The sequence below is a fragment of the Notothenia rossii genome (assembly GCF_949606895.1).
Source record: "Notothenia rossii genome assembly, chromosome: 4".
Taxonomy (NCBI): domain Eukaryota; kingdom Metazoa; phylum Chordata; class Actinopteri; order Perciformes; family Nototheniidae; genus Notothenia; species Notothenia rossii.
Genome location: NC_136902.1, coordinates 27,668,952 through 27,790,847, shown reverse-complemented (window position 1 = coordinate 27,790,847; position 121,896 = coordinate 27,668,952). Strand labels below are relative to the sequence as shown.

General features: G+C 41.1%; 7 protein-coding genes and 2 long non-coding RNA genes across 24 annotated transcripts in view; 7 read left to right on the top strand and 2 right to left on the bottom strand.

Moving 5' to 3' along the window:
- Nucleotides 1-608: 608 nt before the first annotated feature.
- casp9 (caspase 9, apoptosis-related cysteine peptidase) lies at nucleotides 609-7,272 on the bottom strand. Its single transcript, XM_079675391.1, has 10 exons — nucleotides 6,954-7,272; nucleotides 4,625-4,835; nucleotides 3,712-3,795; nucleotides 3,567-3,628; nucleotides 3,283-3,459; nucleotides 3,108-3,197; nucleotides 2,849-2,996; nucleotides 1,899-2,087; nucleotides 1,487-1,596; nucleotides 609-1,410 (listed from the first exon to the last, which is right to left on the bottom strand). Exons 1-10 carry the CDS (start codon nucleotides 7,083-7,085, stop codon nucleotides 1,306-1,308), a joined length of 1,308 nt encoding a protein of 435 aa, XP_079531517.1. The 5' UTR covers nucleotides 7,086-7,272; the 3' UTR covers nucleotides 609-1,305.
- A 191-nt stretch (nucleotides 7,273-7,463) lies between these two features.
- LOC307035732 (dnaJ homolog subfamily C member 16-like) lies at nucleotides 7,464-17,132 on the top strand. 2 transcript variants are annotated; one of them, XM_079675389.1, is made up of 15 exons: nucleotides 7,464-7,675; nucleotides 8,073-8,260; nucleotides 8,351-8,417; nucleotides 8,828-9,155; nucleotides 9,272-9,456; nucleotides 9,607-9,711; nucleotides 10,324-10,482; nucleotides 10,595-10,725; nucleotides 10,881-11,064; nucleotides 11,612-11,791; nucleotides 11,892-11,968; nucleotides 12,340-12,420; nucleotides 12,608-12,697; nucleotides 12,785-12,955; nucleotides 13,042-17,132. In XM_079675389.1, exons 2-15 carry the CDS (start codon nucleotides 8,082-8,084, stop codon nucleotides 13,481-13,483), a joined length of 2,379 nt encoding a protein of 792 aa, XP_079531515.1. In that variant the 5' UTR covers nucleotides 7,464-7,675; nucleotides 8,073-8,081; the 3' UTR covers nucleotides 13,484-17,132. The 2 variants fall into 2 exon arrangements, with proteins under 2 accessions (XP_079531515.1, XP_079531516.1); XM_079675390.1 differs by lacking the exon at nucleotides 7,464-7,675 and adding an exon at nucleotides 7,682-7,839.
- A 903-nt stretch (nucleotides 17,133-18,035) lies between these two features.
- On the bottom strand, nucleotides 18,036-75,113 carry LOC307036703 (uncharacterized protein). Of its 6 annotated transcripts, none has more exons than XM_079677240.1 (8): nucleotides 74,823-75,113; nucleotides 41,861-42,885; nucleotides 41,256-41,411; nucleotides 40,942-41,034; nucleotides 40,108-40,236; nucleotides 27,477-27,626; nucleotides 27,270-27,362; nucleotides 18,036-20,352 (listed from the first exon to the last, which is right to left on the bottom strand). In XM_079677240.1, exons 3-8 carry the CDS (start codon nucleotides 41,385-41,387, stop codon nucleotides 20,155-20,157), a joined length of 795 nt encoding a protein of 264 aa, XP_079533366.1. In that variant the 5' UTR covers nucleotides 41,388-41,411; nucleotides 41,861-42,885; nucleotides 74,823-75,113; the 3' UTR covers nucleotides 18,036-20,154. The 6 variants fall into 6 exon arrangements, with proteins under 6 accessions (XP_079533366.1, XP_079533365.1, XP_079533369.1 ...); XM_079677239.1 differs by lacking the exon at nucleotides 74,823-75,113 and adding an exon at nucleotides 48,357-48,425; XM_079677243.1 differs by lacking the exon at nucleotides 74,823-75,113 and adding an exon at nucleotides 48,357-48,425 and having other exon boundaries at nucleotides 18,036-18,845.
- On the top strand, nucleotides 24,211-25,946 carry LOC307036704. The gene is made up of 2 exons (XR_013807422.1): nucleotides 24,211-24,342; nucleotides 24,537-25,946. It is a non-coding gene; the product is annotated as an uncharacterized lncRNA (long non-coding RNA).
- Nucleotides 72,335-77,089, top strand: LOC307034760 (uncharacterized protein; the record flags this gene model as incomplete). Its single annotated transcript, XM_079673642.1, has 5 exons — nucleotides 72,335-72,602; nucleotides 75,251-75,384; nucleotides 75,832-76,151; nucleotides 76,239-76,312; nucleotides 76,451-77,089. 5 exons carry the CDS (start codon nucleotides 72,335-72,337, stop codon nucleotides 76,558-76,560), a joined length of 906 nt encoding a protein of 301 aa, XP_079529768.1. The 3' UTR covers nucleotides 76,561-77,089.
- A 15,595-nt stretch (nucleotides 77,090-92,684) lies between these two features.
- Nucleotides 92,685-94,142, top strand: LOC307034759 (galactose-specific lectin nattectin-like; the record flags this gene model as incomplete). Its single annotated transcript, XM_079673641.1, has 6 exons — nucleotides 92,685-92,696; nucleotides 93,094-93,115; nucleotides 93,352-93,431; nucleotides 93,557-93,691; nucleotides 93,849-93,957; nucleotides 94,063-94,142. 6 exons carry the CDS (start codon nucleotides 92,685-92,687, stop codon nucleotides 94,140-94,142), a joined length of 438 nt encoding a protein of 145 aa, XP_079529767.1.
- Nucleotides 94,143-108,213: 14,071 nt separating this feature from the next.
- LOC307037142 (piggyBac transposable element-derived protein 3-like) lies at nucleotides 108,214-110,445 on the top strand. The gene is made up of 2 exons (XM_079677922.1): nucleotides 108,214-109,431; nucleotides 109,605-110,445. The coding sequence occupies exons 1-2, from the start codon at nucleotides 108,378-108,380 to the stop codon at nucleotides 109,922-109,924; spliced, it is 1,374 nt and encodes a 457-aa protein (XP_079534048.1). The 5' UTR covers nucleotides 108,214-108,377; the 3' UTR covers nucleotides 109,925-110,445.
- A 3,864-nt stretch (nucleotides 110,446-114,309) lies between these two features.
- LOC307038118 lies at nucleotides 114,310-115,212 on the top strand. The gene is made up of 2 exons (XR_013807898.1): nucleotides 114,310-114,643; nucleotides 115,081-115,212. It is a non-coding gene; the product is annotated as an uncharacterized lncRNA (long non-coding RNA).
- Nucleotides 115,213-120,930: 5,718 nt separating this feature from the next.
- The window catches only part of LOC307037709 (uncharacterized protein), a 4,361-nt gene continuing 3,395 nt past the window's right edge, over nucleotides 120,931-121,896 (top strand). For 9 of the 10 annotated variants that reach the window (XR_013807761.1, XR_013807762.1, XR_013807763.1 and 6 more), the window contains exons 1-2: nucleotides 120,931-121,049; nucleotides 121,413-121,473. The gene's annotated coding sequence lies outside the window, so the exon portion shown is untranslated. Of the gene's footprint in view, nucleotides 121,050-121,412; nucleotides 121,824-121,896 lie in introns of all 10 variants that reach the window. The other variant, XM_079678769.1, reaches the window with a different exon arrangement.

Below are 121,896 nucleotides of genomic sequence, written 5' to 3'. Positions count from 1 at the left end.
GAACTTGCGCTGAGCTTCATTGTGTTAAAATAGTCTCATTATTATAAAAAAATACTTACATAACTCATAAAAACCCAATGCTCAATACATTGTTATGTATCTGCTCTGCTTTTACTGCTGCCCATGTCTATCCCTGTTTAATTTTACAGTAATTGATACGGCCTACATCTGATTATTATTGCTTATGTATTCATCTTATGCTATTTTTAGGCTACAAACTTTGCAGCAACTACAGACATTGTGTTGCCTCCTGTTCATTGTGCCTGTGAAATAAACAAAATCAATACATTTTAATAAGGTAAAATCTGTATCTTTCTAATTAAAAAAATAATTGAAACATTTTAAAGGTCCCCTATTATACTGTTTTCATCAATATATTATAGGTCTCAGATATATACAAACAGCTGATTCTCTGGCTGTTACTTCAGATGAAAATAAGGAGCCACTCCCCACGCCCCTCTGAGAGATATTTGGTTAAAAAGAACACAATGGTGCTCCAGGAGGAGATTCAGGTGATAAGGTGGGGGTTACCTTGGTTGGTTATTGGCTAATGGTTACACAAGCCAAAAAAAGTTATGACATCATAAAGTGGCCAAAATCTGATCAGCTCATTTTCAGACAGGTTTTTATATAAATGGACAATCTCTTTACGGAGAAGGGACACATGTTTATGTATAAAAGACATGAAAAAGTGGATTTTGCATAATACAGTAGGTGACCTTTAAATTAGAGGCAGCGATACAGATATAAAGATAAAAATAACTTTGCATTCATTTGTGCGTTGTATTTGAGAAGAGACATAACTTCACATTTGTTTATGAACATTTATAAGAAAGCAACGTCTTTAATATCAATTTTCAGAGTACAAATGAAACATCACGTTGATTGTCTACTCTTGAAATTCGACAGCTGCTAGTGTCAATGAGAAACAAGCCTATAAACTGGAGAACATTTTCACAGTACATAAATATTTTCTACACCATTACCCAAAAAGTTAAAACAATTAAAAACATTGCAAGATGTGACAAACAATAGAAATGTACACTAAGACATGATTGTGTCTGTAAAAACCATTTAACAAGTTCATACACTTCAGAAATCCCAATTGCACAATGATGTTATTTGCACTATTTTCTTTCTCATGTCTCAAGTGTATTGTATGTTTCATTGTTTGAGGAGCCTGAGGCTTAGATTTCCATTACCAACAACTACACTCTAGCTATTGTGCATATGACAATAAACCCTTTGAATCTTTGAAATTACATCCATGAAGTAAACTTTCCTTTCCTGAACGGAACTCTACCGCTATGCTTGGGTTTGAAAGTAGAGAAGCTTGCGGAGGAAGTTAAAAGAACCAGGCATTTGTTTGTAGAGCCCTTTTGCTGAGTTTTGAGAGACTTCATGGTTGACCTGACAAAAAGCACAAACAACAATCAGATGTGTCCATGTTTGAAATTAAAAAAGCTCTAAATGGTAAAAAGCTCACCATCATCAACATTGTGACCAAGTCATCGGAAGCAGCATTTTCCTCAAGAATACCATCGAGTGTCTCCACGTACCAGGAGCCTGACTGGGTGTCTCTCCAGGAAACATAACCTGCGTTTGTCACAAAAGGCATTAGAAGGACATACAAAGCAAGTGTATCTCTAGAGTTATCAATCAGGTGACTAATTGCAACACACACACACACACACACACACACACACACACACACACACACACACACACACACACACACACACACACACACACACACACACACACACACACACACACACACACACACACACACACACACACACACACACACACACACACACACACACACACACACACACACACACACACACACACACACACACACACACACACACACACACACACACACACACACACACCTGGAAAGGTAGAGTAGGACACCAGGATGTCACTGGGGGTGGGCAACGTTACTCTGGCATCTGGTTCATCAGACATGCTCAGGGAGTCGCTGCTGGACGACATTGGGATGGCGTCCGTCTGATCATCCGCTCCACCGTGGGAGGGTTCAACCTCGTCAGGGGACACCTCAAAGCCTGTGTCTCTTTCACCTGCGGGACAAGAGAAACAACAAGTTCAACTTATGGATTCATTACAGATATTTATCCAGGCAGGGAACTCTTAAGCGTTCATTTGGGATGGTTATCTGTGTGTATTTTGTCAAAAAATATAATTACATATTTTAGAAACATTTGTTATTTTGTTTTTGGGACAGGGTGCAAGAGCACTAAAGGGTGTTATACCGGTCTAATATCATAGTTTAGTTTGGTGTTTTTATGCAAAACTGAGTTCAGAATATTTGTTTTAACAAATTGTATTATATAAATCTTGCTCAGTTTTCTGCCATTGAAAATCTTCTTTTAATCGTTAACAAAAGAGTGCCTTAAGACTCTCTGAATTACTTCAGTAATATGCAGGAAGCAGAACAATTAAAAAAAAAAGATGGTACAGTCATGTTTTACCTGAAATCATTTGATTCTCCAACATACCAGATTTTCTTTTAGGTTTAACATGACTATGCCATTTCAATAAAGGTACCGGTACATCTTTTTTGCATGTAATTTTTTCAAAAGAACATTTTAAACAAAATGTGTTTCTACCTAAACCCAATTCATTTTTGTACTTACGTTACATATTTAATAAACCCCCTTCTATTTAATATCATGTTATGTTTTGATTATTATTTTTTCTTGGAATTGGTGTTAAACAGTGATAATAGTTTGTAATTTAAAGATGTTCCACAAAAGTATAAAGAAAATGTACACATGCTTTGTTACTGAGTTATATTAACTGTATGTTCTGCGTTAGCTACCTCCTCCGCAGGCCTGGATGAAGAACAGTTTGGGTTTGCCCTGTAAAGACGGGCAATGCTTGCCATTGAGGTAGTTTGTGATGTGCTGAACTGGGACATGCTGTCCGTCCACACCATACACAGCACCAGGGAATCGGTTGTGACTCACCTATAACAAAATATATGAGCGTACATTATAAGGCGTTTGGATTTGAACTTGAGCAGGCCAGAGAGAAAAGTGTTTTCTGATTTTACAAAAGAACATGAGGACATGGCTTACCTCAGTCCCATGGGACAGCATGATAACCACACAGCAGTCATATTGTGAGTGGTCCTTCTTACATAAAGATGAAAGTTCATGTTTGATTTGCTGAAATGCAGTGATAACAGTTAGCTATATAGTTATGCATTTTCACATGAGTTTTAATACACAGAAAAAGAAGAGATCTCCTTACTCTTTGTTTCAGGTTCGTCCTAACTTCCACAATAAAGTTGAGTGCCTTGAATCTACTCTCCAGTTTGTCACAGTCTATGTTGGAGCCTTTGCGATTGCTCAGCTCGCTCTCGGGTTCAAACTCTACGTTGTTTATGATGAGGCAATGTCCACATGGGCTGGCATCCATTTTATAGCTCTGAATCACGTAGAGGAAAAAAGAGACATGATGTTAATACATAATGCTTTTTCCAAACTTTGTATCTTCTGTTGGTCATAAGCACATGATAAATAAATGCTGCTTACCTGAATACTATCCCGTCTAATTCTGCCATGTGGCCTCTGTCTCATGTACTCCCTTTCAGGTGCTGTGACATGAGAATGAATACGTGTTAACCATCAATAAACATACCAGCCTGTAAAGAACATGGAAATGTACCATAAAGCTTACATGGAGTAGGAGTAGTACTGGGTCTTGGTATTGGATGAACACGGACAGCATATTTAATGTTCTTATCTACATCCATAGGAGAGGCTAATAGGGAACAAAAAACACACATACATATATATATATATATATATATATATATATATATATGAGACATCAAAGAATGGTACATTTTGTGATTTTTGGCTATTTTTCTTCCATAACAGGTCTTCTTTCGGATTAATGGACAAAAAACCACCATAATAAACATTAAGGTGTTTATTTTATAGTTGGGCTGTAGATTCCTCCTAAATGGCTTAATTTGCTTATTCAAACATAACATTTTAGAAGTTATATAAAAAATACATGTCTTAATGTAAGAAATCCACTTGCGAAGTGTTATGGTTATATCTATTAGTTGATTTTTCTGTTTACAGTATGTGTAGTGTCTTGCAAAATGTACATTTTTAAAATAAATATATTTAATGGCTGTATACCCCAAACTATTTTTTCTTATACTCTCAACTTCAGTAGCACAAAATATACTATATAGCACACTATTTTTGTAATTTAAAAACATGGCAATCCAAAAAATGATATCCCTCTGTACAATTCTTCGACTCTAGTATGTCAAAATATAAAACTAAGACTTTTGAAACTGACTTTACCCAAAGTCAGAAAACGTATGAACATGAGCTCACATTTACTAAGACAATGCCTCAATAACACATTCATACATAACATTTAAAAGAAACTTGCTATACACAAAAAAAATCCTAAATGGAATAATCATCTGGATGATATTAATGGTAATATCTCATAGTTATACATTTGACTTATTCCCCTGTGGTGTCTGCCTTTAATATTACAGGACCAGAGTTATGTTTCTGTTGTGAAATTAATACAGGTGAAATAAAGTGCAGTATCACACACTCACACACTGGCAGAGGCTGGAGAACAGGGCGTACAGTCTGGGTAGGAGTAGCAGGCTGGAGCTGAACTGATGGAACTCCACTCTGAAGGAGCTCTGCCAAACTGTGCTGCCCTGCCTCCTGAAGGCACTCCAGAAATAACGGGAAGGCTCGACTCCCCCGGGTCTCCAAGTCCCGGACCAACTGCCTGGCCTGATCACGTCTGGTCCCTGAGCTCTGACAGGAGACAGGTGTACCAACACCACAGTCAAATAACTGCTGTATAGTAATCCCACAAAGTATTAACCTCAATTCAAATTAAATTACATTCAAAGGCTTTATGATCATATGCACAGTAGCTAAAGTGTAGTAATGGAATTTACAATCCCAGGGTCCTCCAACAATGCAACATACAGAGGGGAAAAAAAGTATTTAGTCAGACACCAATTGTGCAAGTTCTCCCACTTAAAAAGATGAGAGAGGCCTGTTTTTCTTTATTGGTATACCTCAACTATGAGAGACAGAATGAGAAGAAAAAAGAAATCCAGAAAATCACATTGTCTGATTTTTAAAGAATTTATTTGCAAATTATAGCGGAAAATAAGTATTTGGTCAATAACAAAAGTTCATCTCAATACTTTGTTATATACCCTTTGTTGGCAATGACAGAGGTCAAACGTTTTCTGTAAGTCTTCACAAGGTTTTCACACACTGTTGCTAGTATTTTGGCCTATTCCTCCATGCAGATCTCCTCTAGAGCAGTGATGTTTTGGGGCTGTCGCTGGGCAACACGGACTTTCAACTCCCTCCAAAGATTTTCTATGGGGTTGAGATCTGGAGACTGGCTAGGCCACTCCAGGACCTTGAAATGCTTCTTACGAAGCCATTCCTTCGTTGTCCGGGCGGTGTGTTTGGGATCATTGTCATGCTGAAAGACCCAGCCACGTTTCATCTTCAATGCCCTTGCTGATGGAAGGAGATTTTCACTCAAAATCTCACGATACATGGCCCCATTCATTCTTTCCTTTACACGGATCAGTCGTCCTGGTCCCTTTGCAGAAAAACAGCCCCAAAGCATGATGTTTCCACCCCCATGTTTCACAGTAGGTATGGTGTTCTTTGGATGCAACTCAGCATTCTTTCTCCTCCAAACACGTCTATCTGAGTTTTTACCAAAATGTTATATTTTGGTTTCATTTGACCATATGACAGACATTCTCCCAATCCACTTCTGGATCATCTAAATGCTCTCTAGCAAACTTCAGACGGGCCTGGACATGGACTGGCTTAAGCAGGGGGACACGTCTGGCACTGCAGGATTTGAGTCCCTGGCGGCGTAGTGTGTTACTGATGGCAGCCTTTGTTACTTTGGTCCCAGCTCTCTGCAGGTCATTGACTAGGTGCCCCCGTGTGGTTCTGGGATTTTTGCTCACCGTTCTTGTGATCATTTTGACCACACGGGGTGAGATCTTGCGTGGAGCCCCAGATCGAGGGAGATTATCAGTGGTCTTGTATGTCTTCCATTTTCTAATAATTGCTCCCACAGTTGATTTCTTCACACCAAGCTGCTTACCTATTGCAGATTCAGTCTTCCCAGCCTGGTGCAGGTCTACAATTTTGTTTGTGGTGTCCTTTGAGAGCTCTTTGGTCTTGGCCATAGTGGAGTTTGGAGTGTGACTGTTTGAGGTTGTGGACGGGTGTCTTTTATACTGATAACGAGTTCAAACAGGTGCCATTAATACAGTTAACAAGTGGAGGACAGAGGAGGCTCCTAAAGAAGAAGTTACAGGTCTGTGAGAGCCAGAAATCTTGTTTGTTTGTAGGTGACCAAATACTTATTTTACCGAGGAATTTACCAATTAATTCATTAAAAATCCTACAATGTGATTTCCTGGATTCTTTCCCCCCATTCTGTCTCTCATAGTTGAAGTGTACCTAGGATGAAAATTACAGGCCTCTCTCATCTTTTTAAGTGGGAGAACTTGCACAATTGATGGCTGACTAAATACTTTTTTGCCCAACTGTACATATAAAACATAAAACAATAAAAACAATAACAATTGTGCAAGAAGAAACAGAGAAGAAATAAATTAGTGCAAGATTATGTTGCAAGAACATTGTGGAAGTAAGGCAGAATAAGTGAACAACGATATAAATTAGGCTACATGTAAGATACAATAAGCTAAATGTGGCAGAGAATGCTGAAAGTGATCAAGTTAATGCAGGTGTCTATGTAAAATAGAACAAGATGAACAAGAACAGAATGTAAAATGAATTACTGTACACTGGAATAAATACTACTTCATGTATAAATGAATCTGCAACCTAATGACGTGACCCATACAGCTGTCTTACCTTGATCTCATCGATCATGTCTTGGGTAAAAACTCCCTTTTCAATAAGACCATCATAAAGGTTCGATGGGTCCAAGTCTCTCACCAGACTGGTCCTGCTGTGCTGGAGGATCTTCTTTTGGCGTTCCTCCATTTAATACTACACACTAATTCGTCGAGGTAGACAGAAAAATATCGTAAAAGCCGTATAAAAGCCGAAAATCTTGTTTCAACAACAGAGCAAGTCGTTATCCTTAAATTGTGAAAGCGAAATGATACGTTGTTCCCGTAAAGATATTAGAAGTTCCTGTCTCATTTCTCTTGTTTCCTCTCGGTTGCATTAGCAATTTCCTTGTTTACATCACCGCTGTCTGTGATTGGTCCACTGAGAGACTACCTACAGTAAAAAACAGGGTGCGCTTGATTTTATTTACCGCACACCGCTGCCGCAATACCAGCGTAACATAATGCATGAACACGGAGCGACGGGCGTTAAACCGAACACAAACATATGAAGCAAATGATTAGGTGTCATAAATACTCAATATCCCCAAATTAATTTCGACACTGGGCGCCTCCCCCTCTCTCTCCTATCAGCAGCAGTTTGTGATCTCGCCCTGGAGGAGCTGCTGGATGCTGCGGAACACACCCTGTGCATCTCGCTTTCTCTTCACATCAAGCCGAGGAACATCAAAACGCTCATCAAATATGTGACGTACGACCGGCTGACTGCATCTGCTTCAGGTGAATTTAGAGCTTGTTGCGTTTAGATAGCTAGCTAGCAACGCAACTAATCTTAATGAAGGAAAAAACTGCATGAATGTCTTTATCCTCGAGGAATAAGGTTAATGTCACATCCTACTGACATGTCAGCTGCATTATGATACGGTACCATCTGTTCTGCACTTGTAAGTTGACACATAGCCTACTGCCTAGCTTCTGTAGTTAGCATGCTAAATGCCGTTTTAATATAGCTACCCGGTTGTCATCCCTTTTCATCATTACTATGCTAACATCCGTATGGAAGACATGCTGTTTTAGATTTGCAAGTCAGCTAAAGGCAATGTCATGATTGCAGACGCCTGAACATCCTCAGAATGAATCCACCTTAACTGTTGATTATTCTTGTGATGTGCAAAAGGTTTCTGCGATGATGGCAGGATCAAAGATGTCCGCACCGCTGGCTCTGGTGCTGGTCCTCTCGGTGCTGCTCACAGGAGTGGCCCATGCTGCTGGGCATGAGATGGACCCATACAAAATCCTGGGAGTAACCAGGAGTGCAAGCCAGGCTGAGATCAAAAAGGTTTACAAGCGTCTGGCAAAAGAATGGTAAGTATTTCTCACAGTGCAGTGTCACTGGCCTGTTTTGTTAACCTCTTTCATGTATTCTTATAATAAGCATCTTCTTCTTGTGTCAAGGCATCCGGACAAAAACAAGAGTCCAGGAGCTGAGGACATGTTTATTAAGATTACTAAATCTTATGAGGTTAGTCATTTGTCCAAATTCATCATTATATTGTGCGCAGGGTTACCGTAAGTATCATATATTCTGTGTAAGCCGTGATAAAAGACCGTAACATGTGCATGAGGAAGAAGGAAGATAAGATATCATTTTTATAATTCAGAAGGAAATTCTTGCCAGAGATTGATCAAAAATAACAAAACATAAGAATGAAAAAACAAACAGTGTGTATAAGAAGTAATATTAACAAAATGTCCTAAAAGAAAACATTGAAAGTAAGATAAATGAATAATAATATGTTTACTAAAATTGAAAGCTAATATTGGGCCCAATATTGAAAAATCTAAATATTGCACATGATATTGAATGGTCATATTGCACATGATATTTAGGTTTTTTCTTCTGTATTTATATTTATTCCATCCTAAATCCAGATCCTGTCCAGTGAAGACAAACGTGCCAATTACGACCGTTATGGGCAGACTGATGACACGCAGCCATACGGCGGCAACAGTCGCTACGGTCAGCGCCAGGAAGGCTTTTATTTTGATGAGTCCTTCTTCAACTTTCCCTTTAACAGCAAGAACCAGAGGGACTTTGCTGACAGCAAGTACACGTTGCACTTTAACCAGTATGTCAACGAGGTGGTGCCTGACAGCTACAAGAGACCGTATCTGATAAAGATCACGTCCGACTGGTGCTTCAGCTGCATCCACATTGAGCCTGTTTGGAAAGAGGTGGTTCAGGAGATGGAGACTCTAGGTTTGGAAATAGCCTGTCAATCATGCAGAATTATTGAGCAGCCCGGCCATCTGTGTGCATTTTGGCGATTTGAAAAGGTTGATGTGTGTATATTTGAGAAAATGCTGTGTTTGCAGGTGTCGGGATAGGTGTGGTGGATGTTGGCTATGAAAGAAGGTTAGCCAATCACCTTGGCGCTCACCGCACACCATCCATACTGGGAGTTATAAATGGCAAAGTGACGTTTTTCCATTACGCTGTAGCAAAGGAGCACCTCAGGCAGTTTGTAGAAGACCTTCTCCCTCAAAGACTTGTAGAGTGGGTATGTATCTCCGCATCTTACACTTTTTGCAATCAGTACATTTTTAGGGAGGATGACTAAAATATTGGCCATGTAAGATTTAGGTGTACTGATTTTTAATGGCTACACAATAAAAAATGAGTTAAATGTTGTGCTTTTTGTGTACTTCAGGTCACCGACAAGAATTACCTGCAGTTCTTGAGCAGCTGGCATGAGCTCAACAAGCCTCATGTGCTTCTGTTTGACCAAGTGCCTGTAGTTCCTCTGCTTTACAAGGTAGGCTCTTGCAGTTTGAAATGCTTTTTTTTATTCACAAAATATGCAACATTTTTTTTTACAGTACATACAGTACAGAAAAGATATGCAAGAAAATAAAATGAGACTATTAAAATAGAAATAAATAAAAACACGAGTATATTTATACAGCGGTACCATAATTCTCCAAAAGCTTAATACTTTCTTTGCTTGATGAACTTGACTAAATTATCTGAGTCGATAATTCAGTCAAGGAGAAAAGGTTAAAAGGTTTTCACTTATTAGTGAAATATATTCAGCTTTTAAATGAAAACAAAAAATATATTTATTATTAAATTAGTTGGATATTCAAGAGTGCCATCATCTGGATTATCATGGTAGCAATTAGGGTATTATAAGAGTAGACAGAATCTCCAAAAAAGGCAAATTGGCCAATTATTGACCTCAAGATAAATGTGACTCACTTTTTAATTTTCTTTTTTTTAAGTTTGGCAAATGTGCTTATTGTTACACTTTAAGATATTTTAACTAAATTCAATCCATCATCGGTAAAGGCTATGTTTTTATTTTTAAAGAAAAGTACCAGTAATTGCATCGCTTACATGTCAATCCTTTCTCTCTACATCTTCATAGCTCACAGCGTTTGCCTATAAGGACTACTTGCAGTTTGGCTATGTGGACCAGGGCCTCTCAGAGACCGCTGATCTGCAGAAACAGTTCAATATTAACACCTACGCTCCGACCATGTTGGTGTTCAAAGAGAGCATTGAAAAGCCCGCTGACATTATACAGGTCAGTCACAGCAGCAGAGAGCTATTATTCACTGTTATCTATACACTGCACTTTTGTTCACAAAAATGTTCATTCACTCTTTTTTATTCATGGATATGTTTGTTCTCTGCAGGCTAAAGGAATGAAAAAGCAAATTATTGATGAGTTCATGTCAAACAACCGTTTTCTTCTCGTGCCACGTTTGGTCAATCAGAAACTCTTTGATGAGCTCTGTCCTGTCAAACAGTTTCATAGAAGAAGAAAGTAAGAGAATCTTACACCTCCTTTCTTTTTTTTGTCAGAGACTATTAAAATACAGAACCAAAATAATTCTGTTCGATGCTATAATTTCCACATTTCTTTTGAAGTATTTTAAGAGATGTAGCTTTTGCATTATGTTATGTCTTTCCTCTCTTCAGATACTGTGTCCTGCTGATAACAGGCGATGAAGAGACTTTTTCTTTTGGGAACCAAGCATTTCTTTCCTTTGCCTCTACCAATAGCAAGGAAGTAGTGAGATTTTCATATGTTTACCAACGGCTACAGCAACCTCTCTGTGACATCTTCATGCAGAACAAGGACACTGCAGAGTCTCCAGCACAGGTACACCTGTTCAACCAACACCACAGCTTTAAGTTGCTCAGCTCATTTAAAGCTTTTATGGTCATTTGCGAACAGGTACCACTTTTCGATATAGAATGCATGAAAGCTATTGGCTAAGCAATGTATTTTTACAAAGATTTGAGACGAAGAGATTATGATTTGAAGGATTTTACTTCACTGCCAAAACAAATAGCGGGAATGTTTTTAGGAATGTTATGGCTATGAATGATATATAAACAAACTACTCTTTACAAACATCATCATACAGATAGGTATGTATCTATATGGTTCATCTAAGTGCTACTGAATTGGAGATTTCAAGTTCAGAGTATGAGAAAAATGTAGATACAAATTGTAAAATTCATACATTTTTAAAAAGACTAAAGGTGAACTGGGTAAAACAGGGTAACAAATAAATCACCATGTAATTTCCCCAGTCAGTTACTTACATTAACAGATTTAAATTATACTCCAATGTTATGTTTAAATGTAATTGAGGAGAAATGTACGGACATAAATAATATTAACAGGGGTTTTCTTCCCTCAGGTGGTTATCCTGGAGAGGCGTAATGCTGCAGGGAAGGCCTTGTTCAAGCCAGTGACCGCCTGGAACGGCAGCGATGACGACAAGCAGCGTCTCCTGGAGGAGCTGGAGCGCCTTCAGAAGGACCCGTCCATCCTCGTCCATGACGCCATGCTGCCCGAGCTCAACAACGAGTTTGCCTCTGTAAGCTGTCTTTGAGTAAAGCAATGGGCTTTACAATGCCTGTCCGTGTTAGATACCAACCATTAGTCCTGTTACTAAATGTTTTAATGTCTCTGTGTAGATGTTTGTTATCCGATGGATCTATGCATCGTACGATTACCTCTCTGAAGTCATCGATGATATTCTGCATAACAACTGGTAGGTAGTGATGTTTAGTTTTAAGCAACTCCAAAAACATGTTTAAAAAAAACATGATTTTGATGTTACTGAATAACCGTTGCTGAGTTACAGTTTTCATTTAATTTGCTAGAAAACATTTCTAACACTTATTTAAAAAATGTTTTGGTGATGCAATCCTTTATCATTGACATATACATTATTAACACTTCTTCATGATACTCTCCCCGTCAACAAACTCCATTACTTCAAGGGCAATTTTAGCATAATTCATTTGGCAAATGCCATACCTCCGCACTTTATTTGGGATTTATACTAATATTACTATTTCTGTATTTATCGCCATAGTGGAATAAGCAGCTCTTTAGATGTGTCTCTGTGTTGATTTGCAGGCGTGAGATGATGCCTCTTCTGTCCCTCATCTTCTCTGCCTTGTTCATCTTGTTTGGAACTGTCGTCGTCCAGGCCTTCAGGTCGGTTACTTTACCCATCCACCAAAACTGTATCCATAGCAACATCAGCCTTTCCTTGGATTAGTGTAAGACACTATATAAAAAAAAAAGCTAATGTAAAATAAAAATAATAAAATGATGCTTAATATTTACTCTTCTACGCTAGTGCAACCCTGTTTGGAAAAAAATGTTTTTGTGTGTTTTTAAGTGACTCCAGTGAAGATAAGCAGACTAAACCAAAGGCAAAGGATTGGACAAAATCTGAAAATGGGTCACCAGGGAACGGTAGTGCGTCAAGGCAAGATTACAATTATAATTTCCATATAAAGTCAGTGAAGGATTTATAATTGTCTTTTAAGCTTTTTATTTTACTTATTGGTTTTAGTCGGCCTCCAAAGAAGAATTTTGTGGAGGTGACAGAGCTGACAGACATCACATACATGAGCAACCTGGTGAAGCTGAGGCCAGGACACATGAACATAGTGCTGGTGCTCACTGACGCCTCCAAAAACATCCTACTTAGCAAGTACGCTAAAGAGGTCTACTCTTTCACAGGGTGAGATAAAAAATCTCTTTTCCACACATTTGTGTAATCCTTTTTCTCGATACTTCATCAAATTCATTCTTTCAACACTCCCCTAGGAGCCTGACACTACATTTCTCCTTCCTGAACATCGACAAACACGGCGAGTGGATGGACACACTGCTCGAATACGCCCAGGACGCCATGCAGATCGATGAAGATGACGCAGGAAACCACAAGATGGACTACACAGGCTACGTGCTGGCACTCAACGGACACAAAAAGTACCTCTGTCTGTTTAAACCCGTATACACCGGGGAAGACATAGACAGCAAGTCATCAGAGGATGAAGGGGCCGCTTCAGGGGGGAGGTCGAGGTCCAGTTCCCGCGATGACAATCCGCCGCGCAGATCCAAGCGATCCCGTAGCTTATCCACCCTGCAGATCCACCACAAGCTGGACCGCCTGGGGCTATGGATGGAAAGGCTCATGGAAGGCACTTTGCCTCGCTCCTACATCCCCACGTGGCCAGGACTTGACAAGATCACCCCCAGTAAATAGATGGAGGCGAGTGAGAAAGGGACTTCTTATTTATCTACTGTCACACCAAAATGAATCCCCTCGTGTTCTGCTGCCATTTTTGCACTTGAGATATTTAATAGTTACAGATGTTTAAGGTGCAATGTGTAAGACCGAGTCAGGTGAATCAACGGGACAGCGTTTTACTTCTACCACTGGGTCCGTACAATCTCAATTTACTAGTTACTAATGTGCTATTAGCTTAAAAAACGACTGTCGAAACTCTGAGAGCCAATCAGAAATAACACTGCAATCTTCTTTTTGATCTTTGTTTTTACCGGCCACTTACCAGAGGCCCATACTACGAAACCGGTTCAACCTAACCTGGATGATATGTTTGAGTTAACCGCCTTACCTAATCCAAAACAAACGCGCTCTCGCTATACTGTCCTACGACGCTGGTTATGAACTCGTTAACTCAAGCCAGCTTTGCCCTGTCTAGTTAGGTGCGCGTTCACATGAAAGGGGTGGTATTTGGAGCTTTCGACCAATCACAAACATGGACAAGCGTACTGACAGCGCAGCGCGTCATACTTCCTGAATGAAAATTCAACTATAATATTAGACAAATATGAAGACGTTAAACTTTAAAGATCCATGACTTAAACACTTTATCCAGGATACAAGCCACATAGCTGCACCTGCAAGGTGAATACAGCTGGTAAAAGAACAAGTGTTTGAATGCGTACATTAATAGGTTTATGATATCACTGCCCCCCGTCTAAGACACGAGTGGATCTGACTTTAATTACATTTGACTCGAGTGTTTTGTCAACTTAATGTGTTGCTTAAAATAATACTTCTGCATACAGTATGTGACACTGTAAGTGTTGCACGGCCAGATACGGCTCAAGAAGCTGACTCAGATAAGGAAATATATGATACATTACGATGTGATATGAATGGTAATGGGACACATCGACGTCTGCACTCACAGTGCCGTGGACTGTACGTTATGTTACTTTGATCCGGTTACTTATTTTGTGGCAGATATTTGAGTAAGCTTTCTTAACGCTAATGTTATAATAGTCAGATTGCTCTGAAGATGGGAGGTAATATTCTATTAATTTTCACGTTCACACAGTCAGTTGATTTTTGCTGGCCATCTTTCCTGCAACAGCAGTTTAAACTGTATTTCCTTTCTCCTGTAATATGACTTGATCGCTTTAAATTCCGCACACTGAGCTCTGATTGGTCAGCAGGCGGTGCTTTCATTGAGTTGATCTCTTATCCTGGAACCTAACCTGCTCCGGAGCAGGGGGGGTATACTACGAATCTAGTTCAACATGTCCAGGATATGTTTTGAGATATCCGGTTGACTTAATCCAAAACAAACCCGCTCTCGCTAAACTGTCCTACAACGCTGGCTATCAACTCGTTCGCTCAAGCAAGCCGTGTCCTATCTAGTTAGGTGCACGTTCACATGAAAGGGGTGGCATTTGGAGCATTCGACCAATCACAAACATGGAGAAAGTGTTTGAATGCGTACATTAACAGGTTTATGAGATCACTGCCCGAAGACACGAGTGGATCTGACTTTAATTACATTTGACTCGAGTGTTTCGTCAACTTAATGTGTTGCTTAAAATAATACTTCTGCATACAGTATGTGACACTGAGTGTTGCACGGCCAGATACGGCTCAGCTGACTCAGATAAGGAAATATATGATACATTATGATGTGATATGATGTGATATGAATGATAAGGGGACACATCGACGTCTGTACTCACAGTGCTGCGGACTGTAGGCAACGTAATGTTACTTTGATCCAGTTACTTATGTTGTGGCAGATATTTAATGAGGCTTTCTTAACATAATAGTATAATAATAGTTATAATAGTCAGATTGCTCTGAAGATGGGAGGTGATATTCTATTAATTTTCACATTCACAAAGTCGGTGATTTTGGCCGGCCGTCTTTCCTGCAACAGCAGTTTAAACTGTATTTCCTCCGCACACTGAGCTCTGATTGGTCAGCAGGCGTGGTGCTTTCGCTGAGTTGATCTCTTATCCTGGAACCTATCCTGCTTCGGAGCACAGACTAGGTTCCAGGATAAGTCACCATGGAGATCTAGCCCGCTAAAAAGTGAACCAGCTTCGTAGTACCGGAAATCCCAGAAGTTATCTTGCTAAACGAAAATCCTGCTTCGTAGTATACCCCCCAGGTTAGCCGTTCAGCATAAGTTAACATGGAGATCTAGCCCGCTAAGAAGTGAACCAGCGTCGTAGGACCGGAAACCCAGAGTTTTCCCTGAAGTTAGCTCGCTAAGCGAAAATCCGGCTTCGTAGTACAGGCCTCAGGGCTGTGAGGTCCATCAACACTTTCATACTTCAATCACTGGACTGAATCCAAAGCAGCCGAAATGGGAAAATAACTCTTGTATTTGTTAATATTAAAGGTCAGTATACCCAAGCAGCTGCCTGCCACTACACAGAGAAGCAGCCTTCGCTTGCGTGGATGACCGAGCAAAAATACGAAATGTTCTAGTTTCTACCTCTTAACATTTAATCCAGTAACACAAACTATCAAAACACAAATAATAGACTCAATATGGCCGCTAGAGGATCAAGTTGTATTACAAGACGGTGTCGGGCCGTGGTTAGCCTGTTAGCGTGCTTTTTTCAGTAGATATCTCTGCAGATAGATTGACAAAAAGCAACATTGTAATTTCTTCACAATGTTTATGATGTTGATTCGTTTTTAAAATGTTTTCAACAAAGATTCTGGTCATATCTTACACACTGCACCTTTTTTTAAAGTTAATTGAATACTATAAACTTGGTTTTAGTGTTACTACTGTGGGACAGGTCGTCCTTACACTCATCGCATGCTGTTTTCAACTGTTGATATTCATATTTATCCAGGCAAAATGCTGCTGCTACAGCCTTGTGAACAGAAAAAACTAACATTTTGACCTGCTGTGCTTTCCTGCCCTCATGACAATGAGTCATATTCTCAAACCCTAATGGAGGCAGGATAACTACCGCAGTGGTTATTAATGAATACTGTGAATGTAGATACATGTCTCTAGAACTTATTGTCTTGCCTTTCCATGCATCTCAGCCCATTTTATTTATTTATAATTGTTCTCTGCAATGCTGACTTGTTTTTGCAAGACTTCTGTAATGATAACGTATTGGTCAGTTTAACCACCCCAGTTAGCCAGTAGCTTAATGTAGCAACATTTATTAAAAGCCTGTCTATTTAAATTTCTGAATGTTTTCGAAATTACCAAGATTGACTGATAATCTTTAAGTCATCTTAAATAACACACCTATGAAAGTAAAGTCAAATGTAGTGTGTGCTTGCTCTGGTTATTCAATTGTTTTGTCCACACTAAGTGTAAAATCGTCTTTGGTATAAGTTTGTTGTTACAATGTGATGTAAATATTGTACATAATCATGTTATCTATATGAACTGTATTTTAAAGAGTATGTAGCTTGAAAGATAAGGTGAATGTTTTACATAGATTTATCAAAATGCAATAGGTATGGTTTTATTCAGTTTTTTCATTAAGATTTTCTTTTACAAGTTTGTGTAAAAACGATGTCTGCAAATGTCAGATGGATTTTCGGTTGTACATTTATCCTCTTGTTGGTTGTAATAAAAATGTTTTAAGTTTGTTAATTATGTTTGCAGAATTTAGCTTTTTTAACAGCTTATGGAATTTAAAAAGAAATATAACATGTGCAAAGGGTGTTATCACCTCGACTAAATCCAACAAGGTGTTCTTAGAACCCCTGGGGTGAACCCAGTTCCCTAAATCGTACGATATTAACTCATTACGTTTTAATAACAGCAGAGAAGACATATATTATGTTACATTTTGATTTGTGTATTTGTGTCAAAGAGCTACTTTACAACTCCTCAAAATGCAATCTTCTGTTGTACTTTAAGAAACAAAAGTAGTTTTAAAACAATAAAATGCCCTTTTAATAGAGAATAGAGTTCCTATCACACTACCCTGAGGTATCCCATGGTCCTCTTTATACTCATCTTAATGAAAAAATAGCTATGTTCCCATTAAGTTAAAAATAATTTAATGGGAATTTCCTCATTTAAAAGCATATCAAACATGTCCTTCATCAAAGAACACTGTTTCATTATTCACTTTCCTCAATTCATTCTCAGATTATAACAAAGTGCTCCTTCCTTTCCTAAATCCACATTGACAGCCTGCTTTTTCCAGTTTTTCTAAATAATACATTACTCTACCATTAGGTTCCATCTGTTTGCATATGGGAGATGTAAAGGGCGTGGGAACAGCTTGCTGGTGATGCTTTTGATTGTTGCAAGAATACTTGCGACAATCAAAAACACCAGCGGCTTTAATTAAAGTCCAATAAAATCCAACAATCGAATAGATCTGAGGCCAAAGGATAGAACACTGTTAGAAGAGCAGATTTCATTACATAACATATTTGGTTCCTTATTATTTATTGGCTCTTTAACTGCCGAACTGTTTAAAAATGGCATTTTTTGTAAATGAAATAGCATCTTTATTTTTTCAGACTTTTTTTATTGGGTTTTCAGACAAATGACAAGCAACAGTAGTATACAGAGTATCAAATTGGGCTTTAGGTAATACAAAAACAGGTAAGAAATACAAGATTAAAGAAGGAGAGTAAACAGCGCACCTGTCTGGTAAAACCATAGGGCAAAACAAAAAACAAAACGACCCCCTTCAATCGCGCCGCGTCCACCGCTTCATGCTCGCCTTCGGAGTGAATTCGCGTCTGTCCGCATCTCTGCATTGTATGGAGTCAGATTTCGGTCAATATTCTAGCGCGCAAAACAAGCTACTCACGAGCGGAAAATTATCGAAAGCCTAAAGTGCCACTATTCGCCCGTTTAAAACGCGCGTTTTTTAATATGATGAGCCCCACCTTCTGTTTTGCATAGCCAGTACATTTAAAGTATGTGCAACCAATCAGTGAAGAGTTAAGCCAGACTAAAGCAATCTGTTGATGAAAAGTTCCTGTAACCTACCCCATTGTGAGATTTAGATAGATAGATAGAAAGAATAAAGAATAATCACAATAATTAAATCTAAATTAAACATGTACAGTAAATAATATAAAGTATAAACATATCTACAGTCACAATTTCATTATTGTTATTCATACTTTCTGTTATGTAGTTTATCAATGTTCCCGTGCTTTCTGTTTCCATCCAGTAATATAATCACAATGCTATTTTGAGCGTGTGTTCAAAACAATCTATGTAATGCAACTTGCTGTACGTACCGCTACACCTACTATTGGGGAATCTGATGAATGTTGTAATGTTTGTGCCGGAGCCGCTTCATCCAAAACAGTACTCCGGTTAGAGAGATGACACCTGACGGGAAATACAGTCAATTGGTACACACTGTGAATATGAGTGGGGAAAATGAGTGTAATAAATGCTTTTTAGACAAGAAATATAAAGTTAACTCAACTAAAGTTGCTCAGTATTTTTGTATTGTCAATACTATTACTGCATAACTAATATCTCACATCTGAAGGTTTAAAGAAAAGGCACCTTAAAATAAAGATTGGTCTTTCAATACATTAGCTGGTTGATTTTGTGTTTTCAATTGTTTATCTAAAATCAAGTAGCTATAACTGGTACTTATCGTTTGAAGATAGTCTGGTTATAATGCTGTTTGAAGGAGGCACACAGGTAAGAGCACTAACTAGCTAATGTATCTTAGCTTGAATTAAATTTATTTAACGTATAATAAAGTGACTGCAAATATATGTATCACAAACTTTATAAAAACTTATATTTCAGTCCACAAATACACAGAATAAAGAATACATTCAGGTCAATGTAGAAAAATAAGAAATACTTTAGTCCCCTCTGTCTTCCTCTCTTCAGTAGAGGAAAAGTGTGTGTGTACAAGATAGATATTAATTTTACTCCACAATTTCCTACCGTATTATTAAATAAGTCTGCACAGCTGAGGGGACACCTGTAACTCATTTCATGTGATTTATTCATTAAAACTGTATTTTCAGAGTTAATCAAATGACAGCCACATTGTTACCTAAAGTGTCTCAAACACATTTAAGGAGTGCAATGCAACTGAAAGGTACACTAATAAAAGTAAAACAGTCAATTTCTTCAGATCAATCTGTATATTTTAACTCCAGAGCACATTTATTTGAATAAAAAAAAAGTTGTTCACACAACCAGCTTTGGCATCTGAGGCAGCCATTACCTGATCTTAGACATGTTAATAAGTACCAGTTATTAGTTGCAGTAATATGTGACGCTTCCAAACATCAAACTCTTAGAAAAAAGGCTTGTCCTTATTATCTACTGCACACTTTTTTTTTAAAGCAACACTGACAACTTGCGCCTGTGAGACATGTAATCTCTGAAAAGGATTAGACATGCGTAACTTCTACAGTGAAAATCGGTCATACTGTAAGTGCAACTTCTGAACACAACACTTTTTTGCAAATGTTTTACAATGCATAATTATTATAAAACCTTGGTTTTAGAGACCTTACCATGTAACAATGGTAACTGTGAGTGAGTGCAACAAAGTGTCTACTCTGGGATGAACAGCTGGGTTCTCAGTCTATTCACTTTTGGGCTCATCTTTTCCCCCTCAAGTTCCATCAAGGACTTTTTCCACAACTTCAAAAGTGGATTGCAGTTATTTCGGATATCTTAAGTTCAGTGCGTATATGAGCCCGAAGAGCATGGCAAAAGCTGTCGCAACCGAGGGCAAGCCGCTGAGGACCTCTGTTCCTTCGATGAGAACCTTGACGTCTTTGGGTCGATGAAACTGATTCTCTTTCCCAATGACAAAGATTGCCATTGTTGCCTGCTCCAGTTCTCCAGCCTCAGCGTCCTGCATATCTAGACTAGGCATGGGCGGTATCATTTTTTTCATACCGTCATACCTTGCTGACATCATACCGTGGTATACGGTATATGACGGTATCAGTCCCAATTTAAGGGGTAATTTCTCCCCCAACATTTTTTTTTACTCACTATATCAACAGCCAGCCCCACCAAAAATATTTTCCATCAGCCGCCACTGACGGTATGACTTGGGTCGACTTGAGTGAGGTGGCGTTCGGTGGCAAATAGATGTTTTGAAAGGTATATTACATGTTCGGTGTAAAATGCAGCCCGAGCCGGTAGACGCTCGCAAAGTGCCGCGACGTGCGCGCAAGTGCAAAACAAGGGCTGCATACATGACACATTGTGCAAATGGCACATTTTGAGATCGGATACAGGACGCGTTTGTAGATGTCCGACGTTGTTTCCATAGTGAGCTAAGTTAACAATATATCATCATACATAAACATTTTCCGGGAGTAAATACTTGACTTAGGTAAACTGTGTTCGTTATTCTCCCGTCCAGGAGAGAAGCTTTAAAAGGAGACTAAATGGAGTCTCTGTGAAAGTTCAATTGGGTACTTTAATTAAAAAAGGCGCGGGTTGGTCACAAGCATGATATTGTTCAGTCAGACAAACAGCTGTGATCCGCTCCTCGTTAGGGAAGCCAAGAGTTGGATCTCTCCTCCGGTGCTGTTATATATCCTCTGCTGGCTCCTCCCCGCCTGCTGGCTCGCCTCGTCTCCAATGTCCGTTGTTGCATTTAAACAGAGGATTGGCTCCTTTCACATCCAATATATGCTCAACACGCCTTTTCTCCTCATATTCTCTTTCATCACTTTTCATTTAACACATTCTAAACACTGTAATCAATACTCTAAAAAATACTTCTCGGTTCGTTTGGTTTCCGGTCATTCCGGATGTTGTCACATGCTACTCTCGTCTGTAAACAATAATGTATTCAAATAAACTGTACCTTCATTTAATATTCAGCATGGTAGTATCTCGATATCTATAGTTGTAGTGTTAAATCAGTAGGCTTCGGTTTGCACCACTCCATATCATTTCGCTACTAAATTCACCTCTTTAGGAAATCGTATATTAGCCACATGCTACATGCGTAGATGAAGGATTTTCAGAATAAAAGCTTAACTGCTTGTGCACAAGAATTTCTGGTTTTTCAGTATAAAAAAGCATTAAAACTGACGGCATGTTTAAACTACATTTCCCCATTAAAACATTGATTTTAATTTCTAACACTTATTGAATAAAGTTTGCTATATTCACTAACTAGTTTGGCAATATTATTCCGTGCATGTGTTAAAAACCTTATTTCCATTTGATTCATTGGATTACTCGCGTGAATGTTTAGCACGTAAATGCTTTCGTTTTTAAAACCGTCCGACCTCGACTACAAAACCATCAACCAGTTGCATAGGATTAAAAAATGTCAACACTCACTCACCCCGTCTTAAACATTCCCAAAGAAGTGCCTCCGTCTCTCGTTGTGCTGGATGAAGTCACTGGCGACGAGTAAACCCAAAATAGTCCCAAACAGGCGCAGAGGCATTTTTCTTTTTTACTAGTTGTCCGAGTTCGGGGCCGGCAAATGCTGCCGCCATCTTGCTCAGCTCAGCTCTGTGTTGAGCTCTGAGAGCGGGAAAGACGGACTGCCCTCCCCTGCCCTCTACTGGCGCGTGCTGTGCATTACAACCAATGTCGTCCCTGTCAAAACTCTGTGTCAGTGTAATAGAATGAAACGCATCTATGATTTGGCGCACAGTCTGTGACGTCACGGTATTGAAAATCATACCGACGGTATTTCGAAATACCCTGGTATACCGTAATACCGTGATACCGCCCAAGCCTAATCTAGACCCTCCAGAAAAACGCGGGCAAAAATCTTTGATTATGCGGGCTAAATTCCTTGATTATGCGGGCTAAAATCCTTGATTATGTGATTAAACATGCAGGGTTTTATGTGATTTTATGCGGTGAAATTGCAGGAAGTTAGGAAATATGCGGAAAGTTGCGAAATATGCGGGGGGAAAGAATAACAATTTTTTTAAATATTGGGCTGTCTTATCTATTCTCTCTCACACACAACCTGCCACTAACGTTAAACCCCTTTACTATTCAATTAAACACATTCAATGTTTATTTATTGCACCCCCCCCCCCACACACACACACACACACACACACACACACACACACACACACACACACACACACACACACACACACACACACACACACACACACACACACACACACACACACACACACACACACACACACACACACACACACACACACACTTCTCCGCCTCATTCTGTTTTCATTTACTCGTTCGTTATCTGACCAGCTTCAATCTTGTAGGCTACTCACTTCGTTTCCTGTAGCCCTCGAAAGGGTTTTGGAGGTTGAACGGGAGTTGAATGGCTTTCTTGTCCGCAGCAGCAGAAAGCATTTTCGAATGTTTAAATGAATCAAAGTGGGTCGCCACCGTCAATTTTCTCTTATGCTGCAACACACAGTTGCACGGGGTGCAGAATAGTTTCCCCCCACTTTTTGCCCGGTCTTCAGAAGAGAACCGCAGTGACGCGTCGTAAAACCCGGAAGTAAGTTAGCATTTTTGGCACTTCCGGTTCCTTCCTCAAAAAGCAATGCATTTTTTCCATAGGGTTTTGGAAAATAGCTCGAAATAAGGTCTGTGCTTGACACAAATGTAAGAGGTAATTGACGTTTTGTTCTACGACATTAAATACATCAGCAGTGACCCCACTGGGGATTTTTGAAGAGTTTACGTGTCTGAAAAACGATGGTTGTTACCGAATGGCTGAATAGGACTAAAGAAATTGTCGAGGCCGTTGTACGTCATTACGCCGAACACGTAAACACTCCCGCTAAGTTTGTTTTCCCCTGTGTTCTGCTTAAAAGCAAGTACCTGCCTATCTTTAGTATCTGTATATCTATATCTGACCATTAGAATCTGTATTTTTGAAATTGTCGTTTTTAACACCGTAGTTTTACAAATTATAGAATAATTAATTACCAGTGTTTTCCAATTTTACTCGGCAGTTCGTTTCGTTGGCTAACGTTAGCTAAAGCTAGCGCTACTAGTTAGCTACGTAATGGTTTGTTGCTTTGCTCCGGGTTGCAGCCACAGGTCTTCGCATGAAACGTGCTTGTTCTATCGTTTCCAATGTTTTCCAAAGGAGAGTCTGGATTCGTGCCATGAGTTAAGCTGACGTTACATTTTTGTCCATGTCACGGTGAAATGTAAATAATGGGTAGTGACTGTATCGCCGTTATAGAGATGGCGCTGCTGAAAAGACCGCAACACAAGTAAAGATAATGAATACATCCTATTAAAACCTGTGTGGCTTATATGATAAGTCTAATTAGTACAAGCAGCATAACGTTTCACCATGTAACTAAAGATTGTAGTCAGGGAAATCAGTTTGACATATTGAACTAATAACAAATCACCTCTGGCTGGCAGAGAACTCTCTGCTCCATAGCTTCTCTTGGACGTAAAATCACATGTACATTTTACATTTATATTCAATTTAATATTCCATCCCTCACATACTTTTGTATATATAATAACTTATATTTTGTTTTTCTTGTTATGCTGCTGCAACACAAACATTTCCCAAATTGGGATCAATACAGTAATATCTTATCTTAATTAATTAAGAAATATAACTATTATAATTAGTGTAGCAGCTGACACCTATTTTCAATATGGATTAATCTACCATTTATTTCTTTAGTTCAATTTTCATCTATAAAAATAGTGAAAATGTTCACGAGACTTATCAAAGTGCAAGGTTATATCTTTAGATGTTTTGTTTTAGCCTATGTACTGTATGTCTTCATGCTCTTACAGTATATGTGACGGTGTGACTTCCATGAAACTATATTTTATATCTTCCCAACAGACGAGCTGACAGAAAACCTAACACTCTAACAACCACAACATTGCAAAGGCGAGTAAATGTAAATTAAAAACAATTCACAATTTTATTATTTCTTCTTCTTTCTTGCAGTGAGGTGAAGCTGACCTTGCACTTGGTGCCAGTAAGGATGTTCCTCACGCAGGCTGAATGTTTCTCCTTCCTTACTGACAAAGAAGCCCTTGATTTGCAATGCTTAATTAATTGTCATTTCCCTTGCTCCGTAGGGACACTTTACCTCAAGCACAGCGGAAGACCCTACCAGACCATCTGGAGATGCCCCCAACATTCCTGATTGGGAGAGCCACAAATCTGACTCATGGACCTGCATCTGGGTTGCAGTGGTGAATGCCCTGACGCCCTCACATTCATTCATAGTCCCCCACTATACAGACAAAACACCATCAAGGGCCTGTTGTTGCCCTAGCACCCTGGCAATAAAGGAAGCAGTCACACGCTTTGACCTCAGGACAGCTCCAAAGTTGCTGGCAGTCAACCTTCCTTTCCTGAACAAATGCCAGTTTGGGCTGGTGCGCTGACCAGTGGTAGCCACCTGAATTGCCCTCTGTTGCTCTTCAGACAATGCCATGCTTGCCACAATTGCCTCAGGTCCCTGATGCCCAACAGATTTGATAATTTCAGGAACAGTAAGTGTTTCCAAGCTGTAGTGTTCCTCTTCTGGCTCGGGGGAGAGAAGCCAAGAAATTCCTGAGAACCTGCCCCCGAGTCTGTCCCTCAGCCAGTCACGATCTTCGGAGGTAGGCTCTCTTGTCAGCGGGTTAAATTAGTTATTGGTTTCAACAGTCACATTAAAACAGTTACTAAATCAGCTTACTATCACCTAAAGAACATATCTAGGATTAAAAGACTAAAGTCACAGCAGGATTTGGAAAAACGTGTCCATGCTTTTATCTTCAGTAGACTGGACTACTGTAATGGTGTCTTCACAGGTCTCACTAAAAAATCTATTAGAAAGCTGCAGCTGATTCAGAACACCGCTGCTCGAGTCCTCACTAACACTAAGAAAGAGGATCACATCACTCCTGTTCTGAAGTCTTTACTCTGGTTCTTCACTAACACTAAGAAAGTGGATCACATCACTCCTGTTCTGAAGTCTTTACACTAGCTTCCTGTGTGTCAAAGAATAGATTTCAAAATACTGCTGCTGTTTATAAAGCACTGAATGGTTTAGGACCAAAATGCATTTCTGACCTCCTGCTAAATGATGAACCATCCAGATCTCTCAGGTCTTCAGGGACTGGTCAGCTTTCTGTCCCCAGAGTCAGAACTAAACATGGTGAATTAGCGTACAGTTATTATGCTCCAAGTATCTGGAACAAACTCCCAGAAACCTGCAGGTCCGCTGAAACTTACTACTTTTAAATCCAGGCTGAAGACTTCTTTTTGTCGCTGCTCTTAATTGAACTATTAATATCTTAGACTGCACTGTAACTTTTATCCATGTATTTTTTCTTTTAATGTTTATTTTATTAGCTTTTCTTTTTAATGACTGATTTTAAATGCCATTTTCTTAATGTCTTTCATTTTTTGTAAAGCACTTTGAATTGCCTTGTGTTGAAAAGTGCTATATAAATAAACTTGCCTTGCCTAATAAAGATTTCATGTGACACATACAATTGATTTGTTGATGGGAATTAATGTGAATAAATTAACTCTAGGTTAACGGTACTCTTGCTATCACTACTCACCGACACTATAAACCTTGTCCCTCATGCTAGCCCTGACAACACCGGTAAGCACACCTTCATCTAGGCTGCACTGTAACGTGTCCTGACTTGTAGTGGTTCTCTCCTCTGTCTACACTCTTCTTGTCATCTTTGTAAAACGATATCAGACTGGTAATTGACACAGCCATGACTTCTAGTTAAATTCAGTGTTGCTAAAATGAAAAGCTTTGTTAAAATATGCAAGCACGCGAAAGTCAAATTCAGCTTTATTCTCAAAAATTCTACATGTGTTATACATCCAGAAATATCGAAATATCGTTTCCCAGTGTGACATGTATACATAAAACAAAAAGGGCCTAGATAAACGTGGTATACATTAAACAAAACGGGCCTAGATAACCGGGGTATACAGTTTAAAATGTTAATATATTTAAAGTTTTCAAAGTGCAGTTTCAGTGCAAGTCAGTTGAAACGATCTTAAGTTGGCGTGACGTTGAAGTCGTGCGACCCTGCTGCTGTACTGGCTTGTAGTTCGTTTATAGCATAACGTTAGCATTTTGCTTCTGCCGACTAGATTTATTATTCAAAAATTATAAAAGTAGGGTTGACATGTGGATATTATCCGGCTGAACAAAACGTGATCCATCTCTTAAATATGTGTCAACCACAGACCTTATTTCGAGCTATTTTCCAAAATCCTATGGAGAAATTGCATTGCGTTTTAGACGAAGGAACCGTTAGAAGTTTACTTCCGGGTTTAAGGACCCGTCACTGCGGCTCTCTATACAGTGTTGTTTACATTCTGTGATGCGCGAGCTGATGACGTCACGTCAAGACGAGTTAACTTTTTTTTCTTCTCAACTTTGTGTGGAAAAATGCGGGGATTATGCGGCCTTTTGATAAATATGCGGCTTTTAAAAAATCTGCGCCATTTTGCTGATTATGCGGTAAATTCTGCGATCGCAGAATCGCGTTTTTCTGGAGGGTCTACATATCATGCAAACAAAAGGGAAATGGATGAGGAGCACATAGTGTAGTTCAACAGGCCTGAGGCGCAAAGGTTTCCCCAAGTTTGCAGCTACCTTTTAAAAATACAAGATTATAGTCGATAGATGAAAAAAGGAAAGTTCTCAGTTCAGTCGGCCCAAGAGGAAAGCTCAGGAGGTCATCACAAATTACTAGCTTTCTAACCAAGCAGTTATTTGCATGCAGTACAAATATGTTATTTTTCTTTTATGAACAAACTTCTTGTGAGTGAGTGGGAGGTCTTACCTGGAATTCTTTGATGAGATGGTCAACAGGTTCACCCAGGTAGATCATTAGAGATTTGAGGATGCATTCTCTTCTGATGGCGATGTCCACAGTCTGAGTAAGAACAGTTTTATTTATTTATTTATTTTTATATATATATTATAAATCAAATGCAAAAAAAAGGATGATTCAGCCACTGATCCCAAAGATAAACTCATTCATAGATACCTCATCCAAAACCTGCCGGATCCCGGTGGTCTTCTGTTTCACAACTCCTCCCCTGCTCCTGATGACCTGCAGCAGTTTGGTGGAGTGTTTGTCCAACTGCGCCAAGAACTTTGTCTCCAATGGAGTTGTTGTTATGAACTCAGCATTTACCTAGAAAATATATCAGCATAGGAAATAAAAAACAATGAGAAATTATAATACACATATTTTTTCTAAAGAGCCAACGGTTTGATTAAAAGTACTCCAAGTCAGCTTGTATGAATGTAACATTTAAATTAATCCACATATTTATTGAAAACCACCACCAAATAAATAAATAAATCAATCAATGTTTATTTATATAGCCCAATATCACAAATGTTACATTTGTCTCAGTGGACTTCACAGTTTGTACAGAATATCAGTATGACAATACGACACCCTCTGTCCTTAGACCCTCACATCGTACAAGGAAAAACTTCCAGAGAAAACCCACAGTTTAAAGGGGAACATGGGAGAAACCTCAGGGAGAGCAACAGAGGAGGGATCCCTCTCCCAGGACGGACAGACGTGCAATAGATGCTGTGTGTAAATTGAAAAGATAATACATTTGCAACATAGGTAGTCCAAATGTTTGGAAATGCATGTGTGTATAATAGGAAGATGAATCCACAAGTATATCCATCCAGGACTTATGATCCAGGACCACAGCCACGACTCAAGATCCAGGACTCGCGATCCATGACACAGGACCGCAGGATCATCCATGACTCCGGATCCCGGCGTATATAGACACCAAAAAGAAAGAAATTTGGGGAAGCTGGGTTAATCGGAACATGAGAGTACACAGGTATAGACAGAGAGAAGGAAGAAGTACGATGTCCCCCGACAAACTAAGCCTATATCAGCAAAACTAGGGGCTGAATCTAATCAGCCCTAACTATAAGCTTTATCAAAAAGGAAGGTCTTAAGCGCACTCTTAAAAACGGATAGGGTGTCTGCCGTCCGAACACAAACTGGAAGCTGATTCCACAAAAGTGGAGCTTGATAAGAAAAGGCTCTGGCTCCCATTGTACTTTTAGAGACTCTAGGAACAACCAACAACCCTGCATTCTTGGAACGCAATGCCCTAGTAGGACAATAGGGTATAATGAGTTCTTTAAGGTAAGATGGCGCCTGCCCATTAAGGGCTTTGTAGGCGAGAAGAAGAATTTTGACTAAAAGATACTAAGAGTAATAGATGTAAAGCTTATATTGTGATATTGATATTGTAAAAATAAAACGTCAACATATTTGCCTTGGCTGTCTATAGTTGTTAGTTAGTTGGGCCCTCATTTCTTCTCCACTACAGGCTTACATCAAAATAATGACCTCTTCCATGTGAAAAAGTGCAGGCCACCGCTCCAAGAGGCCTTCAATGCTTGGCCCCTGATGCACTATTTCTTGTCTTCGGTATCCAAACGCCTTCGCCATCTTTTCTTTTATTGATTGCCGGTTGTTTCTTTTCTGTTGCTCTGCCAAAAGGGAAATTGTCTCTTGCTCCATGCTTTCTGGAGTCTCACCAATCGGCAAGGATCGAAAATGGTTGGCCTCAGCTCGCCTGGCTCTCTTTAAATTCTTCGCAGGGTAGGACTCTTCTTGAGACTTGGTCTTCAACGAGTTCACAGCAAGCTCTGGAGATGATTTGAGCTTGGTGTCGGTCTAGATTGGTTGTTTGTGTACTCTGCATTTCCTCTCTGTAATTGACATTCTGTCTCATAGGAGAAGACCGGGATTGGAAACACTTTAGGCCACCGCTGTGTTCTTAATGATTCCGAGGAAGAGCCGCCAAATAGTACTGTGCCATCTGTATTCACAGATCCAGAGGAGGAGTCTTCACTGTACAGTCCACTTGTAGGGGTACTATTTAATGGTATCTCAACTGGGTACAAGACCACAGTTGTACAATCCGGGTCTAATTTGACAACTTTGATCACTGTTAAATCTTTAATCGCACGTGTAGATGTAAGATTAACAAATGTGTTCCCAAAATCAGTGTATTTGTACTGTAGCCTTATGTAACCTTCTAATCAACATGAATTCTTGACCTCCTCAACGAGCTCTTCCATTGAGTTGGGAATCCCATTTCGAAGCTCCAGTCTGACGCTGTTGTGGTCGTTCAAGATGATCAGCAATCGAACAGGTGGTCCAATATCAGCCATGGCGCTCTAAGAGAAAGAGAGATGTGAAGAGGGAATTCATGAAATGCAGGTGTACACTCGATACATTCTTTCTTTTCAAATTGCATTGTGTTTTACTTTACAAAGTATTACATACAAAGTTCATATACATATATATATACATATATATATATACATATATATACATATATATATATATATATATACATATGATATTGGGCTATATAAATAAACATTGATTGATTGATTGATTTATTTGGTGGTGGTTTTCAATAAATATGTGGTTTAATTTAAATGTTACATTCATACAAGCTGACTTGGAGTACTTTTAATCAAACTGTTGGCTCTTTAGAAAAAATATGTGTATTATAATTTCTCATTGTTTTTTGTTTCCTATGCTGCTATATTTTCTAGGTAAATGCTGAGTTCATAACAACAACTCCATGGGAGACATACAGGACTGTCTCAGAAAATTAGAATATTGTGATAAAGTTCTTTATTTTCTGTAATGCAATTAAAAAAACAAAAATGTCATACATTCTGGATTCATTACAAATCAACTGAAATATTGCAAGCCTTTTATTATTTTAATATTGCTGATTATGGCATACAGCTTAAGAAAACTCAAAAATCCTATCTCAAAAAATTAGAATAGTTCCTCAGACCAAGTAAAAAAAAAAGATTTATAACAGCAAAACACAATCAAACATTTGAAAATGTCCATTAATGCACTCAGTACTTGGTTGGGAATCCTTTTGCACGGATTACTGCATCAATGCGGCGTGGCATGGAGGCAATCAGCCTGTGGCATTGCTGAGGTGTTATGGATGCCCAGGATGCTTCAATAGCGGCCTTTAGCTCATTAGCATTGTTGGGTCTGGTGTCTTTCAGCTTCTTCTTCACAATACCCCACATATTCTCTATGGGGTTCAGGTCAGGGGAATTTGCAGGCCAATCGAGGACAGTAATGCCATGGTCAGTACACCAGTTACTGGTGGTTTTGGCACTGTGGGCAGGTGCCAGATCATGCTGGAAAATGAATTCCTCATCTCCATAGAGCTTTTCAGCAGACGGAAGCATGTAGTGCTCTAAAATCTCTTGGTACACAGCTGCATTTACTCTGGGCTTGATGAAACACAGTGGACCAACACCAGCAGCTGACATGGCTCCCCAAACCATCGCTGACTGTGGGAACTTCACACTGGATTTCAAACAACTTGGATTTTGCTCCTCTCCAGCCTTTCTCCAGACTCTGGCGCCTTGACTTCCAAATGAAATACAAAACTTGCTTTCGTCTGAAAAGAGGACTTTGGACCACTGTGCAACTGTCCAGTGCTTCTTTTCCTTAGCCCAAGTCAGACGCCTCTTCCGTTGTCTTGAGTTCAGAAGTGGCTTGACCATGGGAATACGGCTATTGTAGCCCATTTCCCGGACACGTCTGTGAACAGTGACTTTTGATACCTGGACTCCAGCTTCAGTCCACTGTCTTTGAAGCTCCCCCAAATTCTGGAAGCGACTCTTCTTCACAATGCTGTTAAGGCTGCGGTCATCTCTCTTGGTTGTGCAGCGTTTCCTGCCACATTTCCCCCTTCCAACAGACTTTTTGTGGATGTGCTTTGAAACTGCACTCTGTGAACAGCTTGCTCTTTGAGAAATTTCTTTTTGTGTCTTACCCTCCTGATGGAGGGTGTCAATGACGGTCCTCTGGACAGCAGTCAGATCAGCAGTCTTCCCCATACTTGTGATTTAGTTTACTGAACCAAGCTGAGTGTTTTTCAAGGCTCAGGAAACCCTTGCAGGTGTTTCGAGTTAATTAGACGATTCAAGTGATTCGTTGAACACCCTACTAGTATACTTTTTCATGATATTCTAATATTTAGAGATAGGATATTTGAGTTTTCTTAAGCTGTATGCCATAATCAGCAATATTAAAATAATAAAAGGCTTGCAATATTTCAGTTGATTTGTAATGAATCCAGAATGTATGACATTTTTGTTTTTTTAATTGCATTACAGAAAATAAAGAACTTTATCACAATATTCTAATTTTCTGAGACAGTCCTGTATATAAATTCATACCATATATATATATATTAACATTAGTTTATCCTTACCAGTATCACATGTGCTCGTTTTCCAAGTGTCAAAGGCTGGATAGAAGCGGATGAAGTCTGCTGGTTATGGCGGTTACCTCTGTCACTAACCGATCTGCCCCCCTGCCCGATCTGTACTGCGCATGTGCGAGATGGACAACCACATACAGCAACCCAAATGGGACACTTGACACAATGGCCTTTGGCCAAGCAGAAAAAGAACACCCGACAATATCAATCTGAACGAGAGAGGTTAGTTAGTTAGTTAGATTAGTTATTGTTATTACAACGTGACTTCATATTACAACGTGACTTCTCTATTATTTAACAACTCTTTTTATTGGGTTCTTTTATTTTGGGTTAAGTAGATTGTCAGAATAAGTGAGAAATGGATTTAACTTCTGTTAGACAGCTATCATGCTGAATCAGTTGTTCCTCCTCCTGGTGCCAGGACAAACAGATCCATCTCTAGGCTCAGCAGCCCTGTCCCCCCATAAATGTTATATTTTCACAGCTCAGTGTCAGTAAATATTGTGCAGTTAGTTTTGGACTACAAGATAGATGCAAGCCTGTACACGTAGTTATTTAAAGCATAAATGAGTCGATTGGGTTCTGGAGGTGTGGTTAAAGCAATTGTGCTTGGTTGGCGTGGCCTGGGCCTGGTGGTGGGGCCCAATGTGATATATTTTCATGGGGCCCAAAATCCCTGGTGTGTATGGCCAGAGGGCAGGACCTATAAACACATGTACTACCCAATAGCATATTTCCATCCCCTGAAGACAAGGAATGTGTCATAGTAGAAATGTGCAGCCCAATGAAAGAAGGAAGCATAAAGCTTGTACATTTCTATAACCCGTGTAAAAATCGAGTCATAGAAGGGAAGTGTGGTGTGGTGATTTTAATGCTCACAACAGCCTATGGGGAAGCATTCAAACAGACAGTAATGGGGATGTTGTAGAACAAATGTTAGAGGAAAGATCACTGTTTTGCCTTAATGATGGACAAAAAACAAGAATAGACGTGAATAGGGGGACACAATCATGTTTGGACCTCACACTTGTGACGGATAGTTTAGTTAAATCGTGTGAATGGAATGTAAAAGTGACTGTACCCATAGGAAGTGATCATTACCCAGTTTTCACTATCATCAACACAAACGTATGTAGACAGGAAGGGAGTGTATTTACCAGGTGGTGCTTTGGTAAAGCAGACAGAAATGTAGACTTTGCTGTAAGGAGTCAGCACAATTTTAAAATAAAAATATTACAGTAATAGTGTACTTGCATTGTGTGGGTGTAAGGGTGTAACTTTGGTTTGAGAAGTGGGGGGGGGACACAAAACAGGGGGTCCTCTGCAATGAAACATTTTCTCAATTTAATTCCATTTCCTGCCTTTCTACAAATATATTAGGGATTATAGTGTTAACAAATCCAAGAAAAATGTGTAGTGTGTATATAATGAGTGTGCACACTTATCTAGTATCCTATCCATGTATACCTGTTTTATTTGTGATGACCTCACGTCCTCCAGGGGGGCTACTAGTATATATTTCAATCATCAAAAATCCATTAGAATATGCTCACAAGCAATAACACATATTTGATCAACTCCTCTCTCCTATCTTTATCTTACCTAGTCTGCCTTCTTTCTTTTTATTTATGCATATTTTACTAATCACTCCCCTTTCAAACTGTGTTTTTTATTTTGTACTGACCTATTGCACACAGTGGAATGATTTATTAACTCATTTTATATACAATTAATATTACATAGATGGAAATATTTGTTTACAAAGATGACCAAACCGTTTGAGACCCACTGAAATAACGTAGACTAAAGATTACAATCTAATAGTCCTTTACCTCCCTGAGCTGACCTTATCTCTCTCAGTCCCACAGGAGAGAGCTCTCCCTCTCCTTATTGTTGAAACAGCTTCTAATCTCCGTTAGCTCCGAGCTAGCACCAAATACTAACAACGTCTCTCTTTCTATCTCTCACACGCTCCTCCTCCTCCTCCTCCTCCTCCTCCTCCTCCTCCTCCAGAGAGAGAAAGAATTTTATTTTTAGTTGTGCATTGTTATTTGTGCTTGAGAAACATTCCACTTGAAGTTTATTTTAACAAACTTAGTAGTAATTATTGTCCTATTATATATTTTTTCAGATTTCACAGCTGCCTGGGCCTAGCAGCAACAAGAACCTCCATTTGTCCCTGCCCCCAGGTCAAGATCTACCGTGGCTCAAGGGCCTTCACCAGAGCCATCACCACCAAGGACCAGAGGACCATCATCAATACAGTGGCCTCCATCTCCATCTGCCACAAGATTAAGATACACCTCGGTCCAAAGTACCTCCATCACAGCCATCACGATCAACCCAGCCAGCAAAGAAGTCTTGCCTATAGACGTACCTCCCACACGGCCACCAGCATCAACCTGGGACAATCACACCTACCTCTCTCCGACACAGCCACCAGCAGCCCATGCACCATCACATACACAGCAGCCAGACCCCCTCTCCTGGAAGACAGACAAAGACCATGACACTGCTCCCCCTGTCTTTACATTTATAATGAAAAGTTGGTTGAAAAAGTTCTGATATTGTAAATATTGAGATTTTACAGTTTCTTATGTTAACATAAATTGTTGGTTGAAAAAAAAAGTTCTAATGCTCAATTTGTATTTGTACACATCACATGAACCTTGGTATGGAATATGAAGTCATGAATCAGTCCTGATGTAACTTTTCTGTGGTGAAAGCAGAGGGTTGGAACTATTTTACACATGAATAACATTTCATTTCATCTATATAGGCCTATAGTGTAATTCATATAATTATTTCACTACTTTTGTAAACCAAATCTAAAACGCCCCAAAAAATAGACGAGATGAGTAAATGTGTTTTCACAAGAGTTTTTAGGTTTTCCAAAAATCGGATTTCTCATTTTCAGCTAAGTATCTCATAAGACAGTGCTCTAAGGTGCAGTGATGCAAACACAGGCATGGTGAAAAAAGAGAGAACTATTCGAAGCAGAAAGAAAAAGCATAATATACCATCTGACAAAGGCCTGTGCTATAATGCTTCAATTAACTGGCTATTCTTTATAATATACTCAGATCAATAGGAGACAGAGATGTTAAGTTATAAATCAAGGGTTTTTATTATTATTTACAGCAGGGGTGGGGAACCTTTTTCCTTTCAATTTTTACAACATCCTCCGAGGTCCCTACAAATTATTGAACTCAACCTCTGCTTAAAAAAACTAAAATCACAGACAATTCATTTGGCCTTTCTTTCATGCTGTGCAAAGAAAACGCAACCTCTTAATCCAGATATCTTACCATGACTCGCGCATGCATGTGCACGGTGTGGCATGACCACCAAAACAGAAAGATATGAACACAAGATGTGTGCAAATGTACTTAGTATCCATGTGAACATGATTTAAGTGGGGGGGGACCTAACCTTCTCGAGGGGGGTCCGGGGGCATGCTCCCCCGGGAAGATTTCTTTTTAAATATTGAAGTTAAAAGCATCAATCTGGTGCACTTTGAGAACAACGTGAGGAGATCTATGGGTACATCTTTCAACACCCATTTGAAACAGAACTGTAAGCAGATTTTTCTTTTTGGATATTTTACAAATCACTCCCCTTTTAAACTCTATTCTTGTTATTTTTAACAACTTTTTTGTTACTGTCATATAGTATTTTATACCTGTTTTTCATTTAGTCTCTAATGTCTCATTAATAATTATAATGATCATATCAAGGTGTGCCTTAACCTCACTGAGCTGAGGTTATTTGAGCCTCTCAGGAGAGAGCTCTCTTCCACCTGGTTGTAGAAAAGCTCTTTAAATTCGTTAGCATAGCTAGCTAACCAGATGCTAATAACAACAGATCGCCACTGTGCTTACAACTAAAGACACAGCCACGCAAACACTGCGGCATGTGTACGGCTCCTTATGGGTACTGCAATATTTGAAGAGCTGGAGCGGCGTTCCGGTGCTCTCCGTAAGCACTCAAGTCTAGTCTACACTCCTTTCAGACGAGACATAACCATGTGAAGACACGTTACGCTCGTGTTGTGTTCAAGGAACCTGTCCTTGGCCAGGAAAAACAGGCACTCGCTTGTTTAATTATTTTGCGATCTAAATTTCTTCTTCTTTTTCGAAGTGAGAAGTTGTCCGTCAGTCGGACGGACTAACGGACGGACCCCCACCCCCCCCCAAAACGAAAACTCTTCGGTTCTCCACGAATTGCACAAGTCACCCAAAGCAGCGTTAAAAAAGCGGGAGGCGCCGAAAAGCGACTAATTTGCATCACTGAAGGTGAGTGACTTGCATCTCTAGCAAGACCAGAGTGTCCTGAATATTTCGATAAGTAACATAATGGTGCCATGTTATAAGAAGTACATTTAAAAGGTGATTTAAGGAGACGTCTACATATCGAGAGAATATCCTTATACTCCAGAGGGTTAAGGAAAAGCGTAAGGCAATTGTATTTTTTATATATATATATATTTTATATTGTTTGATTTATTGATTATATTCAAAGGAAAATTAATACTTGGTCCCCTGAATCTGGAATAATATACAATTTACAGCAAAGCCTAAAAATGTCAGGAACTTTTCATCTACAGATTGCTTTGGTCTGGCTTTACCCTTCACTGATTGGTTACAGACACTTTGAACTTATTGGCTAAGGAAATCAGAAGGAGGGGCTCATTATCATATAAAAAACCGCGCGAACATTCGCACGTATATTGGCCCGTTTTTTCGCGCGAAAAAACGGACCTCCCCGTTTTTTCGCGCGTTTTTTCACGCGAAAAAACGGACCTCCCCGTATGTTCGCGCGTTTTTTCACCCCCGTATTATGGCACTTTTGGCTTTCCATACATTTCCATACAACGGGCGAACATACCGTTATTACAGATGCATGGGACTATGTATTAATTTGCCTTTCAATATAATAAATATATCAATCAATATATCCTGCCTTCATTGTCTTTTAAAATAAAATCGCCTTACCTTACCTTATCTTACTGAAGTGAAGGGTATTTATGTCTCCTTAAATCACCTTTTAAATGTACTTCTTATAACATGGTGTTGCATATCAAAATGTTCAGTCTCTGGTCTTGCTAGAAATGCAAAGTCACTCCTCACCTTAGAGCACTGTCTTATGAGATACTTAGCTTAGAAATCAGATTTTTGGAAAACTTAAAAACTTCGTGAAAACACAGATGTACTATGATGTAGAAGAAAAGTTCCAAGGGGACCAAGTATTAATTTTCCTTTGAATATAATCCATAAATCAAACAATATAAAATATATATACAGGACTGTCTCAGAAAATTAGAATATTGTGATAAAGTTCTTTATTTTCTGTAATGCAATTAAAAAAACAAAAATGTCATACATTCTGGATTCATTACAAATCAACTGAAATATTGCAAGCCTTTTATTATTTTAATATTGCTGATTATGGCATACAGCTTAAGAAAACTCAAATATCCTATCTCTAAATATTAGAATATCATGAAAAAGTATACTAGTAGGGTGTTCAACGAATCACTTGAATCGTCTAATTAACTCGAAACACCTGCAAGGGTTTCCTGAGCCTTGAAAAACACTCAGCTTGGTTCAGTAAACTAAATCACAAGTATGGGGAAGACTGCTGATCTGACTGCTGTCCAGAGGACCGTCATTGACACCCTCCATCAGGAGGGTAAGACACAAAAAGAAATTTCTCAAAGAGCAAGCTGTTCACAGAGTGCAGTTTCAAAGCACATCCACAAAAAGTCTGTTGGAAGGGGGAAATGTGGCAGGAAACGCTGCACAACCAAGAGAGATGACCGCAGCCTTAACAGCATTGTGAAGAAGAGTCGCTTCCAGAATTTGGGGGAGCTTTAAAGACAGTGGACTGAAGCTGGAGTCCAGGTATCAAAAGTCACTGTTCACAGACGTGTCCGGGAAATGGGCTACAATAGCCGTATTCCCATGGTCAAGCCACTTCTGAACTCAAGACAACGGAAGAGGCGTCTGACTTGGGCTAAGGAAAAGAAGCACTGGACAGTTGCACAGTGGTCCAAAGTCCTCTTTTCAGACGAAAGCAAGTTTTGTATTTCATTTGGAAGTCAAGGCGCCAGAGTCTGGAGAAAGGCTGGAGAGGAGCAAAATCCAAGTTGCTTGAAATCCAGTGTGAAGTTCCCACAGTCAGCGATGGTTTGGGGAGCCATGTCAGCTGCTGGTGTTGGTCCACTGTGTTTCATCAAGCCCAGAGTAAATGCAGCTGTGTACCAAGAGATTTTAGAGCACTACATGCTTCCGTCTGCTGAAAAGCTCTATGGAGATGAGGAATTCATTTTCCAGCATGATCTGGCACCTGCCCACAGTGCCAAAACCACCAGTAACTGGTGTACTGTCCATGGCATTACTGTCCTCGATTGGCCTGCAAATTCCCCTGACCTGAACCCCATAGAGAATATGTGGGGTATTGTGAAGAAGAAGCTGAAAGACACCAGACCCAACAATGCTAATGAGCTAAAGGCCGCTATTGAAGCATCCTGGGCATCCATAACACCTCAGCAATGCCGCAGGCTGATTGCCTCCATGCCACGCCGCATTGATGCAGTAATCCGTGCAAAAGGATTCCCAACCAAGTACTGAGTGCATTAATGGACATTTTCAAATGTTTGATTGTGTTTTGCTGTTATAAATCTTTTTTTTTTACTTGGTCTGAGGAACTATTCTAATTTTTTGAGATAGGATTTTTGAGTTTTCTTAAGCTGTATGCCATAATCAGCAATATTAAAATAATAAAAGGCTTGCAATATTTCAGTTGATTTGTAATGAATCCAGAATGTATGACATTTTTTTTTTTTTTAATTGCATTACAGAAAATAAAGAACTTTATCACAATATTCTAATTTTCTGAGACAGTCCTGTATATAAAAAATACAATTGCCTTACCCTTTTCCTTAACCCTCTGGAGTGTGAAGTGAAGGGTATTTTCAATTTTTTTAGATGTCTCACTAAATCAACTTTTAAATGTACATGGCATGGTGTTACATGTCAAAATGTTCAGTAGTCTCTGGTCTTGCTAGAAATGCAAAGTCACTCACCTTATGAGATACTAAGCTTAGAAATCCGATTTTTGTAAAAACTTCAAAACTGTTGTCAAACACAGATGTACTCATGTCATCCATTTTTTTTGGTGTTTCAGATTTGGTTCACCAAAGTAGTGAAATATATGAATTACACCATAGGCCTATATAAATGTGTTGTTAATGTGTTAAAATGAAAATGTGTAAATTATAATTTAGAGTAAAATATTTCCATCCCTCTACTTTCACCACAGAAAAGTTACATCAGGACTGATTCATATTCCATACCAAGGTTCATGTGATGATGTGTACAAATACAAATTGAGCATTAAACATTTTTATTCAACCAACTATTTATGTTAACATAAGAAACTGTAAAATCTCAATATTTACAATATCAGAACTTTATCAACCAACTATTCATTGTAAATGTAAAGACAGGGGGAGCAGTGTAATGGTCTGTCTTCCATGACAGCGGGTCTGGCTGCTGTGTAGGTGGGGGTAATGGTGCGTGGGCTGCTGGTGGCTGTGTCGGAGGGAGGTAGGTGTGATTGTCCCAGGTTGATGCTGGCGGCTGTGTGGGAGGTACGTCTGCTAGGAGAGACTTCTTTGCTGGCTGGGTTGATCGTGATGGCTGTGGTGGAGGCCTTTGTACCGAGGTGTATCTTAATCTTGTGGCAGGCACAGATGGAGGTGGAGGCCGCTGTAGTGATGCTGGTCCTTGTTGGTGATGGCTCTGGTGAAGGCCCTTGAGCCACGGTAGATCTTGACCTGGGTGCATGCACAGATGGAGGTTCTTGCTGCTAGGCCCAGGCAGCTGTGAAATCGGAAAGCAATATAGGACAATAATTACTACTAAGTTCATTCAAATATAAAGTTCAAGTGGAATGTTTCTCAAGCACAAATAACAATGCACAACTCAACCGTTTCTTGGAATCAAAACTAAAATAGTGAAACAAAAACTTACCGCACCCACAACATTTTCTTTTACATGTACAATGTCCGATGTCAAGACGCCATTGTGCGCCAAAAAATACAGCACTAGGCCATGTTTTGGCCCAGAGGAGGAAAACTTTGTTTGTCGTTACTCTGAACTTTGAAGTCTGCCATACAGACTTTGCACTTTGGCGGACATCTTGTGTTGGTCAAGCTGCATGATTATTTTCTGAAGTACTTCAAAAGTGAAATGAAGGGGGTTTTGGATATGCTATGTTGAGTGCATATAGCAAACCCAGAAGGAGGGCACAAGCTGAGGTAACTGAAGGCAGTTCATTCAGCACCTCCACGCCCTCGATGATGATGCCGATGTCTGCTGGTGGCTCCTGCAGTCCTTCCTCCTCCTTCCGTATCACAAACACACCCATTGTGAGCTCCTCCATCTCCTTCTGAAGATCATCTGTTCTGGAGTCCTAGAATAGATGACAACAAACATCACTGGCATCACTTTGCACTAATATGCACTTAATATGGGACAATAATATCACTGGCCGGAGTCCTACTCTGTGATTACTCACTGATTATTCTGACGACTCACATGATCAGAACCTAATATTTAATTCATTTATCTCATCTGATCCATCTGTATTATTGCGATTATGTTGAGAAGGATTAATATTAATATCATTCAAGTGTTGTCAAATTGTGGACATGCTGTGTGGCTGTCTGTGGGGGTGGGGGTGGGTTGTTGTGCATTGTTCTGTGTTTTGTGTTAAAATGTGTAAAATTCAACAATGAGTATTTCAAAAAAAAAAAAAACATGCTAGGACTACTTTTTACATATACATGTTGTGTTTCGCGGTATAATTGGGAAAATTACTAAAAACGCAAATTCCGATGCTATGCTTTAGTTATTCCTGATGAGCAGGTGGCATGGTCCATCAGTGTATGAATGGGTGAATGTGAACGTGGTGTTAAAGTGCTATGAGGAGTTGGAAAACCATAAAGGTGCTTTAAATTTACATGATGTCAAATGTCCAAGATTATGAATATAATCCCGACAGGTGTTATTTTAGTAGAGAAATTTCCCTTTTACAGCATTAATATCAATCTAATATGTATTAGCACGTGTGCCTTTGACAAGCTTTGCTGACATGCAAATTGCAGTTAAAACTTACTAGATATTCCTTGATCAGCTCATCTGGATCTTCTTCCAGGAAGATAATGAGGGCTCTCAGGACACACTCCCTCCGAAGATGAATGTCTTCAGTCTAGGAAAACATTATTTTAGTTAATTTTATTTTTCAAAATGTCTATTGACAGATTTCCTTACTCTTACAGCTAAAATCATTCCCTTTATTTAGAAACAAATGGACAGTCCTAGTTACAGAGTTTCATAAAACAACGGTTGCCCTCCCAATGCATCTATAAAAGGATACACAAAATGTATCCATTTTAGCTGGCAAGGACTCATTTGACAAAGCAGATTTACCTGGTCAAAAATGTCCATGATGTCAGCAGTCTTTTGACGTTTTGATCCTCCTTTGGCACGGATGACTGTGATTAGCTGACTTGAGTGAATGTCCAACTGGGCCATCAACTTCTCCTCAAGAGGAATTGTCATTATCCTCTGGAACTCTGCATTGATCTATGAAAGAATAATACAAAAATGACAGTGAGTAAATTCATAAAAATTCAATTGAACTCAGTCTGTATGCAATTAACATTTGAAAAAAGAACCTTTGAAGCAAGTGTAAACTTCTTCCGACCCCTTTTCGGACGTGTAATTAGCTAAAGCTTTGTTGTTTATTGATACCAGACAATGACACTACAGATTATTCAATTATTAATTAAATGTTTCGTTATTGCATTCATTTGTATAGTACTGTATCACCTTTTGTTTCATTTGTATTTTCTTTGGTTTTACACGTTCGAGAAAAAAAACTAAACTAAGCATGCCTCCACACTGGCAAAAAGTATAACAAACTAAAAATGTAAATTCTGTCAGTAAACACTGTTAAACATAATCTTTACCACACCATATTATGATGAATGGATAAAAGCTTACTAAAAAATGGATACAGACTAGATTATTACCTCTTTTTGATGGAACAGTGCCGGCCACCTGTCTTTGAAGTCCTTGATTCCTGGCTCTTGGTTTACCACCTCGTCGTCCGTAGGCGAACGTGTGAGCCATTTTGTCTGCGATGACCCTATTATTGTTCCTTATCCTGATGTCTGTCAGAAGTTCTATTCTTTCTTTTTCCAGGCTTTCCAGATTGGCACCAGTGGGGAAGGATGGATAAAATTTAGACTCAGCTCGCTTTGCCCTCTTGACTTTTTTATCAGGGAAAGCATCTGTAGCAGCTTTAGATTTCAGGGAATTTACCACCAGCTCTGGGCACCCCTGCAATTTCAGCTGAGTCCTGTAGTTTCCCCATCTTATATTTCAGGCGCTGTTTCCATCCATTGCAGCCATTGAATGAGCCAGGTTCTTTCAAACAAGGATGCTTTTTGATAAGAGCCTCTGCTACTGTGCATAAATGTGAATCATCTGGATAGGCCTTGTATCCAGAAATTGTTTCTGCAAGTCTATTCAGACTATCAGACTTGCTTCGGGAGCTGACAGTCAACATTTTGTGGCTTCCATTAAACTCAGAATTCCCTTTCACTAGCTGCAGCTCCGTGTCATATGAAAATTGAGGAATCGGAAAGTCCGCTGGCCACTGTTTGGCTCGAGAGGACACAGATTCGGGGAATGAGAGGATTATTGTGTCATCTGATGCCAACGAAACATGAAGTTTCACATCATTGTCTTCTCAAGTGAAGACAATGATGTGGTATCAGTGGCAATGTTCAAAGGTGTATTTGTTTGCTGGTGGATCACTTTGATTGTTCCCAAATCCTGAAGTTGAGTGGTGGAATTCAGATTGAAGAAGTCGTTGCCAAAGTCTTGGTCCATGTACTGCAGTCTGACGTCGCCCTTTAACCCAAAGAAAGTCTTTAACTTACTGAGAAGGTCATCCAATGATTTCGGTATGCAATTTGGAAGTGACAGTTTTTCAATGTTGTTCTCCCCCAAAATCACTTTCAGTTGCAGGCGTCGAATCAGCCATGGCAGTCTGAGAAGACAACACAAGCCCAATACGTTTTAAAAAAGGCACATTAAACATAATTCATTATTATTCACACTGTTAATGTATCATCTTATAGATGTGTTATCAGTTTTCAGTAAAAGGACTACAACTTCGTGTTAATCCCTTTTCCAATGGCGGCATTTGCTGACTGGACCCCATCAGCAAATATTTAAAAAATGACATAATGCCCACCCTTACCCTCAATGTTAGGTTCCTTTTAAATAAATGAAATCTGCAGTTGACAACTTGTATGTGCAAAAAAGTTATGTTAAAAATGTTATCATTTGAAAACTCCAAAGGGTTGATAGTTAGTCTTGCACCAATAACAAATATGTATAGGAAGTCATAAAAAAACAAATATATTGTTGTCCTGCAGGTGAAGCATTAAAACTCTGACCACTCAAAAAAAGCCCACACACTGTTTGAGTGTTTTCACAAATTATGATTGTTGGTGAAATGATAAATAAAACCTTTGAAAACAAAAAAAAACACTGGTATGAAATAAATCTGTTTTGAGAACACAATAGCTATGAATTATTTCTTTTTCCACCTAATGAAATATCACTTTTCGCTTCCTCACCCTTTAAACATGGACATATCTTTTCAATGTGACAAGACGCATCCCTCGGATCTTGAAGTCTGCCAGTGGGTAATCATCTTGTGGCTCAAGAAGTTCCACTTCCTTGCCTGGTGACATTTTGAGATCATAGGCTCTATAATGTTCAATGTACCATCCACTGAGCTTTATCACAATGAAGATCAACTTGTCCTGCAGTATCACCATTTGGAGGATTTCACAAAACTCTGGGAGTCCCCATAGATCAAGATCATCCCACACTTTACTGGGAGTATCTTTGTAGGTAAAAAATAATTTGTATATTAACTTTGGCTGAACTCTAAATTGAATAACTCCACAGAAAACAAAACAGTGGATTTTGTCCTATAATCACCTCCTGCACTTTGCGTTTACGTTGAAATTACTTTCAGAACACACAGCAACATTAAAGTACTCTCTATATCACTCACAGTAGTGTAGCTTCACGTGCCTTAGGTAGTAGTCCAATACAGGGGTAGACATTAAGGGTAAAATGCCACTGACCCTCCGGCCCGGTGGAATTGTATTATCACTGGCCCCACCATTGTAAACACTGGCCCGGAGCATTCGTCCAAAAAAAATCGACTTATAATGAAAAAAATTAACACATTTGTTGCAATAGTAATTTATGCACTAACTACATTACTACTTGTACTACAACATTTGAATCATCAGTTCTTCCTCATTTTCCTCAATTGTTCATATTTGGTTTATTAAAATAATGATATTGTGGTGATTGTTAAAAAATGTCTGCTATTATTATGAGTATTATTATTAGTATAATGCGCTTTCTGCCTTCCTGTCATTAGGAGTTAGAAATGTAATGGCTATGTAATAGATTAGATTACAACCTTCATTATCCTAAACTGCTGGGACATTTCCCTATAGCCAATACCTTTTATTTTCTACTCTTCACTTACTTGTCAGCATAGGTCGGCATTGATGTACAGAGCCGACAGACGACCTTGTTTATATTGGCATCATATTGAGAGGTGCAGTGACTCGTCCTAAAACCAGGAAGTAAGCTGCTGGTTCCCTCGACAAAATGCAATGGGATTTCTCCACAGGGTTTTGGAAAATAGCTGGAAATAAGGTCTGTGGGAAACAAACCTGTTTGATAAATGCAAGTTTTGTTCAGCCGGATAATCTCCACGTTTTGTTACCCTACTTTTATCATTTTCAAATCATAAATCTAATCGATAGATTATAAAAGGGTTTTAGGACGCGTTACAGTGTGGCTCAAACCTTCTCTCCCTCTTCTTCTCATAATCCCTGTCACTCTCCTTTAACTCCTCCGGTGACATTCTTTTATTTGAAGATTGTTTTTTGCCCGGCGCTTGGCCGGTTACCGCTGGTATTAAAAACATTTTGTTGAATGGTTAGGTGGCGCGATAGTCTGTAGTGAAGAAGGACCGCACTCCCGCTCACGGGAGCCTGCTCGCGCTGCGCTCCGCAGCAAACAGCTGTTTGCTTTTCACCCAACAACGACAACCGCCTCACGAAACGCTATGTTGTAGCGTTAATAAACGAAACAATTTAACTAAATTGCTAGTCAAAATACCAATACCACAGGACCATTTTTTTTTTTAAAGCAATATTTTTAGTGGCTCGAGCGGGCAAGTGGAAAGTACGTTATGCTGGCCCGGGGTGTCTAAATAGTGCTTCCGGGCCAGCGGGCCATTTATAATGTCGAGCCCTGCAATACGATGTGTAAAAGCCTGAAGAAACCACCACCGGTCAGGCATGAGAAATCATGAGAAGAAAAATAAATATATGTATATACTGTATTAGGGGGGACATTTCTATTCGTTGTTAAGCTTTCACAGTCACGTATTATCACCCCGAACGTAGTAATAGTCTTATCAGCAACAGCAAATTACACTACAAGGCTTCTTATTAGCACATTAGTACAGCAACACAGAGCTGGATAACGCTTTAACCACCGAGCTACTATAAATGTGAGGTGTTATCAACGCCGCATCAATCACTTCCAGCATAAGCAAGAAGGGAGTCCCGCCATCGAGGCGACCAGTGTTACAGTATAAGTTGAGTCATGACAACTGGCGACATTCTATTATTTTCGTCATAGGAATCCGGGGCGTGTACATTGAGGACCCATTGTTGACTTACCAGGAAAGAAACATCGTTTCTCGTTTACGTTCATCTTTTGCTATATCTGCCTTCCTAAGATCACTTTGCTGCACATTCAGTACTCGTATGTGAGGTTGTGGGTGAGAGTCCGATATCGTGACGCTTACAGGGAGGTATCGAACATTACAAAGTAGGTGACTGTGTGGATGCCTGTTCAAAACATTGCAAACTTCAATAAATCATTTAAATTATATATTTGTGTCCGACTTTCATTTGTTCATCGTTCTTAATGTGATGTATAGTAGCTTTGATAGCTGTCCATACCTTCAGACAGCCTAAAAGTAAAACACAAGTTGTTTATTCACAGCCCGAACGCTCATCGAGATGACTGGATCAGTCATGACAACTTGTGATAAGCTCCGATTCAATTGTGATATCAATTCTGTAGCTAACCTCCAGGGAGCACGTTTATTTTATGAAATACCTGTATCCCTCTCATCACAACAAGACTCTACACTGTGCAGAAAAAACAATTACATACATGAAAATAAGTTATAACCTTGATGCATGGGAATTAAACACACAAACTATCTTCCGTGGCTATACTGATATGTCACAGTAACGGTAAACCACAGAAAAGTAAGTCCAGCGGGGCACAAGTTGAATACATATAATACGGTAGTTCTATTATGCCTTTAAGCCTATACGTTTAACCCATAAGAACCCGGACCCATTTCCACTTTTGGGGAAATTAAGGGGAACGTCATTTAGACTAAATAGACACATTTCTGACAAGTAACCTCCCTAGTGTCAAATATCTGGGCTTTAATGGTAAAGTAACTCTTATTTATAACTTAATTAACAAGGATGATGTTTTGGTTTGCATTTGTTTGAACATACTATGAATTGAAGAATAAAGCATATCTTAACTAAATATAATTGGATCAGCTAAATTAACTGACCAGACCATAATCATATTTCTAATTGTGCATATATGTCACTCCGGGTTTACTGTGAATGTTTAGGGTTAAAGTCCCGATGTGACACCATGTGTCACAGCAATATTTATGGCATTTGTTTCATATCAATTTCATCAAGAAATGTTTCCACAACAGGTTAAATGTAATCAGAATCAGAATACCTTTATTCGTCCCACAGAGGGGACATTTACATTTGTTACAGCAGAAAAGAGCCGAAGACAGCTTAATGTTTAACAAATGACATTTCATGTAAGCATTTTTATTCTTAAATGGCTTGAATATTAACTTTAGCAACAAAAAACCTTTCCAAATCTAGCTAGTTCTGTCACATGTTTTAGCCTGACACATGGACATCTTGGACATGTTGTTATGGGAAGACAAAAGCAAATGACAAGGACCATGACCCGACTGTTCAGTGTGTGTCACTTTGGGACTTCATGAGATAAAAAAGGCTAAAGCTGTATAAGGAACTTTCCAGAACATTTAAATTTCATGTGACACCCGTGTCTAAGCAATTCTGTCTGCCTTCCGTGTTCCTGTTGTTATTTACTTCCTCTCTGCCTTCTTCTGATGATTTATCTGTTAGTTTGTGTGTTTAATTCCCATGCATCAAGGTTATTTTCATGTATGTAATTGTTTTTCCTGCACAGTGTAGAGTCTTGTTGTGATGAGAGGGATATAGGTATTTCATAAAATAAACGTGCTCCCTGGAGGTTAGCTACAGAATTGATATCACAATTTAATCGGAGCTGATCACAAGTTGTCATGACTGATCTAGTCATCTCGATGAGCGTTCGGGCTGTGAATAAACAACTTGTGTTTTACTTTTAGGCTGTCTGAAGGTATGGACAGCTATCAAAGCTACTATACATCACATTAAGAACGATGAACAAATGAAAGTCGGACACAAATATATAATTTAAATGATTTATTGAAGTTTGCAATGTTTTGAACAGGCATCCACACAGTCACCTACTTTGTAATGTTCGATACCTCCCTGTAAGCGTCACGATATCGGACTCTCACCCACAACCTCACATACGAGTACTGAATGTGCAGCAAAGTGATCTTAGGAAGGCAGATATAGCAAAAGATGAACGTAAACGACAAACGATGTTTCTTTCCTGGTAAGTCAACAATGGGTCCTCGATGTACACGCCCCGGATTCCTATGACGAAAATAATAGAATGTCGCCAGTTGTCATGACTCAATTTATACTGTAACACCGGCACAACAAATTATTACTGCATCTCCCACACAGCGAGGTTAAGTTCTATGTTCGTCAGCCGGATGCATCACCGGGCTTTCACCAGCGCAACATGCCCCCTCACTGCTCGGTGATGCCGTATCGTCTTTATAATTACACTCGACGCAGCGGCGGTGACCCTACATTAAACCGTTCACACACACACGCCGAAATAGTACACAAAAAATGTGTGCAGGTGTGCTGTTTGGTGACAAGCTATGTACTAATAATGATAGTACTAGCCTTAACATGACCCAGTTTGCGCATTAGTTTGCGCTAATTTGGTAATAAGCAGCTACGCCAGTACACAATAGGAATAACTTTAACACATTTCAGTGACAATATTAAACCAAGAGAGTAGGCTTCTACCCGCAAGCAACCAACTATTGTCATGTTTGAGCTAAAGCTAGCGGTTTAGCTAACAGTGGAGCCAGTGCATCATAGCTTGGTTTGGTTTGGTTAAACAATTTAGGTGGAACATGTTATATCTGACATTGTACATTATTCTTATATAAGAAATATAACTTGTCTGAATCACACTTACCGTATGTTGAAGTCACGTCTCAAAAGAAAAAGGCGGCACATGTGACGGTGGAAAGATCTGGCAAAGACGTTGACGTCATGACGTCACACGCACGTTAGATGAGAGAAACTTGATTGATTTGCTTTCACTGATAACAAAATAGCAAGTCAAATCAACGAACAAAAAAATCACATGAACACAACCCACAAAAGTACATTGGGATCTCTAAAGCATAAATCTGAATCAGATTTATTAAATGTATTAAGTTACTTCAACTACTATCAAGTACACTTTTGAGAGTGTACCACAAAATGGTTCTGAGACTTATTCAGAAATGTATACAAAGGTTTATCACAAACACTGCAGCATTTTCTGCTTCTATTTCATTGCATGCTTCAGAATATATATATATATATATATATATATATATATATATATATATATATATATATATATATATATATATATATATATATATATAGTGCTTTTGAAGGAAGAGGGGACACATATATACATATATATATGAAAACAAGAGGGACATAATATCACAAAACAATTAATGATGATGATTATTTCAGCCATATGTATAATAGTGTTAATATCTATGAGATTTAAAGTAATAATAATAATTCCCTGCAAAAGCACTAATTACAATACAATAATGGCAAAAATAGCAATTCGATATATAGTACAAATCAATCATTGTCATGTGAAGCAAGGAGTGGTTGGACCCAAATGCGGAGACAGCAGAAAACTTAACAAAAATGTATATTTAACAGGCAGAACAGGAACTCAAGTAACAACAATCAACACGGAAAAAAACAGAACTTCATGACATAGACAAACAAGGAACCGACAAGAACAGGACAGAAAACCAGGACTTATATACTAACAGGGTGATGAGGGGATGAAGTGCAAGTGGACACACAACATAGTGTGTAGCTGTGATGGAGATATTTTCAGTTTAGCTGAATGCCATGGCACACATGTATGACATACATCCCAGGTCTTAGAACACCAACTATATAACTTTATCAGTTTAAAAAAAAAAAAAAAACGAACCTGAAAACGTGATCAATTCCCAATTATGCATTTTCAAGAGAATTTTACATTATCCGTTGCTAGGTTTTAGATTATCAGTAGGTAAAAGTGGTATCACAATTAGTCAGTCGGAATATTTTATTACATTATGCCCAGGACCCAGGAGTTCAAAACTTTTAATCCCTATCTGATCAGATCAGATTTGGATTTTGGGGAGTTCAAAACCAAAAAACAGGATGAGGATCACTTTCATATCCGACCAGATCAGGAAATCCAATCCAAGCTTTAATCTGGATCAAATTTTCAAAACGGGTAGTTCAAACCGACGACACAGGATTGGGATCAGTTTGATCCCAAAGAACTGGATTATCCTGATCCCACCAGAGGGGTGGATTTCCAGTGGATTACCAGAGCAAAATGTACTGTACCATTTATTTAAAAATATGTTTCAATATAAATAAGATGGCAAAGTTTGTTAACTGAAATAATACACCATTTTTAGCCTTCATGGAAAATCTATTTTATTTTTCATTTTTTGGTCACGTTTGTGGTGGCCTATTTTGTTTTCAACCAAATGTTGATGACATAAATGTTTATGCTCATGAAAGTATCACAACAAAGATTGTCAATCACGAATGTAATTTAGATTAAAGAAAAAATACCTTCAACAAAAAAAAAGTCCATCTGTCATCACCTTTCAAAAGTAATTGCGGACAATAGATGTCTGCAATGTGGTCTCTTGTCTTCCTTGTATTATTTTTCATGTCCACTAGATGGCGATCGGTAGGATTAAAGCACTGATATTGAGGATCTTGTCATCTTGAAAAATCGTAACCTGGATCAGGCTGATCCTATCCTGAATTGCTTTGAACTCCAGGGACAAAATCTGGCCGACTTGTCTGATCCTGGATCACAAAAAATGGGATATCAAAATCTGATCGGATCTGATTGAGATTAAAAGTTTTGAACTCCTGGGCCCTGGTACTCACAAGAACATATCCTAGAGATTACATTATAAACTTAATTTTAGCCTCTTCACCTCATTGGAGTCAAGAATTACTGTCAAGCTCACCAAGAAACAGCATCGCGTATGAAGACTGAATGAAAATGGATAGATACATGTTGAAAAGCATTGTAATTAGTAAAAGAAACAAGAGCATTTTTTAAACTTCATGCAGATATTAATAGCATTTCAAGCTATGCATGTTCTCAGGCAGCAACTGAATGAAAATGGATAGATACATGTTGAAAAGCATTGTAATTAGTAAAAGAAACAAGAGCATTTTTTAAACTTCATGCAGATATTAATAGCATTTCAAGCTGTGCATGTTCTCAGGCAGCAATGCATAGTGCATTTTTATATAGCTTTTTTTTGTTGCTTTCCTACAGTATGTGCTTATGTGCCGTGGCACTAATGAACAATGTTAAACTCAGGGATATGTTTTGTAATATATCAATGTCAACACATTATGTTTTCTTTAAAAAAACATTTAGTGGCTATTATTGAATTTCCCCATGAGGTCTGGACTGTTATTTGTCGAAAACACATCCCAATGGATGACTATATAAAGCCCAGTCACCGTGGCAAAGTGCAGGCCACAAGCGGGCTAGTAACTGTCACAACATCAATGAGAGAGACCATTGTTTAAACTAAGTAATTTATTTAAGGAAAATTCACTCGAATACTACAACATAAAAACATAGGTACACACATATATACACTGCACACTAGAAAAATGTGCAAAGTAGTAGTTTTAAAAAAGGCAATTAGTGTGAGTTCAAAGGGCAAAGAACAGCCTGCAGGGGAGCCGCTGTGAAATATGTGTCATGTCCGGGACAAAATCAGACAACATTCAATGTTGCCATGAATTACAGTATATTTTGGATGACGTCCAGTCCAAGATCTCCTCTACGACCAGCAAGAGGATCAAACTGTGCGGTGAGTTGCTCCATGTCCTCATCGCTTAGCAGGTGCCGGTTTCGAGGTACGGTGACCCTCTCTGGCCAGTCCAATGCAACATCCCCTGCATCAGCTCCACCCTCTCTTTCTGGCTCCTCCTGAGCATCTCCTTGTCCTCCACCAAAGAGGCTCTGCATGGCAGAAGTGGTCTGGCCCTGCCGTTCCAGGCAACCTTGGACAAAAAGTTCTCTTTGGGGTTCTGTCTCTCCTTGCTGCATGTCCGGCAGTTGAGAACCAACTCATTAAGCTGCTGACTTAGACCTGGACACCATACAGACTGTCGGGCACGCTCCTTACACTTCACCACTCCTTGGTGTACTTCATGTAGTCTGGCGAGCACATCATTTCTCATTGTTGCGGGGATGACGAGTCTGTCCCCCTTTAACAGTAGTCCGTCCTTTACAGTTATGAACGCTTGTTCCGCCCAGTATAACTTTATGGCTGGTTCGCTGTTGCTGTGTGCTGGCCATTTCTCTTCACACAGCTGCATCACTCTTCCGCACACACTGTCCTTTGCCAACTGCTCTCTTAGCTCTTCCAGGTAAGCCGTGATTGCTGGCAAACTATCGATAATCATGTCCACATAGATATTCGTGCTCTCGAGGAACTCTTTTTCATCTGGTGTGGAGTCTCTTTTCACAGGTGCACGTGACAGTCTATCAGCCGTCCACAGGCTTTTCCCTGGCACATGTGTGATTGAGTAGGAATAACGCATCAGGCGCATCCGGAAACGTTGAATCCATGGGGGAAGCGCATCCAATGCCTGAGACCCCAGGGCCCAGGAGTTCAAAACTTTTAATCTCAATCAGATCCGATCCGATTTTGAAATCCCATTTTTTGTGATCCAGGATCAGACAAGTCGGACAGATTTTGTCCCTGGAGTTCAAAGCAATTCAGGATAGGATCAGCCTGATCCAGATTACGACTTTTCAAGATGACTAGATCCTGAATATCAGCGCTTTAATCCTGCCGATCGCCATCTAGTGGACATGAAAAATAATACAAGGAAGACAAGAGACCACATTGCAGAGACATCTATAATGTTTAATTATTAGGGATGTAACGATACCAAAAACTCACGGTACGATAATATCGCGACAACAAGTCCACGGTACGGTATTTATCGCGATATTGAATAATAAAGGGAAGGAAAAAAAAAATCAGAATTTTTTTTTTCCTCAATAAAACATTTTTTTCCTCGGAAAATGTTTTTTTATTAAATAATAAATCTGATTTTTACAGCATTTTTGTAGGATAGCAGTATTTTAAAGTGTCAAAAACAAAGTGACAGTAACAGACTGGAACAAGAAAACCAGTGTTTTTTTACCTACTAGTACTACCAAACAAAGTAATCATTTTCTTTATGCCACTGCATCTCACAAATAAACAAGGACATTTAATAATCAGACCCTGCAATAAAATAAATCAAGTTTCACTTTAGTTTTTCAAGTAACTCAACTCAAACTCACTAGTCACTCACTCAGCATCATCAGACAGGTTTTTAGGAATATGAGAATGTCCACATTTCCAGGTATTTATAAGCTGGGATGTTTGGGCATTTACAATATCCCCTGCTCTGGAAAAAACTCTGTCGCTTGGTACATGTAGATGTTGCTGGGACACCAGTGGTCGCGTTAACCAAATATTTTATTTAACAATGACGGAAAAATCTGAACGCAGTCTGTCATTTTGACAGATTAGAACAAACTCGGAACAGCGCCAACATTTCCCCGCAGCCAGGCTCTGGTGTTATGCCGTGTTATGCATGCCCTCCAAAAGGAAATGATATAGTTTCCAAACCGTACTTTGCCGTACAGATCAATACATGTCTGGGAGGTCTTGCTTTACGCTGTGCGCGTCCCGCGAGGTGCATGCACACACGGCATAACACCGCCCCCCCCCGTTGACAGTTCACGAGCATGCTCTATCGTGAACTTTTCAGACCCGACGGGTAATAAGGGATTATGACGGATATTTTACGATCCTGTCTGTCGAAATGACGGACAGCGAAAAAGTCTAACGCCAGGCTTATTGACAGGGCGAGATATAAATATATGGTTGATACTTGTCAATGTCTCTAGGTGTGTAAATGTAGCCCTGTAAATACGATGTCCTTTTGTGTTATCTGTTGTTTTATTTTCATGTTGTAACCTACTTGCTGCCATGTTAGAGAGGTCTCTCTTGAAAAAGAGATCGATGATCTCAATGGGACCACCTGGTTAAATAAAGGTTTAAAAAAAAAAAGTGTTTAAAAAAAAAAAAGTGTTTAAAAAATATATATTTTTTGTTGAAAATCGCGGTAGATTTTGTCAGTCTCACGACGGTATTGGGAAGTTTATTTACCGCGATACCGCGATATTCGGTATATCGTTACATCCCTATTAATTATATATTTGTATTTGAAAGGTGATGACAGATGATGGACTTTTTTTTTGTTGAAGATATTTTTACTTTAATCTAAATTACATTTGTGATTGACAATCTTTGCTGTGATACTTTTATGAGCATAAACATTTATGTCATCAACATTTGGTTAAAAACAAAATAGGCCACCACAAACGTGAGCAAAAATGGAAAAAATTAAATGTATTTCCCATGAAGGCTAAAGATTGTGTATTATTTCAGTCAACAAACTTTGCCATCTTATTTAAATTGAAACATATTTTAAAATAAATTGTACAGTACATTTTGCTCTGGTAATCCACTGGAAATCCACCCCTTTGGTGGGATCATGATAATCCAGTTTTTTGGGATCAAACTGATCCCAATCCTGTGTTGTCGGTTTGAACTACCCATTTTGAAGATTTGATCCAGAATAAAGCTTGGATTGGATTTCCTGATCTGATCGGATATGAAAGTGATCCTAATCCTGTTTTTTGGTTTTGAACTCCCCAAAATCCAAATCTGATCTGATCAGATAGGGATTAAACGTTTTGAACTCTGGGCCCAGGAGACTCAGTAGAGGTTTATGATCCGTTTCCAGCTCAAAGTGTCTACCGATGAGAAAGCAGCGAAACCTTTCACAAGCCCAGGTTAAGCCTAAAGCTTCCTTTTCTACCTGTGCGTATCTCTGCTCCGTCTGTGTGAGAGAACGTGACATATAGGCTACCGGTCTCCAATCCTCTTCCCATTTCTGCAGAAGCACACTCCCCAAGCCGTATGATGATGCATCTGCTGAGACCTTGGTTTCTCTGTTTGTGTCATACTTGGCTAGCACTGGTGGAGATATCAGAGTCTTTCAGATCTTGGAAGGCTCTGGCCTGATCGATGCCCCACAGCCAGCAGTTTTTTTTAGAGAGCAGGTCTCGAAGTGGCTTGTCTCGCTCTGCTAGCTGCGGTATGAACTTCCCCAGCTGGTTGACCATGCCTAGAAAGCTCCTCAGCTCTCTCACATTTTTCGGCTCTTCCATTTTCCTTACCGCCTCTGTCTTGCTCAGGTCTGGTCTAATGCCACTAGCAGTGATCACATGGCCCAGGTATGTCACCTCCTGTTTGGATATGTCGCACTTTTCCACATTCAAGGTGATTCCTGCCTTTTGGATCTTCACCAGCACAGCATACAGACGAGCGTTGTGCTCCTCCTATGTTTGGCCCCACACCAGTACATCGTCCATGTGACAGACAACCCCCTCTAGTCCCTCGGTTACCTCAGTTGTCATCCTGTTTTGGAAATGCTCAGGGGCTGAGGCTATGCCGAAAGGTAGCCGATTGAAGTGGTATCGGCCAAAGGGTGTGATGAACGTTGTGTACTTGGCTGAGCCTTTTGTTAAAGGTATTTGCCAAAACCCCATGTTTGCATCCAACTTGCTGAATATTTTGGCTCCAGCCAGCTTTCCCAGTGTTTCTTCCACTGAAGGTAGAATGTACTTTTCTCAACACACAGACTCGTTCAGTTTAGTTAGATCCACACATATGCGAACCTGCGTTTTAGGCGCCACCACCATGCCAGCGCACCAATCTGTAGGCTCCTCAACTCTGCTGATCACCCCCAGGTCTTCCATGCGGGACAGTTCCTCTTTGACTTTGTCCATCAGTGGCAGTGGAATCCTTCTAGGCGTCTTCAGAGAAAACGGTTGAGCCCCTGGTTTCAGTTTAATGGCATATGGCTGCCGCACCTCTCCAAGACTGCTGCATACAGTTGGGTAATTAGTCTTTAGCGTGTCCATAGTGACGTTGTCTAGTCGTGCCACTAGCTTCAGCGCTACACTGGCAGGCCTCCCGAGCAATGCTGTTTGCAAGCGTCGAATGACATACTCCATAAGTTCTCTCTCTCCTTTCTTCAGCAGCATACTAGCAAGGCCCACTACGTCAAAAGGTTTTTCCCCTGGACCGCAAAGTGGCTTCCTTGGCTTTTGAAGAGCTGGTGGGGCTTTGTGCTTATCCTCCTTAAACACGGAGTGAGAAATGACTGTAACATCAGCCCCAGTGTCAATTTTGAACTGCACACTTTTGTTGTTAATGTCAATGTCTGCCATCCACGGATCATTGTCGGCCTCAATGCTGCCTAAGAGCAAGCTTTACTCTTCTTCATTAATCTCATGCACGCTTTTAGCTGCTTTACACACACGCATATAATGTCCCATTTTCCCACATGCATGGCATTTTACATCCTTGGCTGGTGTTAGAAATTAAAATCAATGTTGTATGGCATAATTTAGTTTAAACCTGCCATCAGTTAAAATGCTGATTTATACTGAAAAAACCTGAAATTCTCGTGCACAACCAGTTAAGCTTTTATTCTGAAAATCCTTCATCTCCGGTTAGCATTTAGCATGTGGCTAATATACGATTTCCTAAAGAGGTGAAATTAGTAGTGAAATGACATGGAGTGGTGCAAACTGAAACCTACTGATTTAACACTACAACTATAGATGTCGAGATACTACCATGCTGAATATTAAATGAAGGTACAGTTTATTTGAATACATTATTGTTTACAGACGAGAGTAGCATGTGACAACATCCGGAATGACCAGAAACCAAACCAGCCCTTAAGTGTTTTCCGTATTTTTTAGAGTATTGATTACAGCGTTTAGAATGTGTTACATGAAAAGTGATGAAAGAGAATATGAGGAGAAAAGGCGTGTTTAGCATATATTGAATGTGAAAAGTACCAATCCTCTGTTTAAATGCAACAACGGACATTAGAGACGAGGCGAGCCGGCTGGCGGGGAGGAGCCAGCAGAGGATATATATAACAGCACCGGACGAGGGATTCCCGCTCTTCTCTTGCTCAGGAGAGCCGGTGTCGGTACCAGATGTGTTCGGGGTACCATATGTGTTTGGGGGCCGTCTCTTACCAATGACGTCACGCATTGTACGCATTGTGATTGGCTGTACGGTAATTTACCCAGGGGTGCTCGGGGGCAAATCACATCTACAGATCATGACGAACCGAATTGAATTATTCCTATGCTCCTAGCGTGTGAAAATGTTTGTGAAAAACATGTTAAAAAAACATGAAAACGGAGCATGGCTGTACGCCATTGGCTGTACGGCAACTCAAGAGGACCATCATACACGGTCAAATTCCGAACATTTAAACATAGCCTACACTTCATTCTTTACTTTGTCCGTTATTATATGTAGAAGATGAACTACCTCTCTGAAAGGTCCCAATGTGTTCATTTTGATGGGCTGTCTTCTGAGTGGTTAAACATCACTAATGATTTTCTGACTGCTTTGGATATATAATTACACCACAATTAGGTTTTACTATCACAGTGTACTGAGATTTGTGACAAACTGTAAAGCACTTACGCATCACTGTACACTGTAAACCAAGGCGGTTTTGCCATAACTTACTGTACTGAGGCTCAGTCACTGGTACATTTTCATTTACAAAGCCATGTTGGATAAAGTACCATCTTATATCTGCTCCCTGATCTCTCGGCAAATTGAAAGTACTTATTGCCTGAGATCTCATGCTGTGGTTTTATTAAATGTGCCAAGTGCTAGGACTGTCTTAGGGAACAAAGCTTTTAGATGTGCAGCTCCACTAACTTGGAACAGTCTGCAAAAAGAATGTAAAATTACCAAGCTGGTACCACTACATGTTTTTAAAGCTCGGTTTGATGCTCCACAGTCAGATGCTGTTGGTACCTGTACATGTGGATAGATATGTAAATTGTAATCCCTGTCATTTTTGCTGTATGATGTCCTTTTGTTGTTCTGTTGTTTATGTTTTTATGTCTTCATGTGGAACCTACTGCTGCAGGTCTCCCTTGAAAAATAGATCATTGATCTCAATGGGATTTTACCTGGATAAATAAAGGTTTTTAATTGAATGTCGAGCATTAACTGCAAGTCACTCAAATGCATAAACTGGAGAATAATTATGTTACAAGTGTTACAGAAAACATATCCAAGTGTAACAAACATCCAGTATTAACCTTACCGTTTTTTACTAACAGTAACCAACTAATAATTTTCATAAAGTGCATATTTATTCCAAACTCACAATATATATATATATATACAGTATCCAAAGTCTTTATGCACTGGTCAGAGGCATTCATGTAAAGCAGATCACCAGAATCCAATACTGGTAAAAACGTTGCAGAGATCAAATGTTTCCTTGTCTGAAAGGAGAAACCTAATTTTAAAACAACATTTTCAGTGTGTGACTTGAAAGATAAGTTCTGATCAATAATAAAACCTAGATATGTGTATGTAGTGACCCTTTCAATGTCAATGTCAGTCCCTTGAACAGTACAAATGTTGGGGAGAAAAGAAGTTAACTTTTTGCCATTTGAGAATATCATGAGTTTGGAGTTGTCTGCATTTAATACTAACTTGAGTTGAGATAAATGGGATGGAATAACATCAAAGGCCGACTGGAGGAAATCAAGACTTTGCTCTATAGAAGAGGATGAACAATAAATAACAGTATCATCTGCATAAAAATGGAAAGCAGCCTTTGAAAAATTATTAGAGATTATTTACATACAGTATATGGTGAAATTATTGTTCCTAATATGGAACCTTGGCGCACACCCTTTCAAATCAAATCAATCAAATCAAGTTTTATTTATATAGCACATTTATAAACGATTTTTGGTCGAGCCAAAGTGCTGTACAAATAATAAAAATACCCTACAGTAAAGACATTTTACAGCTAATACAACAGCAGTTTGTTCAGAATATCAGTATGAGAAGAAAACGACACCCTCTGTCCTTAGACCCTTACATCGTACAAGGAAAAACTTCAAGAGAAAACCCACAGTTTAAAGGGGAAAATGGGAGAAACCTTGGGGAGAGCAACAGAGGAGGGATCCCTCTCCCAGGACAAACAGACGTGCAATAGATGCCGTGTGTAAATCGAAGAGATAATACATTTTACAACATAGGTAGACCGAATGTTAGGAAATGCATGTGTCTATAATAAGAGGATGAATCCAAGAAGATGTCAACAATCCTGTGGGAGCCTTCAGGGAGGCAGCACGACGAGACCACGACCCGAAGTCCACGACTTAATCCAGAACTCAGGATAGAGGATCCAGGATGCGGGACCACAGCGAGAGGATCAGCCTCGACTCAAGATCACATCAAGACACAAAAGAAGAAAAATTTGGCTGGGTTAATCGGAACATGAGAATACACAGATACAGACAGACAGAAGGAAGAACAAGCACTCCCTTTGGAGTGATTTTTTTTAAATATTGAAGTTAAATGCATCAATCTGGTGCACTTTGAGAGCAAAATGAAGAGATATATGGATACCTCTCAACATCCATATGAAACAACTGTAAACAGATTTACTTTGTCTTTATGGATTCGATTGTGGACTTGATTGTGATTGCTGCACATTATCCCTTACTTAATAAATACTTTTTTTGATAATCTATTATATAGAAAAGTATATCATATTGATATATAATATATAATTTATTGATAATATATAATATAATCAAATATAACAATCAAAACGAAATAAGTAGTATTAAGTATTAGGGCTAAGAAAATATTGTACATGTGAAATAGTTGTATGTATTGATTTAAATTGACATGCATACGTTAAGCAAAAAATAGTCCGTTGTTACTGTTTGAACTAACGTACCAACGGCACTGAACATATTACATATTACCTACCATATTACGTTATATACTTCTTACCTTCGATTTCTCTTGTTCTTCTCCTCATTCGTCTGTGTTTTTCTTCAAGTTTTATTGTATTTCTTCAAGTTTTTATCTTGTTGGTCGAATGCACTTAAGCGTCAGCTAAATGCAATGTAATGTAATGATCAAAAAAACCCTCTATACGTCTAGACAGCGTGGGTAAATTACCGTACAGCCAATCACAATGCGTGACGTCATTGACGTCATTACGTCGTGACGTTGTACGTCTTGACGTCACTGGTAAGAGACGGACCCCAAACACATATGGTACCCCGAACACATCTGGTACCGACACCGGATCACAGCTGTTTTCTGCCTGAACAATATTCTGTCTGTAACACTACCGCGCCTTTTTTAATTAAAGTATCCCATTTGAATGTTCTTAGTCTCATTTTAAAGCTTCTCTCCTGGATGCGAGAATAACTAACATATTTAACACTGGACACTCAGTCTTTACATGTGAAGGAGAACAACCACAGTTATAACACTTTGCATCATTACCCTTGTTGTACTGTGGCTTGGCTTGGTAGCTATTAGCAGATTGAGCTTTGTTTTTAGCATATTTGCTACTGCTCTTAAACACTCTGTCCACTGATTTAGCGTCACATGCCTCAGTTCTATCGTCACCTCGCAGAGAAGATTGTTGCCGTTTCACCTCTTCACTCTGCCGAGCCATGGTAATAGCTTTTCCCAAGGTAAGGTCTGACTCCAGTTGCATCCGTTCAGACAGCCGCTTATCCGTCAATCCGACAACAAGCCAGTCTCGAATGAGTTCATCATGTAGCACGCCGTAGCTACAATGCTCCGCTAGTGCATATAGAGCTGTGACAAACGAGTCCACTGGTTCACCTTCTCCCTGTCTGCGCATAGTAAACTTTCCCCGCTCATATATGACATTTTTCTTGACAACGAAGAAGCCTTGAAAGCCATCCCGCACACCTTGGTAAGTGTCTCTCTGAGCCGCTGTGAGAGTCAATCCACGTAAAATATCATCTGCTTCATCTCCCATGCAGTCAATATCAATGTGTTGACTTGATTCTCTTCTGAGCTACAGTTCAGATTACTTGCCAGGCGAAATCTCTCGAACCGCCGTATCCATTTTGGCCCATTCCTGCGGTCTTGAAAAGTCGAAAGGCTCCGGTGGCTGGATGCTAAACTTAGCACTCGCAGACCCGGCGCCAGAACGAATCTAAAGGGAGGGCATATGATTTTATTGGAGGGCACACAAAACCGTCACGTGCTGCGGGCCTGCGGCACAATATATATCAAACAGCAAGGCCAACAGCATTGCGTAAAGACACACACTTATCGCAAATACATGCACAAATAAAGGGCAACATAGAAACCACTTTTGAAACATTGTTTGCGTGGCAACAGAAACACTGGTAAATCACGAGCAAGGCACACACTGGGTAAGGATGGCAGCTTCCTCATCGTTGCACTCGGAGAGAAATAGTAGAGACGGAGACGATGAACTGTTTAGCCCTCCTTGGGCATGGTTTATTTCTATGCACTGCAGGTGCATCCTCTGCCGAGCTAACTTAGAACATTATTTTGTCCAACTCTGCATCTTTGTGCAGCGTATACTCAAACAGCGATAGGAAGAGCCCACTGCCTGAGTCGGACATGCTGTGGAGTGAATCGTGGTCACCTCTGAGAGGGAGTTGGTTTACAGCTAAAAAAGCTATAATATCAACGACAGCTGACACGTAATAACGGTTCCGTGCCAGCTGATTTGCACCAAAGTACTAATTTCCTTATTTGTTTCCTGGCGTATCTGTCCCTCTCTCCACAAACTCTCACATGAAATGTGTTTTTTGATGTGGCATGCCTTAGCAGTCCTTTATCAGTCTGTACTGCGTGTTTCCAGTCGCAAAAACCTTTGACAGTAAAAGCCGCATCAGATGAAGACGTATTTACTTTAAACTGTCTACAGGGGAAACAAAAGGCTGCGTCTGCTTTTAACAAATATTCAAGCCATGGCCTGTTGTAGTACCATGCAGTGGCAAAAGTGCGCTTCTTTCCTGAAAACAATCTCCCTGGATAACGATCCAGTTTCACCTGGTTGGGTTTATTAACCCCAAGATCACCTGGGGCTGTTGGTCTTTGAGCAGTTGCTGGCCCAAAAGTAGCCTACCTGTTGATGTGCTGCAAGGTAGCGTCTGTAGTGGAGGCACCGGCACGGAGGAGGAGGATGGCGGGTGTGGTACAGGGTGTGGCAACGCAGGTGGTGATGGTAGGGGCACAAGGAGCTGTTGATGAGTCAAGGGCTCGCTGGGCTCGCTAACTCAGCCCCGGGGTTTGCCGAGGTCAAGCTTGTGACATTAAGGCGTGCTGCTGCAACGGCAGGTGCAGGGTCGCCAACAGCATCATCGGCTGCAGTTCTTTCATCGCTATTTCGTTTCAATAAATCCTTAGACCTTTTAAGCCAATTTCTGATGTCCATTTTGTAATTCAAACAGAAATGGGAGTCTACAGAATGCACAATAAACAATAAACAAATCCAGAATAGGCGGCAGAGTGTGACGCTGTGATTGGTTTAAATGTGGACGAATCACAAATCACAACAGACACATGAATTTATTTGACGTAGCCTGCGATTTATTTTAGTTACTATCTGACATCACATACATCGTAGCATAAAAGTTCACCGTTTATTTATAATTAAAAAAATTAAAAACATGTTTTTTAAATGTTATAAATAATAAAAAACGTGTTTATTGGGGGAGGGCAGGAATGTCAAATGGGAGGGCCTGGCCCTCCCATTTGACCGCCGGGCATGAGCACTCGGTCCCGCCGTGGGTCGCGCTGCATCTCCGTTAGCATTCTCGTCTGCCATGTCCTCTTTCTTCCCTTTTCACCGTCAATTGGCTCCAAACAATACTTTTTTCCGGTCACACTCCACGTACTGTCGACAGGACTTCTGACACCATGTCGTGTTGTTCAATAATACACGTGAGTTCAACTGTCACAATTACGTGTCTCTTTATTGGTAGCTCACATGCTAGAACACACCTAGTTCACATGCTCCGTTACCATAACATGTCGTCTCCCTATGACGTCACTGAACCGTGCCCGTAAGGCTTCACTCCTATTGGCTAACACACACACATATATACAATAACACCACAGGAGTGAACTGAGGTTACCTACTGTAACCCCAGCTTCTATGAGTAAATGGCGCAGCCCTCTAAGGCTATCGCTATTGGGTAATCCCCCTGCGCCCCCGCGCAGCACTGAAACACTTGTAGTCCACGCCCACCCGCAAGGTGGGCCCCACCCTCGGGCCTCCTTCCGGTATAAATAGGAAGGTGGCCCGGCAATCTGCTACCATACAACATAACTTTTCTTCAGCTATTCGTAGAGCCAGTGGGGCCCCGCAGTTAGAGGGCTGCGCCATTTACTCATAGAAGCTGGGGTTACAGTAGGTAACCTCAGTTCTATTTCGTATATGGCTTCGCCCTCTAAGGCTATCGCTATTGGGTTAAGGGCGAAGCATGATGTAGTCTGCGCCCCACTGGGTCCGCCCGGCACTAGAAGCACAGACATACCTGCTCAATAACACCCCCCTGCCTGATGTGCCATGCGTAATGGCTCATCACCGTACCTGGAACATAGCAAAACATGCCTATCTTCCCGACGGGGTGAAGGCTGGGAACAATACATACCGGCCGCTGTGAGAAAGTAGAGACGAAAGTCCCACCTCGTCCTGCGATCGTAGTGGGGGAACAACAGCTCTCTGCGTGTCAGACAGGTAGGAGAGCACCCAGCTGGATCCCTGACGTCACTCACTCTGACCAGGCACTCCGTACAAAGTGTGTCAGAGGAAAAAGGAACATCCCTCCTATAAGAGGGGAAAAGGGCCGCTCTCCGTGTGCCGAGAGGCAGGAGAGAGGCGCACAGCTGGCTCCCTGACGTCACTCACTCCGACAGGACACCCAGTACAGGGTGTGTCAGAGAGGAATGGGAGACATCCCTCAAATAAAATTGAATAAACGAACAGGGGGAAGACCAAGATGCAGCCGTGCAAATATCTTCCACTCCACATTCCTCCGTGCAAAGCCGTGGAGGAGGAAATTCCTCTGGTGGAGTGCGCATTGACGTTCTCCGGGAGCTCCACCCCAGAGGAGACATGCCTTTGACACAGCCTCACACGACCTGTGTGACAGCCGCTGTGCAGACAGAGGTTGCCCGATCGAGCGCTCTCTATAGTGCACAAACAGGCGCTGAGAATGGCGCAAGGCAGCCGTGCGCGCCACTAGCAAGACAGCGCACGCACAGGACAGAGGAGATTTAGAAAAATAGCGGGGGTAAAAACCGCGCAAGACACTGTTCCTCGGATGACAGGAGTGTCTCTTGTATCCCATGGAACTGCTGGGGGGAGAGGCTTCTCTGTGAAGTGCCGTAATGGTCTTTCATGGTGACGAGCCACGCCATCGCCGCCGCTGCCCGTGAGGCAAAAGGGCTGCGAGGGAGTTTCCACACGCTGCCTTTCACTCCGTCTCTCCTCATGAGGGGGATGAGAGGTGTGTGCATGCTGTCCACACGAGGCGTTATAACGGTGCTCGTGGTTATTATGACCGTGAGTAGGAGGCATATCTGGGACAGAGGAATGCCGCGAGTTCTGCAGTTTATAAACCAATAGGTTAAAACAGCAGGCTTCTGCAGCGAATGAACCACCTCTGAAGTGTCCCCCTGTTGGAAGAGACTCAGGGGGATCATCACGTGACCAGCTGACGCCAACGCCGAGCAGCTGCGTCACGGAGAGGGCTGTGTGGGTTGTGACACGCCGGAGGAGAGCTGTCAGTTCTTCCCCTCGCTGCCGCGAGAGTCGCGCTCTCATGCTAGCTGAGTTTAACTCCACTCCCAGATAAACGATTGTCTGAGAGGGAAGAGGACAGCTCTTCTTCCAATATATTATGAAACCCAGGCTCTGACAGATGCGATACGAGATGTACCGTCTGTAAAGCGACTTCCTCCCTGGGGCGAGCCAGCAAATAGCAGGTCGTCCAGAGGAAACACACTCTCATCCCTCCTCTGTGTAGTGGCTCCAGCCTTCTCTACGCAAATAGGAGGAGCCAGGAAATATCCGAACGGCAGACGATTGTCTGGTCTGATATTCCCTGAATGGAAAACGCAGGAATTTCCTGTGTTTCAGGATGATGGGTACGTGGAAGTATGCATCCTTCAGGTGGAAGTGAACCAGTCGTCCTGGTGAAAACATTCCAGCACCTGTTTGATCGTCAGCATGTGGAATACTGACAGATCGAGGATGTCTCATTCCCCCAGTCTTTTTCGGGATTAGAAAAATAACGGGAGTGAAAACCCCTGATTTTCCTGCCTTTGAGGAACCCTGGAAATATCCTCTTTCAACAGGAGTTCCAGCAGCTCGGATTGGAGCGCAAGACATAGCTTCTGGGATAACAGGAGTGTTTCCTGTATCCCATTGAACTGTGGGGGAGGGGAGAGGCGAACTGCAGGACGTATCCTCTGCTGATCAGCCTGCTCATCCATCTGTCCATCAGACCCACGCGCTGCCACTCTGAGAAACACTCTAAGAGCGGGCGCACATGCTCGAGATGTTCTGTGGTCGTCATGGCAACGAGCCACGCCAGGGAGTCTCCACACGCTGCGTTTCACTCCGGCTCTCATCATGAGGCGTGTACACGCTCAGGGGATGAATGGAGGTGTGTGCAGTGCTGTCCACAAGAGGCGTTATAACAGCGCTCATGGGTTTATTATGACCGTGTGTAGGAGGCGTATCTCGGACAGAGGAATGCCGCGAGCTCTGCAGGTTATTAACCGAGGTTAAAACCGGCAGGCTTCTGCAGCGAGCCCTGCTGTCTACTTAATCAACAGATTAGTGGCAGCCGGCTTAATTAGCGAGCTCTGCAGGTTATTAACCGATAGGTTAAAACCAGCAGGCTTCTTGCAGCGAGACCTGGCGCCGTGGCGCTGCGGGCGCTGCCGCTGGGGGCACTCAGCCTGGAATACTGCTCAGTCCCCCGATCTGGCTTCTCTGTGATGCCATTGCCCTCGCCGCCACTGTGAGGCGAAAGGGCTGCGAGGAAGCCTCCACACGCTGCGTTTCACTCCGACTCTCATCATGAGGCGCATACACGCTCAGGGGATGGATGGAGGTGTGTGCAGTGCTGCCCACATGAGGCGTTATAACGGCGCTCATGGGTTTATTAAGGCCGTGTGTACGAGGCGTATTTCGGACAAAGGAATGCCGCGAGCTCTGCAGGTTATTAACCGAGGTTAAAACGGGCAGGCTTCTGCAGCGAGCCCTGCAGTTAATTAACCGATAGGTTAAAACCAGCAGGATTCTGCAGCGAGCCCTGGCGCCGTGGCGCTGCGGGCGCTTCCGCTGGGGGCACTCAGCCTGGAATACTGCTCATTCCCCCGTTCTGGCTTCTCTGTGATGTGCTGTAATGGTCGTCATGGTGACGAGCCACGCCATTGCCCTCGCCGCCGCTGCCCATGAGGCGAAAGGGCTGCGAGGAAACCTCCACACGCTGCGTTTCACTCCGGCTGTCATCATGAGGCGTGTACACGCTCAGGGGATGAGTGGAGGTGTGCGCAGTGCTGTCCCCATGAGGCGTTAAACCGGCGCTCATGGGTTATTATGACCGTGTGTAGGAGGCGTATCTCGGACAGGGGAATGCCGCGAGCTCTGCAGGTTTATTAACCGATAGGTTAAAACCAGCAGGCTTCTGCAGGGAGCCCTGCTGTCTACTTAATCAACAGATTAGTGGCAGCCGGCTTAATTACCGGCTCCGCTTCCTCGGAGGCTCTCGCGGAGCAGACCAGGAGCGGGGGAGCTTCACTCCCCTTTGACTCGCCGCCGGGAGACCCTGTCTCTGGGGTGGCGGGGGAGCGGAGACGTGGGACGGAGCCCCTGCAGCCGCCGGGGCGGTTGCTGTGGGCGTCTCTCCGCTTGCGGCCTCCTGTGGCCGGCGTGGACGCCGCAGCTGCTGCGGGCGTTGGTGCCGCTGTGGCAGATCAGCCGAATGAAAACCAGCTGTACATGCTGGCGAATGCCGTCCACCTGTTCCGCGGCCGTCTTCATGGACTCCACCATCGCGTGGAACTGGGGTCCGAACAGCCCGTCCAGGCTGATTGGAGTGTCCAGTAGCACTTTTCTGGCCGTCTCCGTAACAGACGCCGCCGCGCTGTGGTGACGGAGAGGGGGAAAGCATGTTCGGCCGCCAAGCTGGCACCCTGCTCCGACTCTGTCTCCCCCGTCCGGGGGAGAGGAGGGAGGGGAGAACCGAACGGTGAACCGTGGAGGGAGGCGGGGCAGGAGTTGCTTCGGACTCCTGCCCGGCACTCTGCCCCAGGGACACGAGGCCCCGTCCGCGGGCTCGTAAGCCTGGACGGGCCAATCGTCCTCCTCGGCCACAACAGCAAGAGTGTCCGCTCTCCGCTTCCTGTCGCCCGAGGGGAGACGAGCGCAGTGCATGCTAACTGCTGGTTTAGAGCCGCGTACGCGTGCTCTGACCCCCGGCAGGATTCGCATACTGATTTTATCTCTGCAGGTCATAACTCATTATGAACCCAAAGCCACATGAGGGACAACCACGGACGCAGTTGTTGCTCATGATGATTCTCAATTGCTGTGCTTCAGTAACTGTGCTGGTTTGCTGAAAAAAAGAGGGAGCAGATTGCCGGGCCACTTTCCTATTTATACCGGAAGGAGGCCCGAGGGTGGGGCCCACCTTGCGGGTGGGCGTGGACTACAAGTGTTTCAGTGCTGCGCGGGGGCGCAGGGGGATTACCCAATAGCGATAGCCTTAGAGGGCGAAGCCATATACGAAATAGAACTCCGTCTGTAGCCACACTCGCAGCTCAACTAGTCTCCCTTCTGTCAGATGGAGGGAGTAAATACAGCGGCAAGCTTTGGGACGGCCTCCCCTCCCTCCGGCAGAAACAGGAAATGCCGTAACTGTATTTAATAACGGTTTCAAATCAGCATCTCTTAGACAAAAAGTTTAAATGAATAACTCAAATAAAACTCCAAACATCTTTCATTGTGTTTCAAAGCTCTTTTAGTTTTAAACCTGATGTTTATAAGCTTCTTAGTTTTTGCAACGGTCTGTAAATATACACAACTTTAAATAAAATGCACACATTTACCTTTTTCTAGACTAAACACAGGTATGATCCTAAGTTAAAAACATACGAGGTTATCATGAGGTTGTTAACATTGCAGTTTATCAGTGGATGTTTGCTGGAACTACTAGTTAACAGCTTGTTTCCTGACGGACACACACAGCGTGACTCCGGTCAGGTAGAGACCGGTCTCAAGTCAGCACCGCTGCAGACTCGCTGTTTGAGGGCTTGATAGCCCACTCCCCCTCCACACCGCTCCACACTCGTTGCTTTGGAACAGCCCTCAATATGGCGGACCCTCCACGTGAATGCGCAAACGGAGGGTTAGGGTGTAGGGGGCGGTTTGGGAATGGGCCAGACTCAATGCAAAGATATACTCTGAGGGAGTATATCATCCCAGAATAAACACTACACAAGTCAACACCAACACCACACCAAGAAACAACACCAAAGAGAGGTTCTGTTGCACTCTGAGAAGTGTACTTTAAGTCCATTCTACTCCGAAGTGTAATAATTTCTACTCTGGTCCTCAGTACTCTGGGATTTTAACACTTTGGTATTTGCTGTGCACTAGAAAAAAAGCAGTATGCTCTCCCTGTAGGGTTAAAAACACGCCAGGGATCAGACACAGAAAACTCGTCAATAAAGGACCTGACAGCTTTTGCAGCTTTAGAAGGCATTATATTTTTGGTGGAGGAACGATCCAATGCTGGGTTAATCCAACAATTAAAGTAACCCCCTATTATAGGAAAATATTTAGACAAGTAAATTATTTTAGAAAACACTGATTGAAAAAAAGATTCATTGTCCCAATTAGGGCCATAAATATTGAAAATATAAACGGCCAGTTACGACAATATATCTCCCATTAGGATCAGAGATAATGTCAGAGCACGTGAAATTGACCGATTTACAAATTGAAATTGCAACACCTCTAGACTTCCCCTGGAAAGAATGGTACACCTGACCGACCCACCTTCTGCGTAGCATGGCATGCTCTGAAAGTTTCAAGTGGGTCTCCTGAAGATAAACAATGTGTGCCCCCAAGTGCTGACGATGATTTACTACGTTTGATAGGCTGGTTTAGACCTCTACAGTTCCAACTTATACATTTTAAACCCACCCCGGACTGACCAGAGAAATTAGGTTGAGTCATACTGCCCTTCTTGCCATCAAGTAAATGTGCATACGAGTGTACTCAATACAAAATGAAAAGCCATTACAAAAGGTTAAGTAAGGTGACTTAGTGAAAGGTAAATAACAATATAACAAAGAACATGTTGGTAACAAGTGAACAACCAATTTCCTCCCCAAGTAACATGTAATGGATGATAAAATTAAATCTCACTGTTTGCGGCAACTCCATTAAATAAAAGTGACACAGTACACTGATGATACCCAAACATATAAATTAAAACTAAAATAAATTAGAATAAATAAATAATAATAACAACACAAAATAAGTGATAATAGAAAATAAGGAACCCCTCTCAATTGGGAGGTAGAGGGAACAAATGCAGTTCCTTAAGGCCCTGACACACCAAGCAGTGACCAGAAAACTCGCCGATGCCGACGCCGACTGTTGCGTCTGTTGAGTTTGGGCGATAGGGCACGCTTCGTCGTCCGACTAACGAAAGCGGTCGATTTCGGCCTGGTGTGTCAGGGCCTTTAGACCACAGCATTGGGGGATTTTTTGATACTTGCATTTACAAAGTCCATCGCTAAGTCCGGATCCTCAAATGTGTGTGTCCAACCGCCTGGCAGGGTTATCCTCCAAATGAAATAGCATTTTTGAGGATGAAATCCTTTCTAAAGATAGGAACCAGATGTTGTTTAGAAGAAAAGTGGGAATACACCCAAAGGCACTGAAACTACAAGCAAGGTAAATTACAAATCAAAATGATTTTACTTGAATGTGTTTCTCACTTGTATTTATGTGCTGTTATTTACATTTATTGTTGCCAGTTGGTGTTGATTTGAGTCACTCGTGTTGTCATAACTGCTGTGTTAGACAAACGCTATTGTCATTACACATGTGAACATGTGTTGGTTTGCAGCATGTTTTATAGTGTTGTGTTGTAATTCTACCACAAGAGAGCACCGTGGCGGCAGGAGTAGACTGTATTTCAGAAATATGCTGAAGTTTCCCTTCGTCTCATTTTACTTAGTCTTTTTCTGTCTTCATTTTACTGCTATGATCCCTGTTCTCTAAGATCCCTAAGATCTGGGTGAACTGCAGTCAAACTAAAATACATGTATTACGGTAAGAGCATGGAAAAGGTGTCTTATAAAGATAGCTAGATTCTAATGAATGTTATAGTGATTTTACAGTCAATCAATAAGTCAGGCAGTCTGTCATTAATTAGTGAATAAATACAAATGCATATGTAATGAGAATGCAATATTATGAAAAAAAAGTATACAAATATTGATAAATGAAACGATTTCTGTTATTAATTATGCCCTTTCCTAGAAATGTATTACGATTTGATAAATAATAGGTTAAAATTAATAGTACAACATTTCTAAAGATTAATCTGACTCACTTCACCTACTCCTACCTGAGTGTCACTCAGTTTTCTCAGTGCTGGCTGGTGTCTGGCAGTTTATGAAGCACTTGATTTGATATGCAGCAGCATTTTCTATTAGCAGAGCAAACATTTGAAATGCAATTCATGACAAAAAACATTTGCCGAGCTGATGACGTATCAGCATACAGAAGGGGGATGACATTTCAGTGTTACTGTCACAACATGTAACTATTTATTTAATTAATTTAAGTCAACTTGTGTGTGGAAATCATGTAACTATTTATTTAATTAATTTAAGTCAACTTGTGTGTGGAAATATGTTCCTATAATGTGTTTTGACTGTGGCTTTGGCACACCCTCACTGTTACCATTTGGATCACACTACTGAGGGTGTTAATAATCCCCTTAGTGGTTACTTTAATGATGACTCTAGTGACTGATTTGTATGCTTACTTTGCAAAATTGCTACCCTTTAAACCCTTACTTCTCACCCTTACTCAATTAGATGAAGTTACTTTTTCCATTTTCATCATCCAATTTTAAGACTTTCCCTTGTTGAGCACTATTAGAAACAGCCTATGAACCAGATCTGGGTCAACCCCTGACCGTGGATATCTGGGATTATATCAGTCATTCTCTTTTTCAGTTTAAAGTTGTGTACAGAATACATTTATATAAGGCAAAAATAAACCGAGATATTCTCCCACTTACAAAAGGTGCAAAAGATCACTAAATGAAGCTCAGCCCAAGTTCTTTCAGGAAGACTGGTTCCCACGCTCTCATTCACAATTCTCTCTCACTCACTCGCCCTTTCTCTCAATAAGCAAGGACTTCAGGAGAATTGATGCAACCCTCCTCCACCTCCTTCACCTCCAGTTTCATCAGATCCAAGGCAGGCTAGCCCAGAAGAACCCTCATCACTCCGGATTTGTATTTCCCTTCCCTTACTTTACCACCACCAGTGTCTAGACCCCGGGGGGTTTCTCTTTTCTAGTCGGCTTCTCGTCCCCCTTAATTCATCACAGTATGATGGGGTCTAATTTCCAAAACATTATTGTTCACACAGCAATACATATGTTATCAACTACGAACTAAGTCTCTCCTGATTGAAATCATATGTATTGGCTATGGCGGAGAAACAATTGGGAAATTGTTTTTTGACACAAACTCTCCAAAATCTTACAATAATTCAACCTGACCGCCTGCTGACAGTGTTCCAGCTGAAGCCACAATTACCTGCTACAAAAGTTGTTAATTGTGCGATTTTACTTTTAGAAAATGATGCTATGTAAATAAACATTGTAAAATAAATAGCTTTAGCTAGGAATAAACTGTCTCTTACTGTAACAGCGCATTTCTATGTACATGATAGCTGCCTCGCGTATATTGAGAACATTTGGAGTGTTGGGTGTGTAGCTTGTCAGAAATTGTACCGGTACATATATCTGGCCTTTGATTTGATGTCATGCCTTTTCTTTTGTCTTCTGCTGAAGAGCATTGGTTGGGTCTCCACTGAACTTGCTTTCTTTAACTAACATTCATTTAAATTAAAGAAAATGCAGTAACAGAATGTTGATTCATATTTGAACGAAAGAAAGAATTAAAGGGGTCCCTCAGAAAACAGCTATGGTACGTCCTGAGTGCTTTTTAGCCAACACTTTACTAAACTTTTGTCATGTCTAAGAAACTTATAGTGAAAGTTTATTCTTTATGTTAGTTTTGTCATGTCCCTTTGTCCTGTGCTTTATGTTTATTCCCTTAATTAATTCTCCATCTCATTTCAGGCCTCCACGCTCCCCGCCCCCTTCTGTCTCCTGCGTCCTTGATTATTTTCCCCGCCCTGATTGTTTCCACTTGTGTCCCCTTTACCTGTGTATATATGGTGTTAGCTCCCTCCTGTTCATTGTCAGTTTGTTGTCTCTCTATGACCTACGTTCCTGCTTACCTCACGGACTTCTCACGGATCTATGTTATTGATCACTGTTGTAGTTTTCCTCGAAAGAGTGTTTTGTTTTCCTTGTTTTCATTACTGTGCAAATCCCAGTAAAGTATTTATTTTGAAACACTATCCGAGTCTGAGTTTTGAGTCGTGCAATTGAGTTCATGCCTCAGAGTTCACTCCTTGACAGTACGAACTGACCATCAAAATGAACTCAGCCGTCTCAGATCAGATTAAGAACGCCATCCGCTTTCAGGGCCAACGTCTTGGGCAACAAGAGGAGCATATGGCCACCATGCAGCAGGGAGTGATGAATCTAACCAACAGCCATCGAGAACTACAAACATCGGTGACGACCCAAGTAAATCTACTGGCAGCAGAGGTTCAGCGTGTGCTCACTCAACTGCTGGCTGTTTCTCCTCCTACGACTCTTCCGGTTCCAGCGGCGACCGGATCCGCTCCCAACCGGGCTACTGAGCCGCACAGTACTTCCATGCGTCTGGCTCCACCCGAAAAGTACTCCGGCGGAGACTCGGAACGCTGCCGGCCGTTCATCGTGCAGTGTGAGCTACACTATCACCACCAACCGGCTGCTTTTCCCACAGACAGTTCCAAAGTGGCTTTCATGATCTCCCATCTCTCCGGCCGAGCAGCAGCGTCGGCTACGGCAGAGTGGTCCCGAGGCTCCCCCATCTGCGGGTCTCTGGAAAACTTCATAGACACTATGAGAAAGATCTTCGATCAAACCACGCCGGGCAGGGAAGCAGCTCGGGCTCTGATCAAGCTGCGACAACATCAGCGGAGTGTGACTGACTACGCCATCGAGTTCCGGACTATGGCAGCCGACAGCGGCTGGAACGCCGCTGCATTGTTTGACGCTTTTCTCAGCAGTCTCTCGGATCCTCTACAAGACCAGCTGGCGCCTCTCGATCTGCCCGCTGACTTGGACTCTGTCATATCCATGGCAATAAGGATAGACAATCGTTTGACGGAGAGGAGAAGGAATAAACCCAAGGATGCGGTTGATCCGCCTCTCCGGAGGAGGCGCTCGCCACTGGATACTACTTCTTCTTGGAGGCCCCGTCACCCCTCACCACCTGCGTTCCGGACAACAGCACCCCCTGGCTCCGTGGAGGAGCCAAGGCAGTTGGGCCGCGCCAAACTTTCGATGGCAGAACGTCAGCGTCGATTAAAGGAGGGTCTGTGCTTCTACTGCGGGCAGCACGGACATCCACAAGCGGCTTGTACAGTAAAAGAGGAGGCCCACCAATAAAGAGGAGTACGTTGGTGAGCCGGATCTCTTCCTCTGACTTTCCTCCTCGCACCCTGACCCGTATCCAGGTAAAAATCAGAGACAATGTGGTTACTCGGGGTGCTCTCATTGACTCAGGGGCAGACGAAAGTCTTATGGATTGGGGTTTAGTTAAAAAATGGGACATAAAAACTAAACCTCTACCCCAGCCTCTTGAAGCGAGTGCTCTCGATGGGCGGCTGTTGTTTAAAGTGACTCACCAAACAGAGCCTTTAGAAATAAGATGTAATGATAACCATCACGAGACAATGTCATTTCACTTATTTAACTCAGCCCAACCTCCACTCATTTTGGGGTTTCCCTGGTTGAAACTTCATAACCCTCACATAGATTGGCAATCTGGGAGGGTGGAGGGGTGGGGAAAGAATTGCATAGATCACTGTTAAGCAGGTAGCGGATATTGACAGGAGAGGTAACACTGGGAGTGTTAGGCAGGGAACTATCCCAAAAAATATATTTTCCTGATGTACTTTCAGTCCCTTCCTGCTACCACGATTTAAGTGAAGTATTCAGTAAATCCAAGGCTCTGACTCTTCCTCCTCACCGCCCCTATGACTGTGCTATTGACCTGGTTGCTGGGTCTCCAATTCCTAAGGGTCGACTATACGCTATTTTAGGACCTGAGAAAGAGGACATGAAGGACTATATTGATGCCTCCCTCAAAACAGGCCTTATTCGCCCTTCATCATCAGCAGCAGGAGCGGGGTTTTTTTTTGTTGGCAAAAAGGATGGGTCTCTTAGGCCATGTATTGACTACTCACCTCTCAATGACATTACGGTTAAAAACCGGTACCCCCTTCTAGGCATGGGCGGCATCATTTTTTTCATACTGTCATACCTTGCTGACATCATACCGTGGTATACGGTATATGATGGTATCAGTCCCAATTTAAGGGGTCATTTCTCCCCCAAAAAATCTTTTACTCACGATATCAACAGCCCCACCAAAAATATTTTCCACCAGCCGCCACTGACGGTATGACTCGGGTCGACTTGAGCGAGGTGGCGTTCGGCGGCAAATAGATGTTTCGAACGGTATATTATATGTTCGGTGTAAAATGCAGCCCGAGCCGGTAGACGCTCGCAAAGTGCCGCGACGTGCGCGCAAGTGCAAAACAAGGGCTGCATACATGACACATTGTGCAAATGGCACATTTTGAGATCGGATACAGGACGCGTTTGTAGATGTCCGACGTTGTTTCCATAGTGAGCTAAGTTAACAATATATCATCATACATAAACATTTTCCGGGAGTAAATACTTGACTTATTGAATAAAATTTGCTATATTCACTAACTAGTTTGGCAATATTATTCCGTGAATGTGTTAAAAACCTTATTTCCATTTGATTCATTGGATTACTCGCGTGAATGTTTAGCACGTAAATGCTTTCGTTTTTAAAACCGTCCGACCTCGACTACAAAACCATCAACCAGTTGCAAAGGATTAAAAAATGTCAACACTCACTCACCCCGTCTTAAACATTCCCAAAGAAGTGCCTCTGTCTCTCGTTGTGCTGGATGAAGTCACTGGCGACGAGTAAACCCAAAATAGTCCCAAACAGGCGCAGAGGCATTTTTCTTTTTTACTAGTTGTCCGAGTTCGGGGCCGGCAAATGCTGCCGCCATCTTGCTCAGCTCAGCTCTGTGCTGAGCTCTGAGAGCGGGAAAGACGGACTGCCCTCCCCTGCCCTCTACTGGCGCGTGCTGTGCATTACAACCAATGTCGTCCCTGTCAAAACTCCCTGTCAGTGTAATAGAATGAAACGCATCTGTGATTTGGCGCACAGTCTGTGACGTCACGGTATTGAAAATCATACCGACGGTATTTCGAAATACCCTGGTATACCGTAATACCGTCATACCGCCCAAGCCTACCCCCTTCCTCTCATCTCGTCAGTATTTGAGCAGCTTCAGGATGCCAAGGTTTTCACCAAGTTAGACCTGCGTAACGCTTATCATTTGGTCAGGATCAGGGAGGGCGATGAATGGAAGACAGGTTTTAACACCCCGTCAGGCCAGTATGAATACCTTGTAATGCCATTTGGATTATCAAACGCCCCTGCTGTTTTCCAGGCTATGATCAACGACGTGTTGAGGGAATTTCTTAACCGTTTCGTTTTTGTCTATCTTGACGACATTCTGATCTACTCCCCTGACCTTGACATCCATAAACAACATGTCCGCCAGTTCCTACAAGAGCTGCTCCAGAATAGGTTGTTTGTCAAAGCAGAAAATTGCGAATTCCATGCAGAGACAGTCACTTTTTTGGGCTTCCTCATTTCTCCAGTTCAGGTTAGGATGGACCCAGAGAAGGTTATAGCAGTAGCTTGTTGGCCTACCCCTGACTCTCGTAAAAAAGTGCAGCAGTTTTTAGGCTTTGCAAATTTTTACCTACGTTTTGTGCGGAGTTTCAGTGCTATTGCAGCCCCTCTTCATGTCCTCACGTCCCCTCAACTGCCTTTTTTGTGGTCTCCTCAGGCTGAGGAGGCTTTTTCTCGGCTTAAAGGAATGTTCACCTCTGCTCCCATACTCACCCTGCCGGACACCACTCGTCAATTTGTGGTAGAAGTGGATGCCTCCAACGAAGGGGTGGGAGCGGTCCTCTCCCAGCGACTACAGAAGGACAACAAACTTCACCCCTGCGCTTTCCTGTCCAGGAAGCTCTCCCCAGCAGAGAGAAATTACGACGTGGGAAACCGTGAGTTGCTGGCCGTGAAGCTGGCACTAGAAGAGTCGAGGCATTGGTTGGAGGGAGTCGAGCATCCTTTTGTGGTCTGGACCGATCACAAAAACCTGAAGTATATAAGAAAAGCCAAAAGACTGAACTCCCGCCAGGCTAGGTGGACCTTGTTTTTTAACCGTTTTGAATTTGTTCTTTCCTACAGGCCACTCCCTATTCCCAACAGACCCTGGTCAGAGATCTCCATGGACTTCGTCACTGGCCTGCCCCTCTCTAGAGGTAAAACCACAGTTCTCACGGTAGTAGACCGGTTTTCTAAAATGACACATTTCATTGCTCTGAACCAAGATGCCCTCAGCTAAGGAAACGGCTGAGGTCATGATGCATAATGTGTTTCGGCTTCATGGTTTCCCAAAGGATATTGTCTCCGACCGGGGCCCCCAGTTTGTGTCACGCTTCTGGAAGGAGTTCTGCAGCCTCATCTGTGCCACGGTCAGTCTCTCGTCTGGATACCATCCGGAGTCTAACGGCCAGACAGAGCGCCTAAATCAAGAACTGGAGACCTGCCTGCGCTGCCTGGTGTCCCAGAATCCATCCTCCTGGAGCGAGCACCTCACCTGGGTTGAGTATGCGCACAACATCCTCCCTACTTCTGCCACGGGCCTGTCCCTGTTTCACTGTGTTTATGGCTACCAGCCGCCACTGTTCCCAGCCACGGAGAGAGAGGTCACGCTCCCGTCTGCCCACGCTCTGGTCAGACCTTGTCGGCGCGTGTGGGCTGCGGCTAGGAAGATCCTCTGCAGGAATTCACAACTGGTTAAAAGAGCAGCAGACCGAAAACGCCGACCAGCCCCTGTATACAAGCCAGGCCAAAAAGTCTGGCTTTCTACACGAGACCTTCCCCGTTGTCTCTCTATGACCTACGTTCCTGCTTACCTCACGGACTTCTCACGGATCTATGTTATTGATCACTGTTGTAGTTTTCCTCGAAAGAGTGTTTTGTTTTCCTTGTTTTCATTACTGTGCAAATCCCAGTAAAGTATTTATTTTGAAACACTATCCGAGTCTGAGTTTTGAGTCGTGCAATTGGGTTCATGCCTCAGAGTTCACTCCTTGACAGTACGAACTGACCATCAAAATGAACTCAGCGGTCTCAGATCAGATTAAGAACGCCATCCGCTTTCAGGGCCAACGTCTTGGGCAACAAGAGGAGCATATGGCCACCATGCAGCAGGGAGTGATGAATCTAACCAACAGCCATCGAGAACTACAAACATCGGTGACGACCCAAGTAAATCTACTGGCAGCAGAGGTTCAGCGTGTGCTCACTCAACTGCTGGCTGTTTCTCCTCCTACGACTCTTCCGGTTCCAGCGGCGACCGGATCCGCTCCCAACCGGGCTACTGAGCCGCACAGTACTTCCATGCGTCTGGCTCCACCCGAAAAGTACTCCGGCGGAGACTCGGAACGCTGCCGGCCGTTCATCGTGCAGTGTGAGCTACACTATCACCACCAACCGGCTGCTTTTCCCACGGACAGTTCCAAAGTGGCTTTCATGATCTCCCATCTCTCCGGCCGAGCAGCAGCGTCGGCTACGGCAGAGTGGTCCCGAGGCTCCCCCATCTGCGGGTCTCTGGAAAACTTCATAGACACTATGAGAAAGATCTTCGATCAAACCACGCCGGGCAGGGAAGCAGCTCGGGCTCTGATCAAGCTGCGACAACATCAGCGGAGTGTGACTGACTACGCCATCGAGTTCCGGACTATGGCAGCCGACAGCGGCTGGAACGCCGCTGCATTGTTTGACGCTTTTCTCAGCAGTCTCTCGGATCCTCTACAAGACCAGCTGGCGCCTCTCGATCTGCCCGCTGACTTGGACTCTGTCATATCCATGGCAATAAGGATAGACAATCGTTTGACGGAGAGGAGAAGGAATAAACCCAAGGATGCGTTTGATCCGCCTCTCCGGAGGAGGCGCTCGCCACTGGATACTACTTCTTCTTGGAGGCCCCGTCACCCCTCACCACCTGCGTTCCGGACAACAGCACCCCCTGGCTCCGTGGAGGAGCCAAGGCAGTTGGGCCGCGCCAAACTTTCGATGGCAGAACGTCAGCGTCGATTAAAGGAGGGTCTGTGCTTCTACTGCGGGCAGCACGGACATCCACAAGCGGCTTGTACAGTAAAAGAGGAGGCCCACCAATAAAGAGGAGTACGTTGGTGAGCCGGATCTCTTCCTCTGACTTTCCTCCTCGCACCCTGACCCGCATCCAGGTAAAAATCAGAGACAATGTGGTTACTCGGGGTGCTCTCATTGACTCAGGGGCAGACGAAAGTCTTATGGATTGGGGTTTAGTTAAAAAATGGGACATAAAAACTAAACCTCTACCCCAGCCTCTTGAAGCGAGTGCTCTCGATGGGCGGCTGTTGTTTAAAGTGACTCACCAAACAGAGCCTTTAGAAATAAGATGTAATGATAACCATCACGAGACAATGTCATTTCACTTATTTAACTCAGCCCAACCTCCACTCATTTTGGGGTTTCCCTGGTTGAAACTTCATAACCCTCACATAGATTGGCAATCTGGGAGGGTGGAGGGGTGGGGAAAGAATTGCATAGATCACTGTTAAGCAGGTAGCGGATATTGACAGGAGAGGTAACACTGGGAGTGTTAGGCAGGGAACTATCCCAGAAAATATATTTTCCTGATGTACTTTCAGTCCCTTCCTGCTACCACGATTTAAGTGAAGTATTCAGTAAATCCAAGGCTCTGACTCTTCCTCCTCACCGCCCCTATGACTGTGCTATTGACCTGGTTGCTGGGTCTCCAATTCCTAAGGGTCGACTATACGCTATTTTAGGACCTGAGAAAGAGGACATGAAGGACTATATTGATGCCTCCCTCAAAACAGGCCTTATTCGCCCTTCATCATCAGCAGCAGGAGCGGGGGTTTTTTTTGTTGGCAAAAAGGATGGGTCTCTTAGGCCATGTATTGACTACTGTTAGAAATTAAAATCAATGTTTTAATGGGGAAATGTAGTTTAAACATGCCATCAGTTTTAATGCTCTTTTATACTGAAAAAACAGAAATTCTTGTGCACAAGCAGTTAAGCTTTTATTCTGAAAATCCTTCATCTCCGGTTAGCATTTAGCATGTGGCTAATATACGATTTCCTGAAGAGGTGAATTTAGTAGCGAAATGAGAGAGTGGTGCAAACCGAAGCCTACTGACTTAACACTACAACTATAGATGTCGAGATACTACCATGCTGAATATTAAATGAAGGTACAGTTTATTTGAATACATTATTTACAGACGAGAGTAGCATGTGACAACATCCGGAATGACCGGAAACCAAACGAGCCGAGAAGTATTGTTTAGAGTATTGATTACAGCGTTTAGAATGTGTTAAATGAAAAGTGATGAAAGAGAATATGAGGAGAAACGGCGTGTTAAGCATATATTGAATGTGAAAAGAACCTATCCTCTGTTTAAATGCAATAACGGACATTGGAGACGAGGCGAGCCGGCTGGCGGGGAGGAGCCAGCAGAGGATATATAAACAGCACCGGAGGAGAGATCCATTCTCTTCTCTTCCCTATCGAGGAGGGCCAGATCACAGCTGTTTGTCTGACTGAACAATATTCTGTCTGTAACACTACCGCGCCTTTTTAAATTAAAGTACCCAATTGAACTTTCACAGAGACTCCATTTAGTCTCCTATTTTAAAGCTTCTCTCCTGGTCGGGAGAATAACGAACACAGTTAACAATCTGGTGAGTTCCCTGACGTGATCTCGCTGACCGAGGAGAGAAAACCAACCGGCTGTTTCCTGGAGACGCTTGCAGCCATTCGACACACAAGAGCTCAAATCAATCGGTAAGAAGATGCCTGTTATGACAAAGATTCTTCACTAGTTAAACTAGGCAAAGTTAGATTTGTGTGTTTGATGGCAGCCGGCTGATCCTGAAAATAGCTGTGCATTTTAATGTTAAAACAACCCAAATTGATAAAATAATCACTCTAAAACCACGAGGCGTTGTTTTGTCACAAGCAGGGTGAGTTCACACTTTCTTTTGTTCCATTAACCCTGCATGCTATTAACCACGTGTGGGTGTTGAATTTTAAATATATAGTGTGTGGACATTGTACTTCGGATAGGTGCCTTGCTGCTTTCACATGGGTGTCTCTTGTTACGTTAATAGTTATTTAGCCTATCACGTAAGGGTATATAGCCCATTTAACGATTTTTTGTTAAGATCTGGAGACATAGCGAATCGGTTAAGGGCCGAGTAAGTGAAAACCAGCGGGGCATAGTGAATCAACTAAGGGTTAAGACCGAAGTCAGTGCTTTAAAGAAAGTCCTTTTCAAGAAAGGCTTGGTTAAGGTCTAAGCCTTAATCAGTGGTTAAAACTGTTCTGTTTAAAAAAAGATATTGCGGGTGGGTTACGGTAATCGGAGTTACAGCAGCAGTGCAGTAATAAGACGACGGTCTATTATCAGTGGCTGATAGGTCTCCATATTAGTCCCAGTTTGGCGTGTCCAAATAGCAACAGTTAACCATAGTCGACTATAAAGTCAAATATTACGTGAACAGGTTTATAGCTAGTGCGTAAGGGTTCCTAACTTTAAGTGATGATATTAATAAGATAAAGCCCATAGTCGACTATAAAGTCAAATATTACGTGAACAGGTTTATAGCTAGTGCGTAAGGGTTCCTAACTTTAAGTGATGATATCAATAAGATAAAGCCCATTTTTTTCATAGTAAGCTAGATAGAAATGTTGTTATTTTAAACTAAGTGTTTTTTTGGCTTGGATTTCAGGGTTTATAATACCACACCAGTGGTTTACTTTGTTACGGTTCCTTTAAAGATCACTTCGCCATTGTTTAAACTCCCACCTGAGAGCCGCATGGACAAATCTCTTTGTCTACAGGTCAGAGTGCGAAATAATCGGGTGCCATCTTGTTTACACCCCACATGTGGAAAAACAAAGACAGGGCAATCGCCATTTCGTGAAATGCAAATTCAATTTGCTCCTTTTGCTTTGAATTTGCATTTACACAGAGCATCCACCAATTAGAAGTAGCAGAGTAGAACATTTAGCAGACTATTTTTGTAATTATGAGAAGGATACAGATTACAAGTGATGTTGTTCCCCCACACAGAAAACTATTGTGTCCACACAACTAGTGAGGTCAAGATGTGACGGAGCGACAGAGACTGGCCCAACATTTTCCAGCCAGTACATAGATAGACCCCGTCAGAAGACCGGGGCTGTGTTTAAAGGGGAACTTCATTTATTCTTAGCCAGAAGTGCAGTTTTTAATCAAACAATTATGTGATTTATGGAGTCAGATTACATTTTTCTCATAAACACAATTTTATAATCGGTCTGAAGTATCTGTTTTAAGGCATGAGCCGCAGATTAAATAACATAACACTGATGAAGAAGTTGTAGGGTTTTTACAACAGTTTCAAGAATCAGTCTTTATTTATTTATTCTTGAGTAACTTTACTGATTTATAGTGTAGTGCGTAAGGCAATATCTCATTATGAGTGAGGAGCACCAGCCCTTCATGCAGGTCACCCTCTGTGAGAATAGTTCATATTTTCCCTCCAGTTTGGAGACAGATTATTTTATCATATGTTAGTTCAGCAGTGTCAACCAATCCTCTAATCCTAGAGTTATTGAGACGCATTAGCGACACCAGGGGTATTGTTTTTCGCAGCAACGATGATGCATAATGCCATGACAAAAGCCATTATTGAAACAAAGCCATTATTGAAACAAGTAAACTATTAGAAGTGCTAATGGGAAATGTTTTGTGAATATGCATTTATGCCATCAGAAAGCCATACATCATATGATATTTTTGTACGCCTTGTGGGTACACGGAGAAGTTATATTTATTTAATGCAACGTTATGGGTTTTACATGTCCTGTTCAGAATAGGGTAATCATTGCAATATTAATTGAGCACTTTATGCTCAAAGGAGGGAGTGTCATGATTATACAGATATGTTGATTTCAGTGACGTAGTTAATAAATAATAACATGTAGTCAACAATAGGTCATAAAACAACAAGAGGTATGCCAAAGCTTGGGCCTTCTCCAAGGAGGGAGTGGTCCAGTTTTAGATATTAGACAAATAGAAGTGGATGAATATGTCAGAACTCTGAGTAATATTATGCAAGTTTTGTCTACACAGCAGGCTAGGAAAACTACAGAGATACCAGACGAGACACCAGAAGAGACTCCTGTTCGGCCAGGTGATTGGGTGAGGGTGAAAGTTCACAAAAGACAGTGGGCTCATCCCCGGTGGACGGAAGCGTGAAAGGTTGTAACAAACTTCACACGCGCTCCGGTTTAAAGGTAAAGAAAAAGGAGCAAATTGACACCACCTCACACATTGTCACCCTTCACTGGCGACTTCCAGAACATTATTGGGAGTTAGGACTGATTTGGCAGAGCTGGAACAAAACAATAAATAGAAATAAGATAAAGATAGAAACAGCTCAAAAGACAAATTGTCTATAGATTTTTATAGATTGTACATTAATGTGAAAACCTATTTTTTTGTTTTACATCTGAAAAAGAGTCCAATTTTTTTGTATGTTATTTTTGGACTCATTATTTAAATTCTGTAACGGACACAACCAGGTTTAAAATAGAGATGATGACGAGAACAAAGCCAAACCAATTGTGGGGTCCCCTAGGGATAAGAGTACACAGGCTACTAACCCAAAAGTACAGCTTTGTACGTACAAACTCTATGAACAAAATTTCCTAGCAGACAGTGGCGACATTGCAGATATGTCCAGTCACCAAAGTTAGTTATGTTCTAAATAACAGTGAGATTTAAAGTGATGGAGAAAATATGGAGACGTTCCTTTATAGTGTGTGAAATATGTGGTGCTTGAAGCATCTAGGTATTTAAATGTATGGAAGAAAGTGGTTTCCTGAAAGTTAATTGGAGTAAACATGTTACAGTGGGTGAAAACAATGTTTAGGGATATGGTACAATTATTAGAAAACATTAACTGGGCTTAGATGACATTTAACATCAAAGAAAGATAGTATGGTTAGGAAAATAGAGTGGGAAAGATTGGATTTATTTTACCTCAGTGTGTTAACTATAGATAATGCGTCCCGAGATCTCTCTCTCTCTATCTCTCCGCCTGTCAGAACGCTACGACCCCAACTTCCAAGCAGACAAAAGACCTCACCACGGAAGACTCCTCCTCCTCCATCGAACAGACAGAGAAGCAGAGCTGAACCAACAATGACAAGACTTTATCCAGAACCATCTCCACCTGAGGAATCCAGAACTACAGGTGACATAAAAAGGCACACTCTCATCGGTCCCCCACAGGACATGAAGTTCCAAGCTGAGCCACAAGATTTGGACACAAGAGCAGAGTGTGGGACATGAGAGCAGAATACGCCCTCCATGCAACAAAGTAGAGACTGTAAAGGAGGAGATGAAAAGCAAAGCAAATGGGACACTGAAAAGAGTTACAGCGGAAGGGTCCAAGCGCAGATGGACTGAGGAGAAGGTGGACGGAGAAGAGGACAAGACGGAGGAGTTGGCATGGTCCGGCAGAACGTGAGGGGGTCGTGGCTTGACAACCAGAGGGGGAGAGAAGGAAAATGGGAGTGAGTGAGTTTACACATAAACACACTTATTCACCAACGAGAAATACGTAAAGAAAAATATTTATTAGCCATGAATTAATCAATTGGTGAATTTATAAAGAAAGAAAGAGGAAACTATTAAATAACCCTAAAAACACACTGAGGGTAGAACATATTATTCAATCTTTTCATCATATGAACAAATTATTCTTTAAGAGTTTTTTTTTATTCATGTGTGAATGTGGGTAAGATTGAATTTGTTACTTTATTTGTATGGAAAATGTTAAAGGTAGAGCTAGTACCAAGCCAAAGATAGTATTCCAATCTAGAGTATTGATTTCTCCATTGTAGCATGGTTATTACCTCAGGAGGGAAGATTAAGGTGGAAATAACAGTTGTTTTTTGTCCAAGATGTAGAGTTTTAAAAAGACAAAAGAGAGATTGCACATTTTAATTTAAAAAAACTAATATAATTGGGAGTAATACATGGGGGGCCTTGGATCACTCATTGTGATGGTGCATATTTTACAACAAATATCGTTCAGGGAGAAGGGGTCGCTCGACCCACCCTGCAGATGTTTTAAATCTTACTTGCAGCTTCAGAGGGAGCGCACGGCACCAGAGTATGAGTTTTAAAAGACAAGCGCCACCAGCTCCTAAAGGTCATCCATTCAATCAGTGATGACCTGACTTTTAGAGATGTTATTTAAAGGAGAAACATATCTGCCATAGGTGTAAATTCCTGAATTGAACTGCAAACCATTAATGAAATGACTTCTGTTTTTAAAGTTCTTGTTAAAGGAGGGAGTAATTATCACATGCTCTAGCACCCAAGGTTCTGTTACAGGGGTTAGCATAGCTATTTAAGTAGACAAGAATTGAAAATAAATTAGTATAATGAGTTATTGATATTCCACTGGTTCTCACACCATTTCAGGGACTTTATCACTGCATTAGAACAGACCACCAGTAATGAGAAGGAACTTTTAAGTGATGAAACTCTACAACTGTTGTAACTGACCAAAATCTTCTCCCAGAAATGACTGTCTAGAATGCCGTACCCCAGAGTAGAACGTACCGATTGATCACGACGGCCCCTTCTAGAGAACATATTACTTTCATACCTTAAATGGTATGAAAGGAGGGAGGGTACATTTCTCATGAGGAGATAATTACAAATGCTAGCAGAACAAGACGACCCACCCCCGTATTCAGATGTTGATGACAATGATGAGTTAGTTTAAATGATATGGATGTCCGGAGATGAGATTGATCAATGAATGTCCAGCTGATGTGATTCTTTACATTATGAAATCATGTGAAGAAGTGAGCAAAATAAAATGCTAAAATGGAGTGAATCCATTTCAATTTATTTTATACTATTCCAAGATAGTGTATTTTTATTTTCAATTTATTTTATACTATACCAAGATGGTCTATTTTATTGCTATTCTAAAATGGTTTATTTCTTTTCACTTTGTAAAAACAAGTGCCTTAACACTGAGCGTGGTATGAGAACGGTTTCTGTGAAAGGAGGGAGGAAGAAATGTTCTGATACCAAGCCATTGCTGCTATTTTGAAGAATGATATTGAATGTAAACACTAGAAGTTATGCACAAGGGAAAACTTTTATGTTTGAACACAGACAAGAATTTATTTTGTATTTTTGTAAAGCCGGCTGTAAAACCATTCCATTTGATTGTATGTTTGTTCATATGAAATATGTAATATGCAAAGTTCAGATGAAGAACTCATTGATTTCAGTATTATACACACCTTTTAGGTGTGTAAGGAGGGACTGTTAGAAATTAAAATCAATGTTTTAATGGGGAAATGTAGTTTAAACATGCCATCAGTTTTAATGCTCTTTTATACTGAAAAACCAGAAATTCTTGTGCACAAGCAGTTAAGCTTTTATTCTGAAAATCCTTCATCTCCGGTTAGCATTTAGCATGTGGCTAATATACGATTTCCTGAAGAGGTGAATTTAGTAGCGAAATGAGAGAGTGGTGCAAACCGAAGCCTACTGACTTAACACTACAACTATAGATGTCGAGATACTACCATGCTGAATATTAAATGAAGGTACAGTTTATTTGAATACATTATTTACAGACGAGAGTAGCATGTGACAACATCCGGAATGACCGGAAACCAAACGAGCCGAGAAGTATTGTTTAGAGTATTGATTACAGCGTTTAGAATGTGTTAAATGAAAAGTGATGAAAGAGAATATGAGGAGAAACGGCGTGTTAAGCATATATTGAATGTGAAAAGAACCTATCCTCTGTTTAAATGCAATAACGGACATTGGAGACGAGGCGAGCCGGCTGGCGGGGAGGAGCCAGCAGAGGATATATAAACAGCACCGGAGGAGAGATCCATTCTCTTCTCTTCCCTATACACAAGTTATTGAGCCGTTTCCGCTCTACATCCTGAACTCCTCCCTTCGATGCAATGCACTTCCGTTTTGGCGGACTGGGTTTGTTTTGCTAGCTAGCTCCGTTGTGCCGACAAAGCACTGATATCGCAGAGACAAAGAGGATATAACAATTACAACATGAAGAAAAGTGGTTCGGGAACTACGTGTGCGGTAGTTGGTTGCAATCACTCGAGAAAGCACCTGAACGAGTGGTTAGATAGAGAGTGCTACGACCACAAACCAGCACCCAGCACCCAGCCATGTTGTTCATTAAATACAGATAAACACAACAAATACTGCATGCATTGTATTTTTTAATATTATATATGAATATTTTCATAGTGATGTAATTGTGTGGGCTGCTTTTATATTTTAATTTGTAATACCTGTTAGGATTAAACATGTGATCTTTCTTGTTGAAGCCATTTCTTTAGTTTCCTCTCAACAATTAATTCATTCAGTGTTATTTATGTACAGTATGAGCTTAATATGAATGATGAACTGTGTTAAAAGAAATTGTAGCACTCTAAGGAACATATGAAATGCAATAATGCAATAACAGTGCAATAATGAAATGAAATTACATCAAACTTTATTTTCACTCAAACAGTACAGGCACATATGATATATTGCACAGCATAAAGAGATCATGTAAATTGTGCATTATGTAAACAACAGACAACTGTTGGCTCCTGTGGGCATGACCTAAATAAGGCAGTTTATTTTGGTTTTATGCTGGGCCACGTCGTCATGTTATCCTCCCAGTTTTGCACTGAATTCGGGTGGGGGAGAGTAACGCCATCTCCAGTCAAAGAAGTAGAATCGTGTTCCCAAGCTAGCATCACTGTTAGCATCGAAATCGCTGTGTTTACACCAGTGCCCGTCTGACTGTTTACATCGGTTTACACCGACAGACGCTGTGCAAAAGACTTCCGGCGGAAATGAAGTGCATTTGTGTAGTGTCATGGTGCTACCCGTGTTTTGGCGCGTAAACTTGTCTATCGAGGAGGGCCAGATCACAGCTGTTTGTCTGACTGAACAATATTCTGTCTGTAACACTACCGCGCCTTTTTAAATTAAAGTACCCAATTGAACTTTCACAGAGACTCCATTTAGTCTCCTATTTTAAAGCTTCTCTCCTGGTCGGGAGAATAACGAACACAGTTAACACTACTCACCTCTCAATGACATTACGGTTAAAAACCGGTACCCCCTTCTAGGCATGGGCGGCATCATTTTTTTCATACTCTCATACCTTGCTGACATCATACCGTGGTATACGGTATATGACGGTATCAGTCCCAATTTAAGGGGTCATTTCTCCCCCCAAAAATCTTTTACTCACTATATCAACAGCCCCACCAAAAATATTTTCCACCAGCCGCCACTGACGGTATGACTCGGGTCGACTTGAGCGAGGTGGCGTTCGGCGGCAAATAGATGTTTCGAACGGTATATTATATGTTCGGTGTAAAATGCAGCCCGAGCCGGTAGACGCTCGCAAAGTGCCGCGACGTGCGCGCAAGTGCAAAACAAGGGCTGCATACATGACACATTGTGCAAATGGCACATTTTGAGATCGGATACAGGACGCGTTTGTAGATGTCCGACGTTGTTTCCATAGTGAGCTAAGTTAACAATATATCATCATACATAAACATTTTCCGGGAGTAAATACTTGACTTATTGAATAAAATTTGCTATATTCACTAACTAGTTTGGCAATATTATTCCGTGAATGTGTTAAAAACCTTATTTCCATTTGATTCATTGGATTACTCGCGTGAATGTTTAGCACGTAAATGCTTTCGTTTTTAAAACCGTCCGACCTCGACTACAAAACCATCAACCAGTTGCATAGGATTAAAAAATGTCAACACTCACTCACCCCGTCTTAAACATTCCCAAAGAAGTGCCTCTGTCTCTCGTTGTGCTGGATGAAGTCACTGGCGACGAGTAAACCCAAAATAGTCCCAAACAGGCGCAGAGGCATTTTTCTTTTTTACTAGTTGTCCGAGTTCGGGGCCGGCAAATGCTGCCGCCATCTTGCTCAGCTCAGCTCTGTGCTGAGCTCTGAGAGCGGGAAAGACGGACTGCCCTCCCCTGCCCTCTACTGGCGTGTGCTGTGCATTACAACCAATGTCGTCCCTGTCAAAACTCCGTGTCAGTGTAATAGAATGAAACGCATCTGTGATTTGGCGCACAGTCTGTGACGTCACGGTATTGAAAATCATACCGACGGTATTTCGAAATACCCTGGTATACCGTAATACCGTCATACCGCCCAAGCCTACCCCCTTCCTCTCATCTCGTCAGTATTTGAGCAGCTTCAGGATGCCAAGGTTTTCACCAAGTTAGACCTGCGTAACGCTTATCATTTGGTCAGGATCAGGGAGGGCGATGAATGGAAGACAGGTTTTAACACCCCGTCAGGCCAGTATGAATACCTTGTAATGCCATTTGGATTATCAAACGCCCCTGCTGTTTTCCAGGCTATGATCAACGACGTGTTGAGGGAATTTCTGAACCGTTTCGTTTTTGTCTATCTTGACGACATTCTGATCTACTCCCCTGACCTTGACATCCATAAACAACATGTCCGCCAGTTCCTACAAGAGCTGCTCCAGAATAGGTTGTTTGTCAAAGCAGAAAATTGCGAATTCCATGCAGAGACAGTCACTTTTTTGGGCTTCCTCATTTCTCCAGGTCAGGTTAGGATGGACCCAGAGAAGGTTATAGCAGTAGCTTGTTGGCCTACCCCTGACTCTCGTAAAAAAGTGCAGCAGTTTTTAGGCTTTGCAAATTTTTACGTACGTTTTGTGCGGAGTTTCAGTGCTATTGCAGCCCCTCTTCATGTCCTCACGTCCCCTCAAGTGCCTTTTTTGTGGTCTCCTCCGGCTGAGGAGGCTTTTTCTCGGCTTAAAGGAATGTTCACCTCTGCTCCCATACTCACCCTGCCGGACACCACTCGTCAGTTTGTGGTAGAAGTGGATGCCTCCAACGAAGGGGTGGGAGCGGTCCTCTCCCAGCGACTACAGAAGGACAACAAACTTCACCCCTGCGCTTTCCTGTCCAGGAAGCTCTCCCCAGCAGAGAGAAATTACGACGTGGGAAACCGTGAGTTGCTGGCCGTGAAGCTGGCACTAGAAGAGTCGAGGCATTGGTTGGAGGGAGTCGAGCATCCTTTTGTGGTCTGGACCGATCACAAAAACCTGAAGTATATAAGAAAAGCCAAAAGACTGAACTCCCGCCAGGCTAGGTGGACCTTGTTTTTTAACCGTTTTGAATTTGTCCTTTCCTACAGGCCACTCCCTATTCCCAACAGACCCTGGTCAGAGATCTCCATGGACTTCGTCACTGGCCTGCCCCTCTCTAGAGGTAAAACCACAGTTCTCACGGTAGTAGACCGGTTTTCTAAAATGACACATTTCATTGCTCTGAACCAAGATGCCCTCAGCTAAGGAAACGGCTGAGGTCATGATGCATAATGTGTTTCGGCTTCATGGTTTCCCAAAGGATATTGTCTCCGACCGGGGCCCCCAGTTTGTGTCACGCTTCTGGAAGGAGTTCTGCAGCCTCATCTGTGCCACGGTCAGTCTCTCGTCTGGATACCATCCGGAGTCTAACGGCCAGACAGAGCGCCTAAATCAAGAACTGGAGACCTGCCTGCGCTGCCTGGTGTCCCAGAATCCATCCTCCTGGAGCGAGCACCTCACCTGGGTTGAGTATGCGCACAACATCCTCCCTACTTCTGCCACGGGCCTGTCCCTGTTTCACTGTGTTTATGGCTACCAGCCGCCACTGTTCCCAGCCACGGAGAGAGAGGTCACGCTCCCGTCTGCCCACGCTCTGGTCAGACCTTGTCGGCGCGTGTGGGCTGCGGCTAGGAATATCCTCTGCAGGAATTCACAACTGGTTAAAAGAGCAGCAGACCGAAAACGCCGACCAGCCCCTGTATACCAGCCAGGCCAAAAAGTCTGGCTTTCTACACGAGACCTTCCCCGTTGTCTCTCTATGACCTACGTTCCTGCTTACCTCACGGACTTTTCACGGATCTATGTTATTGATCACTGTTGTAGTTTTCCTCGAAAGAGTGTTTTGTTTTCCTTGTTTTCATTACTGTGCAAATCCCAGTAAAGTATTTATTTTGAAACACTATCCGAGTCTGAGTTTTGAGTCGTGCAATTGGGTTCATGCCTCAGAGTTCACTCCTTGACAACTTTGCAGCAAAGCAAACACTCTCAAGGGTAGGGCTGCTCGATTTTGGCAAAAATCATAATCACATTTAATAGTTGATTACCCTGAACTTTAAGTATAATTCAACTGAAAATCCAATACATATATTCATAATAATAAAAAAATAATCGTTTTATTTAGATTACGTTGTTTTCGTAATTGTTGCAAGCCATAATCGTAATTGCGATTAAAATACGATTAATTGAGCAGCCCTACTCAAGAGGCAATTGTCCAACAAAATCAAACCAACTCAGAAGGGAGTTGGTCATGGTTGGAAACGGTCTTTGCTCTACTTCAATGTATCCTTTTGTATAATCAAGTCAAACCAATACAAGTATCTTTATATAAAATAATACAAACCAGCTCCCTGAAACATTAAGCTCAGTACACATAGTATAAAAGAACATTATGAAACACATGTTCCAAATTATAAGAAATTAATAAAGGAGCATTGATGTTATTACTTTACTAGATTCCAGATCGTGATTGGATCAAACCAGCCATTACGAATAAATAAGCCAGGGGTGTAAAGTTGGGGACGGGGGCAATGGTGTAAGCCTTTATCGGATTTTGACACATTTTGTCACGCTTTGTCACTGCATCTTGCATGATGGTTGCAATGCTATCCAAGTGACAGTATGTGGCCGTTTCTCAATGTTTAGTAAACCTGCTGCAGAGCCACTGTTTCAAGTATACTACGTCATCAAGTATACTACGTCATCAAGTGGCGCCGAATGCTGGGTATTTAACATGCATTTAAACAGTCCTTCGGCACCACTCGATGACGTAGTATACTTGAAATAGTGGCTCTGCAGCAGGTTCACTCAACATTGAGAAACGGCCTCTGTCTGCATAAATATATACACCTGGCAAAGTAGTTAAAACCGCCTCTTTGAAACAGGATGTGTCAAAGGTGGACATTTTGTCAAGTTTAGACATACAGACGCACAATGTAAAATAAATACCAGTGTTGATATTACTGCCAGTAATGACCTTTCAGTCACTTTGGGAGTGGTGACATGCTCCTATCTTGTGTTTGGAATACTGCTGCTTGCACAGCCTTTGAGTCAACATTTGTATAAGACTGTTTCTTTCTAATTATAAAGAAATCCTAACCCTAATGGAAAGGCAGACAACTGCTATAGTAAAGTAAAATACAGTCTCGTCAAAAAAATCCCCTGTTCTACAACTGCTGTATTATTTATACCTCCATGATGACAATACTGCGTGGCAGTAACAATACTTGCTTTAAGGTGTGTGTGTGTGTTTGTGTGTGAGTGTGTGTGTGTGTGTGTGTGCGCGCAACATAACTACCTTCATTTTGTTGTCACAGAGACATATCATTATTGTTATTATAATAATCTTCATTTGTCTCCATAACAATAATGATAAGGGGTAGATGGGGAGTAAGACGATAGAAAGGTGTCTCTAGGATCACATTTTATCATAATGACACTGACACAGACCAACAACGTTTATACAAACACAAACATCACTGTGGCGGATGGTGAAAACTCAACTGTAATTGATTGTTGTAAAATGAGAAAAGTGAAAGATAATATTTCCCTATTTGTTTCTAGATGGCAGGAAATCCATTGAAAACAATCAAGTGTTTGTAAGACAACATGTCAATTTTTCTTTTGCCTTTCACACATGGTTCACATATTAGCATTTAAATAAAAAGTCCATTCCCTCACTGTGAGGCAGAGCTTATAGGCTGTTTAAAGAATGATGCTAGGGTTCGACTCTGTGGCTGTTTAGTACAGTACAAACAAATGATAACTTACCAACTTTCCCACAATTACTTTCACTCAGGCAACAGTTAACCTGGTCCACGAGTTGAGTCTACAGTTAACACCCTTGTTTGTATTTGCACCATGTGCTGTGTGCAGCACATTGTAGACAACTTATTTTAACCTTTTTATGAAAAGGTCAAATATATAATCCAGGATATGTCAATATGTAATTTGTGATATTTGAAATGGCACCAAAGATGAGGTGATGACAATCAAATGTTTGTATATTCTAGATAAGGTATATAAAGAGTGCTTCTCTTCCAAGACCATTACACGACTCATCACACTGCTAGAGCTGTACAACTTCATCTGATCATCACAGCAAGGTAAAGGTTCAGTTTCTTAGTTTCTTTTAACAATAATAACTGTCAAACAAGACTATAGTCCATGTGTTCATATATATATATTTGTAATATGTCAAAGATGACAAAATTATAAAGTGTTGTCAACTAATTCTGTAATATATTAAATGTAACTTGTTAACATCGCTGTTCTTTACATAGATGGCGTCAGTTTTCCACTGCATTGTGCTCCTTTGTTTGACCGGTAGAATAAGGATGGAGGCAGATGTAAGTGATATAAGTTATGCTTAGCTATGGATAATACAGTGGTAATGACTTAAAAATAATATCATTGTTCCATCACCTGTAACATTAGTATTTTGAAATATTATCATAATGGTTGCACAGTAGTAGTCTTTTAATTGACAATGAGACAATATAAAGTGATATAATAATCAATTGGGACGGGGACTCAAGTCTCATGATAAGAACGTGTTCAACCCCCATAGCTTAAATTCACAAAGTGCGTTTGAACACAGATACTGCAGGGAGTTTAAGTAAAGATTGAATTGGCACAATGACATTTTGGGCAATGCTTCTAGTGTTGTTGTAGTGATTTCAATCTGAGGCTCAACCATGAATCAGGATCTGTTCATTCCTAATAATGCGTTCTTTACATTCACAGGAAAGTTGTCCCAGAGGACAAGGTTGGTACATCCTACTGGACAGCATTTGAAGTTTTCATTGCTTTGGTTGCATTCTAAGTTAATATTTACGAGCTCAAGCATAGAGAAATGCACTCCTCAGTTTAAGACCAACAGTAAAAGTGCATTTGAAAACCAAAAATGCATATATGTCCATAAACTGTAGCAAAGAAAGTATATCTAATCTAAGGCCCATTAGTATTTTGTTGAGTCTGTTTTTTTTTACAATTGTGTTGTAGGTTGCCCCCAAGGTTGGTCTCTGCTTGGCTCTCGCTGTTTCATCTTCAACTATGAGGAAAAGGAATGGGCTATTGCTGAGGTACTTTATACAATTACAACAATAATACAGTAACTGGAACACTAAATCTTGGCTTATTCTCTGAAACAGATGAAAAAGATTGTTTGCCTGTCCATACTTTCACTGACTTTGTTTCCCCTCCGTAGAAATCTTGCACTGCCCTGGGTGGTAATCTGGCTTCCATCCAAACGCAAGTTGAATACCTATTCATCAGACAGTTAGTGAAAACGGCAACAGGCAAAAATAAACTTTCTTGGGTTGGAGGCAATGATGCTGTCAAGGTGAGATTCATGTCTGCTAGTCAATTTGTTTAAATTAAATAAAGGTGAAACGGCATTGTGAGAATTTGCACAATTGTCTGCTCTGGTTCAGCCTTAGAGTAAGCAAAAACTTTTTTGTGTAAATGCGTACACTGACTGATAATCCTTTTTCTTTCAGGAGGGTGTGTGGCTGTGGAGCGATGGCTCTAATTTTAAATTTAGCGGCTGGGCAAAGGGGGAGCCAAATGGTCAAGAAAAGGAAAAGTGTATGGAGATTAACTTTAGAGGTAAAAGACTATTATTGTTCTTTATCCTCTTTAGTCATACTAACAATGTCTACTTGATACATTAATTAAGTGCTTGTGCTGTTTTTGATTGTTTTTAACATGCAGAATCTGACTACGTCAACGACTCTGTGTGTTCTGGGAAGAAATCGTTTGTTTGTTCTGCCGACTCATCTCCCCTGGAATAAAGATGTTAAGTCTTCATTCAGGATGTCAGGGCCTCGATGACATCAAGGTTTCAATGATTGATTGACTCTTCTGATTGGCTTTAACTTTTAATCAATAAACGTATGCATCCTGCTAAGTGATAATTCTGTATGACACCAGTCTGACGTAATAGTTATTTGTCATTCTGTACTACAACACCAAAGCTTACAGAGGTCCTGCAATAAAAACCTAATGCAACAATGTCCTCTGCTTGTTTCATTAACTGGTGATTGTACTGATGTCATTTTCTCATTTCCTGAGAATCTTCAAAAGAAATGTGAATTATTGTTTAATATCACCCCCTACTTTTTTGGGAATATTAGGATTAAAAGAGTACAAATACACTATTATCAAACCCCTGCATTGAAAAGAGTGTGTACCCAAAATAGAGCCCATCAAAAGTGAAAAGTTATTTATATTTGGCGCAGGGTTAGAGCGTTGGTCATCAGATCAAGGGGCGTTGATGAACTCCAGTTGGGATCTCGCCTCGGCCGCCACTGCGTAAGGCCGTTGTGCCCTTGGGCAAGACACTCTACCCGCATTTGTTCCCGTGGGTAATGTCCACAGTAATGACTCTTACATGTCTAATATGTGTCATGTGTAATTGTAAAGCGCTTTGAGCACCTGTAAAAGCGTTCTAATAAAAAAAAAAATGTAATACAAAAAAAAAATGTAATTATTTTGAAATCAATTTGAGAAACATTACAGGTTTCCTTATTTCACAGCTAAGTTGAACAATCTATTGTAAATGGTCAATTTCAATATTTTATGTCTGTTCATATTTGTTAACAATGTTGAACAACAGAATGTTGCTAAAGATGCTCTGATTTAGCTGTAGGACCATTCTCAATTATTTCAACCTGCAGAAAGAAGTCTTGTCAATATAAAAACAGCTGAAGCCAAAAAACACATTAGTTTTCCAAGTAATCCATCAGAACACACAATGCAATACTTTTTGCAAATAATTTTTACATGAGGGCTGAATCAGAATTAGAATCAGAATACCTTTATTCGTCCCACAGAGGTGAAATTTGTAGCATTACAGCAGGAAAGAGCCACAGACAGCTTAGTGTTGCATATCTTAAATGCGTACTAATTACTAAGATATAATATAATAAACCAACAACACAACAATATGCTAAAAAAAAGTACTAAGTTATAATATAATAAACAATATGCTAAAAAAAGATAAAAACTAAAAAAGTTACATAATCTTCAAAAATACAGATCCAAAACAAATCTACAAATCAAATCCTGTAGCAGTTCTTAGGATTTAGCAGCCCGGTATATATTACAGTTATTAAAAATGGCATATGTATATAAAGTATATATTGCACATAAAGCAAATATTGCATATAGTTTGACGGTATTTAACAGCAGCAAGTTATACAATCTACAAAATACAAGATACATACCTTGTAACAGTAACAAGGGTTTAACAGCCAGGTATAAATTACACAGTTATTAATGGCATATATATATTGATTTAGCGGCCAGGTATAAATTAAACATTTATTAATGGGATACATATATTGCACATATAGCACATATTGTTGGTTTGTATTTAGCAGCAAGGGGGTGTTAGAGTCTGTGTTGTGGTGTGTAGGAGGGTCTACTAGGGGCAGTGCTCCATAATAAAAAAAAAGAAACAAGAATAAAGTGTAGAAAAGCCAGAGAGTTGTAAACACACTCCTGGACATCAGAGATATCATCACAAGACCGACAGTTATGAGATGGAGAATGATATGTGAGAAATGCAGAGAGACAGTGCAGAAACATGCAAAAGTTTAAGGATGGTCAGACAAAAGTTGAAGATAATGCCCTCTTGCTCTTGACGAGTACATATTTCACATGTTTTTAAATTGGTTCAGAAATCAAACGGTTACTCTGAAAAGTTTTTCTTAAAGGCTTGGTATAGTGACCTCACAATATTTATTGAGAGTTTTGTGAAAGGAAAATATCCCTTCCTCGTGGAGGAGATATGGCCCTCACAACATTTCTAGGCAAACATGTAACTGAATGTTTGTGTCTGTTTGGGTTTTGTGCATTCAGTTTGAACTGAAGAGTTTGGCTTCCTCTCCATGTGATACGTTTGAATTAAGTGAGACCCATTGACTAGTGTTGTAGTCAAGAGTGACCACCGTAACCAAGACCAAGTCATGACCAAGACTGGAGTGTACCAAGACCAAGACAAGGCCCAGACTTTAAGAGGTCGAGACCAACTCAAGACCGTCTAGTTAGAATCCAATATACTTCAAAGTCAAAGTCAACGTTATTGTCAATCTTCCAGTTTGTGTGTACAGCAGTGGCGAACCGTGTCTATCACAACTGGACCTTCTGTAGACTAGACACACACAAACCCCCCACCACCGCCGGCCCTTGAAGGCCCTAACGGATCGCCACTGGTGTACAGACAGAGAGATCGAAATACCGTTTCCCACAATTCCGGATATAAAAACAAATGTATATAAAAATATGTGTGCAAATATATATATATGCACAGATTCAAAGACACATTTTTAAATGTGCACACTTAAATAAAAACACAACAATCAATATGTACAAAATAACAATCACTTCAATATTATGAGAATGTACATTAGTGCAGATTGTCCATAGAATGTGCATTATTGCAAGATTGTCCATAGCAGCGTAAAAAGTGTCTGGTGCTGAATTTAACTGTGTGGGGGAGTTATAGTCCAGTGGGGGCAGGGAGGAGAGGGGGGAGAGGGGGAGGGAGGGGAGAGAGTTCAGCCTTACAATAAAATATGGAAGATACCATAGTCAATTTGATCTGAAAGATCCACATCATCATAAAAAGACCCATATTCAAACGTAAGATGTCAATTAAACTTCATCATATTTATTCAAAAAGTGATTATTTTCATTTAAAAACAGCAAATTAGTAATATCTTAATATAAAACATGGTGATATAAATTGTAAAGTTTTCAAAGTGTCTGGAAAAGTTGGACATAGTCCCAGCCGTTTCTGTGAGGGTCACATTACAGCCGAATGTTTTTTTCTTGAGTATTGGTGGGCAACTGACATTTTTGTGCTTTGTTTATCCAAATTGAATTATTGTTTAATTTCCAGACATCTTCACAGACCGTTCCAGTGTGTGTGAACGGGTCGGGGAGAGGTGAGAGGGTAGCAGCCGTTATAGACCAGTCCCATGTTGACAAACATTGCAGCGAATAAGTGCAAAGATTTTGAATCTCATGAGTGCTTGAAAGTAAGTCTGTGAAGTCACGTTATTGGCTGCATTTGAAACAGGGAGTTTTACATCCAATCACATCCCCAGCCACAGCAGTGGTCTTGACCGATCTTGACATAAAATCTCGAGTCTTATAGGTCCGAGACTGAGACAAGATGGAGAACAAATGCAGTTGATTACGAGATAAGACCAGGACCTTTAAAAAATGGTCTCGAGACAGGTTTTCGTTTTAAGATTCTGCTCCTCACCTTTAAGTCTATCCACAAACTCACTCCTCTGTACCTCTTTGACCTCCTGCACATCAACAAACCCAGGGGTGTAGTGCTATTTGTAAGTACAGGAGTGCACCTATGACTCACCGATATATGTTACGGTTCTTCAACAACACGTTCACATGTAAGAAGTTTATCCCTCATTCAGAACAATGAAAATGCTCTCCTCTCACTGATTACTGCACATCACCATGGAAAACTTTGATTTCTGGACACGTCGTTAGCTCAAATATAAACACCTCTGTCATGGAACACGATGATGTCATAACTCCAACTGACATGCTCAGAGCAGCAGACTTCAAATAATGGTTAATGGTCCTGCTCTCAACAGCTCTACGTCAATTGACCTTTCGCAAAGCCACGCCCCTAAATGCCCGTTGTCCAATCATATTCGATCACGTGCGTGGCTCCCTGTCGAAGTCCGACAAGCTTAGCGTTCAAATTCATTGCGAAAATGGTGAAGCGTTGTGCTTATGGTCTTTGCAAATCGGATAGCAGATATCCCATAAGCTTAGAGGGGGGGGGGGGGGGGGGGGGTGATATTTTACCCGTTTCCTAAACCCAAAACCCGAGAGGAGAGATGCCGCCAGTGGATAAAGAAATGCGGCAGGCCCCATGCCCAGCTGAATATGGCGAATATCAACAAACACAAATACGTTTGCTCCAAGGTAAATACGTGTTAACGTAGCTAGCTAGCTAGCAAAGATTACATTCACAAATTAACTAACTAATTTAATTAACTAATTTCACTAACTAACGTTAGCTAAAGTCACACGACTACAGCTGTAAGCTGTGTGCTTATAGGTCGTTTTGACCATGTATATCACTTGATGCATAATAATGTCTGAACAGCTGAGCTCCGTTATTAGTCTACCTGTGGTCAAAGTACAAACAAGAAATCAGGCAATCATTCATTTATATTTTGCTTTAATCTTTGTAGCATTTTGTTAATGGAAAGCCTACTGCCGACTTCCCTAATCCTGCTGCACAAGTGGGCACCCCGACCCCCACAAAGGAACAACAAGGTGGATGCAGAAAGCCACCAAGGAAACGGTAGTTAACTTTAGACAAACTACAACATTTAATGCCTCTTGTGATTGTATTGTTTTATTCCAAAATAATAATAATAATTCCGTCGAATTTGACATACAGCTCATGTGGTTTTTCACTCTTGCACTGCGACCTGTATGCAAGTGCCTCTATTGATGTTGTGCCTCCCTCTTTTCTAATGTTTATACTGTGGATATAACCCTCCATAGCGTATTGTAGCCCCTTTTGTCGGGACCTGGAGGATATTGCTGCGTTATTGCTCCAAAATGAGTCTGTTAAGGCGACTCCGACGTTACGGAGACCCTCCATTATGGCTTTGTTTAACGCATCTGGCTCTCAGCTTGTCGGACTAGCAACAGTAACCAAGGGGGGGCGTGGCTTTGCGAAAGGTCAATTATGGGGTGTCATTATATGCCGTTTCCATGGCAACGCATCCCTCGCCATAAAACACGATGTCGCTGTAACTCCAATGGACACGGTCCGATCTTCCCCCAAACTTCGCTTGTATATCACCGGTCCATGTCTCAACAGCTTTACACCAAATCTGAGATCTCACTATAGGCTGTTGCCATGGAAACGCATCCCTCGCCATAAAACACGATGTCGCTTTAGCTCCAATGGACATGGTCCGGTCGTCCCACAATCTTCACCTGTATATCACCTCTCCATGCCTCAACAGCTCTACGTCAAATATGACATCTCACTATATACCATTTCCATGGAAACGCATCCCTCGCCATAAAACACGATGTCGCTATAACTCCTATGAAAATGTTCAAAATGTGCTCAAACTTCACGTGTGCCAACAGTCCAGCCGTGAAGACATCTACGGGAACAGATTTGAGATTTCTTCAAATGACGTTGCCATGGCAACAAAATGCTCACCATGAAACACGGTTTTCTCATAGCTTCAGTGATAATGCTCCAAACGGCCCAAAACTTCACAGGTTTGGTAACAATGCAGCCATCAACGCATCTAAGCGTATTATGGGATGTCATCAAATGCCGTTGGCATGGTGATAGATCATTCGCCATCAAGTTAGTTCAAAAGTTTGCAGTTCAAATATTCTGCTGCTTTTCCAAGCCTTTTTTAATTTATTTTCTTCTCTCATCATACATTCAAGCCCCCAGTGTTCATGTATCATTTCAATCTAAATGTTTCACTTTCTTCTTACACATTACATTTCAGCATAGCAGTTTAACGTTCAGCATAAAGCATTCCCACTAGCAATTTCTTCAGGAATTGCATTCTCTAGTTATTATTGTTATTATTATAATAATCTTCATTTTTCTCCATAACAATAATGATAAGAGGTAGATGGGGAGTAAGACGGTAGGTGTCTCTAGGATCACATTTTATCGTAATGACACTGACACAGACCAACAACGTTTATAAAAACACAAACATCGCTGTGGTGGATGGTGAAAAAATATATAAAATTCACATTATTGACGACAATAATCAAGTGTTTGTAAGACAACATGTCAATTTGTATTTTGTCGTTAGGTTGGGACCGATGGTTCACATATTAGCATTTTAAATACAAAGTTTTCAGAGTCCATTCCCTCACTGTGAGGCAGAGCTTATAGTCTGTTTACAGCTTTAAAAGAATAATGCTAGGCTAGACTCTGAGGCTGTTTAGTACAGAACAAAAAAATATATAACTTAGCAACTTTCCCACAATTACTTTCACTCAGCCTACAACCACGAGTTGAGTCTACAGTTAACACCCTTATTTGTATTTTCACCATGTGCTGTGTGCAGCACATTGTAGACAATTTAGTTTAACCTTTTTATGAAAAGGTCAAATATATAATCCAGGATATGTCAATATGTAATTTGTGATATTTGAAATGGCACCAAAGATGAGGTGATGACAATCAAGTGTTTGTATATTCTAGATAAGGTATATAAAGAGTGCTTCTCTTCCAAGACCATTACACGACTCATCACACTGCTACAGCTGTACAACTTCATCTGATCATCACAGCAAGGTAAATGTTCAGTTTCTTAGTTTCTTTTAACAATAATAACTGTCACTTAAGACTATAGTCCTTTTGTCCATATTATATATATATATATATATATATATATATATATATATATATATATATATATATATTTGTAATATGTCAATGGCGAAAAAATTATGAAGCGTTGTCAACTAATTCTGTAATATATTAAATTTAACTTGTTAACATCGCTGTTCTTTACATAGATGGCGTCAGTTTTCCACTGCATTGTGCTCCTTTGTTTGAGCGGTGGACTGTGGATGGAGGCAGACGTAAGTGATATAAGTTATGCTTAGCTATGGATAATACAGTGGTAATGACTTAAAAATAATATCATTGTTCCATCACCTGTAACATTAGTATTTTGAAATATTATCATTATGGTTGCACAGTAATAGTCTCTTAATTGACAATGAGACAATGTAAAGCGATAAAATAATCAATTGGGACGGGGACTCAAGTCTCATGATAAGAACGTGTTCAACCCCCATAGCTTAAATTCACAAAGTGCGTTTGAACACAGATACTGCAGGGAGTTTAAGTAAAAAATGAATTGGTACAATGACATTTTGGGCAATGCTTCTAGTGTTGTTTTAGTGATTTCAATCGGAGGCTCAACCATGAATCAGGATCTGTTCATTCCTAATAATGCGTTCTTTACATTCACAGGCAAGTTGTCCCAGAGGACAAGGTTGGTACATCCTACTGGACAGCATTTGTAGGCTTTCATTGCTTTGGTTGCATTCTAAGTTAATATTTACGAGCTCAAGCATAGAGAAATGCACTCCTCAGTTTAAGACCAACAGTAAAAGTGCATTTCAAAACATAATTCATATATGTCCATACTGTATACTATAGCAAAGAAAGTATATCTAATCTAAGGCCCATTAGTATTTTGTTAAGTCTGTTGTTTGTTTTTACAATTGTGTTGTAGGTTGCCCCCAAGGTTGGTCTCTGCTTGGCTCTCGCTGTTTCATCTTCAACTATGAGGAAAAGGAATGGGCTATTGCTGAGGTACTTTATACAATTACAACAATAATACAGTAACTGGAACACTAAATATTGGCTTATTCTCTAAAACAGATTAAAAAAAACATTGTTTGCCTGTCCATACTTTCACTGACCTTGTTTCCCCTCCGTAGAAATCTTGCACTGCCCTGGGTGGTAATCTGGCTTCCATCCAAACGCAAGTTGAATACCTATTCATCAGACAGTTGGTGAAAACGGCAACAGGCAAAAATAAACTTTCTTGGGTTGGAGGCAATGATGCTGTCAAGGTGAGATTCATGTCTGCTAGTCAATTTGTTTAAATTAAATAAAGGTGAAACGGCATTGTGAGAATTTGCACAATTGTCTGCTCTGGTTCAGCCTTAGAGTAAGCAAAAACGTTTTTGTGTAAATGCGTACACTGACTGATAATCCTTTTTCTTTCAGGAGGGTGTGTGGCTGTGGAGCGATGGCTCTAATTTTAAATTTAGCGGCTGGGCAAAGGGTGGTAATCTGGCTTCCATCCAAACGCAAGTTGAATACCTATTCAAAGAAATGTGAATTATTGTTCAATATCACCCCCTACTTTTTTGGAAATATTAGGATTAAAAGAGTACAAATACACTGTTATTAAACCCCTGCATTAAAAAGAGTGTGTACCCAAAAGAGAGCCCATCAAACATCTAACATTATTTAGAAATCAATTTGAGAAATATTACAGGTCTCCTTATTTCACAGCTAAGTTGAACACTCTATTGTAAATGGTCCATTTTTATATTTTATGTCTGTTCATATTTGTTAACAATAACAGAATTTTGCTAAAGACACTTTGATTTTGCTGTAGGACCACTTTCAATTATTTCAACCTGCAAAAATAAGTCTTGTCTTACTCACTTATAGGTGACTTCCGGCAGTAGCGAGCCGTGACTTTTATACCTAGGCCCTCTGACCATAGATATATAAACACTAGATGACTCACCCGCGCTGCTGGCCAATGGAGACCGACGTTGCCACTTGGCCGCCATCTTGCCACAGGCAGTTCTCTCATTCATAACATTATGGTTTACTATTTAAATAACCATAGCTTGCTCAATTTTCAACCAATTTTCAAAAGGTTTGTTTTTTTATAAACATCAAAGATGATACTGCATACTTATAATCATGGACTTTCATATGAAAATAACATTAATCAGATAAAGCAATGGCTATACACACACACACACAAGGTATGTATATTAAATATTTGCCGGTGTATATATTTCCATTTATTTTATTATATTGTTAATATTTAAAATAAATTATAAATAAATTATAAAATTAAAATACATTTATATTTTATATATAAAAATCGGTCTCATTTTACCACTCTGTAAGCCAAGAGTTGTTAATTTAGCAATGCCTTAGCTTGAAGAACAGGGACACAACTAATGACAATAAGATATGTTGGTATATTATTTAGATATTCACACCTTTATCAGAAGAACCAAACCAACATAAAATGTGCTCACAAAAGTCCGGTGTTGCAGTATAAGTTGAGTCATGACAACTGGCGACATTCTATTATTTTCGTGATAGGAATCCGGGGCGTGTACATTGAGGACCCATTGTTGACTTACCAGGAAAGAAACATCGTTTGTCGTTTACGTTCATCTTTTGCTATATCTGCCTTCCTAAGATCCCTTTGCTGCACATTCAGTACTCGTATGTGAGGTTGTGGGTGAGAGGCCGATATCGTGACGCTTACAGGGAGGTATCGAACATTACAAAGTAGGTGACTGTGTGGATGTCTGTTCAAAACATTGCAAACTTCAATAAATCATTTAAATTATATATTTGTGTCCGGCTTTCATTTGTTCATCGTTCTTAATGTGATGTATAGTAGCTTTGATAGCTGTCCATACCTTCAGACAGCCTAAAAGTAAAACACAAGTTGTTTATTCACAGCCCGAACGCTCATCGAGATGACTGGATCATCTATGACAACTTGTGATCAGCTCCGATTAAATTGTGATATCAATTCTGTAGCTAACCTCCAGGGAGCACGTTTATTTTATGAAATACCTGTATCCCTCTCATCACAACAAGACTCTACACTGTGCAGGAAAAACAACAGCAGAGAGGAAGTAAATAACAACAGGAACACGGAAGGCAGACAGAATTGCTTAGACACGGGTGTCACATGAAATTTAAATGTTCTGGAAAGTTCCTTATCCAGCTTTAGCCTTTTTTATCTCATGAAGTCCCAAAGTGACACACACTGAACAGTCTGGGGTCATGGTCCTTGTCATTTGCTTTTGTCTTCCCATAACAACATGTCCAAGATGTCCATGTGTCAGGCTAAAACATGTGACAGAACTAGCTAGATTTGGAAAGGTTTTTTGTTGCTAAAGTTAATATTCAAGCCATTTAAGAATAAAAATGCTTACATGACATGTCATTTGTTAAACATTAAGCTGTCTTCGGCTCTTTTCTGCTGTAACAAATGTAAATGTCCCCTCTGTGGGATGAATAAAGGTATTCTGATTCTGATTACATTTAACCTGTTGTCGAAACATTTCTTGATGAAATTAATATGAAACAAATGCCATAAATATTGCTGTGACACATGGTGTCACATCGGGACTTTAACCCTAAACATTCACAGTAAACCCGGAGTGACATATATGCACAATTAGAAATATGATTATGGTCTGGTCAGTTAATTTAGCTGATTCAATTATATTTAGTTAACATATGCTTTATTCTTCAATTCATAGTATGTTCAAACAAATGCAAACCAAAACATCATCCTTGTTAATTAAGTTATAAATAAGAGTTACTTTACCATTAAAGCCCAGATATTTGATACTAGGGGGGTTACTTGTCAGAAATGTGTCTATTTAGTCTAAATGACGTTCCCCTTAATTTCCCCAAAAGTAGAAATGGGTCCGGGTTCTTATGGGTTAAACGTATAGGCTTAAAGGCATAATAGAACTACCGTATTATATGTATTCAACTTGTGCCCCGCTGGACTTACTTTTCTGTGGTTTTCCGTTACTGTGACATATCAGTATAGCCACGGAAGATAGTTTGTGTGTTTAATTCCCATGCATCAAGGTTATTTTCATGTGTGTAATTGTTTTTCCTGCACAGTGTAGAGTCTTGTTGTGATCAGAGGGATACAGGTATTTCATAAAATAAACGTGCTCCCTGGAGGTTAGCTACAGAATTGATATCACAATTTAATCGGAGCTGATCACAAGTTGTCATGACTGATCCAGTCATCTCGATGAGCGTTCGGACTCTGAATAAACAACTTGTGTTTTACTTTTAAGCTGTCTGAAGGTATGGACAGCTATCAAAGCTACTATACATCACATTAAGAACGATGAACAAATGAAAGTCGGACACAAATATATAATTTAAATGATTTATTGAAGTTTGCAATGTTTTGAACAGGCATCCACACAGTCACCTACTTTGTAATGTTCGATACCTCCCTGTAAGCGTCACGATATCGGCCTCTCACCCACAACCTTACATACGAGTACTGAATGTGCAGCAAAGTGATCTTAGGAAGGCAGATATAGCAAAAGATGAACGTAAACGACAAACGATGTTTCTTTCCTGGTAAGTCAACAATGGGTCCTCAATGTACCCGCCCCGGATTCCTATGACGAAAATAATAGAATGTCGCCAGTTGTCATGATTCAACTTATACTGCAACACCGGCATAGTCAGGTACTTCTGTAAACACAGCAGAAAATTCCTGTATCATAATGCAAGATGTTTTTAACAAGCCAAACCACTTGGAAGAAATCATGTGTAACTTAAGTTATGTTGAAAAGAAAGAGCAGTTCTGCCTCTCCCACTGGTGTAAAGTTGCCGGGTCAACTTTGTAATACTAGGTCTCACTCACAGCCTCTTGTTATTAGCCAGCTAATAAATACAACCACATCAGAGTCTTGCACGGTTCTGATTTTCAAGACCCGCTCCCGCCCCGCACCCGCGACGTGCAATACCGAACCCGCCCCGCTACCCGCACATATTGCCAATTAGTTCCGTAACCCGACCCGACCCGCCGTCACAAGATCCGCAACCCGACCCGAACCCGCATATATATGAGCAGTGAAAACGTGTAATTATTAACACGCGCAGTTGCATATTTAGCTCAAAAAGCGTGGGATGTTGGTTATATTCTCCATCTAGGGTGACACCAAAAGCCTCCCAGACGTTGGATTTCGCTCTTGAGGAAGAGTTATTGAAAATGCTGTATTCAGAGAGCTTCACCTCAGCCATTCAGAATGTGGCGCGCTCAGCAGCAGATAGATGCGCTTCAGAGGTTATGATTATGCTCGGTCCCGCGGGGGGGAGAGGTCTGAGGATTTAAACATTAAACTAAATTATTATTATTTAAATATATTTATTATGCAACACCCGCAACCCGACCCGCATCATCTTTGTTTTACCCAGAACCGAACCCGGAAAAAAGCGTTTGAAAAAATACCACCCGCAAATCACATTTTTTGCGGGTCACCCGTCGGGTACCCGCGGATACCCGACCCGATGCAGGACTCTGAACCACATACACAAAGAAAAGCTGCAATTTCCACATGTCCAAGCATCATGTATCATAGCCATGCTAATAATGTTTATAATAAACCAAACCGTTTGTAAATCAGTCAAGATTTCAGCGAGTTAAGAGTATTTTTGTGCAGATCACTCACCTTACAACAGCTACCATAACGCAAATCAGAGTAACTGTTGACTGGCAAGATGGCGACCGGTCGGTCAGCTACGCTGGAAAATCTCCCATGAGCCATCTAGTGTTTATATATATCTATGCCTCTGACCCCCTCCCAAGCCCCCAGGAAGTGCGCCGGAGTCTGATGAGAATATTCGTTGTGGCCAGCGCCGTATAGACTGAGAGTTACGTCATCTCCGTTCACTCCAATGGACCACTTTTTTACAGCAATGGCGGATCGTGGAGCCTCTCAATCGTTCCCCGGAAGTTAGCGCCAAGGCTAGCAGAGCTGTAGAGTTGCAGCATAATAGACCGTTCGTGACGGACTTTTAAAGGTAAGAAGAAGTTTAAAGATTTATATTCCGGATATTATCAGTACATTATCAGTACATATACAAAGTACATTTGTATTAAAGGATGTCAGTGGATTATCCCTAAATTAGTAGATTTAGGGAACGTTTACAGATAACAGATAAAGCTAGGATAACGGATCAAGTTAGCAACACACGTTGAACAGCCTTTTAATTGTAAATTCCGTTCTCTTAATGTCATTTCGTCCAACGTTGTTGAATTAGAGAAGAGGGGCTTCTAAACGGGATTGTAAGCGTGGGTGGAGGGAGTTAAATATTAGACAAATATAACTTTGGTGCGTGTAAGAGTGAGTGTTTTTAGCAGAGCCATATTGTGTCCTTTTGATTATGTTGATTTTTACCTGTCTGTATAATGTTGCAGCTCAGCTGATTTTGGATTGATGGCAAAGGGAGAGGGACTTAAGTGAGAGTGAAAACACAAGGTAAGTTTAATACTACTGTTTTATATAAGTAAGCATACTAAACATGTATTCTATCACTGTATTATATAAGTAATCTTGTTAGTAACCTACTGTATGGCAGGTGGAGCGGCAGTGATGTTACAGGTGGAGGAGCAAAACTGCAAGACTGCAAACTCACAAGACAGAGAAATCAAAGTTTGTTCTCCAGAGAAGAGGTTGATTTCACTTCATTTATTTCATATTTTCTAAAGATGTGGAAATGGCAAAAAAAAAAAACTTGAATGCTGTAACCAAGACAACTGTAACAACATGAGTAGAGAGCCACCAAGGTTTTTCAAGTCCCTCTCTTACTCCATTTTGCCAACTAGGCATGGGCGGTATCATTTTTTTCATACCGTCATACCTTGCTGACATCATACCGTGGTATACGGTATATGACGGTATCAGTCCCAATTTAAAAGAACCTGAGGTGACGCGCATGACACACACAATTTTAGGGTGTAGCAGGGGTGTCACTTCAAGTATACCCTTAATTTCAACTCATATAGTCCTGAAGCGACACCCAAATCACATTTCTGAAAGGTCATGTGACCATTGGGATGACCTCATGTTCAATTAGCAGCCACCTTTCCTGACTGTTTTCTCCACAAGCTAACTTCAGTCTGCCAGCTAATTTGCCCCTCTGCCCATCCTGAGGATAAAAGGTAAGATCCATCAAATCCTATGGTTGAAATATTGGATAACATGTTGTTTGTCGAATATAAATCATTGTTTAGACTTTTTATTTTTTATTCTGTGGTAAAAGAGCAAGTAAATATGTGTGTGACATAGACGTCACTGCAGGCATTTAGACTAAACTGGTAAAAAAAATAAGTGTTGTGACCTATATGTCACAATAAGAAAACTTGTCATTATCTGATCAGTTTACTTAATTCAATTATACTCAGTAATATATTGTTATTATATTATATATATATATAGCTAGCTATAACTAGTAATAACTAGTAACTTATACTACTATCTAGCTAGCTACCTACAACATGGCAGGTTTAGGACTAACGTCATGTGGCACTTTACCTCACAGCTGGAAATGATAATTACCGTGCTGTAGGGTAAAGTGCTACCAACGTTACATGATGACATCAGCTGAAAGTCATGATTATTTTCCATATTTTCTTCTCTAGATGAACAGGAAAAATAGGTGGGATGGAGACAAGGACATCCAGAAGATCCTGGAAATAATCCTGGATGGAAACGAAAGTGAGGTGGAGGGATTAGGTGGTGAGGATGAAGATGAGGATGAATTTGATGATCCTGTCTTAGATCCTGATTATCAGGAGGAGCCATATGAGTCGGAAAGCGACATAGGGGAAGAGGAACCACCTCAACCAGAGGGAGAAGAACCTCCTAATGAAGAACCTCCGACTGCAGCATCCCACCGTTCTACTGGCCAAGAAAGATTCTTATGGCGAAAAAAAGCTTTTGAAACACCAGACCACACCTTCAAAGGAGAGAGGGTCCAACCTCCAGATGAGCTCCCCACTCCCCTGCAGTACTTCAGGAGGTTCATTACAGATGAGATGCTTGTGGCAATGATGGAGCAAACCAACCTCTACAGCGTTCAAACCTCTGCCACCCACAAGAACGTGCAGACCACAGTAAAGGAGCTGGAAATCCTAATCGGCATGTACCTGCGCATGGGACTTTGCCAGCTTCCAGGAAACCGTGTCTACTGGGAAAACGACACAAGGATTGGCATGGTCGCTGACAACATGTCACGCGACCGTTTCCAGACCCTCCTCACATCTCTCCACTTCACCGACAACGAGGCTCCATCCAACAGGCAAAAAGGGGATAAGTGCTGGAAGATCCGTCCATGGCTTGACATGTTCCGCAAACAATGTCTCCAGATCACCCCGATGGAGCACAACTCCATCGATGAACAGATGGTCTCGTTCAGAGGAACGCGCTGCCCCATCAGGCAATATGTGAAGGGCAAACCCCACCCCTGGGGATTCAAGATCTGGGCCCGTTGCTCATCCGACGGAATCCTATGTGATTTCCAGGTCTATGAAGGTGGCACTGGGAAAAGAACCACACTTGGAATGGGAGGAGATGTGGTCGTCAAGTTGTGTGAAACTCTTCCATCAGGCCAGAACTACAAAGTGTTCGCCGACAACCTCTTCTCTTCAGCCGCACTGGTGCGAGAGCTTCGTCAGCGGCAGATCTTCTACACAGGTAACACACACACACACACACATACATACACGCACACACACACAAACACACACACACACACACACACACACACACACACACACACACACACAGGTAATAACAACATACCTATGGTCTCATTCTCCTTTGTTTCTAGTTTTGACTCATCTTGTCTTATTCTTTATGTATTACAGGAACAGTCCGCAGCAATCGCCTGGCTGGATGTCAGCTTGAGGATGACAAGAGTCTTGCCAAGAGAGGCAGAGGATCTTTCGATTGCCGGGTGGAGAAAGAGGGGTCCATGGCCATAGTAAAGTGGCATGACAACAGACCTGTCACCTTGATCTCCTCTCAAACAGCAGTGGAACCACAAGACAAAGCTAGGCGCTGGAGCAAACCCCAGAAGGCATTCCTTGACGTCATCCGGCCCAATGTCGTCAAAGAGTACAACACCTTCATGGGGGGGGGGTGGATCTCATGGATAGATGCCTTCTCCGGTACAAATACCACATGAGATCACGGAGATGGTACATCTACCTCTTCTGGCACACCATCATGGTAGCCCTGGTCAACGCGTGGCTGATCTACAAGAACGACTGCAAGCTGATCGGTGAGAGAGCACTGAATCTAAGAAGATTCCAGGCAGAGGTGGCAACTTGCCTCATCCTCATCCAGGCAAGAAGGGGGCGCCCATCACTTGACATGAACACTCCATCTCCTTCAGCACCTCCCACGAGAAAGAGAGTCCGTGTTGGAGTTCCTGATGATGTCCGTAAGGACCACTTTGGACACTGGCCCGTGAAATCTACCAAGCGTGGCCGCTGCACAGTCTGCAAAACAAATGCAACCACCACCCTGTGTGAGAAATGCGACGTGCGTCTCTGCTTCACAGAAGAGAGAAACTGCTTCAAAGGCTACCATTTCTAAACAGCCAGCAGTAGGCTTGGAAAGGATAGTGTAGGATGACTGGGAGGAGAAGAGGAACGGGAAGTTGTTGAGATTTAGGTGTTGTGGAATTAAAAATATTCCTGGTGATTATTGACACTCTGTTTCATGTGTTCCAAATGGTTCCAAATCTACCAGGCAACATGTTTTCTATTGTTCAGATTGTACTTTTCCTGCTGTTGATCTGAAATAATTTCTAGCCGGACATTGTTTTTTTTATTATTCAAGTGGCATTGGATGTTGATAAAAATAAAAAGTCAGCTACATTCTCAGTCTGATTAATTTTAGACAAATGAAGATTGACATTGACCTAACAGACAAAGATCCACCTCTCACCTGGTCCAGTTTGAAATGTCAGACACCTGGTGTGAAAAATGAATGAATGGCACTTGTTCTACACTAGTAATACATGGCATATTACATATAATAGATATAATACATATTGTATTGTCTCTTGAGGAAAGTGTGGGACATGGACATGGTCTTTGAATAGAGTGCAATTGCGTTATCAACACAGGTGAGTCAGGTGAGCACTAATGATCAGTCCCTTGCTGCAGGTGTGGTGCTCTGGCGACAACACTTGACCTTTATTTGATGATAACTCCTTCTGGGAAGGTCTTATGGACCTTGGGGAATGGACTTGATATAATTGTTCCTTGGGAAATGTAGATGTTAAAAAACATATGGCATGCCTAGGTGTAGAGATGTTTGGTGGGGGCACTTTTGGGGCCAATAATGGCATGCGGGCCCTTTTGGGGGCAATCGGAAAATGCAAATACTCCTTTCTCTCTCTGTGCTCTTTCTGAGATGGTTTGACCATGACTAAGTCATCTGAAATGGATTCCATTCCTTCTCAGCTTTCCAACCATACATAATATGCCTATGGTAACATCTTTGGAAGCTTCAGAGTTAATGGAATGTGCTCAGGAATGTCAGAAATGTCAGAAAACACTGTACATTTAATAATTTAATTTAACAATCAAATAAGACTGCAGTGACACTGATGTCACTTTTCAGATCTCTGTCATCTGGTGGTGGAATTTAGATTTTTTTTTTAGACATGTGTTCTATGTGCTCTATTCAACCTGTGTTATGCTCCCACTAATTTTTATTGAGCCAGAAATTGGTCCAGGTTCTTATGGGTTAAGGGGTCATTTCTCCCCCCCAAAAAATGTGTACTCACTATATCAACAGCCCCACCAAAGATATTTTCCACCAGCCGCCACTGACGGTATGACTTGGGTCGACTTGAGTGAGGTGGCGTTCGGCGGCAAATAGATGTTTCGAACGGTATATTATATGTTCGGTGTAAAATGCAGCCCGAGCCGGTAGACGCTCGCAAAGTGCCGCGACGTGCGCGCAAGTGCAAAACAAGGGCTGCATACATGACACATTGTGCAAATGGCACATTTTGAGATCGGATACAGGACGCGTTTGTAGATGTCCGACGTTGTTTCCATAGTGAGCTAAGTTAACAATATATCATCATACATAAACATTTTCCGGGAGTAAATACTTGACTTATTGAATAAAGTTTGCTATATTCACTAACTAGTTTGGCAATATTATTCCGTGCATGTGTTAAAAATCTTATTTCCATTTGATTCATTGGATTACTAGCGTGAATGTTTAGCACGTAAATGCTTTCGTTTTTAAAACCGTCTGACCTCGACTACAAAACCATCAACCAGTTGCATAGGATTAAAAAATGTCAACACTCACTCACCCCGTCTTAAACATTCCCTAAGAAGTGCCTCTGTCTCTCGTTGTGCTGGATGAAGTCACTGGCGACGAGTAAACCCAAAATAGTCCCAAACAGGCGCAGAGGCATTTTTCTTTTTTACTAGTTGTCCGAGTTCGGGGCCGGCAAATGCTGCCGCAATTTTGCTCAGCTCAGCTCTTTGCTGAGCTCTGAGAGCGGAAAAGACGGACTGCCCTCCCCTGCCCTCTGCTGGCGCGTGCTGTGCATTACAACCAATGTCGTCCCTGTCAAAACTCTGTGTCAGTGTAATAGAATGAAACGCATCTGTGATTTGGCGCACAGTCTGTGACGTCACGGTATTGAAAATCATACCGACGGTATTTCGAAATACCCTGGTATACCGTAATACCGTCATACCGCCCAAGCCTATTGCCAACCCAAACTTCCAGGTACATGACGGGACACCTTGCTTGTTTTTGTTGTTTGCGCTCCTCTGGCTGGGTGCTGGCAGGTGGAGGGCAGTGATGTTGGCAGGTGGAGGGGCAGTGATGTTAGCTGTTCAGTGCATGACATTAAGGATTTTGGGAGATGGCCCTGTGGGCCATCTAAGCTAATTTACAGATGGCCCTGAGCCCAATAGAGATTGCCCTGAAAAATTCGCGCGGACGAAATGACGCACGAAGGGTTTGGGGGGCCTCCCCCTAGAACATTTAGATTTTTGCAGGTCTTAGATGCTGTCTGGTGCATTCTCTAGACTGAATTATAAGATGAACCACCACAATATTACAATTTCAATTGTATTCTTCATTTCACTTGTTTGTGTTTGCTCGCTTGCATGCCCTGCATAGCTATAATAAATACTTAAGTTGTTGGTCAAGACACTTTCCATCTGTTGAAGGCAAATGCCTTCCCAGATGTAAAAAAGTAGAAAACATTAAATTCAGTTATAACTGCCAAAACAAACATTATTTACGCTATTATGGCCCCTGTTAAAAATGTTTGTAATGTTATCTACTGTAAGTTGGTCGAAGGAATGCCTCCTCATCCAGAAGCTGACCGAGCAGACCCGAGCAGCCGAGTGCATCCGCGAAGCACACACAATGGCGACGTCAGAGTTCCCGTTAGCAAGCAAATCTAAATCTCTTTGGTCAAAATGTCCGGTCAAAATAATTTCCCTTTAGCGCAATACCGTTTCAGTTGCGCCACTTATGTGACAGACAAAAAGAGTATGTGACAGACAAGAGTAGTCAATTCTAATGTGTAACACTTAATGTGGAGAAAGAGATGTGCTGTATGGGTTGATTGTGCGTTGATCTGTTGCTAATGCCTCGGGGTTCCGGTGGGCATGTAAACAAATGCATAATGCTGCGCTATACTTTGTGGCCTCACCCAGTTGCATAGCGACATTTATTGTTTAGGTCACGGTGTCTTTTAATAAGCAGGGAGTCATATCATAAGCTAAAACTAGCTGGATCTGATCAATATGGACATAAACGAGAGTGAAGTCTAATCTGACGGGAGAGAGAGATCAGCTGCTGCTGACGAGTCGACACGCAGCTCTGCATGATCACATGCAGCGGTGAGGGGAACAAAACACACACTTCAGGTTAGAATATCACACGTAGCTATTTTAACTACCTCTCAAACTACCTAAACTAGTTATAGATATGTTTAGTTTTACTGTCGGGTCACTCATTACTGGATCCGCGAGCTGCATGATACTGGTATAATAGATTGCCCGATCGGGCAACCAGCAGGTGAGGCTTCATGAACCGAGCTAAATACTAGATGGCGCTGGGCCATCGGGCAGTCCTTAATGTCGAGCCCTGCTTTTACACACCAGGCTCAAAGTTTTGTAACCCGTTGTTCCGCACGCAAAGCAAATTTTTAAAGCCTTCTTAATTGTCTCATTGCTCCATTTCATCCCCTTTGTGGTGAGTCTGCCTAATGCCTTAAGTTGGTCTTTTGAAAACATTTTCTTATATTTGTTGTCCCTAATTTTCATTGTTTTCTTGAGAGCTGCATTTTCCTTCCTGATTTTTCTTAGTGCAGATTTTGCTTTTTTGGTGATTCCTTCTTGGCTCTTTAATTTCCTCTTTAATTTTTTTAATAGATCTGTTTGACTGGCTGCTGGTTCCCTCGTATGCTGACTGGCTGCTGGTTCCCTCGTATGCTGACTGGCTGCTGGTTCCCTCGTATGCTGACTGGCTGCCGGTTCCCTCGTATGCTGACTGGCTGCTGAGTGGGTGGTGTCCACCCTCCCTGTCTCTCCTCACTAGCCATGTCCTCTCTTTCTTCACCCTCACTTTCCTTTCTCTCAGTCTCCTCATCCCTTCTTCCCTCAATCTTTGAGACTAATGTAAGTAGAAGACATGGCACTGTACATTTTCGAACATTTAAAATATTATACCACTTAAAAATAAGAAATATTACTTTTGTTACTAAGAGTTCATACTTATTATACCTGTGTCACCTTTCACACTATAGCTGTGATCATGAGCTATGGGCTTTGTAGATACAGGTCCCGGGGTGAATCGTGGTGCAGGGGCCCTTCTCTTTTTGACCACAGGGCAATGCACGAAGATGGTGGGTATAGCCTCTGCTCTCAGCCTAGTCTTGCCCTTTTTTGTCTTGACAAACTGGTCTGCATCAAAATGTGCCTGCAGAGTGACTTGAGGTTACTTCACACACAGAACAACTCAGTTTTGTCTGCCCACATACATATTCTATAGTGGTTGAATACACAGTATTAGGAAACACTTTATACTTACTGGACATGTTATACTCATTACATACTGTCTATAAAATATGACCAAGAATGTGAGACAACTTTATAGAAATTCATATCACATCTGTTACTGATGCCATTTGTCATACTTTGTTAAACTCACAAATAATAAAGTTCCATAACTTCAGTTGGGCATAAAGACCACACCTTATCTCCCCAAGGCAATTTCCCATCCAATAGGTGTGCTATATAGGTGTGTATAACCCTTTCTCCTGTCTGTTACTCCCTCTTTCAGCACAAGAACCAGAGGGGGATTCAATGGAGCCTGAATACCTGCACTGAGACCCTCACCCTGCACCCTGATTCTCAACTCTGTGTTTTTCAAGCCTTTCCCTGTTTTTTTGTATTAAACAAAACATTAAGCTTTCCCAATGGTGTGGTTTTCGTTTTGTGAAAAAGTGCAAATGCAGTGTTTGTATATAATAACCTCACATATCTTTTTGCTGTTGGTCGTGAAATTGCTCCTGCTGACTTGAGCCAGCCATTTTTTCCTCCGCTCTGGGTCAGTGGGGAGGCCGTACATTCGTACTCCTTTCTCGGAGCGATTTGAGCATCCCCAGGCAGCACAGCAAACCATGGTGGCAACTAGGAGGCAGCACAGCAAACCAGGACAACAAGGAGGAAAAGGCACAGACAAACTGCATGATATGCTATTCAATGTTTATTGAATTCCATGTATTTGCAATGGATGTTCCTAAAACAACACATTTAACATCATCATCATCATCATGAGGCTGCTGCTGCTGCTGCTGCTGCTAGTCTTTTGATAGTCACCTGTCGGTCTCCTGTTCTTTCTGAAAGCCATAGAGATGACATTAGTCATTTAGATAACTTGTGTCCTCAATTACCATGGGATTACTGAAACTACCATGAATTTAAGAAAATGGTAGAAATTAATCTAATCTGAATTTTGAAGCATTCCTTTAGATCCCCTCCCTCTAAATATATCAATAAACATTAGAAAGTGATGCTCCTGACTACCATACAAGTTTAAGAAGATAATATTGGTTTTAAAGAATTCAAAGCTATAAACAGCAACAGGCTCTTTAACCCAAGGCACTGTTAGCCTAACATGTAAACTAGTTGTTCACACTAATCCTAATATTATCACTTAATATTAGCAAATTCTATTAATTTTTTTAGAACATATTGATGTAAATACATACACATATCGATTTGTTGTATAAATATTGCAAATCAAAACCTTTATTCACTAATAATTACCAAAAATCGTAGTTCTATCTCCTGTTATCAATGCATTCACATTGCCCGCCATGAACTTCCGGGGAACAATCCTCGTCTACATGAACCACGTGACGATAACCGTTTTTGGACTTCCACTGTCGTAACTCTTCTATCTATATGGCGCTGGTTGTGGCCAAACGGCGGTACTACACTTCCGTTTGGTTGCTGGTCCCGGAAACACTTTTTCTCATTGATTTACATTGGGAAAGAGTGGTCTGTAACTCGTTGGATATATTTTTTTTAACTAAATAAACTACCCAGTATGAACGCTTGTATAGCCCTTATTAAAAACATTCGTTCCTCAAGTTGTAAAAATGTGCTAATAACGTTATTCTGAGAGTTATATCCCTCGGCATTATGAACGCGCATCTAACCCACGGGACCGCGCCGCCCGGCACGTTCATGGTACGTGTTCAGCAGGTTCAGCACTACATGCGTTTATCTTTACTCATGGATGCACAATAACAACGGACCCATATCGTCTCACTGGCATCCCACGGAGCTGTAATAATGGATATATTGCACATGCTTGCTGTAATTCATCATTTGTAAAATATTATACTACATGGGCTGTATGATTAAATCTTGTACCGTAAATGTTGTATTAAATAAAGTTAATTTAACCGACGTTAGATTAACGTCCCTGTTGCTTCTTATTGCACTAAGAAGCTTATTGCACTGTATATATATATATATATATATATATATATATATTAATATATATAAGCAGTGCAATAATTATTTCATGCTAAATGAAGCTCTGTTGCTTGTATATCACTAGATCCTGTTACAGCGTAATATAAGTACATAACGATTGATGTGCACATTAGCATAATTACTAGCTAGCCGCTAGCTGCTAACTGCCGCCTCGTTAATATCAAATCCATCATAAAACAAGCCATTACCATGCTGTCATGAACGTGCGGTGCTGTTACATGTACGCAAATTGACGTGCTTGATGTGAACGAGCATTTTGGTTAAAGTTGCGCATGCGACTGAAATTGAAAAGGATATTGCATTGTGTTTTTTACTTTCGTTGCAGTTGTATGACTTAAGTGTAATTTGTCATGCTTTTATTTTGAAGGCGAGTTAACGCTGTTGACAGGAAGTTGTTGTTCGAAACAAGAAAAGTTTCACAGCGGGCGGAACTTGTCATAAAGTCCGCGATAATAACACCCAACCAGTTACGTCATCTCCGTTCACTCCAATAGAGAGGCGAAGTCCCTCCCTTTCCGGGGGAGCTCATGGGACCCCGGAAGCGGAAAATTATACATTGAATTCAATGGAGAGAGAAAACGTATCTTTTGATCCCGTTTGAATTGTGCCACGAACTACACATATGATGTTTGTCAATTTAAAAGAACATTTTGCAAGTCAAAAAAAAATAAAAATGTGTCGTAAAACTGTGAAGTAACACATTTTTTTGTGTTAAGCCGCTCAGTGAACTACATGTCTCTGGTCCCGCACAATACGCGTCACCAACACAAAGATGGCTGTCACGTTGGCACATTTCACCTCATTCTTTCAGAATGAGAATAAAAGTTTAAAACGAGGTGAAAATCACTACAAGTCTGGGCACGTTGAGAGCTATACATACACGAAAGGGGAGTTAGTCGGTTCTGTAAGAGCCAGCATGCGAGACCGGCTTTACAAGGTTTCGGTGAGTAACATGAGTGGAATGTTTAACGTTAATGTCAGTCAATAAGGAGGAGAATGAAAAAGAAGATGATGAACCACAGACCCGGCATATAATGACTGCAGTGTGCAGGGCTGTGTTAATTTATGTTACTGTTATCAATAGCATTAGTTGACTGAGAAAACCGTCAAGAAAAAAAGTTTAGCGATGTTACGAGTCGACTAGTATAATATGCCCACGGCTGTGATTGACAACCTGGACAGCCAGTCAGAAGCTAGAATGCCAACCTAGAGAGCCAATCAGAACCTAGAACGGGTGTACTGTATACGGGTGTGGATGCTGTGGATAACATTAGTGTTCACAAGAACAAGGTACACTCCCGTGTTTTGTTTTAGTTGCTCTTCAAATTGAAGCGGCCAGTTTTATATCGACTATATGTGTGATCTCCTTTTTACATCTCGTTGCGTCATTTGAGTTTATTTGCTGTGTGTAGATTCAAGGATTTTGGTTATCTTGTCAATTTGTTTGGTTATCTAGGCACAGCTGTGTGTGACTCCCTCTGGTACACTGGTATGTGTTTTCCTAATGTAGAGAGCATTGATTAATTCATAAACTACACACTGAGTCTAGATCCTGACCAAATCCTTTTTTTTTTATCAAATGTTTTTCAAAAATGTAATACACATTTAAAAAAATTCAAAGTACAATCACAACCAATACAACACAAATTACAAAAAATACAGAAAAAACAAACAATAACAACAATCAGACAAGAGGACAACATTTTGGAAAAATAAACCCTCCCACCCCCAGATCCGGACCATCCTTGTATCGCTCATTCAATCTATTATAGCATGTTAACAAACATGGTACTTACTTTATTTGTACAGATCTACATGGGAGAGGATGGCACGATGCAGAGCGCTGTCTGTGGTTGTGCACGGGGGATGTACAAATGCAGCCACGCTGCAGCATTGGCAATATTTGCCATGTGGTAGATCAGCTCCACAGAAGTTGAGTGCCAGTGGAGTTAGCCTGGCACTTCAAAAGTAGTCCAGCTGGTGTCTCAACTCTACCAACAGCAAGAGGAGACATACAACCCACTGGCCAGAGACCTCGCCACTGAGGAAGTAGACTGGTTCAGGTCTACACTGAGGGGCGCAGCGTGGCATGGCATGGCTTTTGTCACCTGAGCCAGAGCTGCAGCCTCAACATCAGGCCATTTTCAACGTGCCGGAGCTGGTGAAGGAGCATGGGGGTCGGGGGCTTGAGGCAATTCTTGCCTCCATGCGACTGAGCAGAGACCAGCAAGGTGCCATCCAGACAGCCACCGTAGGACAGCGGACAAATCCTCAGTGGCAGTTACACAGGCAGGGCAGGTTGACAGCCAGCAATTTTGGTGCTGTGCTGAGGTCGGGACTTTCATCCACTCCATGCGCGTCCCTCATGAAGAGGGTGCTTGGGGGGTACAATATAGACGGAGTCATGGCTGTCAACTTGGGAGTTGTAAACGAGGTGTGTTTGGCCAGTGTGTTTGGCCTTTTAAGTGTGACACATATGGAGTGATAAATGCTTCACCTGACCACTGTTCCTAAATAAAAAAGTTTTCTGCATCGTCAGTCATTTTTTCCAAATAATTACCAATATTTCACAAATTCTTCATGTCAACTTAAGAGCACAGCTGTATGTTGAGTGTCAGCTTTGCTTGGTTACTCTTACTGGGGGCTGCTACATGGATGTTGGTGCAGTCCACAATCATTTTGCAGTTGAAGGCAGAATGAATTTATTATTGACTCAGAATGAAGCACAACTTCCTGTCATACAATACATTGACTTTATTTGTAATTGTGTAAAAAAATAAAGCATTGATTAGCAAGCAGGACCTGCAGGAACAGAGAACGGTGATGGATGGAGCTGGGAAGAGAGAAGAATAAAGAAAACAGATCAACTTTATTATCGGATATTAAAAATTCAATTTCAAAACAAGTTGCCGCTCCTACAGTTTTCTAGTATGTAAAGATGATTTCACATGACCTATGCAAAATATTACACTCAATACATGTGTGTCTCTGGGGGGTGCATTGTGCCTTTGATGTATATAAATAATATACCATAACCAAATACTATTACGTACAGTGGAAATCAGGTTGTCAGAGCAGGTCAGTGTGCATGTTCCTCAGGGTCTCAGCAGTTACAGGTGAGGTAAAGAAAATAAAAGAGAAAAAGGTCAGTAACAACACTTTAAAGTAACAACACTGAATAATTATCTCTTTTAATAATTTTCTCTCAGTAATCACTCAACTACTGTCTTTCCAACAAACAGATTGACTCACCCTCACTGTCATCACAATGACACATGTCCAGAAGAATGTCATGCAAAGCTCCCTGTCTGCCTTCCTTCCTTCGACTCCCTGAACTGCTTCCTTAGCACCCGGTGGAGGGCGCAGTAGGCTACTCTTCAAATGTTTCACGAAATACTTACCATGATGACTACTCTTACTGTTTAACATTTTGGTGTACTTCATGTAATAAAATAATAACTTCATGGTCAGGCTACTAAAGATGATTGACAAAGCTAAGTAATGTAATGCTGACTAATGTGCTCGCTACTCGTCCCTACTAGCTAGGTAGCTAACTTGACTATGTTCCATGCACAACATGTATATTACCTATGATATTACCTGATATGTCTGATCCAGCGACTCCTGGTCCTTTCATCAGACGGGAAGCGATAGAACGAGCAAGTGGTATGATCACTTTTGTGATTACAACATGGTACAAAGCACACAGGCATCTTGTAAAAGTGAATTTATTGGAACAATCTCTTATATTTATTGGAGGGAATAAATCAGTTATGAAATCTTCTTCTTCTTCTTTGCTTTAATTACGAGTCGCAACCACTTGGAGCATTATCGCCTGTGACATCACATACGCGACCCAGAATGGGATTTGGGATTTGTAGTCTTTGTAGTCGCGTATTTTTCATAGTCTTATATTTCAACAGTTTTACGACAAAATTTGACTTTTTTGACATGGAAATGATTGTTTAAGATTGACAAACATCATATGTGTAGTTCGTGGCACAATTCAAACGGGATCAAAAGATACGTTTTCTCTCTCCATTGAATTCAATGTATAATTTTTCGCTTCCGGGGTCCCATGGACCGGAAGTAGATGGGCGTGACTTCGCCTCTCTATGGACCACTTTTTTTACAGCAATGGCAGATCGTGGAGCCTCTCAATCGTTCCCCGGAAGTTAGCGCCAAGGCTAGCAGAGCTGTAGAGTTGCAGCATAATAGACCGTTCGTGACGGACTTTTAAAGGTAAGAAGAACTTTAAAGATTTATATTGCGGATATTATCAGTACATAGGATTCAAATTAACATGTGTATTCAAGGATGTCAGTGGATTATCCCTAAATTAGTAGATTTAGGGAACGTTTACAGATAACAGATAAAGCTAGGATACCGGATCAAGTTAGCAACACACGTTGAACAGCCTTTTAATTGTAAATTCCGTTCTCTTAATGTCATTTCATCCAACGTTGTTGAATTAGAGAAGAGGGGCTTCTAAACGGGATATTAGATAAATATAACTTTGGTGCGTGTAAGAGTGAGTGTTTTTAGCAGAGCCATATTGTGTCCTTGTGATTATGTTGATTATTACCTCTCTGTATAATGTTGCAGCTCAGCTGATTTTGGATTGATGGCAAAGGGAGAGGGACTTAAGTGAGAGTGAAAACACAAGGTAAGTTTAATACTACTGTTTTATATAAGTAAGCATACTAAACATGTATTCTATCACTGTATTATATAAGTAATCTTGTTAGTAACCTACGGTATGGCAGGTGGAGGGGCAGTGATGTTACAGGTGGAAGAGCAAGACTGCATACTCACAAGACAGAGAAATCAAAGTGTGTTCTCCAGAGAAGAGGTTGATTTCACTTCAATTTTTTATTTCATATTTTCTAAAGATGTGGAAATGGCAACAAAAAAAACTTGAGAGCTGTAACCAAGACAACTGTAACAACATGAGTGGAGAGCCACCAAGGTTTTTGAAGTCCCTCTCTTACTCCTATTTGCCAACCCAACTTCCAGGTACATTACGGGACACCTTGCTTGTTTTTGTTGTTTGCGCTCCTCTGGCTGGGTGCTGGCAGGTGGCGGGCAG

Coding starts and splice junctions, on each gene's coding strand:
- LOC307037142 (XM_079677922.1), top strand. CDS start 108,378: ATGAACAGGAAAAATAGGTGGGATGGAGACAAGGACATCCAGAAGATC. Junction 109,432..109,604: donor GCGGCAGATCTTCTACACAG/GTAACACACACA, acceptor TATGTATTACAG/GAACAGTCCGCAGCAATCGC.
- LOC307035732 (XM_079675389.1), top strand. CDS start 8,082: ATGATGGCAGGATCAAAGATGTCCGCACCGCTGGCTCTGGTGCTGGTC. Junction 8,261..8,350: donor AAGCGTCTGGCAAAAGAATG/GTAAGTATTTCT, acceptor TCTTGTGTCAAG/GCATCCGGACAAAAACAAGA. Junction 11,065..11,611: donor CTGCAGAGTCTCCAGCACAG/GTACACCTGTTC, acceptor TTCTTCCCTCAG/GTGGTTATCCTGGAGAGGCG.
- LOC307036703 (XM_079677240.1), bottom strand. CDS start 41,387: ATGACAATTCCTCTTGAGGAGAAGTTGATGGCCCAGTTGGACATTCAC. Junction 41,035..41,255: donor TCATGGACATTTTTGACCAG/GTAAATCTGCTT, acceptor ATGTTTTCCTAG/ACTGAAGACATTCATCTTCG. Junction 20,353..27,269: donor ATCTCATCAAAGAATTCCAG/GTAAGACCTCCC, acceptor CTAGATATGCAG/GACGCTGAGGCTGGAGAACT.
- casp9 (XM_079675391.1), bottom strand. CDS start 7,085: ATGGAGGAACGCCAAAAGAAGATCCTCCAGCACAGCAGGACCAGTCTG. Junction 4,836..6,953: donor ACATGATCGATGAGATCAAG/GTAAGACAGCTG, acceptor GTCTCCTGTCAG/AGCTCAGGGACCAGACGTGA. Junction 2,997..3,107: donor TGCTGTCCCATGGGACTGAG/GTAAGCCATGTC, acceptor ATTTTGTTATAG/GTGAGTCACAACCGATTCCC.